This window comes from Antechinus flavipes, chromosome 3 (assembly GCF_016432865.1).
Source record: "Antechinus flavipes isolate AdamAnt ecotype Samford, QLD, Australia chromosome 3, AdamAnt_v2, whole genome shotgun sequence".
In the NCBI taxonomy this organism is placed as follows: domain Eukaryota; kingdom Metazoa; phylum Chordata; class Mammalia; order Dasyuromorphia; family Dasyuridae; genus Antechinus; species Antechinus flavipes.
The window spans coordinates 230,882,882-231,027,060 of record NC_067400.1 but is presented as its reverse complement, the minus strand read 5'-3'; the positions used below and the strand labels follow the sequence as shown (position 1 = coordinate 231,027,060).

General features: G+C 33.9%; 1 pseudogene; it reads left to right on the top strand.

The window, feature by feature from the left end:
- Positions 1 to 33,889: 33,889 nt before the first annotated feature.
- Positions 33,890 to 126,440, top strand: LOC127557127 (NADH dehydrogenase [ubiquinone] 1 beta subcomplex subunit 9-like; annotated as a pseudogene).
- The last annotated feature ends 17,739 nt before the right edge of the window (positions 126,441 to 144,179 follow it).

The following is a 144,179-nucleotide window of genomic DNA, read 5'->3' as shown; positions in this document are numbered from 1 at the left end:
CATCAGGTCTATGAAATTTCTTTATTTAAAGGTCCACAAAACAAAGTTTTTGTTTTTACTATAGTCCGGCCCTCCAACATTCTGAGGGATAGTGAACTGACCCTCTATTTAAAAAATTTGAGGACCCCTGTAACCTACTCTGAGTGACAGCAAATACATGAAGGTAGGGGGATAGAGAATAATAGGGTTGTTGAATAGTCAATAATTCAGTTTGACTGAAATGTAGAATCCACAAAGGAAATAGTATAGAATAAAATGTATACTAACAGCAAGTCAGATGGTGGATGGTCACAAAATCAAGAAATTTATATTTTTCCTATAAGCATTAAAAATTTAATACTTGAGGAACGTTAGAAAATTTTGAGCATAGATAGAACATAGTTAGACTGATGCCTTAGGAAGATTATCTTGGCAGCTGTGTGAAGAAAGAATTGGAGCAGATGGTAATTATTGTACTCCAGATAACAGGTAATGAAGGTGTAAACTAAAGCAGTGTTTGTGTTAGCAAAGGGGACACATGTGTGAGAAATATTGTGACAATAGAATCAATATTATTTTGAAACTAATTAAGAATCAGGAAAAAAGGGATAAAGATGACTCTGGTTAAGAAACTGATAAAAGATATAAGAAAATTTGAAAAAGGAACAGATTTAAGAGGAAAAAAGAAACAAGATTTATTTTAGACATAACCATGGATAACCAGAAAGTGATATCCACCATACAGTTGGTAACACAGTAATGAAGCTTAAGAGAAATATGGAATAGGGGAGAGGAAAAAAGAAGCCTACTCTGAGCAGTGCACTGTGCTCATTGGTTTGATATTTGTTTGATTCTCACAACAAATAACTATGTGAAACAGGTGCCATTATTATTCCTATTATACAGTTGAGGAAACTGAGACAAAGAAGCAAAGTAACTCGTTCAATTCCACACAGATCATAAGTGCATGAGGGAGGAGGGAGACCAGGAAGACTAAGATTTGAAGCCAAGTTTTCCTGATTCCCGGTCCAGTGCCCTAGCTATTACATCACTTAGTTGCCTTATGCTTGATTTGATTTGGATATATAGATTTAGAAGTCATTTCTTAGAGGTGATACTTGAGACAAGAGACACACACAAAGAGAGAGTCAAAGACAGACACACAGAGAGACAGAGAGATAGAGAGAGACAGAGAGACACACACAGAGATACAGAAAGACTGAGAGATAGAGACAGAGACACAGAGAGACCAAAAGATAAAGACAATGAGACAGAGACAGAGATACAGAGAGACAGAGAGAAGAAACAGAGACAAGAGACACACACAGAGGGAGACAGAAATAGAGACACACAGAGAGAGGCAGAGACAGAAACAGAGAAAGAAAGACAAAAAAGAGATAGAGACACAGAGAGACAGAGAGATACACAGAGAGAGACAGAGACACACACTGAAAGAGATAAAAAAAGAGACAGAAAGACAGGGACACAGAGAGAAACACGCACACACACACAGAGAAACACAGAGAGAGATATAGAGACAGAGACAAAGAGAGAAACAGAGATAGACACTGAAAAAGAAAAACAGAGACAGAACAAAAGAGAGAGACCGGGACAGAAGCAAAGAACAAGACCGAGAGAGAGAGACAGAGAGAGAGAGAGAGAGAGAGACAGAGAGACAGAGAGACAGAGAGACAGAGAGAGAGATCAAGCAGTAAAAGAAGGAGAGAATATTCAGGTAGAAGGGATATTGAACAAAATGAAAAGTTGCAGTCATGTCAAGGAAGCTGAAGACTGAAAAATGACCTTCATATTAATCATTTGAGAGATCACCAGTAGTACTGGGGAAAACAATTTCAATTGCATGATCAGGTTAAGAGTCAGATAATAAGGAGTAGAGAAATGAGGGGGAAGAAAATGGAAGCACTACAGTCTCTCTTTCTATATATATACATATATGCATATATATATATATATATATATACACATATACATATATATGCATACATAATTATATTACTAGTTTGACAATGGGAAGAGGAGCTCTAGACAGAGCTTGAGATAACAACAGCATTAAGGATATGTTTTTATAAAGATAGCAAAGTAGAAACTGGAAAATGAATGGATGCCCATCAATTGGAGAATGGCTGGGTAAATTGTGGTATATGAATGTTATGGAACATTATTGCTCTGTAAGGAATGACCAGCAGGATGAATACAGAGAGGCTTGGAGAGACCTACATGAACTGATGTTAAGTGAGATGAGCAGAACTAGGAGATCATTATACACCTCGACAACGATATTGTATGAGGATGTATTCTGATGGAAGTGGATTTCTATGACAAAGAGACCTGAGTTTCAATGGATAAATGATGGACAGAAACAGCTACACCCAAAGAAGGAACACTGGGAAACGAATGTGAACTATTTGCATTTTTGATTTTCTTCCCGAATTATTTTTACCTTCTGAATCCAATTCTCCCTGTGCAAAAGGAGAACTGTTCGGTTCTGCAAATATGTATTGTATCTAGGATATATTGCAACATATTTAACATATATAGGACTGCTTGCCATCTTGGGGGGGGGTGGAGGGAGGGAGGGGAAAAAACGAAACATAAGCGAGTGCAAGGGATAATGTAAAACATTACCCTGGCATGGATTCTGTCAATACAAAGTTATTATTAAATAAAATAAAATTAAAATTAAAAAAAATAAAGATAGCAAAGAACTGAGCATGTTTCTAGGCAGCAAGGAAAAAGCCAGTACTTTGGGGAAGAGTGAAGACAAAAGAGTAGAAATGATTTATAGGTTAAGCTCCTAGAAGAAATGGGAGGAAATGGAGTTAAGGACTTACAATGATTGGCTTTAGCAAATCTCTTCCTCAGATAAGAGTAAAGGGAAATAGGATGAAATAAGATAAAGAATGATCTTGATGTGTGGAGCAGAGGATAAAAGAAAACTCATAAAGGATAGTCTCATTTTTTTTTCAGGAATATCTAATGCCAGGACATCTAATGTCAAAATAAAATCTTTTGAGAAAGAAGAGTTTGGAGAAAGTTCTGAAGGCTTGAGGGGGAAAATTTGGCATAATCATTGAAGAGAGTGAAAGAGAAAGTTATTCAAAGAAGAATGAACTTTTCAATTTATTAATGCTGGCCCAAGGTAAAACTTATACCAGGGATTAAACACTCTATAGATAGAGATCAATAAAAAATATGCCAAAGAGAAAATAGGAGAAAAGAGGAAAAAATACATACATACATATATATATATATATATATATATATATATATATATATATGTATGTGTGTATATATATATATATATATGATATATATATACACACATACATATATATATATATACACACATACATATATATATATATATATATATATATATATATATATATATATAAATATATATAATCTTTCCAAGCAGGAAAAGCTCTTAAAGCTTGGTTCAATTGTCTTGGTAGTTGGAAACTACATGAAAAAATAGCCAACTGTGTAGCCACAGAATTCTGCTAAACTGGGAACAGTAGGTAACTTAAGAGAACACAATACCATGAAACCATAAATATAAAACAGATAACAAAACTCATAAAAAGGCTTATTTCAGATTGCACATTATTGCATATATATTGGGCAGATAATAGAAAATTAAAAGGTACAAAATTCAATAGCACTTGCTATAGTTTAGTCATTAACTTTAACTTTAATGACACAATCATTAATGGTATCTTTTGGAATTTCCTTGGCAAAAACATAATAATTGCTTGCCATTTCCTTCTCCAGCTTATTTTTAATCGATGAGGAAGCTAAGTCAAAAAAAAAATTGAAGGATATCCCCAGGATCACACAGCTAGAAAGGATAAGAGGTTTTGCTTATTAAAGGGCCGGGACTCTATACTCTATGCCACCTAGCTGCTCTCAATAGGAATAGAGTGCCAAAATGAGTAGTTTGTTATGTAGTACTTTCATAGTTTTTTGAATGAGAAGGAACTTTCAACATTTCCAAGTTCAAACACCTCATAAAGAAAATGAAGTCCTGTTAAAAGCCTATCTTTATCATTGATAATAAAACCCATATTTTCAGGAACTGTATACTGATTTCTCTTGCTTTTGATGATACAATATTTCAGAGTATTTTTTTATTTATTATAAATTAAAAATTCTATTTGGTCATTCAAATTTACTTTTTTTTTTGCTTTTATCTTTGCTATTTACATTATTTATTGTTTGGCACTGAGTTCCTCCTTATTAAGTTCTAATGATTCAGTTCACCAAGACTTTTTTGTATCAGTTCATATATGTCTTACTATATTTTGTTTTGTTTTGTTTTTTTGAAGCCTCATCATTTCTTATAGCATAATAATATTCTACCATAATCATATATTACTCTTGGAATTGTGCTATTTCCTCAAGGAGTTATAATCTAATATGACACGATAGCACAGGAATCTAAAATTTGTCTTTCTTTAGCATTCATCAGCAATCCCAGTTCTTCCCTCTTGATACATTTGAAATAAATCTAATATCAATTTTTAAAATTGAAGATCCCACTTGTTTTCTTTTTTTTAATGAAATATCATAATTTACTCAAATTATAATTAAATGAAATAATTTTAAATCTCTAACCACTACCATCTCCCTCCTCTAAACAGACTTCATGTTGGAATTTTAAAAAATAATTCCCTAGATATTAGTAAAATGTGAAATCTAAGCTGAAAATTAGGCTAAAGATGACATGCCCCTGAGGTGCCAGGGTCACCATTAATATAGCTAGACTAGGGTAGGTAGCTAGTTGTTTTAGGGCTAATTAATTTGAGGCTAATGGCTACTGATGAGGTTTAGATTTGGGGTACCCAAATGAAATTAGGGTTTCTGCTGATCAGGGAGTTAAATAAGATCTAGTGGCAGGTTCGAGGTATAGGGTAAGTTTGGCTCCCCTGCAACCTCTGAGGATTTGGTGCAAGGATAGGGAGTTTGGGGGAACTCCCTTCTGGTGGTGAATGATCTTCTGTAAAGGAATTTACAGGCCCAAAAACCTAGATTGATAAAAGAGGTTTAATATGAGGATTGGAAGTAAGGTAAAAGTCTGGTTAAGGAAATAGGTGAGGGTAAAGAGAAGAGGGCACTGAAAAAGAGTATTCCAGTGAGCAGAAGCTTCTTGGGATGCCAAACATGGTGCTGGCATGTTTGGAACCTCTGCAAAGAGAGGATTTTTAGTTTGGCTCTTTTTATAATGAGAGATTTAGTGAAAGGGGGCTTATGGATAGAGTCCCAAGTTGGCTCAATCTGATGGGGGCTGGGACAAGCCAGGATCTCCTATTGGAATTCAAAGGAGTATTTTTGACCAGGATTTGTGAATCAACGATCCTACCTTCCTACATGGATAATGCATCAGCCAGGACGGGCTGGGAATAATCTGAATCACAAATCAATCTGAAAGGATCACAAATCAGTTTCTTAAAGGGACCACAATCCACTTCATATGAGGTACACCTTCTTGAAGGTTTTCTTTACTCTCTGCCCCATCTTGGGGCAGTGAGTAGCAATCCCCTTGGAACATAATTTTTCCATAACCCAAGAGGGTAGGAAATTCAGGAATTAGGGCTGGGAACATCTGTTGTCAGGCACCCACTCAGTATCATACAGTCAAACTGTCCCTCCTTAACCTTCCTCAATTTTCACAGTTGTTGAATATTTAGTAAATATGTGTGCTAACAGAAGTGCTTATAAATACATATCATCAATTCAGATCAGTTCATTTCCCTGAGCTCCATATGAAAAAACATTGCCTTCCTCTGCAAAGCTGCTAATACAATGCTTCCAAATGTTTAAGTCATAGGAAAGAGAGGATCAAATGTTCACAGAACAAAGCACTGTTAAAAACTTCAACCAATCTGACCAGAAAGAATGATATATATTCCGTTGGAGCAGGCAAGCAATTGCTTTTCCCCTCACCTTAAATTAGCCACTGCCACAAGCAAAAAAGTAAACAAACAAAGGATTCATTTTTCTTCTTCTTCACCATTATTATTCTTAGTCCTGCACTTTAACAGCAAGCCCATTCATTTCAGGAAATGTATGAGACAACTGATTCTGCAGTATTACTCAGTTTTCATCTGATTTAAATAGGTTTTAGTTCCCTCAGAAAGCTCTTCAAATACAAACTTCTATTCAAAGAAGTTAGATACCTTTAAGGGCATTCAGCTTTGGAATTACAAGTAGGGAGCAACATGCAAAGGTCACTTTCCTAATAAGACATAGTTATAGGGTTTCCAGGGTGATAAACTCTGATGAGCACTATTTCAAGATATGCTTTTTATGGAGGGAGAGATACTATCTTTTCAAGTAGGGGTAATAAAAAACAATTATTTATTAGAAAAAGAAAATGTAAAAGTGTCAACAGTTATTTTTTAAGCTTATTACTAGCAATTTTTTTTCAATGATAGGTTTTAAATGAGTAGAAAGTTAAGGCACACTGTACATGCCAATATCAGGTCATCTTAGAAAATCATTATGAATCTCTTTTGTTTTGAGCAAGTTACTTTTGTGTTAGGTCATTACTTTAATATTCTGATTGTATCAAATTGTTGCAATGTACATTTCTCATAAGAATGTGTGCTCCTAGTGTACAGAGACCACATTGACTGACAATCATTTATAAGTACTTACAATGTGCCAGGAATTGCGCTAGATCTGAGGTGATGCAAAGACAGAAGTAAAAAAAAAATGCACCTGACTGGAAGGAAATTACAATCTACTTGAAGAAAGTGGAAAATTTTATATTTTGGTTAAAGAGCAAAATGAACAATGCAACCAACACTTTTTAAATGTTTTCTTCATGAACACAGACTTTTTCTGAAATATAGTAATTGCTTAATAAATATTTTTTTACTATACTGCCTTGTTTACTGTCCTGTGAGGTAGTCATAAAATTTCACTAATGTTTAATTACCTTCTTACAAAAAAAGAATGGAATAGAATGGAGGAAAATTTAATAAGCCCTTGTTATATGCCAAGAATATGAGAATATTCTTGAATATGAGAAATATGAGAAAGACTAGAATATGAGAAATATGAATATGAATAGAATATGAGAATAAAATATGAGAAAGCACAGTCTCAAAGAGTTCACATTGTAATTGGGAGAAAAACACACACACATACAGCACACACATACTCACACACTTATACACATATACGTATATACATAGAAGAGTTCTATTTCAGGGTAGATGGAAATGTCCAGTTGTCCTTAGGGTACAATAGACGTGTCAATGGAAAGACCTAAAAGTCTTAGGATTGCAATTGTTGGGAAGGGTCTTGGACCACATGGGCAATGTTATTGGGAAAGAATTTCAGTGGAGCTAGGATCACTTGTCTCTAGGCAGGTGAAGCTCAGTCTGAGACACTTGGGAAAAGAAGACATGACTTGAAGATATTGCTATTTTCTACAAACTGTATTTTGATTCAGCAATAAAATTGTTATTCTTGTCAATGTGGTATTTCGTTAAATTCTGATAGAATTATAAATGAAAGTAGTTTTTAAAGTGCATATAAAGACTTAAGCAGAAGGTCATTACCAACACATCAGGACTGGCTTCTTGGTGGAACTAGAAAATTAGTTGGGCTTTTTTTAAGAATGGGAAGATGAGTAGGAATTCAACAGACAAAGCAAAAAAAAAAAAAATGGGGCATTTCAAAAGAAGCAAACAGTGTACATAAAGGCATGAAAGCAGAAGAACATGTATTCAGGAGAATATAAAGGGAATTGCTTTAAATAAGGCTAAATAGGTAGGGTTCTTCCAGATTTTGGAAGAGCTTAAATTATCTGTTCAATTTTTATTCGGTAAGCTACAGGAGACTAACAATTTTGAGAAAAAGATCAGTATGTTCAGATCTGTTGCAACATACATCAATGTGATTGAATTGAGGAGGGGAAAAAGAACTATAAATATGATATTGAAGTGATGCTTTTGAATGGCAATGTTACCTGAACTAGAGTTTCAATAAGAGGAATAAGCATAATGAAAGGAGAGATAGCAACATTACAATTTGGTATTTAATGGTCATAAGGAAAAGGAAAGAGTAAAAGATAATACACAGTTGGGTAATTTCAGTTGATAGCAGAGTCTGGAATGAGAAAGATTTAAGTTTAAATCCAGCTTCAGAATTTTGGTAGTTATCTAATCCTGAGCATATCATAAACTTCTGTGTACCTCAGTTATCTCTACGGAAAAATAAAAGCATTTACCTATTGGGGTTATTTTTGGAATCAAAGGAGATAATATTTGTAAAGTTCCTGGAAACATGGTAAACATTATAGGAATACTATTAACATTACTATAATTATAACTCAAAGATTGCAAACATGAATAATGAATATTCATGTCAATGAAAGAAATAGTGAAATCAGAATAAAAAACAAATGTAAAGAAGCTAAATTTAGTCCAGTTTTGGAAATAGCGAGTAACCAGAGAATCACCAGAATAGAAACATCTTTTAGACAGTTGAAGAGGGCTAGAAAGAGCTCAAAAAAAGCTCAAGAGAAAGATTGGAACAAATATTTTAGTTGTGAGAAAGATGTAAATAAAGGTTTAAAAAAATTGGAATGAATGAGATTATGCAAGGAAAGAATGTTGAAGGAAAAGAAAGATAAATAAGCATCATAATGTGGAAAGAGCACTGTTTTGTAGGTTAATATCTTGGTTCCAATTCTTTCTTAGCTGCTACTTTAAGTGACTTTGCTTATGTCACTTAAACTCCATGACACTCTATTTTCTCCTGTGTAAAATGAAAAAGATGTCTTTGATTATGTTAGTATCTCCTCCCAGCTCCAGATCTATGATCCAGTGAATTCTGATAAATGCCCAATTAATTAAGGACCATGGAATAACACAATAAATCAATGATATAGAAAATAAAAGCCTGCCAGTGAAAAATGCTTCCTGAACAGAGGCAGTCTAGCATCCTTTTTGTTGCTATATTTGAGTTATTTTGACATGTTCAACTCTTTGTGCCCCTTCATTCTGTTTTCTCACTAGCATGATTTGCCATTTTCTCCCTGTAGCACACTTCCACATGTAACTAAAAAGAACCAAATGGCATAATTAAGAAATCTAATAAGAAGCCATAGAAAGTGATTTCTTCAACACAAAACATTATTCAGAAACCCATAATCCTACAATTCGAGAGGACGCATGATGAAGCATACTAATCTCTTCTTTTTTTTTATTTTGTAATAACTTTTTATTGACAGAACCCATGCCAGGATAATTTTTAACAACATTATCCCTTGTACTCACTTCTATTCCAATTTTAACCTTCCCTCCCACCACACACCCCACCCCAGATGACAAGCAATCTTACGCATGTTAAATATGTTATAGTATATCCTAGATACAATATATGTGTGCAGAACTGAACAGTTCTCTTATTGCACAGGGAGAATTGGATTCAGAAGATAAAAATAACCCAGGAAGAAAAACAAAAATGCAAATAGTTTACATTCATTTCCCAGTGTTCTTTCTTTGGATGTAGCTGCTTCTGTCCATCATTGATCAATTGAAACTGAATTAGGTGTCTGTCAAAGAAATTCACTTCCATCAGAATACATCTTCATACAGTATTGTTGTCGAAGTATATAATGATCTCCTGGTTCTGCTCATTTCACTTAGCATCAGTTCATGTAAGTCTCTCCAAGCCTCGCTGTATTCATCCTGCTGGTCATTCCTTACAGAACAATAATATTCCATAACATTCATATATCACAATTTACCCAACCATTCTCCAATTGATGGGCATCCATTCAATTTCCAGTTTCTAGCCACTACAAACATGGCTGCCACAAATATTTTGGCACATACAGGTCCCTTTCCCTTCTTTAGTATTTCTTTAGGATATAAGCCCATATACCCCAAAGAGATACTAAAAAAGGGAAAGGAACCTGTATGTGCCAAAATGTTTATGGCAGCCCTGTTTGTAGTGGCTAGAAACTGGAAATTGAATGGATGCCCATCAATTGGAGAATGGCTGGGTAAATTGTGGTATATGAATGTTATGGAATATTATTGCTCTGTAAGGAATGACCAGCAGGATGTATACAGAGAGGCTTGGAGAGACCTACATGGACTGATGCTAAGTGAGATGAGCAGAACCAGGAGATCATTATACACTTCGACAATGATATTGTATGAGGATGTATTCTGATGGAAGTGGATTTCTATGACAAAGAGACCTAACTGAGTTTCAATGGATAAATGATGGACAGAAACAGTTACACCCAAAGAAGGAACATTGGGAAATGAATGTGAACTATTTGCATTTTTGATTTTCTTCCCGAGTTATTTTTACCTTCTGAATCCAATTCTCCTTTTGCAACAGGAGAAGTGTTCGGTTCTGCAAATATGTATTGTATCTAGGATATACTGCAACATATTTAACATATATAAGACTGCTTGCCATCTTGGGGGGGGGTGGAGGGAGGGAGGGGAAAAAATGAAACATAAGTGAGTGCAAGGGATAATGTTGTAAAAAAATTATCCTGGCATGGATTCTGTCAATACAAAGTTATTATTAAATAAAATAAAATTTAAATTAAAAAAAGGATATAAGCCGAGAAGTAACACTGCTGGATGAAAGGGTATGCACAGTTTGATAACTTTTGGGGCATAATTCCAGATTGCTCTCCAGAATGGTTGGATTCATTCACAACTCCACCAACAATGCATCAATGTCCCAGTTTTCCTGCATCCCCTCCAATATTCATCATTAATTTTTCCTGTCATTTTAGCCAATATGACATATGTGTAGTGTTATCTCGAAGAGATTTGGAACACTCTCATATGAGTGGTAATAGTTTCAATTTCATCATCTGAAAATTGTCTGTTCATATCCTTCGACCATTTATTAATTGGATAATGGCTTGATTTCTTATAAATTAGAGTCAATTCTCTATATATTTTGGAAATGAGGCCTTTATCAGAACCTTTGACTGTGGAGATGTTTTCCCAGTTTGTTGCTTCCCTTCTAAACTTGTTTGCATTAGTTTTGTTTGTACAAAGGCTTTTTAATTTGATATTATCAAAATTTTCTATTTTGTGATCAGTAATGGTCTCTAGTTCATCTTGGGTCACAAATTTCTTTCTCCTCCACATGTCTGAGAGATAAACTATCCTATGTTCCTCTAATTTATTTATAATGTTCTTTATGCTTAAATCATGGACCCATTTTGGTCTTATCTTGGTATATGGTGTTAAGTGTAGGTCCATGCCTAATTTCTGCCAGACTAATTTCCAGTTATCCCAGCAGTTTTTATCAAATAATGAATTCTTATGCCAAAAGTTAGGATCTTTGGCTTTGTCAAACACTAGATTGCTATAGTTGACTATTCTGTCTTGTGAACCTAACCTATTCCATTGATCAACTAATCTATTTCTTAGCCAATACCAAGTGGTTTTGGTGACTGCTGCTTGATAATATAATTTTAGATCAGGTACAGCTAGGGCACCTTCATTTGATTTTTTTTTTCATTAATTCTCTTGAGAATTTTATTGTTCCATATGAATTTTGTTGTTATTTTTCCTAGATCATTAAAATATTTTCTTGGAAGTCTGATTGGTATAGCACTAAATAAATAGATTAGTTTAGGGAGTATTATCGTCTTTATTATATTTGCTCGGCCTATCCAAGAGCACTTAATATTTTTCCAATTATTTAAGTCTGACTTTATTTGTGGGGAAAGATTTTTGTAATTTTGCTCATATAATTCCTGACTTTCCTTTGGTAGATAGATTCCCAAATATTTTATGCTGTCCACAGTTATTTTGAATGGAATTTCTCTTTGTATCTCTTGCTGTCGGATTTTGTTAGTGATGTATAAAAATGCTGAGGATTTATGGGGATTTATTTTGTATCCAGCTACTTTGCTAAAGTTATGAATTATTTCTAATAAATTTTTAGTAGAATCTCTGGGGTTCTCTAGGTATACCATCATATCATCTGCAAAAAGTGATAGTTTGGTTTCCTCATTGCCTACTTTAATTCCTTTAATCTCTTTCTCGACTCATTGCCGAGGGTAGTGTTTCTAATACAATATTGAACAATAATGGTGATAGTGGGCAACCTTGCTTCACTCTAGATCTACTGGGTTCCAGTTTTTCCCCATTGCATATGATGCTTACTGATGGTTTTAAATATATGCTCCTGACTATTTTAAGGAAAAGTCCATTTATTCCTATGCTCTCAAGTGTTTTTATTAGGAATGGATGTTGAATTTTATCAAATGCTTTTTCTGCATCTATTGAGATGATCATATGTTTTTTTTGGGGGGGTTGGTTATTGATATAGTCAATTATGCTAATAGTTTTCCTAATATTGAACCAGCCCTGCATTCCTGGTATAAATCCTACTTGGTCATAGTGTATTATCCTGGGGATAATTTTCTGTAATCTTTTTGCTAATATTTTATTTAAGATTTTAGCATCAATATTCATTAGGGAGATTGATCTATAATTTTCTTTCTCTGTTTTCAATCTACCTGGTTTAGGTATCAGTACCATGTCTGTGTCATAAAAGGAGTTTAGTAGGACTCCTTCAATCCCTATTTTTTCAAATAGTTTATTTAGCATTGGAGTTAATTGTTCTTTAAATGTTTGGTAGAATTCACATGTAAATCCATCTGGTCCTGGGGATTTTTTCTTAGGGAGTTGGTTAATAGCTTGTTCTATTTCTTTTTCTGAGATGGGACTGTTTAGGATATTTACTTCTTCCTCTGTTAGGCTGGGCAAGCTATATTTTTGAAGGTATTCGTCCATTTCATTTAAGTTGTTGAATTTATTGGCATAAAGTTGGGCAAAGTAACTCCTAATTATTGTTCTAATTTCCTCTTCGTTAGTGGCGAGTTCTCCCTTTTCATTTTTAAGACTAACAATTTGATTTTTCTCTTTCCTTTTTTTAATCAGATTTACTAAGGGTTTGTCTATTTTGTTGGTTTTTTCATAGAACCAACTCTTGGTTTTCTTAATTCAGTAGTTGTTTTTACTTTCAATTTTATTGATCTCTCTTTTTATTTTTAGAATTTCAAATTTAGTGTTTGACTGGGGGTTTTTAATTTGTTCCTTTTCTAGCATTTAGTTACAAGCCCAATTCATTGACCTTCTCTTTCTCTATTTTATGCAAGTAGGCCTCTAGAGATATGCAATTTCCCCTTATTACCACTTTGGCTGCATCCCATACATTTTGGTATGATTTCTCATTATTGTTGTTTTCTTGGGTGTAGTTATTAATTATGTCTATGATTTGCTGTTTCACCCAATCATTCTTTAGTATGAAATTATTTGGTTTCCAATTTTTTTTTGGTCTACTTTCCCCTGGCTTTTTGTTGAATGTAATTTTCATTGCATCATGGTCTGAAAAGGATGCATTTACTATTTGTGCCTTACTGCATTTGAGTTTGAGGTTTTTATGTCCTAAAATATGGTCAATTTTTGTATAGGTTCCATGAATTGCAGAAAAGAAATCGTACTCCTTTCTGTCTACATTTTGTTTTCTCCAGAGATCTATCATATCTAACTTTTCTAGTATTCTATTTACCTCTTTGACTTCTTTCTTATTTATTTTGTGGTTTGATTTATCTAATTCTGAGAGTGCAAGGTTGAGATCTCCCACTGTTGTAGTTTTGCTGTCTATTTCTTCTTGCAGTTCTTTTAATTTCTCTTTTAAGAATTTAAATACCATACCACTTGGTGCATATATGTTTAATATTAATATTGCTTCATTATCTATGCTACCCTTTAGCAAGATATAGTGCCCTTCCTTATCTCTTTTAATTAGATCAATTTTTGCTTTTGTTTGATCTGAGATCAGGATGGCTACCCCTGCTTTTTTGACTTCACCTGAAGCATAGTAGATTTTGCTCCAACCTTTTACCTTTACTCTGCATGTATCTCCCTGCTTCAGGTGCGTTTCCTGTAAACAACATATTGTAGGATTCTGGCTTTTAATCCATCCTGCTAACTGCTTCCTCTTTATGGGGGAGTTTACCTCATTCACATTTATGGTTAAAATGACCAATTCTGTATTACTTGCCATCTTGTTAACACCGGTTTATGCTTTTCTCCCTTCTTTCCCCCTTACCTCCTTTCCGAGTATTAAGCTTGTGAGCACCACTTGCTTCTCACAGCCCTCCCTTTTTAGCATCCCTCCCCCTGCCTTAAAATTCCTCCCCCATCTTACTCCTTTCCCTCACAGTTTCCGTATACCCTTCTGCTTAGCTTATTACTTCCTTTTTTACTTTTCCCTTCTCACTTTTCAATGAGGTGGGAGACGTTTCTTTTTTCTTTTTTATTATTATTTTTTATTTCTTTTTTATTTTTAAATAACTTTTTATTGACAGAACCCATACCAGGGTAATTTTTTTTACAAACATTATCCCTTGCACTCACTTCTGTTCTGATTTTTCCCCTCCCTCCCTCCACCTCCTCCCCCAGATGGCAAGCAGTCCTTTACATGTTAAATAGGTTACAGTATATCCTAGATACAATATATGTGTGCAGAACTGAACAGTTCTCTTGTTGCACAGGGATGATATATATAATCTGGGAAGAAAAACAAAAATGCAAGCAGTTTATATTCATTTCCCAGTATTCTTTCTTTGAGTGTAGCTGCTTTCTGTCCATCTTTGATCAATTGAAACTGATTTAGCTCTCTTTATCGAAGAGATCCACTTCTATCAGAATACATCCTCAAACAGTATCGTTGTTGAGGTATATAATGATCTCCTGGTTCTGCTTATTTCACTTAGCATCAGTTCATGTAAGTCTCACCAGTCCTCTCTGTATTCATCCTGTTGGTCATTTCTTACAGAACAATAATATTCCATAACATTCATATACCACAATTTACTCAACCATTCTCCAATTAATGGTCATCCATTCATTTTCCAGCTTGTAGCCACTACAAACAGGGCTGCCACAAACATTTTGGCACATACAGGTCAGGTGGGAGAAGTTTCACTGTAAATTGAATATGTCTAAAATTTTTCTCTTAAAGCCAGTTCTGATGGCAGTAAGATACCCACTATATTCATTCCCCTCCATTCTTTCTCTCAGTGCCTCTTCAGGAGATGTAGAAACCCCACTTTACCCTTATTCTGGTACAATGTCCTTTCCACCTCTAGTTTCTAAGACAAGGTATACATGTATTCTTTATACATCTTTATAGCCAAAATATATTTCCCAAGATTTCTTTTTACCTTTTTAAATTTCTCTTGAGTTCTATATTTGTAGATCAAACTTTTTATTAAGTTCTGTTTTTTTTTTATCAAAAATAGGTAAAATTCGCTTATTTCGTTGAACGACCATCTTCTTCCCTGGAAAAAGATGCTCATTCTGGCTGGGTAAGTTATTTTTGGTTGCATACCAAGTTTCTTAGCCTTTCACAATAACATATTCCAGGCCCTTTGATCTTTTAATGTGGATGCTGCTAGATCCCGGGTAATCTTTATTGTGGCTCCTCTATATTTGAATTGGGTTTTTCTAGCCACTTGCAATATTTTTTCCTTCATCTGAGGGTTCTGGCATTTGGCCACTGTATTTCTTGGTGTTTTGATTTTAGGATCCCTTTCAGTAGGTGATTGATAAATTGTTTCAATGTCTATTTTACCCTCTGTTTCTATGACTTCTGGGCAGTTCTCTTTGATAATTTCCTGGAAAATAGTGTCCAGACTCTTCTTTTCATCATATTTTTCTGGGAGTCTAATAATTCTCAGATTGTCTCTCCTGGATCTATTTACCCGGTCTGTTGTTTTCCCAAGAAGGTATTTCACATTTTTTCCATTGTTTGATTTTTTTTTTTTTTTTGGTTTTGCTTGACTGATTCTTGGTGTCTCCTTGAGTCATTCAATTCCATTTGTTCGATTCTGATTTTCAATGAAGTATTTTCTTCACTCACTTTTTTATATCTTTTTCTAATTGTCCAATTGAGTTGTTTTGTTCTATGGAATTTTTTTTTTCCATTTCACCAATTTTATTTTTTAGAGAGCTATTTTCTGTTTCCAGTTCACTAATCCTATTTTTCAAGAATTTGATTTCTTTATCCACTCTGTCTTTAAATGAGTGGGATTTCTCCAGACTCTCTTGCCAAGCCTCCCTCTCCTTTTCCCATTTTTCTTCCAGCTCTCTTGTGAGAGCCTTTTTAATTTCTTCTATGAGATTCCTCTATGCTGAGGAACAGATGATCTCCTCCTTTGGGGATTCCCCTGGAGACAGTCTCTTTTTAATCTCCTCAGGGTTTAGAGTCTTCTCTCCATCCATATAGAAGCTGTCAATTGTTAAGATCCTTTTCAATTTTTTGTTCATTTTTGTCAGAGAAGAATCAAAGACAAACTAGCAAAGAAAAAAAGAAAAAAAAAAAACTCAAATGGAATCTTCTTTTTTGAGGGGAGAGACTGGATGGTGTTACCGAGCTTCCTCTACAGACTGTGTGGAGCAGCAGCCAGGCCCTAACAGGACAGCGATGGCTGTGCTGTACCTGTTCTCTGAGACTCTGAGAGCGTGCTGAGACACTGTTGGGGAGGGATGGCCAGGTCCTGAGAGACTCCAGCTGTTCCGGGTTCTATTCTTCACCCCCAGTGTTTTTAGCTTCTCTGCTTATCTGCTGGCTTGCTGCCAGGGCAAAGTATCCAATCCTATAGCAAAGCTCTCCCCGCCGAGATGGCTGAGATCACACCCCACCCAGCTCCAGTCTGCTCTGCTGCGAGCTGCCTGCTGGGCTCTCACTGCAACTGCCTGCCTTCAGCCTTTACCCGATCTAAAACCATCCCTGCTCACAAGCAAAGACCTTTCCTGGTGAATTTCAAGGATGTGTTCTCTTGGTAATTATTTGTGGGGTTTTTTCAGTCAAGCATTAATTCAGAGGCTTGTAATGAGATGGATTCTGAAAGAAAACACAGAGCTTACACAGCTGTATGCCTCTTCTCCACCATCTTGGCCGGAAGTCCCCCACTAATCTCTTCTTGAGAGAAAGATGATGAACCTATACTATATATTGAATCATATTTAGATATAGTCAATGCAAAAATTTGTTTTGATTTACTATTTGTTATAATATAGATGTTTTCTTTTCTTTATTAATTGGGGAAGAGATAGAATTGCTTTTGCAAAGTAAAAGCAATTAATTTAAAACAAAAAATGAAGGCTCCCCCCAAAAAAGCTCCAAGATTATCAGAATCTCATTGTAAGCTATCTTTTCCTTCTGTCTTTAACCCAACCTGTATCAATGGTATGTCCTACAATATGTCCAGAATATCCAATTAGAGGTAACAGATAACAACAATTGGGATCCTCCTTGAATTTCCATTTTCCCAGATTCTTTGATTATTCACATGACTTGAATGAGTATTCATATGTATGTATGCATGTATGCATGTATGTGTTTACATAAAGACACACATGTATATATTATGCTACACAATACATATATACATACATACTCTGGTATAATAATGCAATGAAATACTTTTGTACCACGAAGAATGACAAAAGAGATGACTTCAAGAATACTGAAAAGCATTTACTGTTTCAAAACAAATTGAACAGAATGAACAGAATCAAATTTATATAAGAACAATAATATTATAAAGAAAATATAAGTGTATAAATGTATAAACATATTATAAATGTATCTAAGCTTGTATTATATATATATATATATATATATATATATATATATATATATGTGTGTGTGTGTGTATGTATGAAAAATTAGTAAATATGATTGGGTTTGGTGATTAGATCATTGGCAAACAGTAATAGTTTCAATAGAGTGGTGGGGTCAAAAGTCTAATATGAACAATGAAAATTTGGAGGAAAGCCTTTTCTTTTATTTAAAATTTATTTATTTTTAATACACATTGCTTTAGGAATCATGTTGGGGCAAAAAAAAATAGGAACAAAAGGGAAAAATCACGGAAGAGATTAAAAAAAAACAGAAAAAATGAACTTATTGTGGTTCCCCGATAATAAGACCTATCCCGAAAATGAGCCCTCCCCTTACTGTGTAGGATTCCTCTGAAATAAGCCCTCCCCCGAAAATAAGCCTATTGAGATTGCTACTGTAGTGAAGGTGATCCCCTGCTCTACACGCTACATTATGGTACCCTCTGTATGCACCGTCCCCCTCCCTTCCCCCCAGTGAAACGCACGCCCCAAGCTGCATCCAATCAGAGCTGCAGCAGTGAGCACGTCATCCTGTTCTTCCCCAGTGATTTGCTTGTTGGTGCCATTGAGAGCATTGCCACAGAGGAAACCTGAGGCAGGACAACATAAAAACCCAGTATGTAAGTGAGAGTGAGGGGGCATGATGGAGGATAAAATAAGAACTCAGGGGCATGATGGAGGATAAAAGAAGAACTCAGCCAGCACTCACCGCGCTAAAGAAATGAAGAACTTCCTTGCAGAGACAAGAATAGATCAAGTAATGATTCCTGCAGGAATGACTGCCTATCTCCAGACCCTTGATATTGCAATAAACAAGCCATTCAAGGACCATTTACACATGGAAGTCAATGACTACATTGAAAATAGAATGGAAAGAAATCAGTGTGGAAACTTTGTGAAGCCTTGTCTGCAAGAAGTCGTGACTTGGGTAAAGAAGTCATGGGATAAAATTACTGACAGCTGTGTCTCCAAGGCACTACGAGCAGGTTACCTGGACAAGACATGTTCATTTAAAGAGAGTTATATTGTTGGACATGACAGATTGGGTCCACTTCTTCTGAAGGAAATAGAGGTGCAGAATTCAGGGTATGGACACTTATGACGATGTTGTTGAAGAAGATGACATGATCATTATTGAATAAAGGTACTTTTTTGTTCACATTTACCTGTTTATTAAAATTGCTGTCAATGTTCATTAAAATAAGCCCTCCCCTGAAAATAAGCCCTCTGGTGGTTTTTCTGTCCAAAAAAAAATTAATAAGACAGTGTCTTATTATCGGGGAAACACGGTAGCATATGTTGATTTACATATTCAGTCTCCACAGGATTGTTTTTTTTTTTTTTTCTGGATACAGATGGCATTTTCTGTTCAAAGTCTATTGGAATTGCTTTGGATCACTGAGAAGAACCAAATCTTTCATAGTTGATCATCATAAATTCTTACTGTTATTGTGTATAATGTATTCCTGGTTCTGTTTGTTTCCTTCAGTATCAGTTCATGTGAATCTTTCCAGGCCTTTCTAAAATCAGCTTGTTCATAATTTTTTAATAGAATAATGATACTCCATTACCTTAATATGCCACAACTTATTCAGGCATGCCCCAATTGATGGGCATCTATTCATTTTCCAATTCTTTATTACCACAAAAAGAGCTGCTATTTTTTTTGCACTTGTGATTCTTTTTCTCTCCTTTATGATTTCCTTGGGATAGAGACACAAAAAGGGCAGTGCTGGGTCAAAAGATATGCACAGTTTGATACCCCTTTGAACATAATTCCAGAATAGTTTGATCATTCCACAACTATACTAACAATGCATTAGTGTTGCAGTTTTCCCACACCTCCTTCAATATTTATCATTATCTTTTCCTGTCATTTTAGCCAATCTGAAATGTGTGAGGTGGTGACTCAGAGTTGTTTTAATTAGCATTTTTCTAATCAATGCTGACTTAGAGCATTTTTTCATATAATAATAGACGGCTTTAAGTTCATCAGAAAACTTCTGTTCATATCCTTGGACCATTTATTATTTGGGGAATGAATATATTCTTATAAATTTGACACAGTTCTTCATATACTTTAGAAATGAGATGTTTATCAGAAACACTGGAGGTAAAGATTTTTTTCTCACTATTGTATTCCCTTTTAATCATGTTTCTGTTGATTTTGTTTCTGCAAAAACTTTTTTTAATTTAATGCAATCAGAGTTGTCCATTCTGACTTTCTCTAGTTCTTCTTTGGTTATAAATTCCTCCCTTCTCCAAAGATGCAAAAATTGATATGGTTGGTTATGTTATTAGTTTCCCTAATACTGCACCACCGTGGTATTAACCTACCCAGTATTCCTGGTATAAATCCCATTTGGTCATAGTGTATTATTCTACTGATAAATTGCTATAATCTCTTTGCAAGTATTATACTTAAAATTTTTGCATCGATATTCATTATGCAGATGTGTCTGTAATTTTGGCTCTTCCTAGTTTAGGCATCAGTGTCATATTTATATCACAGAAGGAATTTGGCAGTACTTGTAAGCAACACATTGTAGTTTTATTTTTTTAATCCACTCTGCTATTCACTTTCATTTTGTGGGACATTTCATATATATATATATATATATATACATATATAGATAGATAGATAGATAGATAGATAGATAGATAGATTATATAGATATATAGATATATAGATATATATAGAGATATAGATATAGATATAGATATGTATAGATATATATAGATATACATATATATTCCTCTGATTATCTTTCTATGCTTCTCTTGAGTCCTTTGCAGATTAAATTTTCTATTTAGTTCTGGTTTTTTTCAACAGATTAAATTTTGTGTAGTTCTGCTTTTTTTTAATAGAAAGGTGATGCTGAGTCTCACTGGGTAGTTAATTCTTGGTTGTAATTTTGTATCCTTTGCCTTCTAGAATATGGTATTCCAGGTTCTCCAGTTTTTTATCATAGAAGCTGTCAGATCCTTTATAATCATGAAGATTGCTTCTTGATATTTGATTTCTTTTTGTCTGGCAGCTTGCAGGATTTTTTTTTCCCTTGAAATTGTAGTTCTGGCGTTTTGCAACAATGTTCCTTAAGGTTTTCCTTGTGGGATCTCTTTCTGAAGCAGATCGACAGATTCTTTCAATGACTATTTCTCCCTCTGTTTTTAGAATATTGGGACAGTTTTTGTTAATGATCTCTTTTAGAATGTGATCCACTCTCTCTATTTCTCTCTCTGTCTCTGTCTCTCTTTCTCTCTCTGTCTCTGTCTCTCTCTCTCTCTCTCTCTCTCTCTCTCTCTCTCTGGTCATGGCCTTCAGATAAACCAATAATTTTTAAAATTGTCTATTCTGGATCCATTTTCGAGATCAGCTGTTTTTTCAATGAGGTATTTCACATTTTTTTTCATTGTTTCATTCTTTTTGTTTGACTGAAAATTGCTGTCTCTCAAATTTATTAACTCCCATTTGACCTGTCTAGTTTTTAATGTGTGATTTTCATAAGTTAGCTTTTGTATCACTTTTTCTATTTAATAAAGTCTACTGTTTAAGGAGTTGTTTTCTTCAGATAAATTTTTCCTTTCTTTTCCAAGCTGTTAATTCCCTCAGGGATACCTCTAATTTCCTTTCTCATTTTTTTCTTCTACCTCTCTTATTTGCTTTTTAAAGTCTTTTATGAGCATTTCCACAAAACTTCTTTGGGCTTGAGACCAATTCATATCACTCTCTGAGATTTCTTCTGTCCTTGTCTGAGCTAGTGTTTTTGTCTGCCTTGTCACCTAGTAGTTTTCTATGGTCAATGTTCTTTTCTGCTTTTTTTTTCCTTTACTTTTGGTATTTCCTCTTTTTTTTTTTTAACTTTTATTGTAGAGATCTGCTCCTGAATTAAAGGAATGCTGACCCAAGCTTCCTGTGCAACTCTAAGCCTTGACTTTGAGTACAGGGGCCCCTTATGTTGTAAGGTAAGCTTTCCAAGTAAAGATACCTGATTACATGTAATTGTTGCTTTAAGTGATTTAACTTTATTTTACCTGAATTGATTGTATTTCAAAAAGTCTGTCTATCATAAGAAGATTATTGAGAAATAAAATGTGAAGAAATAAAACTATTATTTTTTTCTGATTATCTATAAAAATTCTTAACTTTTTAATGATATTCCTTCTTTTTTATAATATATTTTTATTTTTTTAAATACATGCAATGAAATTTTCAACATCCACCCTTGCAAAACCTTGCATTCCAAATTTTTCTCCCTCCCTTCCCCTTTTCACTCTCCTCTAGACAGCAAGTGATCCAATATAGGTTAAACATTTGCAGTTTTTCTAAACATATGTCCACATTCATCAGGCTGCACAAGGAAAATCACATCAAGAGGAAAAAATCAGAAAGAAAAAGACAAGCAAGTAAACAACAACAAAACAAAATGGTGAAAATATTATGTTGTGATCCACATTCAGTCCCCATAGCCCTCTCTCTGGATGCAGTTGGCTCTCTTTAATCCAAGACTATTGTAATTGCCCTGAATCACCTCTTGAAAAGACCCAAGTCCATCACAGTTGATCATCACATAATCTTGTTAGTGCTGTATAACAGTCCTTCTTTTTAAAATTATTATTAAAGCTTTTTTTTCAAAACATGTGCATCAATAATTATCAACATTCATCCTTGCAAAACCTTGTGTTCCAAAAATTTCCCTCTCTTCCTCCAACCCCTTCCCTATATGGCAAGTAATCCAATAAATGTTAAACATGTGCAATTCTTCTATACATATTTCCACTATTATCTTGCTACAAACACACACACACAAAAAAAAAAACATATCAAAAAAGAAAAAAATGAGAAAGAAAATATTTTCAAAGAAATCAAAATTTTGGTTCATCAAAAAGGCAATGAAGAAATCCAAATAAAGCACAAACAAGTTGCACCATAGAATAAGCAATGAATTGCATTCACAGCAACTTTAAAGGCAGCAGCATAGAAATATGTAACCAGAAAAGTATGGGTCAGTCATCCACAGATGCAAGGAACTAGTTATAAAGGCATGACAGATTCCATGTACTTCACTTGTATTCACATGACATCAAGATGATATAGAGGAATATTTCCAGTATCATGAATTGACACCTTATAGAAGATTTATGGAAAGACAAGAGTTGCATGGAATTTAAAAGGCACAGAACAATTTTGATATGTACAATTAGAGAATACCCATATTAATAAGATCAGAGATGAATTGAAGTACTTCAATACCATTAAAGGAGGATAATTAGATATTATAAGCAGTATTGTTTCAGAAAACAGCAAAAAAGAAAAAGAAGAAGAAAAGAAAGGAAATGAATCAATATGAAACTTGCAGTTGGACCTAAATCCTATCACCCCAAAGTATTTATAGATGAACCTGCTGAAAACAAAAGAAAAACACATGTGAAATAGAATATAATTTCTCATATTTTTGTAGGGACTTATTCTTGCCTAGATGACAGTAAAACTATATTATTTGTATTCTATCATTTCCCTGTCTACTATTATACATATTTCAAAAGATAAAATTGTGAAGATTATCCAGATGACCAAATCAATATATAAAAATTCATTTTCTTTTTCATTCTCTTCTTAGTTGGAGGTAATAAGAAGAAAAGAATAGAAGTATTTGTTAATACAAAAAAAAAATTGGACTTTTTTAAATTTTTATTTATTTATTATAGCTTTTTAGTTACAAAACATGCACATGGGTAATTATTCAACATTGATCCTTGCAAAACCTTTTGTTGCAGCTTTTCCCCTTCTTCCCCCCACCCACTCCCCTAGATGGCAGGTAGTTCAATACATGTCAAATATGACAAAGTATATGTTAAATACAATATATGTATACATATTTATACAGTTATCTTGCTGCACACACACACAAAAAAAAAAAAAAAACAGATCTAGAAAGAAAGTTTAAAAAATTGAGAAGGAAAACAAAAATGCAAGCAAACAATAACAGAAAGACCGGAAAGGCTATATTGTGGTCCATACTCATTTCCCATAGTACTCTCTCTGGGTGTAGCTGATTCTCTTCATTATTGAACAATTTGAACTGGTTTAAATCATCTCATTGTTGAAGAGAATCAACCATCAGAATTGATCATCATATAATGCTGTTGTTGAAATGTATGATCATCTCCTGGTTCAGCTCATTTCACTTAGGATCAGTTCATGTAAGTCTCTGCAAGGATCTCTGAAATCATCCTGATGGTCATTTCTTAAAGAAAAATAATATCCCATAACATTCATTTTTATTTTCAGTTTATTCAGCATTTCTCCAATTGATGGACATCCATTCAATTTACAATTTCCAGACACTAGAAAAAGGGTTGCCACAAACATTTTTGTACATGTGAATCCCTTTCCTTTCTTTAAGATCTCTTTGGGATATAAGCCCAGTAGTAACACTGATGAATCAAAGGGTATGCACAGTTTGATAACTTTTTAAGCATAGTTCCAAATTACTCTACAGAATGGTTGGATTCATTCACAACTCCACCAACAATGTATCAGTGTCCCAGTTTTCACATATCCCCTCCAACACTCATCATTATCTTTTCCTGTCATCTTAGCCAATCTGAGAGGTGTGTAATGGTATGTCAGAGTTGTTGTAATATGCATTTCAATGATCAATAATGATTTCAAGCACATTTTCATATGACTAGCAATAGTTTCAATTTCTTCATCTGAAAATTGTCTGTCCATATCCTTTGAGCATTTATTAATTGGAGAATGGTTTTATTTCTTATAAATTTGAGATAATTCTCTATATATTTTAGAAATGAGACCTTTATCAGAACCTTTGAATGTAAAAATGTTTTCCCAGTTTATTGCTTCCTTTCTAATCTTGTCTGCATTAGTTTTGTTTGTACAAAAACTTTTTAATTTAATATAATCAAAATTTTCTATTTTGTGATCAATAATGATCTCTAGTTTTTCTTTGTTCATTTGATTTTTTTCCCTTATTTCCCTTGAAATTCTTGACCTTTTATTCTTCCAGATGAATTGTGTTGTCATTTTTTCTAGGTCAGTAAAATTGGTTCTTGGGACTCTGATTGGTATAGCATTAAATAAATAGATTAGTTTAGGTAATATTGTCATCTTTATTATATTCACTATACCTATCCAAGAGCACTCAATATTTTTCCAGTTGTTTAGATCTGATTTCATTTGTGTGGAAAGTGTTTTGTAGTTTTACTCATATAGCTCCTGACTTTCCCTTGGCAGTTAGATTCCCAAATATTTTATACTATTGAGTGTTATTTTCAATGGAATTTCTCTTTGTATATCTTGCTGTTGGATTTTGTGAGTGATATATAAAAATGCTGATGATTTATGTGGATTTATTTTGTATCCTGCAACCTTGCTAAACTTGTGGATTTTTTTTAATAGCTTTTTAGGAGAATTTCTGGAGTTCTCTAAGTGTACCATCATATCATCTGCAAAGAGTGATAATTTAGTTTCCTCATTACCTATTCTAATTACTTTAATCTCTTTCTCAACTTTTATTACCAAAGCTAGCATTTCTAATACAATATTGAATAGTAATGGTGATAGTGGTCAACTTTGTTTCACTCCTGATCTTATTGGGAATGGTTCCAGTTTATCCCCATTATATATGATGCTTACTGATGGTTTTAGATAAATGCTACTGACTATTTTAAGGAAAAGTCCATTTATTCCTTTATTCATCTATTGAGATGATCATATGATTTTTGTTAATTTGGTTATTGATATAGTCAATTATGCTAATAGTTTTCCTAATATATTGAACCAGCCTTGCATTCCTGGTATAAATTCCACTTAATCATGTAATTGTTTTGCTAATATTTTATTTAAGATTTTTGCATCAATATGCATTAGGGAGATAATTTTCTTTCTCTTTTTTTTGTCCTACCTGGTTCATACGTCAATATCATTCTGTGTCACAGAAGGAATTTGGTAGGACTCCTTCATTCCCTATTTTTTCAAATAGTTTATATAGCATTAGGGTTAATTGATCTTTAAATATTTGGTAGAATTCACATCTAACTCCATCTGGTCCTGGGGATTTTTTCTTAAGGAGTTGATCAATAGTTCAATTTCTTTTTCTAAAATGGGACTATTTAAGCAATTTACTTCCTCCTCTGTTGATCTGGGCAACTTATAGTTTTGAAAGTATTCATCCATTCACTTAGGTTATCAAATTTATTGGCAAACTAAACTCCTAATTGGGCAAAGTAATTTCTAATGATTGTTCTAATTTCCTCCTCATTAGTGGAAAGTTCTCCCTTTTCATTTTTAAGACTCACAATTTGATTTTCCTCTATAATTTTTCTAATAAAATTTACCAAAGGTTTCTCTATTTTAATGTTTTTTTTTCATAAAACCAATTCTTAGTTTTATTTATTAATTCAATAGATTTTTTTTACTTTCAATTTTATTAATCTTTCCTTTTATTTTTAGAATTTTAGGTTTAGTGTTTGACTGGGGGGGGGTCAATTTGCTCTTTTTCTAGCTTTTTTAATTGCAAGTCTAATTCATTAATCTTCTCTTTCTCTATTTTATGCAAGTAAGCCTTTAGAGATATAAAATTTCCCCTTATTACCCTTTTGGCTGCATCCCACAAATTTCCATATGTAGTCTTATTATTGTCATTTCCTTGGGTGAAATTATTAATTGTGTCTATGATTTGTTGTTTTACTCACTCATTCTTTAGGATGAGATTATTTAGTTTCCAATTATTTTTGGTCTATTTTTCCTTGGCTTTTTACTGAATGTAGTTTTTATTTTATCATGATCTGAAAAGGATACATTTTCCATTTCTGCCTTTCTGCATTTGATTTTGAGATCTTTGTGTCCTAATATATGGTCAGTTTTTGTAATAGATTCCCTGAACTTCCAAGAGGAAAGTGTACTGCTTTCGGTCTCCATTCAGTTTTCTCCAAAGAGCTATCATATCTAACTTTTCTAGTATTCTATTTACCTCCGTAGCTTCTTTATTTATTTTGTGCTTTGATTTATCTAGTATTGAGAGTGCAAGGTTGAAATCTCCCAGTATTATAGTTTTTCTGTCTATTTCTTCCTGCAGCTCTCTTAACTTCTGCTTTGGAAATTTAGATGCTATACCACTTGGTGCATATATGTTTAATATTGATATTGCTTCATTATCTATGGTACCCTTTATTTTAATTAGATCATTTTTTTTCCTTTTGCTTGATCTGAGATCAAGATGGCTGCCCCTCCTTTTTTGACTTTACCTGAAGTATAATAGATTCTGCTTCAGCTTTTTACCTTTAATCTGTATGTATCACCCTGCTTTAAATGCATTTCCTGTAAACAACATATTGTAGGATTCTGGCTTTTAATCCAGTCTGTTTTCTGCCTCTGCTTGATGAGAGAGTTAACCCCATTCACATTTATTGTTAAATCTAATAATTCTGTATTTCCTACCATCTTAGTATCTCCAAATTATGCTTTTCTCTTTTCTTTCTCCTTTTTTCCCCTCCCCAGTATTAAATTTATGGGCACCATTTGCCTCATGCAGTCCTTCCTCTTTAGATTCTCTCCTTCCCCCTTAGAGTCCCTCCCCCTTTCTTGAACCTTTTCCCTACTATTTCTGTATTCCCTTCTATTTAGCCTACTCCTTCCCCTTACACTTTTCCCCTCCGACTTATCAATGAGGTGCAAGAAGTTTCTCTGTAATCCAAATATGTCTAATATTTTCTCTTTGAGCCAGATCTCATGAGAGTAAGACTCACACAATGTTCATCTCCCCCTCCCTTTATCCCTCAAATATAATAAGTTTCCTTTGCCTCTTCATGAGAGGTAGTTTCCCTCTTTTTACCACTACTTTTCACTTTTTCTGGTAGAATCTTCATTGCACCTCTAGTTCCTTTTTTATGTTATAACAGTAAAATCAAATTATACATGTACTCTCTATGTATACACATAACAGAAATACAATTCTCTAAGAGTTATTTTTACTTTTTTTATGCTTCTAGAGTCCTATATTTGAAGGTTAAATTTTTTGTTTAGCTCTGTTTTTTTCCATCAGAAATAAATGGAATTCACCTGTTTCCTTGAATGTCCATCTTATTCCCTGGAAGAAACTGCTCAGTTTAGCTGAGTAATTTATTCTTGGTTGTATTCCAAGTTCCTTTGCCTTTCTGAATATCAGATTCTAGGTCCTTTGATTCTTTAATGTAGATGCTGCTAGATCTTGAGTAATCCTTATTGTAGCTCCTCAGTATTTGCATTTTGTTTTGTTTTGTTTTGTTTTTTTCTGGCTGCTTGTAATATTTTTATCTTGGTTCGAAAGTTCTGAAATTAAGCCACAATATTCCTTGGAGTTTTACTTTTGGGGACTCTTTCAGGAGGTGTTCAATGAATTCTTTCAATGGCTATTTTACCTTCTGATTCTACGTCATTGGGACAGTTCTCCTTAGATTATCTCTCCTAGTTCTATTTTCCAGGTCTGTTATTTTCCCAAGTAGGCATTTAACATTATTTTCTATTTTTTCATTTTTTTTACTAATTTTTGATGTCTTCTCAAGTCATTCATTTCCATTTGTTCATTTCTGATCTTTAATGAATTATTTTCTTCATTTATTTTTTTTTATTTCTTTTGTATTTGTCTAAATGAGTTTTTTAATGAGTTGTTTTGTTCTATAGAATTTTTTTTCCCATTTCACCAATTTTTTTTAAGGAATTATTTTCTTTTTCCAATTCACAAATTCTGTTTTCCTGGAAGATCTTTACCTTTTCCACTTCACAAATTCTGTTTTCCTGAGAGTTCTGTATCTTTTTAATTTCACATTTCAGAGACTTGTCTTCTTTTCCCACTTTAACAAACCTTTGTTTTAATGTGTTATATTTTTTCCAACACCTCTTGCAGAGTTTTCCTTTCTTTTTCCCATTCTTCTTCTAACTCTCTTTTAATATCATTTTTAAATTTCATCTAGGAGAGCTTTGCATGGTGGGGATTAGGTTAGATTCCCCTTTGGGGTTTCATCTGGAGACAATCTGCTTTTACTCTAGTCAGGGTGTGAAATCTGCTCTCTTTCATTATAGAAGCTATCTATAGTTAGACCTCATTTTTTACTCATTTTAAAAAAAAAAGTTTGAGGTCTGGTTTGAGGACAATGAGGGCTCTCCAAGCGTCCTCAACAGGCAGTGGAAAGTGGCAGTGAAGTAGCAGTGGAATTGCAGTGGCTGTGTGCTGGGATTGGCTGTGCTGGGATCATGCTGCATTATTCCTGGTGCTGAGTGGATGTGGCCAGATCCCATGAGACTCTGATATTTTGGGCTACCCTCTACCCTTTGTGTGTTGGAAGTTTTATAACTTCTCTGCTGATCTACTTGCTTGCAACCACAGCAGAGTAGCAGATGCTGCAGTAGAGTCCTCCCTGCAGATTCTCTATCCCATTGACAACTCACCATGCCCCCAGTATGCTCAAAGTGTGCTGACTTCCATGTTCTGCCTGCCTACCTATCTGTGCCTGAGCCTGGCCTCCTCCCATGCCAATGCACGAGCAAAACAGACCTTTTTTGGCAATCTTTGAGATTACCTTCTCTTGTAATGTGTTGCACTCCCAATATTCACGGGTTCTGACAGTCCAGAACTAATTCAGAATCTTAATTTTGTAAATAGTGTGATGGAAGCAGGAAGGCTCAGAAAGAAGTGTGTATATGTTCCGCCATCTTGGCTCTGCCCCCAGACTTTTTTTTTTTTAAATATGCACTCTGCTATATTAAATACCCAAGAAAACATTTTATTTCTTCCTTTTTCAGATTGTCATCAAGGATGCCCTTGATGTCCCCATAAAAAAGGATACATATGCACCATTAGTTGCCTAATTCTTCTTGATTCCTGTTTCCTTTCAAATCAATTCTACTAAGAAAGGCTAGAAAAATTCAAGGTCATTTCCATGCCAAGATAAGAACATTTCAGTAGGGCTTTAGTGGGAGTCATATAAAATGCCTAGGCTAGCTCCCTGGAGAGCCTCAGGATCAGTCAGAGTCAGGATCAATCAAAGTTCTTGGTGTTTAAGGGGGAAAGTAAAGGAGGCAGACAAGCTGCCAAGCAGCTTGCCAAAGATGTTTCCTAGATTCTGGAGTACAGATTCTCCAGCCTCTCTCCTCCCCATCCTTTAGGCTAGTGATTCTGACCTTTCTCCTTCAGCCCTCCAATCCTTGCCTATGATTACCTCACCACCAAAAATTCAGCAAGCACCAATCATGAGGAGAGCCATCATATGACCATATTATCTAAATTTATATATATAGAGCCATTATCTCACACTGAATAGGTAGCCTTAAATACTCTGCTCGTCTGATTCAAGCATATCTTTTCAGAGTTCCAGCTCTCTACAGTCATATAACTGTTGGAACTCTTGTTACGGACTCACTGTCCAAGGCCACTGAATTGGCATACTCCTATTGAAATTCAAGCATAATGAGGTTTTACAAATAAGAATAAAATAGACATGTTAGAATTATATAGCAGGATGTGCTGGCAGTTTTAACCAAAGAAATGGAATTGGTTTCTTCATGTTACCAAAGACAAAGAGAGAGGAAGAGATGTTTTTCTATCAGGTATATGATACCTGTATATATAACAGCATATGGTATATAAACAGAACATGGTAGACACAATAGCAGCTTAAAAAAATACTTATATTTAAAAAAAAGATGGGGAAACACTGAATTTAAGAATAGAATGAGATCCTCAAAATTAAATCACTTAACAACCCTTCAATGAAGTGAATCTATTTATCATGCCCCCTTTGAGTAATGTTATCTCCATGATAAACAATGTTATTAAGTTCAAACAATCTTTGCTTAACATGGATTCAAGACCTTCCACCAACTTCTAGATGCTTTCCAGATTATCAGTGCCTTTCTTAAAATGAAGTATACAGATCTTAATGCTATAGTCCTTATGTGATCTGATCAGAGCAAGTGTATATACAAAGAATGAAAACTTTATATTCTCAAAAATTGCCTCTTAAAGAAGCCCAGTATCTTTTTTGTCTACCAAATTGTACTGCTAAATAATTTTGACTTTCTATCCATTAAAACTGTCCAGTCTTTTCCAGGAAATTTGCTAATTGTACTTCCTCTATGCTTCTGGATTTAATTTGTTAAATTTAAGTATAAAACAATAGATTTCCTTCTTGGATTTGATGTTCTTAGACTCAGCCCAGTTTCCTAGACTAGGAAGATCTTTTGGGGTCTTCTTCTGTTATCTTAGACAAGCCTAGTCAAGGTGTTAAACAACGACAATAAAAATCCTCCCCTCCAAAAAATGTTTTCTTTAAGATAAGAGAAAGAAGGTGCTGGAGATAGTAAGCATTCAATGACATTTTTAAAAATCATTTAACAGACATAGAAAAAAGTAGTCAATTCTGATTTAACTCTTCTTTTCTTTAAAATCATTGATTGGTTAGAGTAAATTTCAAAGTAAATATAAATGAGCAAACAAACAAGATAAAAGTAAAAAAGCATTAAAGGGAATTAGAGGTTTAAATAATCATTAAATCCTGAAAATTTGGAAAATGATAAAAGTAACAATATTGAATGTATTAATCTTTACTAGAACAATTTAATGAATAAATGCAAAATAATAATTACAACGACATGGAAAGAATCTAGAAATTGCCTCATCCAGGAAAAAATATATAAACAGAGAAATGAGCAGCCAAAATCAGGTGTAGAATACAAATTAATGTGCTAAACACTATGCAAGAAATGTCTATAAAATACTAAAAGATCTTCACAGTTGCAATGGAATAGAATAACAGCTTTACAGAATTTGAATTGCATCTTTGGTCTTTTGCCAATTTGAAAAGTGATGGAAAATTAATAGAGAAGAAGGATATATTTTCATTCCCATTTTATCTCCCTGTATGATGCTCTTCAGTAATGATCCCCAGATTACATAGCATTGAGTGAGATGACCTAAACAGAGGTTTGCTCAAACAAAGGCATCTCTCTGAGGAACAATATTTGTTCTTCATTGGCCTTTATTCTTTTCTCCCACTGAAAAAAGGGAAGGGAGAAAAACCATTCTTCTATCTCTCTGTCCTCTCCCACTTTGACATTTACAGCAAAAGGGTAACTTCTCATGAGATTAATAATTTCTTTTTTGTTTTAGAATCATACTTTATTTTTATTATTTTCAGTTTGATTTGAGAAAAAATACACACACTTTCAAATGAATATGTAGGCTGAATTCAGTGTTTTAATGAGAACATGCTGTTTCTAACCGTTCATGGCAACTGGCATAGCTCTCTCAAAGACCAAATAAGAAGTCCTTGAGGCAGTTCAAACTAAGAAATGTATACTACTGGAAACTAAAAGACATACTGCCCTTTAAAGAGTTATGAGAAGCTTTGCTAAAGTATATAATTGTAAAAGCAAAACTCAGATATTCACCAATACTTTCTATTAAACCAGCACACAGCCTTGAGTGCCCACTCTGAAGCTACAATAGCAAACTGATCATATGAGCTACATTTTTTATTACCTGAAAAATCTATTTTATTCAAGCACAAAGATTTTCTTTTTATGTAAGTAGCTATCATTGGCTTCCATAAGTTACAGGCCATGGACTCTTGTCTGTAAATAAGACAGATGACAAACCCATTCAGGATGATAAAATAATGCACATTTTTATCTTTTAATACATAACTGTATTATTCTTTCTCAGAGGAAAAAAATAAGCTTATGCTCAGTTTTTGTTTTTGTGAGTGAAGGCCAAGATGAAAATAAACTTCAAACTAAAACAGCAGATATGGCAATTTATATATAAAGATAAAAAGTAGAGGAAAACAAAAAGAATTTTGGAATATTTCTTTTTTCCCTTCATCTAATCTTCTGTTATGTTCTGAAAGACTGAGTTAATGGAATATTCATATACTCTGAGCACTCATTTCAATTCTTTTTGTGGCATGCATTTATACATCCTTCAGCAGATGCTGAACTAGGCAGGACTTTGGAGTACTTGATTAAGTGTCCTTCCACTTCTTTCTGCAAAATTCCTCTTTCTTGGCATGTGTTATTTTCCTTTCTATTGTACTCCTTACTCTAAAAATATCTCCTGGGTCCTTCATTTCAGGATCTCAAAGTATTTCTTAAGAACTTTAGAATCAATTTCTGACATGGGTGACACTGACACAGGACTGCCCAGCATAGTGTGCCCTCATCAGAAAAGGTGCTCTGCTCTATAAGCAAAGAAAATTTGAATTAGTTTGGAAAAAACATGAAATGTGCAAAGTTAGAGCATCCATGCCAAATGTTTTTATGGACTATTTGTGTCCAACCTGTATCAGAGCATTCCAATTTCATATTGGTCTGATCAACTACAGTCGGACAAACCTGACACCAGTGACAATAACTTCAACAATTTTAAAGTCAGGAAAAGTTTGAAAGATCTTTGTAGCTAAATGAGTCTCTCAATTTCATTTTTCTCTTCTATAAAATGGGATTAATAATAGCAACTATTGTCAGAGTTGCTGTGAGAATCAGAAGAGTTATTACATGTAAAGAAAGTCTTCATCAACCTCAAAATTCTGAATAAATGTTATTTATTATTTTGTTAGTATATAGATGTGTAAAATAATTTCTAATAATTTCCTTTAAAGTGAATTTTCCTTTTTCCTTTTGATGCTAAGAACTGAGTTTTTCTTTCTTTTTTAAAAAGTAAAATGAGCTAATTGTCTGTTTTTTAATCTGCTCCTAATTAAAAATTAGATTATTAATCAAGTGGGGTTTTTGTTTTTATCAATTGTTTTATTTTTTTTTCAAAATTCCTACTTAGTGTTTAATTAGAATTTTTTGATCCTTGCTACTCATCTCCTAACAGAGAGGGAATAGACTCAAGATGTGAAATAAGAAATAGACTTTCCTTTTAGTATATATTTGGTGTAAAGGTTTTATTTTTCTTTCTTCCTTTTTCATTGGCAGGGAGGTGGGGAGAGAAGAGAGAAAATAAAATCCTGATACAATTTTTAAAAATTCTTTGTATAAACCCATAGAAGCGAAAGGCAATAGTAATTACAAGTAGGGCATAAGAAAAGAGAATGGATTGGTGCTGTGGACTCTTAGGAATGAATGAAATGTCATTTCCCAAAAACTCCCGCAGCCAGCTACTGGGCTGAAGCTGGGTGAGATGGCATCATCTGCCCTGGGTGCCTTTATGGCCCATTTGCAGAAATTGTTGTGGCCGTTCAAGCAGGCACTTTACCATCTTGAGTCCTATATAATGCACAGGGATGAATAATGATTCAAAGCTTGTTTTCTGGGAGTTAGATTCGAAGAATTTAAGAATGAAAAAGATATAAGGTTCACCAAGCTGTTTATGCAGGGTGAGGAAGAATTTTGGCCTTATCATCATCCTCAATTAACTTTTTTCCTGATTCTCCTCCAGGAAAGATTTAATGTTACAAGGTTCCAGAGTGATGCTTAGACTATTGCTACCTCTCTGAGAAGGATATGTACCCAGATTACTTTGCCAAGGGGGAGAAACAGAAGAAACTGCACTTGGAATATTGGGATCTTGAGGTTCAGCACCTGGATGAAGAAACTCCCTCTGATGGTCCTAAGACTTCTGAAGTTCTGCCCCTTACCCAAAAGGAAGGTAATCTACCATAATTATGATGGCATATTGTCACTAGGTCCCGAAAGAGAGCCCCTCAGAATAACATAAGCACACAAGTTAAACTTGCAAGTATGTATTTTAAATATGTAGATATACATGTTTGATATAATAAAGTTATTAAACTGAAAAAAGGCAATGAAAGAAATATTAAAGGAAAAAATACAGGAAAAAAATTACAACTCATGAAGAAACCTATAAAGAAAAATATTAGAACAGCAGCTGAATAATCTCATCAAAGTAGTAGTAAACAATCTGAAAAATAAAATGAAAGAAATAGAACTCAGAATTTGAATGACTAAATATAAGATTCTATAACAATGTCAAGAGGCAAGAAAAATTATAATACTTCACAAAATAGTTATTATTTGGGGGGAAATGATCTGAAAAGCAGAAGGGGTAATAACTTAAAAGTTTATCAGGCTCTCTGAAAATATTACAAAACAAAATGACTAACACAATATTATAAGAAATTATAGGAGAAAACTGACAGGAATGATTATTATGATAGACCAAATTGAAAATAGAAAAAAATCTACATCATATGTTTATAATAACTAAGACTATCCCAGAAAATAATTGAGAAAATGAACTTCCTTCTTTTCTTTGCAGAGGTAGGGGCATATAGATAGGCAATATCTATGTATTGTCAGATTTCCTCAATGTTTTGGTAGCTTTTTTTGAACATTTTTCTTTTTGCTTCAAACTAATTTAAAAGAGAAAAAAAGAACATATTTAGAAACAAAGCTTATATTAGATGCATAGATGTATGTGTACATACGTGCACATACATCTATATATATACATTTTATAAATAGATGTATAATATATAATCCATATTTATGATTTTATGTAAAAATAAACATAATTCACTATCCAAAAAAAGATCAAATTGAAAGCATAAAGAAATTTAATTGTCCCTCAGAAAAACATAATATCCTAAGGAACCACAGATGGAATCACATAGGATTTTGTAGCAAATGTTTCAAAAAGAAAAAGAAGAGTGACTACAATTGACCAAAAGGACAAATGAAAGGGAAGGACAACTATGCCTAAGAATGATTATGCAAATCTCAATTTAATTCTACAGAGGGGGAAATGAACACTTTTCCATTTAATTAATTGAATTAATGATTTTCAAGCATTCTTGTTGAGAGAACCAGCTTTATTAGAATCTTTAAAATAGCACTTATAAAAATGCTAAGATGGGGAAACATGAAACATGTTAAAGAAACTGTGACTTTCCCCAATTGGTAAATGGTCAAAGAATATGAACAATTTTCAGATGATGAAATTAAAGTTCTCTATATTTATAAGAAAAAATTCACTAAATCACTATTGATTAGAAAAATGCAAATAAAACAATTCTGAAGTACCACCTGACAACCTCTCAGATTGGCTAAAATTTCAAGAAAAGATAATGATAAGTGCTGGAGGGGAGATGGTAAAACTGGGACACTAATTCACTATTGGTGGAGTTTTGAAATGATCCAACCTTTGTGGAGAGCAATCTGGAACTATACCCAAAGGGATATAAACTGTGTATGCCCTTTGACCTTGCAGTGCCATTATTGGGTCTATATCCCAAGGAAATCATAAAGGAGGGAAAATGACACACACATGCAAAAAAAATTGTATCAGCTCTTTTTGTGGTAGCAAAGAATTGGAAAACGAATAGATGCCCATCAATTGAGGAATGACAATAAGCTGTGGTATATGGAAGTAATGGGATATTAGTGTTCTATAAAAATGATGAACAAGCTTATTTTAGAAAGGCCTGGGAAGATTAACATGAATTGATGCTGAGTGAAACAAGTAGAACCAGGAATACATTATACACAACAACAGCAAGAATGTGTGATGATCAATTATGAAAATCTTAGTTCTTCTCAGTGGTTTAGTGATCCAAAACAATCCCAATAGAATTTGGATGGAAAATGTCCTCTGCATCCAGAAAAAGAATCATGGAGATTGAACATAAATCAATGTATGTTATGTTCACTTCTTTTTTTCTATCTTTTCTTTTCTCTTTCATGTTTTTTCCCTTTTGTTCTGACATTTCTCTCCCAACATGATTCATAAAGCAATATGTATTAAAATTTTAAAAAATTACAAATAAAAAATAAAACAGTGACTAACTTTATTTGATTTCTGTATATAGAATGTATATGAGAATAATTGGAGATAAACTGGACAGGAAGAACAATAGAACTCCAGAACAGGAAGGGATCTAAATGACCAAAAATTCAACTTGTACATGAATTATTATTCCCTTGCAAGTTTCTCAGACATCTGGTCCTCCAAGTTTTTATATTTTTAATTTTAAAACCCCTTCTTATGTGAAGCTCAGTGTCTTCCGAATTAGTCTATTTTATTATTAGATAGTTCTAACATGTCACATCAGTCTTAGGACTCATTTCGCTAGTGTGTTTTTGAGATTCAATTCTTAATATTTCAGGCCAATTTTTCCTTCATAATTTCTATTTGACAGAAGTCTTCATATTTTTCTCTTTATTAACTTTTAAGTTTTTCCTCTCTTTTTAGTGTAAAGAGTATATTTATTTTTAATACCAAGTGCTTTGTGAATTATGTTGGGAGAGAAAAATCAGAGCAAAAGGGGGAAAAAAAAAACCATTGTAGAGATAATTAAAAAAAAAAAACAAGAAAAAGAAGTGAACATAGCAGGTTTTGATTTAGATTCAATCTCCTTAGATTTTTTTTTCTGGATTCAGATGGCATTTTCTGTAATATCCTATTGAAATTGCTTTGGTTCACTGAGCCACTGAGAAGAACCAAAATTTCTAGCTATACATCTCCAAAAATATATTCTTGGTTCTGCTTGTTTCACTCAGCATCAGATCATGTACGTCATTCCAGGTCTTTCTATAATCAGCTTGTTCAATTTTTTTTTTAAGTATTGTATTTGATACCAGATTTGAACTCAGGTCCTGCTGACTTCAGGGCTGGTACTCTATCTACTACGCCACCTAGCTGCCCCTTGTTAATTATTTTTTATAGAAAAATAATATTCGATTATCTTTATACACCACAACTTGTTCAGCCATTCTGCAGTTGATGTGGATCCACTCTTTTTCCAATTCTTTGCTATCACAAAAAGAGCTGCTACAAACATTTTTTGCATATGTGAGTCATTTTCCTTCCTTTATAATCTCCTTAGGAAATAGAAAAAGTAGTGGCACTGCTGGGTCAAAGGGCAGGCATAGTTTAATAGCCTTTTGGGCATAGTTCCAGATTGCTCTACAGAATGGGTAGATCATTTCACAATTCCACCAACAATACCTTAGTGTATCAGTTTTCCCACATCCCCTCCAACATTTATCATTATCTTTTCCTGTCATCTTAGGCAATATGAGAGGTGTGAGGTGGTACCTCAGAGTTGTTTTAATTTGCATTTCTCTAATTCATAGTGATTTAGAGCATTTTTTTCATATATAAATATAAATGGCTTTAATTTGGCATCAGATAATTGTTCATATCTTTTGACAATTTATCAATTGGGGAATGACCTGTATTCTTATAAATTTGACACCATTCATTATATATTTTAGAAATTATTCCTTTATCATTATTACTGGCTATAAAGATTTTTCCCAGTTTTGTACTTCCCCTTTAATCTTGTTTCTGTTGGTTTTGTTTGTGCAAAACCTTTTTAACTTAATGTAATCAAAGACGTCCATTTTACCTTTCATAATGTTCTCTAGTTCTTTGGTTATAAATTCCTCTCTTCTCCAAAGATCTGATAGATTAATAATCCCTTGATTTCCAAATTTGTTTGTGATATCATCCTTTATGCCCAAATTGTGTATCCATTTTAACCTTTTTTTGGTATGGAGTGTGAGATGTAGGTCTATGACTACTTTCTGACATGTTATTTTCCAATTTCCCCAGTGAGTTCTTATTCCACAAGCTGGAGTTTAGAGATTTATCAAATATAATTATCTATAGGCCTTCATTATTGTGTATGTATATCTAATGTATTCCACTGATTCAACACTATTTCTCAGCCAGTACCAAATGGTTTTGATGACTGCTCATTTATAATATAGTTTTAGGTTTGGTACTGCTGAGTCACCATCCTTTGTATTTTTTTTTTTCATTGATTCCCTTGATATTCTTGACATTTTGTTAATATTTTTTTCTAGTTCTTAAAATAATGATTTGGTGATTTGATTGGGATGGCACTGAACAAGCGGACCAATTTAGACAGAATTCCCATTATTAGTATATTAGCTTAGCCTATTCATGATCATTTGATATTTTTTCCAATTATTTAGATATTATTTTATTTGTGTGAGAAGTGTTTTGTAATTGTGTTCATATAACTCTTGGGCTTGTCTTGGCAGGTAGACCCCCGGGTATTTTATGTTGTCTACAGTAATTTTAAATGAAATTTCACTTTCCACTTCTTGCTGATGAGTTTTGTCTGTAATAATTAGAAATGTGGATGATTTGTGTGGGTTTATTTTATATTCTGCAACTTTGCTAAATCTGTGAATTGTTTCCGATAGGTTTCTAGATGATTTTCTGGGCTTCTCTATGTCATTTTGCCATCCTCAAAGAGTGATAGTTTGATTTCCTCATCACATATTCTAATTCTTTTCATTTATTTTTCTTTTCTTATTGCTAAAGCCAACATTTCTGGTACAATGTTGAATAATAGTGGTGATAATGAGCATCTTTGTTTCAACCCTGTGTTCAGATTCTGTGCATTACAAATAATGCTTGCTATAGGTTTTAGAGAGATACTGCTTATTATTTTAAGGAAAACTGTCTTTATCCCTATGGTCTCTAGTGTTTTTAATAGGAATGGGTACTCTATTTTGTCACAACTTTTTCTGCATCTATTCAGATTATCATATGATTTTTGTTGATTTTGTTTTTGATACAGTCAATTACAATAATAGTACTCCTGATATTGAACAATCCCTGCATGCCTGGTATAAATCCCACTTGGTCAGAGTGTATTATACTGCTAATAATTTTCTGTATTCTCTTTACTAATATGTTATTTAAATTTTTTGCATCAATATTCATTAGGCAGATTGGTCTATAATTTTCTTTCTCTATTTGGCCCTTCCTGGCTTGGGTATCAGTGCCACATTTGTGTCACAGAAAGAATTTGGCAACACTCCTTATTTACCTGTTTTCCCAAATAGTTTACATAGTATTAGAATTAATTCTTCTTTAAGTGTTTGGTAGAATTCACTTGTGAATCCATCTAGCCCTGAAGATTTTTTTCTTATAGTTCATTAATGACTTGTTCAATTACTTTTTCTAAAATGGGACTGATTAGGTATTTGATTTCTTCATCTGTTAACCTGGGCAATTTATATTTTTGTAAATATTCATCCATTTCAATTAGATTGTCAGACTTGCTACTATACCATTGGGATGAATAGTTCCTAATTGTTGCACAGACATGGTACTGATTTACATTATTTATATTATTATATATGTTATACATATAACACACACACACAAATATATATATACACACACACACATACATATATATATTATAACACACACACACACACACACACACACACACAAATAATATACCAATCTCCCTAATGAACATTGATGCAAAAATCTTAAAATATTAGCAAAAAGATTACAGAAAATCATTCCCAGGATAATACAACATGACCAAGTAGGATTTATACCAGGAATGCAGGGCTGATTCAATATTAGGAAAACTATTAACATAATTGACTATATCAAAAACCAAATTATGAAAAAACATATGACCATTGCAATAGATGCAGAAAAAGCATTTGATAAAATCCAATACCCATTCCTATTAAAAACACTAGAAAAAAAAACACTAGAGAGTATAGGAATAAATGGACTTTTCCATAAAATCGTCATCAGCATCTATTTAAAACAATCAGTAAGCATCATATGTAGCAGTGATAAACTGGAACCATTCCCAATAAAATCAGGAGTGAAACAATGTTGCCCACTATCACCTTTACTATTCAATATTGTGTTAGAAATGCTAGCTTCAGCAATAAGAGATGAAAAAGGATTTAGGGAATTAGAATAGGTAATGAGGAAACCAAATTATCACACTTTGCAGATGATATGATAGTATAATTAGAGAACCCCAGAAATTCTCGTAAAAAGCTATTAGAAAACATCTATAAATTTAATAAGGTTGCAGGTTGCAAAATAAATCCACATAAATCATCAGCATTTGTATACATCACTCACTAAATCCAACATTAAGAGATACAAAGAGAAATTCCATTTAAAATAACACTCAATAGTATAAAATATTTGGGAATCTATCTGCCAAGAGAAATTCAGGAACTATATGAGCAAAACTACAAAACACTTTCCACAAAAATAAAGTCAGATCTAAACAATCTTGGATAGGCCGAGCGAATATAATAAAGATGACAATACTGCCTAAACTAATCTATTTATTTAGTGCTATACTAATCAGACTCCCAAGAAACTATTTTAATGATCTAAAAAAAATACACAAATGCCCTGATACATAGTCAATTTTTATATAGATGCCATAGAAAAAAAGGTATTTCTTTCTGTCCGTCAATTTTCTCTCTTGCATACCTCTAATTTTCTGTCTCATTTTTGCTTCTACCTCTTTTATTTGTTTTTTAAATCTTTTATGAGCACTTCCAAGAAGCCTCTTTGGGTTTGAGATCAATTCACACCACTCATTGAAATTTCTTCTGTGGACATTTTGTTCTATCTGATTTGGTATTTTTATCTGACATGCCACCATAGTAGCTTCCTGTGGTCAAGGTTCTTTTTTGTTTTTTTCTTTCCTTTTAGTGTATCTTCTTTTTTTTTTTTTTTTTTTTTTACTTTTTCATAGAGATCTGCTCCTGAAGTAAAGGAACATTGTCCCAAGCTTCTTTGCAGTTCTGAACCCTGACTTTGAGCACAGGGACCCCTTATGTTTGTAGGGGGAAGCTTTGCTTGGTCTGTTCAGGAAATAACCTGGTTTCACAAAGTTTGCCTTCTGAGATCTGACTGGAAGCTGCTCCCCTGATTTGTTCCTCTACTGAGCCAGGATTGAGAGCTTAGTTGCTGATTTGCTGTAATTAAGACCCTTTCACAGGCTTGCTCAGAATTTATTTGAACTGGGATAAATACACTTTTCACCCCAGGGAAATTGACCTTTCTTAAAATTTTTTCAGTTTATCTTGAGGTGGAGAGTGGTTTCATTCTATTGGACTCTCTTCAGAGGCTTGGTTTCATGTGGATTTTGAGGGAAACTGGGAGAGCCCAAGCAGCTTCCTGACTTTATTCTGCCTTCTTGGCTCCATCCCTAGAACCCTCCTTTACAAACTTTTTAGAAAGAAATCTCCTAAAAGTCTCTGTTGTTAATTTGTCCTTGGTTGTTGGGTTTGTTTACTTTTATCCTTAGTCACTGAATGGGTGTAACCTTAGTCAGACTGAGACCTTTTGAAGACCTTAACTTAAAAAGACCAAGGTCTCCCATTTCAATCAGGGCCATCTCCAGTCATCTTAATCTATATCTTGTTACTAGACTCAGATGGTTCTAGCGAGGAAAGTGAGACAGGTGACCTTGCACAGCCCTCCCTCCAAATTCACTTGCATGTCATGTCATCATCCCCCTGATGTCATGGTCCTCTTCAAGAATGAAGGACAAACAATAAGAATAACAATGTATGTCTTTAATATGAAATGTTTGGAAAGCAAATAATTTTAGGTCTGATTTTCTTTCTAGTAATGCTTTGAAAGTTCCTTTATTCATTAGTGGCTAGTGTCAGGTTTGCAAATTGTCACTTTGGTTTGTGTTTTGAACTCCTTTAGTATTTGAACCACATTATTCCATCCCTTTCTATGGCTGAAGTGTGATGAATAGTTTTGCTTTATTTGAATTTCCTTTCCTTTATGTCTGAAGGTCTTTCTGGTGTCTCCTTGCAAAATTCATCACTGGAATTGTTCATTTTAGCCATTATGTATCAGAGCTTGCAGCATCTGTGAATTCTTTCAATAATCATTTTTTCCTGTGTTTGAAAGTTTTAGGCAGTTTTCCTATATTCTATCTTGCATTATGATGAATTTTTTTTTACTTGCCATGCTCTTTTAGGAGCCTCATAATTTGTCTCTAACATCATCTCTTTAAGATTGATTTTTTTATGTAGATGTCATATGTTCTTACAAAATCATTGCTTTTTCTCTTGTCCAGATTATCCTTCACTTCAATTTATTTGCATTTACAATCATTTATTCTCCCTTTCATTTTTTCTTGGTAAGAGTTTTTCTATTCTTCCTATTATTTCTGCTCTGCAAGCCATAAATTTTATCTTCACAATTATAATTTCTTTTTTAAACATTCAAGAACATCCTGCTATAGTTTTCATGCTCCCTTGGGAATATACAGGGTCTTATTAGATGTTGATTATATTTATTTGTCTTAGATTCTTTACTGCATAAATTGTTGCTTATTTATTACACATCATATACATCTGGATTCCTTTAGCTAATTTGGAACTACATTATTCATATAATTTTCATATAATACTAAAGATATTATTCATATCTTCATAGTTGGTTCATCTTCTTAGGCTCAAGGTTTTTAATTAAACTTTCTTTCTCCTAAAACCTTTGGTAATTTCAGTCATCTTCCCTTAGATTGCTGATTTTCTGACTTTTTTCCCTTTCAGTTGTGGTTTCTCTGGGTACTAAAAATACAAAACATCTCTACAACCTCCCACCTTTTACAATTAACATTTCTTCAGCTTCAGTGTCTGCCCTAAGTGACTTTTAGATGGAATAGAATTTGGTCCAATAAGATGCTGGGTTCTTTTCTTCAGGCTTAATGTAATGTCACACTACTACATACATATGTCCCTTCAAGAATTTCTTCAAGAACTGAGAGTTGTGAGGTATATTTTCTTATCTACATTCCCAGGTTTCCAAAAACTTTAATGAATAATGCTTTAACCAATACATGTTAGAAACATGTTAGCAAAAGTAGAAAAGCTATTAATTAGCACTCAAGCTATTAATTAGAACGAAAGTTTTGAATCCAATTTTCACTTCATCTATCAGAGGAAATAAAAGAAATGAGACCTCTCTTCAATTAGCAAGGTACAACTCTGATTACAGTTCTGGAAGAAAAAGTACCAGCACCTTGTCTGTAAAGGCTGGGAAATATACACTGATACTGTAAAAAATAGAACAGAAAAAAAAGATGCCAGGTTCAATGAAAATTATGGCATGTTTTATATTTTGAAGTCTTTGTGGCAGGTCAATTCATATATTATATCACTGAAAATTCACAACAAAGTTCCCTCTCATCAATGTGAGCATAGTATATATAGATCTGACATGTAAATAGTCAACTTACTTCCTCTGCTACATTCACTTTCATTGTATTTATGCATATGTATGTGTATATTAAGTGAATTCTTCACGGGAAATGCACATATTCCCTTCAACAGCATTTACATTTTCAAAAAAGTTTTCCTCATTAAAATTATAGTATATGTCACACAGACAATTCTCATTATTTCCAATCTAACTTTTTATTTTTGGTTTGAAACGAGAATATCAATATGAGGGACTTCCGGCCAAGATGGTGGAGAGGAGGCACAAAGCTGTGTAGCTCCGTGTTTTCTCTCACTATCCATTTCATTACAAGCCTCTGAATTAATGCTTGACTGGAAAAAAAAAACCCACAAATAGTTACCAAGAGAAGCCATCCTTGAGATTTGCCAAGAAAGGTCTGTTTTTACTGGAGGGCTGGGAAGGTTTTAGATCGGGCGCCGGCAGCGGGCAACGGCAGGGAGAGCACGGGAGCAGAGCGGAGAGGGGGTGGGGAGTGATCACAGCCGTCTCTGCGGGGAGAGCTTCGCTCCAGAATTGGATACTTTGCCCTGGCAGCAAGTCAGCAGCCCAGCAGAGAAGCTAAAAACACCGGGGGTGAAGAATACAACCCCAAACAGCTGGAGTCTCTCAGGACCTGGCCACCACCACCACCACCCCCCCCACAGTGACTCAACACGCTCTGGGATCTCAGAGCACAGGCCCAGCACAGTAGGGCTAGTGCCTCACTGCTCCCCCCCCACCCCCCCTGCAGTCTGTAGAGGAAGTTCGGTAACACCACCCAGACCATCCCCCAAATAAAGACTCCAGTTTTTTCTGTTTTTCTTTGCTAGTTTGTCTTTGATTATTAGACATAATGAGCAAGAAACTGAAGAGGACTTTAACCCTTGACAGCTTCTATACAGATAGAGAGCAGAATCTAAATCCTGAGGAGACTAAAAACAGACAGTCTCCAGGTGAATCCTCAAAGGAGGAGATCATCTGTTCCTCAGCACAGATGAATCTCATGGAGGAAATTAAAAAGGCTCTCACAAGAGAGCTAGAAGAAAAATGGGAAAAGGAGAGGGAGGCTTGGCAAAAGGAGAGGGAGGCTTGGCAAAAGAGCCTGGAGAAGTCATCCCACTCAGTTAAAGAGAGACTAGATAAAGAAATAAAATCCTTGAAAAATAGGATTGGTGAACTGGAAACAGAAAATAGCTCTCTCAAAAACAAAGTTGGCAAAATGGAAAAAAATTCCACAGAAAAAAAGAACTCAATGGGACAATTAGAAAAAGATTTTTAAAAAGTGAGTGAAGAAAATACTTCACTGAAAATCCGAATTGAACAATTGGAATTGAATGACTCGAGGAGACAAGAAGAATCAGTCAAGCAAATCCAAAAAAATCAAACAATTGAGAAAAATGTGAAATATCTTCTGGGGAAGACAACAGACCTGGAAAACAGATCCAGGAGAGACAATCTGAGAATCATTGGACTCCCAGAAAAACATGATGAAAAAAAGAGCCTGGACACTATTTTCCAGGAAATTATCAAAGAGAACTGCCCAGAAGTCATAGTAACAGAGGATAAAATAGACATTGAAAGAATTCATCGATCACCCACTGAAAGGGATCCTAAAATCAAAACACCAAGGAATATAGTGGCCAAATGCCAGAACCCTCAGATGAAGGAAAAAAATATTGTAAGCAGCTAGAAAAACCCAATTCAAGTATCAAGGAGCCACAATAAGGATCGCCCAGGATCTGGCAGCATCCACATTAAAAGATCGAAGGGTCTGGAATATGATATTCCGAAAGGCTAGGGAACTTGGTGTGCCACCAAAAATAACTTACCCAGCTAGAATGAACATCTTTTTCCAGGGAAGAAGATGGACATTCAACAAAGTAAGCGAATTTCACCTATTTTTGATGAAAAAGCCAGAACTTAACAAAAAGCTTGATCTACAAATACAGAACTCAAAAGAAATCTAAAAAGGTAAAGATTAATCTTGGGAACTATATTTTGACTATATAGATGTATAAAGAATACATGTATACCTTGTTCTAGAAACTGATGTGGAAAGGACATTGTACCAGAAAAAGGGTAAAGTGGGGGTAGTACATCTCATGAAGAGGCATAGGAAACCTATTATATCTGAGAGAAAGAATGGAGGGGGATGAATATAGTGGATATCTTACTGCCTTCAGAATTGGCTTTAAGTGAAAAATCTTAGACATATTCAATCTATGGTGAAACTTCTCCCACTTCATTGAAAAGTGAGAAGGGAAAAGTGAAAAGGGAAGGAATAAGCTAAGCGGAAGGGAATACAGAAACTGGGAGGGAAAGGGGTAAGATAGGGGGAGGAACTCTAAGGCGGGGGGGAGGGATACTAAAAAGCGAGGGCTGTGAGAAGCAAGTGCTGCTCACAAGCTTAATACTGGGAAGGGGGGTAAAGGGAAAAGAAGGGAGAAAAGCATAAACCGGGGTTAACAAGATGGCAAGTAATACAGAATTGGTCATTCTAACCATAAATGTGAACGGGGTAAACTCCCCCATAAAGAGGAAGCAGTTAGCAGAATGGATTAAAAGCCAGAATCCTACAATATGTTGTTTACAGGAAACACACCTGAAGCGGGGAGATACATGCAGGTCAAAGGTAAAAGGTTGGAGCAAAATCTACTATGCTTCAGGTGAAGTCAAAAAAGCAAGGATAGCCATCCTGATCTCAGATCAAGCTAAAGCAAAAATTGATCTAATTAAAAGAGATGAGGAAGGGCACTATATCTTGCTAAAGGGTAGCATGGATAATGAAGCACTATCTATATTAAACATATATGCACCAAGTGGTGTAGCATCTAAATTCTTAAAAGAGAAATTAAGAGAGCTGCAAGAAGAAATAGACAGTAAAACTATAATAGTGGGGAGATCTTAACCTTGCACTCTCAGAATTAGATAAATCAAACCACAAAATAAATAAGAAAGTCAAAGAGGTAAATAGAATACTAGAAAAGTTAGATATGATAGATCTCTAGAGAAAATGTAATGGAGACAGAAAGGAATACACTTTCTTTTCAGCAGTTCATAGAACCTATACAAAAATTGACCATATATTAGGACATAAAAACCTCAAATTCAAATGCAGTAAGGCAGAAATAGTAAATGCATCCTTTTCAGACCACGATGCAATGAAAATTACATTCAACAAAAAGCCAGGGGGAAGTAGACCAAAAAATAATTGGAAACTAAATAATCTCATACTAAAGAATGATTGGGTGAAACAGCAAATCATAGACATAATTAATAACTTCACCCAAGAAAACGATAATAATGAGACATCATACCAAAATGTATGGGATGCAGCCAAAGCGGTAATAAGGGGAAATTTCATATCTCTAAAGGCCTATTTGTATAAAATAGAGAAAGAGAAGGTCAATGAATTGGGCTTGCAACTAAAAATGCTAGAAAAGGAACAAATTAAAAACCCCCAGTCAAACACTAAACTTGAAATTCTAAAAATAAAAGGAGAGATCAATAAAATTGAAAGTAAAAAAAAAAAAAAACTATTGAATTAATTAATAAAACTAAGAGTTGGTTCTATGAAAAAACCAACAAAATAGACAAACCCTTAGTAAATCTGATTAAAAAAAGGAAAGAGGAAAATCAAATTGTTAGTCTTAAAAATGAAAAGGGAGAACTTGCCACTAACAAAGAGGAAATTAGAGCAATAATTAGGAGCTACTTTGCCCAACTTTATGCCAATAAATTTGACAACTTAAATGAAATAGAAAAATACCTCCAAAAATATAGCTTGCCCAAACTAACAGAGGAAGAAGAAAATATCCTAAACACTCCCATCTCAGAAAAAGAAATAGAACAAACTATCAATTAACTCCCTAAGAAAAAATCCCCAGGACCAGAAGGATTTACATTTGAATTCTACCAAACATTTAAAGAACAATTAAGTCCAATGCTAAATAAACTATTTGAAAAAATAGGGATTGAAGGAGTCCTACCAAACTCCTTTTATGACACAGACATGGTACTGATACCTAAACCAGGTAGGCTGAAAACAGAGAAAGAAAATTATAGATCAATCTCCCTAATGAATATTGATGCTAAAATCTTAAATAAAATATTAGCAAAAAGATTACAGAAAATCATCCCCAGGATAATACACTATGACCAAGTAGGATTTATACCAGGAATGCAGGGCTGGTTCAATATTAGGAAAACTATTAGCATAATTGACTATGTCAATAATCAAACAAAAAAAAAAAACCATATGATCATCTCAATAGATGCAGAAAAAGCATTTGATAAAATCCAACATCCATTCCTAATAAAAACACTTGAGAACATAGGAATAAATGGACTTTTCCTTAAAATAGTCAGGAGCATATATTTAAAACCATCAGTAAGCATCATATGCAATGGGGAAAAACTGGAACCTTTCCCAGTAAGATCTGGAGTGAAGCAAGGTTGCCCACTATCACCATTATTATTTAATATCATATTAGAAACACTAGCCTCGGCAATAAGAGTCGAGAAAGATATTAAAGGAATTAGAGTAGGCAATGAGGAAACCAAACTATCACTCTTTGCAGATGATATGATGGTATACCTAGAGAACCCCAGAGATTCTACTAAAAAGCTATTAGAAATAATTCATAATTTTAGCAATGTAGCTGGCTACAAAATAAATCCCCATAAAACCTCAGCATTTTTATACATCACCAACAAAACCGAACAGCAAGAGATACAAAGAGAAATTCCATTCAGAATAACTGTTGATACCATAAAATATTTGGGAATCTATCTACTAAGGGAAAGTCAGGAATTATATGAGCAAAATTATAAAAAAGTCTCCACACAAATAAAGTCAGACTTAAATAATTGGAAAAATATTAAGTGCTCTTGGATCGGCCAAGCAAACATAATAAAGATGACAATACTCCCTAAACTAATCTATTTATTTAGTGGTATATATTTTAATGATCTAGAAAAAATAACAACAAAATTTATATGGAACAATAAAAAGTCGAGAATCTCAAGGGAATTAATGAAAAAGAAAAAATCAAATGAAGGTGGCCTAGCTGTACCTGATCTAAAATTATATTATAAAGCAGCAGTCACCAAAACCATTTGGTATTGGCTAAGAAATAGATTAGTGGATCAGTGGAAAAGGTTAGGCTCACAAGACAGAATAGTCAACTATAGCAATCTAGTGTTTGACAAACCCAAAGACCCTAACTTCTGGGATAAGAATTCATTATTTGATAAAAACTGCTGGGATAATTGGAAATTAGTATGGCAGAAATTAGGCATGGACCCACACTTAACACCATATACCTAGATAAGATCAAAATGAGTCTATGACCTGGGCATAAAGAACAAGATTATAAATAAATTAGAGGAACATAGGATAGTTTATCTCTCAGACTTGTGGAAGAGAAAGAAATTTGTGACCAAAGATGAACTAGAGACCATTACTGATCACAAAATAGAAAATTTTGATTACATCAAATTAAAAACCTTTATACAAATAAAACTAATGCAAACAAGATTAGAAGGGAAGCAACAAACTGGGAAAACATCTTCACAGTTAAAGGTTCTGATAAAAGCCTCATTTCCAAAATATATAGAGAACTGACTCAAATTTATAAGAAATCAAGCCATTCTCCAATTGATAAATGGTCAAAGGATATGAACAGACAATTTTCAGAGGATGAAATTCAAACTATTACCACTCATATGAAAGAGTGTTCCAAATCATTATTGATCAGAGAAATGCAAATTAAGACAACTCTGAGATACCACTATACACCTGTCAGATTGGCTAAGATGACAGGAAAAAATAATGATGAATGTTGGAGGGGATGCGGGAAAACTGGGACACTGATGCATTGTTGGTGGAGTTGTGAACGAATCCAACCATTCTGGAGAGCAATCTGGAATTATGCCCCAAAAATTATCAAATTGTGCATACCCTTTGATCCAGCAGTGTTTCTATTGGGCTTATATCCCAAAGAAATACTAAAGAAGGGAAAGGGACCTGTATGTGCCAAAATGTTTGTAGCAGCCCTGTTTGTAGTGGCTAGAAACTGGAAAATGAATGGATGCCCATCAATTGGAGAATGGCTGGGTAAATTGTGGTATATGAATGTTATGGAATATTATTGTTCTGTAAGAAATGACCAGCAGGATGAATACAGAGAGGACTGGCGAGACTTACATGAACTGATGCTGAGTGAAATGAGCAGAACCAGGAGATCATTATACACTTCGACAACCATATTGTATGAGGACATATTTTGATGGAAGTGGATTTCTTTGACAAAGAGACCTGAGTTTCAATTGATAAATGACGGACAAAAGCAGCTACACCCAAAGAAAGAACACTGGGAAACGAATGTGAACTATCTGCATTTTTGTTTTTCTTCCCGGGTTATTTATACCTTCTGAATCCAATTCTCCCTATGCAACAAGAGAACTGTTTAGTTCTGCAAACATATATTGTATCTAGGATATACTGCAACATATCCAACATATAAAGGACTGCTTGCCATCTAGGGGAGAGGGTGGAGGGAGGGAGGGAAAAAAAATTGGAACAGAAACGAGTGTCAATATAAAGTAATTATTAAATAAAAATTTAAAAATAAATTAAAAAAAATAAAAAAAAATAAAGCAGGCCCGCAGCCTGCTTCCGATCTAATAACCGTCCCCGCCCTCGCACAAAAACAGACCTTTCTTGATGAGTCTCAAGGATGGTTTCTCTTGGTAACTAATTGTATGTTTTTTTTTTTTTTCAGTCGAGCATTTATTCAGAGGCATGAAATGAACTGGATAGTGAGAGAAAGATGCGGAGGTTACACAGTTTTGTGCCTCCTCTCCTCCATCTTGCCCGGAAGTCCCCGGTGCGTATATATTTAATACTGATATTGCTTCATTGTCTATAGTACCCTTAAGGAAGATATAGTTTCCTTTCTTATCTCTTTTAATTAGATAAATCTTCGCTTTTGCTTGATCTGAGATAAGGATGGCTACCCCTGCTTTTTTGACTTCACCTGAAGCATAATAGATTCTGCTCCAGCCTTTTACCTTTAGTCTGTATGTATCTCCCTGTTTTAAATGTGTTTCCTGTAAACAACAGATTGTAGGGTTCTGACTTTTGATCCAGTCTGCTGTCCATCTCCTCTTTATGGGAGAGTTCATCCCATTCACATTCGTGGTTAAAATAATCAATTCTGCATTTCCTGCCATCCTAATATCCCCTGGTTATACTTTTCTTTTTCTTGCCCTCCTTCTCTTCTTCCCTATTGGTCCCACTAATGTCACGCAGCTCTCCCTCTTTAGTATCCCTTCCTCCTCCCTTTGAATCCCTTCCCCTTTCTTGTACCCTTCCCTTATTACTCTTTTTCCTTCTCCCTTTTCCTCTCCCACTTTTTAATGAAGTGAGAGAAGAATCTCTGTAAAATAAATATGTCAATTGTTTCCTCTTTGAGCCAACTCTGATGAGAGTAGGATTCACACAATGTTCCTCCCCCTCTCTAAGTTCCCTCATATATGATAGGTTTCCTTTGCCTCATTGTCGCATGTAGTTTTCCTCTTTTTATCTCCCTTCTTCCCTTTTTCTGACACTATCCCCTTTCCATTTCTACTTAAAATTATACATATGGTTTTTATGTATATTCACAACAAAAATACAGTTCTCAAGAGTTTCTTTTACCTTTTTCTACTTCTCTTGATTCCTGTTGTTGAAGATCAAATTTTTTGTTTAAGTCTGGTTTTTTCCTTAGAAACAGATGGAATTCCTCTATTTCATTAAATGTCTATCTTTTTCCATGGAAAAAAATACTCAGCTTAGCTGGATAGTTTATTTTTGGCCGCATCCCAAGTTCTTTTGCCTTTCGGAATATCTGATTCCAGGCCCTTCAATCCTTTAATGTGCAGGCAGCCAGATCTTGTGTGACCCTTATTGTGGCATCTCGGTATTTGAACTGTTTTTTCCTGGCTGCTTGTAAAAAAATTTTTTTTTAGTGTGGAAACTCTGAAGTTTGGCCACAATATTCCTTGGAGTCTTTATTTTAGGGTCTTTTTCAGAAGGTGTTCGATGAATTCTTTCAATGCCTATTTTCCCTTCCTGTTCTATTACTTCTGGGCAGTTCTCTTTGATGATTTCCTGTAAAAATAGTACTTAGGCTCTTTTTTTCATCATAATTTTCTGGTAGTCCGATGATCCTCAGGTTATCTCTCCTAGATCTATTTTCCAGGTCTGTTGTTTTTCCAAGTAAATATTTGACATTTTTTTCCAATCTTTCATTTTTTTTTTTTTTTTGGTTTTGCTTAACTGATTCTTGATGTCTCAATGAATCAGTCATCTCTATTTGTTCAGTTCTGATTTTTAGTGAGTTATTTTCTTCATTAGCTTTTTTTTTACTTCTTTTTGTATATGTCCAATTGAGTTGTTTTGCTCTATGGAATTTTTTTCCATTTCACTATTTTTTTTTTTTGTGAGTCATTTTCTTTTTCCAATTCGCAAACTCTGTTTCCCTGCACTTCTTGGGAGTTTTTTACCTTTTCCAATTCACATTTCAGGAAGTTGTTTTCTTTTTCCACTTTATCAAATTTTTCTTTTAGTGAGTTGTGTGTCTTTCCCCATTTCTCTTCTAGCTCTCTTTTAAGGTTTTTAATAGTCTCTTCTAGGAGAGCCTTTTTTATTGGAGACCAACAATCGTCTGGAGACTGTCTGCTATTAGTCTCTTCAGGGTTGAAAAGCTGTTCTCTTTCTGTGTAGAAACTTTCAATCGTTCTTTTGATTTTTTTACTCATTTTGTTAAAGCCTGTAAGTTCTGCCTTCAGAGCCAGGAAGTTAATAGCTTCCTCTGCAGAGCAGTGAAAGGTATATGGACAGGGTAGCTGTCCTGCCGACCAGCTACAAAAAGCAGCAAGATACTGGAGAGCTCTGGGAAAGAGTTCCCCACTGGAAAGTAACTCAGGCCTGCAGGGCCGGGCTGGGAAAGTGCCTTTCAAAGAACCTCAGCTGTGTGAGATAACGACTGCCCTGGGGCTAGACACTTAGCAGTGAGAGTTTCACTGCCCCAAGTCAAACCCTGCCCTGGGGCTATGGGTATTAGCAGCTGAGCAGTGAATGGATTTGCAGGGACTGGAAGTGTCTGCCCGGAAGCGCAGTCAGCTGGGGAGGTTCTATTGCCCCAGGCCAAGCCCCCCACACTGCGGATTAGAGGCTGCCCAGGCTGTGCCCCGCTGCCGTGCAGATTAGTAACTGCCCCCGCAAAAGTCCCAAACTGCCTGATGTGGCCACAGGGCTGCAGTAAAGTCTGCCTGAGTCACTTCCAGGTTTGAGGGGTTACAGCCAGATCTCATTAGGTTCTTTTGTTTTTTTAGAGGACCCTCTGTTTTAGGCTTTAACTTCTCTGCCAGTTTACTGCTTTGTAATCAAGGCAGAGCAGTTAGCCTATAGCAGAGTGGTCCCTATAACTTCTCTAGCCACAGAGATCACTCCCGCCCCTGGTTTGCTCAGGATGCTAGTCTCTCACTGCCTGTGTTAGTCTGTTCCTGGCCCCTCAGGACAAACCTTTCCTGGAGAGCTTCCGGATCGGCTGGTAAGTTGTAGTGCTTCTTATCTTCATGAATTTAAGCAGTGAAGAGTTATTTTTGAGGCTGGAATAAATAGTTGGTTATGAGGGTAATGAGAGGAGCTTAGAGAGTCGTGTGTGCCTGCTCCGCCATCTTGGCTCCACCCCCTGATTATTACTTTCAACTGATACTAAGGCTGCCTCCAGAAAGCCTCCCTGAGAAACCTGCTCTCAACCAGAGAGAACTATTATATTTTAAAAGAAGAAAATCACCACATCCCACAATCCCTCTCTCAGAGAAGGAGCATAAATAGAGCTTCAGTGAGCCAGTCAAAGGAGTTCAGCTGAAAAGACTTGAGAGGGGAGTGTCAAGTCAGTTCTCTCAGAGGCAACTAGATTCACTTCATCTCACACAACTGTGGTGGCTGCACTTCCCCCACTGAGACCAAGCTGGTCTGAAAGGCTCTCCAGAAAGCTGCCCAGCCCAGGCAAGAAGGTGCTGGCTGAAGGCTGAAGAAAGCAGAGGTTAAGCAAGGGACAATCTGCAAGAGCTCTTAGGACCAAGGAGAGAGAGAGGCCTCTAAGAAAAGTAACCAGGCTATTTTGGAAGGAGAAAATAAACATTTGCATTTTATCACCTGGCTGCGTTTTGAGGTGATTATTACTTTCAATTGAAACTAAGGCTGTCTCCAGAAAGTCTCCCCAAGAAATTTGCTTTCTCTCAGAGAGAACCATTATATTATTTTAAAGAAATAGAACACCACACTCCAGCTCATTTTACAGATGAGAAAACTGAAGCAAATGGGGTTAAGTGACTTGCTCAGGGTCATACAATTAGTAAGTGTTTGTGATCATATATTAACTTAGATCTTCCTGATTCTAGGAGAAGCATCTGTGTCACCTTACTGCCTTTTCCCCTCTGAAATTACTTCCCATCTAATCATTTTATACCTTGACTATATGGAGATATTTATTGCTCACCTTTAGTGATTTTTTTTAACCTTGCTTTATATTCCTGAGCATTTAACACATTTAGCACAGAATAATCATTTAGTAAATATCTTCTGATTGACTGATTAATAGCCCTCTCCTCTTAGGTAGTAGTTACAGGAAGAGGAATCTTTGGAAGTAGCATATAACATTCATTTGATGTTGTCTATTTGTCCGTTGGATTTTACATAATTTTCATTTATGTTATTTCTGAAGTAAAAAAATAAGACAATAGTTATTAATTGGGAGAAAACAAAAATATTAAAATTTAAGAAAATGAAGGAATACAGGTTGAAATCATCAGAATAAATTTACAGCTATTGTCTACCAATTTGGAGAAATAATGGTTAAATTCTTTAAATTGTACTTTATGACTACTAAATCAACAATTAAGGTTTCTTTTTATCCATAAAATAATATTTATCTTATTTTTAATTCCATAAACAATTACTAAGTTCCTACAATGTTTATTATACCTGTCTGTAGTATAAAATTTATGGTACTTGACAACACTGTTTGAATGGTAACCAATATTCTTACAAAATTACAAAGTTTGGGGGAGTTTTCATTGTTTATTATACACTGCCTATTTCAATGAAAAGAAATGTTAAAAACACAAAACTGGACACACACACATGCACACACACACACCCCAAATTCTAAATTTTAGGAATAGAAAACACTGTGAGACAGTCTTCTATTTCTTAAAACATTTGTTAGTAGTTTTACCTTCTTAAGAGTCTAAATAAAATGTAGAGATTGGAATTCAATTCAATTTGACAAGTTTCTATCAAATTTCTTTCCAAATATATCAGACATTATTCTAGGATCAGATAGAGATACAAAATGAAATAGTCCTGCTCTTAGTTTACATTCTATTGAGGAAGCAACAACATATACTCATACAAGAGAAATAGAGTTTTCTTAGTTGGGTATGAGGGATCTGTATATAACTGTTAATTAAGAGAACTTTATACAACTCAAAATCACGGAATAGTAATGGAAGTCACAGAATAGCAAAATGTTCACAGTGGTAAAGGTACTGATAATTTAATTATCAGTCCCTGAGTAAGAGTGGGAAATTGGAGATGGAGTAGGGAGAGAAGACAGGAAAGAATAGGTGATGTTATATATTCAGGTCTAATGGTCCATACAGGGTTTCAGGAAATAGTGGGGTCAGGCTGATTATGCACAATTGAAACATTTTGACGAACCTCAGCTCATCATTTCTGAACCACAACTTAATCCAATACTGAGGATATTGAAGAGCAGCAGACAGAGGTCAAAGAACAGCAACTGCCTTTCAGTCTCCTTGTAGCATCATCATCCTTTCACATGAAGAGATCCATTCTACAGGTCTGAGTTAGACTTCCAGCAGCCACTGGCAGGTGGCTCCCGTATCACAACATATGACGCCCAACGTGGGGTACTAAACATGGGGCCCTAGCCATGAGACTCTGGACGTGAGGCCCTACACTAAGTGACACAATCATAAGACATGAGCCTGGAGAGATGGGCTGAACACTTCTACTGTTTTCTCAATAGAATATTATCAATCATTACTGAAGCTACTGACTATTTAACTCAGATTGAACTCAACCCCTCTCTAGCCAAATTTCCAAACGAAGACAAGATTTTGAATGCCATTAGATTTCTCTCCTGTGGGAAATCACCCAGTGCTGATTCTATTACAGATGAGATTCACAAGGTATGTTGGGAATGTCCATTGCGCATACAAAAATTGACTGGAATTTGCTGGATAATATGGCAAAAGGAAGTTATCCTTCAGGAGTGGCAAAGACGTCTCCATTGTCCATCTCTATAAAGTCTATTAATGCATTAGTCATTCAACATAGATAGTGCCCATCCCTTTTATGTGAGCAACTTATTTGAAAACCATTTAAGATGTAGAGATGGAAAGGAGATCTTAAAAAAAAAAAAAAAAAACCTGTCACCTAGGGCTTTAGAAGATACAAATTCTACTAGTCCTTTTTATCTCTCGTATTCCCCTTGAGGGCAAGGTGCTGCATAAGGAACCTACATCCATCTACAAATGTGTTCCAATATATAGTCTACTCATTGCAATATGAATTTCCCTAATACATTTCATAATTAGAAATGTTTCCTAGCTACAAAACAAAATAATCCAGTCAATTAAGATGAGAAAGCCTATGTATTAATACTGCCCAAGACATTAGAATTAGAGGTCATTGAGCTCCAAGATCACAAATAACAGAATACTTTTGAATGTATCAGAGTGATCTCCTATCTACTTAAATCCTCTCCTAATTCTGTCAAGTGCTGGGATTACCTGAAAACCACAATTTTTCATTCAATAGAGCAGAGGATTGATTGATGCCAAATTCCACTGCTCTCAGGCTTCCAGCAGATGTGGCTGGCTACTCCATATGGGTATCTATCTTTTTTCCCTTCTGTTAATTTCCCAAAGCATTTAGAGTTTTTAAATATTTTCAGACTGCTAAGTTGCACCTCTTTTCTTCGAAAATACTCCCAGTAGTTCTAGGAAGAAAAGTAATTATAAGATAAAACTTTAAAACAAGCCCTTGTTCATTTTGTTTTATTTTTTCCCTGAGTATTTAATTTTTCTTTGTTTCAATCTGCTCTTTTACAAGAGGCACTTGTGATCTATTTTGGGATTTTTCCAAATTGTGGAAATAAACTCAAATCAGAGGTGTCTGCACAGCTCATAGACTATACAGAAGACAGAGCTGCTTGAGTGAAATCCCTGTCCTATCCCCCCACCCCCAGCCCCCCCAGTGCCAGATGGCAGCTGCTTTCACTGGGAGAATGGATCAAAACCACCAAGCACATATTTAAGTATCCAAAATACCCCCTTTACTATACATTCTAGAGGGGAGCTGACAGCTCTACTGCAAAATTCTTGGCATTTCTACAACATGCTCAATGATGCATTCTGAGCCCTGGCCTTGGGCAAATGACTGTAGGCTCATAGCTAAAGTTTAAAGGCAAATATTCAAAATTCAATCCCTGAACACAAAAGAGGGAAGGAGATAAAACCCAATCTGTGCTGTTAGTTCAGTGAACAACTTGAAGTGTTACTAAAATCTTCCAAATTTGTTGTTATTGTTGTTTTTTCCTTTTTCCAGAACAATAGAATTCTTTCCAAGTTATGGAATGCCTAGTGAACTTCCAGTCATTAACAATAAGTTATGCTATACAATAAGTGTATTTGTCATTCACACAGATAGAGATATGTAGATATAATATATGTATATATAAAAAGATTAATGATAGTTATAAGATACATATGTATATACAAGATATATATATATGTATGTATGTATATATATATATATATATATATATATATATATCCTAAGTATACATAATTATTTCCATGTTGTATGCATCATTGTTTAAAAATATATACTGTGCATATATTTATTATACATATATATGTATATCTTATGTGTACATAGTTACTTGCATGTTTATTTATATATGGGTGTATCCTTTGTTGTTTGAGTGTGCATGTATAAGTGTGTATATATGTGTGTATATATATTTATATGTATATGTTATACTATGTCCATAGTTGTTTGCATGCTGTCTACTCCATTAGCAAATGAATTCTTTGAATCCAAGGATTGTGTTTTTGGCTTTCTTTGAATCCCCAGTATGTAGAATACAGTCTGGGAAGTAATAGGTATTGATTAAGTTCTTGTTGACTGATGATATAATTATAATAATAATAATAATAATAATAATAATGTGGTTAAATTTGTAGCGCACTAGAATGTCTTTAGAATTAAAACTATGGATGACACAAAGAAAAATGGAGAGATTAAACTGAAGAGTATCACCAGTGATTTGTGTACAGATGGTTTAATAAAAACATCATGAAAGAAATTATAAAGTTTGTGTATATGTGTATGTATATATATACATATATACACACACACACACACATATGCATGCATATATATACTTGCACATGCATATGTATAGTGCATATATGTTTATATGTCTGTGTGTATGTATATGGTATAAATGGGAATTAACTATGAGTGAGTGTAGAGAGAATCAGGAAAAATGTCTTGTAGGATTAGAGCTGTGTTTTGAAGGATGAGAAGAGATAGAGGTGAAGAGGAAAAGCATACCTGGAATGAAGAGCAGCCAGTAAAAAGACACAGAGTGAGGAGATATGGGATCATGTCTAAGAAACAGCAAGTTACAATTTTAAAGATTTTTTTTTAAAGAAGCAACTTAACATCACTGAAATCAACATTTAAGTGGAATGATCAACTATGAAAGACTTGGTTCTTCTCAGGGATTCAGTGATCCAAAGCAATCCTAATAGACTTTGGACAGAAAATGCCATCTGCATCCAGAAAAAAAGAGCTATGGAGATTGTATGTAAATCAACATATGCTATGTTCACTTTTTTCTGTTTTATTTTTTCTTCTCCCATGATTTTTCCCTTTTGCTCTGATTTTTCTCTTCTAATATGATTCACAAAGAATTGTGTATTAAAAATAAATAAACTTTTTTTAAATGAAATTGACATTTAATTTCTCAAATATAATTTGGCCCACTCTTTTCCTCATTCAACTCTGGGCCTACCTCATGTTCATCTACAATGCCTGTCCAAGATATCCAAAATACTGCACTGCCTATCCAATTGAACAAGAGATATGAGCAGGGATATGCATGTAAATGTTTAACAACCAGTTCAACCAGTTCTTTGGGAAAGAAAATAGACATATAACAATCTATTTCATTGAATATTTTTTTCTTCTGAAAAATTATGCTCAACTTTGCTAGATAGTTGATTCTTGGTTGTAGTCCAAACTCTATTTGTATTATTTTCTCATTCATCTGATAATTCTGTTCATTTTGGGATCTCTTTCAGAAGGTGATCCATTGATTCTTTAATGACTATTTTTTCCCTCTAGTTCTAGGGTATTAGAGCAGTTTTTCTTGACAGTTTCTTAAAAGATATTGTCCAGGCTCTTCTTTTGATCTGGTAATCCAATAATTCTTAAATTCTCTCTCCTGGATTTGTAATGTTCTGTTTCGGTTTTCTGGTGGTCTCTGGGAGTCTTGGGAGCAGCCTTTGTTTCAGTTCAGTAATCACCACATGAGCAATCAGGGGTTAATGTCCAAATCCTTTATTTCTCCTTGCCTGGAGCTTGGGCCAGGTTTCTTGAAGTCCTTCTGAATATGTATTGATTTCTGTGGGAGAGGCTGGAGGACCACCACCACAGTCTCTGTCTTCCCTGGTTATGATTCTGGCTGAGTTTGTTCCAGCTTATATGCTCTCTTATCATAGGTGTGAATCTTGTAGAATTATATTAAGTACTAAGTACATATACTGAACTACCATTGTCTTTATCAATTCCACTTAGTACCTTGTTTCAAGTTCTAGCCCATAACATGGATCTATTTTCCAAGTTATTTGTTTTTCCAGTGAGATATTTTATGCCTAGCTGTACCAGATCTAAAATTATATTATAAAGCAGCAGTTACTAAAACCATCTGGTATTGGCTAAGAAATAGACTAGTTGATCAATGGAATAGGTTAGATTCAAAGGACAAAACAACCAATAACTTTAAAAATATAGTGTTTGACAAACCCAAAGACCCCAGTTTCTGGGATAAGAATGCACTATTTGACAAAAATTGCTGGGAAAATTGGAAATTAGTATGGCAGAAACTAGGCATTGACCCACACTTAACACCATACACCAAGATAAGGTCAAAATGGGTTCATGACCTAGGCATAAAGAATGAGATTATAAATAAATTGGAAGAGCATAGGATAGTTTACCTCTCAGACCTGTGGAAGAGGAAGGAATTTATGACCAAAGAAGAACTAGAGATCATGATTGATCACAAAATAGAAAAATTTGATTATATCAAATTGAAACATTTTTGTACAAACAAAACTAATGCAGGCAAGATTAGAAGGGAAACAATAAACTGGGAAAACATTTTTACAGTTAAAGGTTCTGATAAAGGCCTCATTTCCAAAATATATAGAGAATTGACTCTACTTTATAAGAAATCCAACCATTCTCCAATTGATAAATGGTCAAAGGATATGAACAGACAATTCTCAGATGAAGAAATTGAAACTATTTATAAACATATGAAAATATGCTCCAAATCATTATTAATCAAGAAATGCAAATTAAGACAACTCTGAGATAGCATTACACACCTGTCAGATTGGCTAGAGTGACAGGGAAAGATAATGTGGAATGTTGGAGGGGATGTGGGAAAACAGGGACATTGATACATTGTTGGTGGAATTGTGAACACATCCAGCCATTCTGGAGAGCAATTTGGAACTATGCTCAAAAAGTTATCAAACTGTGCATACCCTTTGATCCACCAGTGTTTCTACTGGGCTTATATCCCAAAGAGATACTAAAGAAGGGAAAGGGACCTGTATGTGCCAAAATGTTTGTGGCAGCCCTGTTTGTAGTGGCTAGAAGCTGGAAAATGAATGGATGCCCATCAATTGGAGAATGGTTGAGTAAATTGTGGTATATGAACGTTATGGAATATTATTGTTCTGTAAGGAATGACTAGCAGGATGAATACAGAGAGGACTGGCAAGACTTACATGCACTGATGCTAAGTGAAATGAGCAGAACCAGGAGATCATTATATACCTCAACAATGATACTGTTTGAGGATGTATTCTGATGGAAGTGGATCTCTTTGATAAAGAGAGCTAATTCCGTTTCAATAGATCAAAGATGGACAGAAGAGCTACACCCAAAGAAAAAACACTGGGAAATGAATATAAACTGCTTGCATTTTTGTTTTTCTTCCTGGGTTATTTATACCTTCTGAATTCAATTCTCCTTGTGCAACAAGAAAACTGTTCGGTTCTGCTCGGTTCTGCACACATATATTGTATCTAGGATATACTGTAACCTATTCAACATGTAAAGGACTGCTTGCCATCTGGGGGAGGGGATGGAGGGAGGGAGGGGAAAAATCGGAACAGAAGTGAATGCAAGGGATAATGCTGTAAAAAATTACCCTGGTATGGGTTTTATCAATAAAAAATTATTAAAAAAAAAAAAAAAGAATTGGGACTGTTCAACTGATGTGGACACTAAATATAGCTGCAGGGCTGGAGAGACTTACTGGCAGGCAACTAGAGCCAGAGAAGGAATATAGTATTAAATCTAGAAATGCCCAATGATAGTGCTACCTGCTCCTTTGTATCTAAAGAGATCAGGATTTGATATCATAAAAGAGCTTGATCAAAATGAAAGCCAAAATAGCCAATCAGATATCAATGTGAAGGGAGCCAAGTTCTAGTTCAGAACAAAAACTAAGTCAGGAAATTGTTGAACATGCCCTATATTCTTCATGTTTTTCCTGCTTTTCAAAGGTTGTAATTCCAGGAGAGAGTGTCCAGAAATGCATTCCTTTTTAAATTCCAAGGTCTAGAACTGGTGGCCCAGACATAAACCTTGTTCAATGTTGATTTCTTTCTTGACTAGCTATTTGAGAAAATTTGGCAGAGAGAGAGGCTTTTCTATTCATGTAAAGAAAAGAATCCTGTTAGGTTTCTTAATTCTTGAAATCACAGCCTGCTTTTTTCTTGGTTTGTTCTCAAAGAGTGGTGCAAGTATAACTAGAATTCCTAGAGCATTGATAAGATTATAATAGTCCCTGAGGCAAGCAGAGAAGGGCACTGAAGGGGATCAGCTCAACTTTACAGTCCCACTCTTGTGGAGACCTTGGATAATCCCACCCTACTGTATCTAATCAAAAAGCTAAATTATGATGTCAATCCCCTGAAATTAGATTTTCCCTCTAAATCTGCCCCTGGTTTACACCATATTGGCTGAACAGATTAGCCTGCCTTGTGATATCTTACCTCTCAACCCCTCCTCCATGCCTCATTGTGTCTTTCTCCTCATAGCTAGCTAATTCTTTTAGGGTGTTAAATTCCTCTATGAATTTAGCCTGCCAGTTAATGACATACTCCCACTTCATGGTGATGAGGCTAGTGAATCAAATGATGTGATTAGTGGCAGTGCAGTGAGTTGTGGGACCCCCTCTTTGGTTGGCTTGGGTCCAACATGAAAGATTTCACGAACCTGAAATATTAGAGTGGCAAAAAGGAAGCTTATTGGCACTTTTGCTAGAAGACTGACTTCTTCAGTGGCAAGGTCCTGACAGAGAGATAAAGATCCTAGCAGAAAAATCCTGGCAGAGAGATAAAGAGGGGTTAACAAAGAGAAAAGAATGTCTTCACAGTGGGCAGGGGTCCTGGCAGGCAGTTATGCCAAAGAGAGGTCCTTTGGCATGGCATGATTCCTGCTTTTAGGCCTCTGCAAAGAAATGAGCCCCCAAATTGCCCTTTAGATAAGAAATCTGAAACAGAAGTTTCAATTGAATGAAATTGCTTCAATGTTGTCACTGCCTCCAGGCCTTGGTTTCCAATTGAATAAGACCACTTAAGTTTGCCCTAAGCAGGAGTGGTCCTGGACTAATTTTCAGCTCAATTAAGGATGTAGCTACTAAATAGAAATATCAGGTCCAGCTCTCCAGCTTAATGAGACCACTTAAATTCAAACTAAGTAAGGAGTGGTCCTGGACCAGTCTTAATGAAACTCCTTAACTGCCCAAAGGGTGTGTGCCTGTCAGGAGAGTATCAGGGCTCACCCCAAAAATCAAGGAGTTTCAGGGTTCTCCCATCAATGGCATATTCCTCTTCTCCTCGTTAATTAGAATTACAGTAGGAAACTTAACTTTTCCTTTTTTAATTATTAAAACCTCTTTCCTTGCTAATTATATGATTTTCCAACTCTATTTCATATTTTTCACTCCTGGTATCTAGTTTACCTTTTCATTTTATCTGTAACTTCTTCTCATAAATAAATGTACATTTTGTCAAGGAGAAAGCCATTTTGAATTTGTCACATGCCTGAACTCCATCATTTGGGGCCAAACTTCATCATTTAGGGCCAGATCCCAGCCTTATCATTTGATTCCAAACCTCAATCTCATCACAGGGATGCCTAGGGCTCCCCAAGACCTCAAAAAGTCTGTGAAGTTAAAACTATTTTCATATTACTAGAAAGTTTTCATTTCTAATAAAGTAGCTGTTGATAGATATAATTCAAATAAAAGTTTTTTTTGTGAGGAGTCCTGGACAATTTTTAAAATTCAATTGAATTTAGAGACCAAAAAACTTGAGAATCACATTTTACAGTACATAATAAAAAATAATAATAGTAATTCCCCATAGTCAGGAAGATGGGGGATTAGAAACATACCACCTAAATCTAAAAAGAATCATATGTTTTAAGAAGGATTGGAGGCAGCTTGTAGAATTCCTCAAGTTTCTGAGACAGAGATAATATCATTACATCTTCAGAAAAATAAGTGTGATAAGCTAATGACAATGATCCTCTTTACCTATGAAAAAATACCCCTGAAGGGAAGAAGGGTTTCCTAGGGACATTGTATTACTGCCCTTAACCTTTATTAGCTGCCAGAAGGGAAATAGTGCCCCACAAAAGGTATAGTTAATTTCTGTGAATCATTCTTCCTTTGGAATATTTATTTAGAGCCCAGGCATTCTCATTTGTATTTCAAAGCCACTTAAGAATAGATTTCATTCCCACTTAAGTAAAGCATACTAGCATTTGGCCCAGGATATTTCCCCTACACAGAGTCAACAACCATGAAATCTATAATTTTTCTTTATTGTCTATATCTAAAACAATTTTGTTGATTTTGTTGGGACAAATGGGATGATTAGAGAATAATCAGACAGGAATTCTAACTAATTGCCATTTTTTGGATTTGGTGGGGGAAAAGCAATCAATATAAAGTGAAATCTTAGTTGTGAGATTCAGAGGATATAAAATGTCAGGCTTTCTCCAAATCAGCAAATGTCCTAAATTAACAGAACACTTTAATGCTGCAGGTTTATCACAGAATTCTGATTAAGTTTTCTTTTATTGATCTTCAGTAAGTATTGGGCTAATTAGCTACCAAATATTAGGAAGGTAAAATATTAGCAGAGAACAGATACAGTAATCTCCAAGGGTTCTTTATGCACATTTCATCCTTTAAGGCCTATATGAAGAATTAGCAGGAAGCAGAGAAAGACCCAGTTTCAGTTAAGAACACATGGATTCAAGCGTGATCTCTGACACATACTGGTTGCATGATGACTAGGAAAGATATTTTTCCTCTGAGTGATCCTGGCAACTTTATATGTCTATAATTTGCAGAGTTAATGGGCATCTGTACTAGTGGAGGAAATTTCTACATTGAAGGATTCTTTTATCAATGACATCATAAGAGTGAAAACAAAAACAAAACTAAGAATTGCAACAAAATTCCTCTTCTCTATGACTCTGAAGGGCATTATAAACGAGCATTTAGCTGCCATTTTGCCTCTACTAAATTGCCATCCTCTTATAGATCAAGAGATTACAAACTATGTCCATTTTTATCTTTCCAAATTCATCTCATCAATTTAATCAATAGCACTTGTTTCTGTTTTGGCCAGAGACCTTGAGGGTCTTTCTCAGAATGATTTTTTTTAAATAAGTAAAAGAGGCCATTCTTTGATTCTTTTTTTAACCTAGCCTTAATTATTGATAGGACTGAATTTATTATATTTCAACTGAAGTAAAAAAAAAAAAGAAAGAAAGAAAAAGAAAACAGGGGTATCAATTCTGATCTCAGATAAAGCAAAAGTAAAAATAGATCTTAATAAAAGAGATAAGGAAGGAGCATGCATCTTAATAAAGGGTACCATAAATAATAAAGTAGTAATGATACTAAATGTGTACGTACCAAGTTATAAAGCAGGCAAATTCCTAGAGATTTTAAGCCGGTTACAGGAAGAAATAGACAGCAAAATTATTCTAGTGGGGAACCTCAACCTTATCTTCTCAGAATCAGACAAATCGAGTCACAAAATAAACCAGAAAGAAACTAAAGATCCTAGAAAACCTAGATATGATAGACCTCTGGAGAAAACTGGATAGGAACAGAAAGGAATGTACCTTTTTCTCAGTAGTACATGTCACCTACGCAAAAATTTAACATGTATTAGCACATAAAAACCTCTCAATCAAATGCAGAAAGTCAAAAATAATAAATGTTTCCTTTTCAGATCACAATGCAATAAAAATTACATTCAATAAAGAGCCAGGGAAAGAGGCTAAAAACCAATTGGAAATTAAATAATCTAATTTTAAGGAATGAATGGGTCAAACAACAAATCATAACAACAAACATAATTTCATCCAAGAGAATAACAATTTGAGATAACATACCCAAACTTGTCTATGCAGCTAAAGCAATTCTTAAGGGAAATTTTATATGTCTAAATAGCTACATAAATAAAACAGAGAAAGAGGAGATCAATGAATGCAACTAAAAAAGCTAAAATAAATAAATAAATAAAAACATCCTATTAAATACCAAATTGGAGATAATGAAATTCGAAGGAGAGATTAATAAATTGGAAATTAAGAAAACTATTGAAATAATGAACAAAACTAAAAGTTGGTTTTATGAAAAAAACCCAACAAAATAGTTAAATCATTGGTTGATTTGATGAGAAAAAGGAAAGAAACCAAATCACCAGTATCAAAAAAATGAAAAGGGTATACTTACCATGAATAAAAAAGAAATTAAAGCAATAATTAGGAATTATTTTGCCTAACTATATGACAGCAAGTCTAACAATATAACTGAAATAGATGAATATTTACAACAATATAAATTGCCCAGGTTAACACAAGAGGAAATAAATTGTTTAAAAAGTCCCATTATAGAAAAAAAAATTGAACAAGCCATTAATGAACTCCCTAAAAATAAATCTCCATTTATTTAAAAATAAATCACCAGATGGATTCACAGTGAATTCTACCAAACATTCAAAGAATAATTAATTTCAATACTATGTAAAATATTTGAAAAAAATAGGTAAAAAAGGAATACTGCCAAATTCCTTCTATGACACAAATAGGACACTGATACCTAAACCAGGAAGAGTCAAAACAGAGAAAGAAAATTACAGATCGATCTTCCTAATGAATATTGATGGAAAAATTTTAAAATTGTACCAAAGATATCACAGCAACTTTTCAACAGGATAATACACTATGACCAAGTGGGATTTATACCAAGCATGCAGGGATGAATTTAAAAATGTAAAAAAATAAATAAATAAATATTTTCTAAAAAGATTGATAGGGATTTATCTCACTCAAACTGAGATTTGCTAAAGACCTTAGTTTAAAAAGCCAAGCTCTCCAAATACATTAAAAGTCATTTCTAGTTGTCCCCTGACCTATATATCTTGCCACTGGAACCAGATAGCGCTGGAGGAGGGAATGAGGTTAGTGACTTTGCATAGACCCACCTCACTTCAATCCAGTTTACTGGATTGTCATGGCAACACCTCCTTGAAATACAAACAAGAAGCAAAATTTTTTATTGAGGCATGGCTTACTCACATTTTACCTAACTATCCACCCCCCCCCCCCAGAGAAAAGTGCCTGAACTTGATTCCCACTGAGAAAACAAGTCTGGAAAACCATATATTCATTTTAATTGGAGGAGAGAAGATTGCAAGAATGAATAGCTAAATCCTTAGGAGGATGGCATCCTACAATAAACTCATGCAAGAACTTAAAGCCATAGCTTTTGAATAAAGTAGTTATTGGTTTAATGAGTTGGGAATTATGGATAAATCCAGGGAAAAGAAAAGAGGGAAACAAAAAGGCTTTCTGCTGGAACTCTTTATTTTATTTATTTATTTGTTTTGTTTGTTGTTTTTGCCCAAGTGATTTGCACAAGGTCACAGAGCTAGGAAGTATTAAGTGTCTAAGATCAGATTTGAACCCTGATACTCCTGACTTCAGAGCTAGTGCTTTATCTACTTCATCACCTAGCTGCCCGTGTGCTGTAACTCTTTAAGCAGGAACAATAGAATTACAAAGCTTCTATCAAAGAGGAACAATATAGGATGTCCCAGAAGCCTTAGGACAGTTTTAAGCTTTAAGAAGCTTGATGCTGCTGAGATTTTTGTGTCACCTTGTAAATAGGCAAAAAAACAGTTGAATCAGTTGAGTAGCTAAACCATTGAATTTAACCTCCAAAAAAATACCTTTTCTGGGAATTAAAAAAAAGGCAAATCTGGATTCGATGAAGTCCTTTTCTAATTATAATTCTATGAACTGATGCCCCTTAGTCTGTAATTTTTAATGGGAAGAAGTGGATTAATTGGAACCATACTTGTCTTATCATAATTTATTAGATAACACCCCACTTTAGGGGTTCTTTTAAATAAAAAAATTAAATAGAAATAGAAACATTGGAGTTTAGACATCCTGTTAGAATTATGTGAAAAAAGAGACACCTAGAATTTGTTTTGTTTTAAATATTTTGATAACTGTATTTTAACATAATTGGTTTCCTTTTTAATTCTATGTGTTTTATGTGTTTGAAATCTTTAACTGTGGATTTCATCTTCTACATTTAAAAGCAATCTGAGATAGAGTTAACTAGACTGCTAAACTCAACTGCAAAATTAGACTGTTAAAGAAATGCATCACATATTTTAAAAACTATATAATAACTCCTATTTTAGAGCATTGTGGGATGCTATAAATTCTTCAAAATTATAAAATATATAAGGTCCTTCTGCAGGCTTTCAATCCTTTCCTTTTGTTACTAAGTCCTCTGATTCATTCCTCAGATTAGAAATATACTTATAACATTCTCCCAAACTATTTCCTCCCTGATTTCACATTATTGGTCTGTTTTTTGGCTAAGGGACTTAATGTCTCGTCTTTAGTACCAGAATCCAAAACTCTCCTTAAAAAATACTTTTTCTATGGTCAAAGGGCTACAAAATGATGCATATCCTTTGACCTAACCATAACATTACCAGGCATAAATCTCAAAAGAGTTTTTTTTTAAAGGAAAGAAGAAGAATCTATATGTACAAATATATTTAAAACAGCTTTTTTTTCTTAGGGCACAAAATTGGAATCAAGATGATACTATCAAGTGGGGAATGGCTGAATAACTTGTGGTATGGGATTATGATAGAATACTAGTATTCTTTAAGAAATAATGAGCTGGTTGCTCTCAAAAAAAAAAAAAAAAAAAACCTGAAACATTTTCCATGAGCTCATGAAAAATGAAATGTACTATGTACAAAGTAATAGCAATGCTGTGGGATGATGACCTGTGAATGACTTTACTATTCATGATGATCCAAGACTTTTCTAAAGGATTTATGATGAAAACTCCCAGAGAAAGAACTGATTGTGCCTGAATACAGATTGAAGCATAGATTTTTTTTTTTTACTTTATTTTTCTTAGGGATTTTTTTCCCTTTGAGGGAAGGGAATAGAGATTTATGTTTTCTTTTGCAACATGACTTTTATGCAAATATTTAGCATAACTTCACATGTGCCAGCTCAATTGGGGAAAGATAGGAAGGGAAGAAAGGAAAGAATCTGGAACTCAAAATTTTAAAAACAAATGTAAAAAATTGTTTTACATATAACTGGGGAAATGATAGATAGAAATAGATAAAATTTTATTAATATCTTCTATTTCTTACATTGTCATAGTTATCACAAGTATTTTTCCCCTTACATTGCTAGAAAGCCATCCCATTTAACAAATGGTATTTTTAAAAAGAAAAAAAGGCAGCACAAAGGATCAAAGCATTGAAAAAAATCTGAAAAGAAGCAATGTGTCTCATCACCTTTCATTCTACCCTTACTTTGATATTTACAATTTTACAATAGTGAGTTTTTATTGGTTTGAGGTATTGTTCTTTCGATTTGCACTGTTGTACTTATGTGAATATTATTTCCTTTACTGCTTACTTTATTCTATATCAGTTCAAATAGACTTCACCATGCTTCTCTTTATTCATTACATACATCATTTTGTACAGCATATTACACATATTCATGTACCACAATTTGGATAGCCATTGTCCAATTTGTTTCCACTTTTACTGACTTTATTAACAAAGCATGGGATATCCCAATAAGTCAGACTTTATGAGGCTGGGACATGGACACATGTATAAAGTATAAAATGAAAAAGCAATAAGGATTATTTTTAAAGACAATTTCAAAATTACACAACCTAAGGTTGAAAAAAGGGATTAAGAGTTGTGACAAGTAAGCTTTATCACTTTGGAAAACAAAAGCAAAAGACAAATTAGCTTTACATTGACTGTGGCCTTAAGTTTAATCATCATGAGTTATAGACAAGATTGGGGAATAAGCCAAGTGCTTAAGATAAAGAAAAGGCATTTGTTATTAATCAATAAAGTATAATATCAATGCAATACATTATAACTTCACTGATCAGAAAGAAAGCAAGGCCATTTTTCACTCTTAGAATGTTTGACTAAATCAGCAACACAGCAAAGAGTCTCCAGGGTTTGTTGTTAAACTGATATTTGAAAATGTCAGGTGCTGGGATCTCACACTGACCACTAGAATGCTATGGCCAGCCAGTGGAGAAGTAAATAGAGAAGAAATAAGAAAGAGAAAAATTCCCCAAGTCCATACCACATATTTGAACTCACATAATTTAAATGGAATCCCTATACCTTTTTAATTAGTAAATGCTTTATAAAAATAATCATTCACATCCATTTTTTTTACTTTAATGTAGTTGTTGCTCAGTCATTTCATTTGTATCTGACTTTTCATGACCCCTTTTCTTGACAAAAATAATGGAGTGGCTTGCCATTTCCTTCTCCAGGGGTGGGGAGTAAGATGGCAGGAGAAGAGTTTGGAGGAAGTGGAGGGGAAGGTTAAGTGACTTGTAAAACATCACACAATTAAGTTTCTGAGATTGGATTTCAACTGAGCTCTTCCTGATTTCACATACTCTATCCCCTGCACCACCTAATTGTTTTTGTTTGTCACTTTAAGGTATTCCAAGACTTAGGGTTTCTACTAGACATAATGTATTATGTTCATTCTCTTCTTTCTACTATTTGTATGACCATTGGTACTACTCAATTATTTATCCATCCCAACTTGTACTATTACAATTGTCTTCTAATTCATTTCCCTTCTTCCATTTTCTTCCCTCTGTAATATGTATCCCACATATATATCTGATGTTATGTCTAAAACACTTGTGTGACCATGTCACCTTCCTAATCAATGCCTGCTTGACATTAAAAATCTGATACAAACTACATCCAACATAGTTTTCAAAAATTGTTATGATACAGACAAACTGACCTTTATACTATTATTTTTAAATCCATCACAATATCTCTCTTCCATATGTCTTTCTACAGGCTATTCCCTCTACTTGTAATGTCCTGCCTCCTTATTTCAGCTTCTTAGAATCTCTAATTTTCTTCAAAACTTAGCTCCATTAGGGCCTTCAACATGAAGTCTGTGTGGGATTTAGAAGACCCTTACCCAAAATGACTACTCAGAGATCACTCAAAAGTAGAAAACAGAAAGATTGTTTATTAAACTTCTGGAGGATGAGCCATCCCATCAGGAGATAAGGGAGAGAGAAAGCTCGTGGTAGGAGGGCTAAAGAATTAGTAAAGATACACAGGTTTTATGGGTTCTGTTACAAAGGATTACATCATAAGTTGGTGAGCATTGAGAAATAGGTGCCCTCTCCCCTAATTGAATGTTAAACATTGGTGCCAAAGGCAGATTGAAATGGAATGCTTTCAGTTTCCCTGGTTCCGAGAGGAATCATTCATCAGACCTTCAAACTTCAGATTATTGAGCTGACATAATTTAAACTAACAGTCTAAATATTAATAATATTGAACAAGGATAAATGTCAAAATCTCTGGTTAAGTAAATATAGTTTAAGTAAATATTGGCTAGCACACATTATACTTATGTAGGTCACAGAGACATAAAAATAATAATAAAAAAATACAGAAAAAGAATTTAAACATTTCTGTAAGTTTTTCACCTTATCTTTCTATTCCACACAAGTCTTTTCTCATTCCTTCTTGCAATTAGTCCTCGCTTCTCAAAATTATCCTTTGTTTATTTATTTAATCATTTGTTCATTTATTATTTATTTGTTCATTTATCCATTCATTCATTTATAGATATATCAAAAATATTTAACATTCAAATGTGTATATATTGTTGTTCCTAATAGGATATAAACCTCTTAGGGACAGGGATCATTTTATTTTTGTCTTTACTTCGCCATGGGCCTATGAGAGTATGTGGCACATCTTCAGTGTTTAAGAAACATGTTACTTAATTGATTGCACAGTGTTTTATATGTATGATCTCATTCATCTCACAGTAAAATATTGAGATAGATGTTATATTATATCAAATTACACAGATGGAGAAAATAAAGCTAAGAAAGGTCAGATGACTTATGCAATATTATACAACTTGGGATATCTAAAGTAAAATTTAAACCAAGGACTTTTTGTTTCCTAATCTAGAACTTTACCTATTATAAAAGGGCAGACTTCTATAGGAATGACTTTGGGCTTAATCCAATTTTTTTATGGATAACAGTACCTTGAAATCTGCTTTTAAATCAACTTTGCTTTATGTTGCCTTCATTATAATGTAAGAAAGACAACTGTCCACAAGATGCTACATAGCTTGAATATATATGATGATTCTAGGCAGCCAGTAGGTATAGATGCCCCCAAATCTGTGCTATCATTAGAAATATGAATAAAAATTAAGATAATAATTTATTGAATAATTTTATTAAACATTGGCATTAGAAGGAACATCAGGATCAAAAATTCCTTCCCCAGGGCAGAGCCAAGATGGCAGAAAGCAGACATATCTTTATCTGAGCACTTCCTGGCATCCCTCAGATCAAAACCAGATCAAGCCTCTGAACTGGTTTTGGAGTGATACAACCCACAAACATTAGGAGTGTAATACATTTACAGCAGAAGATATTTTGAAAGAAAAGTTGTGTTTTAATTAGTGGAGGGGAGGGAGGCTACTGATTGCATGCATAGTGCAGGGACTCAGGGCAGTGTAGTGTCTGTGCCCCAGGAATTTAGTGAGAGAGTCTTAACCAAAAAACATTAGTATTGGCTACTCTGTTCAGTGGATCAGCAAATTACCTGTGATACACATTAGACACAAATACAAAAGGCAAATTGTGAGCTCTGAACTCTAGAATAATGGGGGATTTGGCTATGCTCACCAGCACCAGAAGGAAATCAGCAGCTTGGCCTAAGGCAGTGGGAAGCCACTGTCACTTGTACAGGAAGGTTGGGGCAATCTCCTCTTTGCCTGGAGAGAAGATATCAGTCTTTAAGAATGAATAAAAAAGCAAAAAGAACTCTGACCATAGATAGCTTTTATGAAGACAAAGACTTCAAATGCTGATAGCACTAAAGGCAAATTGTCTCCAGATGAAGCCCCTAAAGTTGATACCAAGTTGATCCCCATCTCAAAGGCTCTCTTTGGAAGAATTCAAAAAAGATATTAAAAGAGTTAGAAGAAAAATAGGGAAAGGAAATGAGAACATTACAAGAGAATGTAGAAAAGGAAACACAGAACAGATTTAATGAAATAGAAAAATCAAATAACTCCTTATAAAATAGATTTGATGAAATGGGAAAAACATATAACTCCCTACAAAATAGATATGAAAAAGACACCAACTTGTTGAAAAACAGAATTTGTGAAGTGGAAAAAAAATCCAATGGAAAAAATACCTCTTTTAAAAGTTCAATTGGCCAAATGCAAAAGGAGATAAAAAAAAAAAAAAAGCTAACTGAAGAATAGTGATTGTCTTTCCTGTATCTATTTCACAGGTCAGCTGTGTTTCCAATGATATATTTTACAATTTTTTTCTATTTTGGGGGTGGGAGGGTTGTTTGACTGATTCTTGAAGTTTATTTGAGTCATTCCCTTCTATTTGATCAATTCCAATTTTTAGTGAATTATTTTCTTCAGTTAGCTGAAATCTTCCTGGAATCAGGAAGAAAAGGGGAGGAGCTGTAAAACGAGAGGTATGTTTGAAGGAGGTGGTGGCCAGAAGTAAAATACTGGGGAGGATAGAAAGGGAGAAAGAGAAAAGTATAACTTAGAGAAAACAAAATGCTGGGAAATAACAGAATTAGTAATTTTAACCGTAAATGTGAATGGGATGAACTTTCCCACAAAATGTAAGTGAATAGCAGACTGATTAAAAGCCAGAATCCCATAATATGTTGTTTACAAGAAACATTTGAAGCAGAGTGATACATACAGAATAAAGGTAAAAGATTGGAGCAACATCTATTATGCTTGAGGTGAAGTAAAAGCAAAAAAAAAAAAAAAAAAAACAGAGATAGCAATCTGATCTCAGATCAAGCTAAAGCAAAAATAGATCAAATTAAAAAACATAAAGAAGGAAACTACATCTTGCTAAAGATGTAGATAATGAAGTAATATGAATGCTAAACATATATGCATGAAGTGGTATAGCATTCAAATTTCTAGAGGAGAAGTTAAGAGAACTGCAAGAAGTATTAGACAACAAAACTATCCGGGGGGAAGGGGAGGTCTCAAAGTAGCTCTCTCAGAACTAGATAAATTGAATCACAAAATAAATAAGAAAGAAGGTAAGAAGTTAAAAAGAATTTTAGAAATGTTAGATATAATAGACTTTTAGAAAATATTGAATGGAGACAAAAAGAAATACACTTTTTTTTCTCAGCAGTTCATAGAATCTACTCAAAAACTGAACATGTATTAAGGCATAAAAATCTCAAAATCAAATATGGAAAGACAGAAACAGTAAATGCATCTTTTTCAGATCATGATGCAATAAAAATTACATGTAATAAAAGGCCAAATGAAAATAGACCAAAACTTTATTGGAAACTAAATAATCTAGTCCTAAAGAATGAATGGGTAAAACAACAAATCATAGGCAAAATCATTTCATCCAAAAGAATAACAATAATGAGACAACATATCAAAATTTGAGGAATACAGCCAAAGCAGGTCTTAGGGGAAGTAACTAGATAATTACTTGCATATAAGAGAGAAAGTGAAGATGAATGAATTGGGTATGCAACTAAAAAAGCTAGTAATAGAACGAATTAAAAACCCCCAATTAAGTACCAAATTTGAAATTCTGAAAATAAAAGGGATATTAAGAAACTTGAAAATAAGAAAACTATTGAATTAAAAAAACAAAAGTAAGAGTTGATTTTATGAAAATAAATAGATGATTGATATAGCACTAAATAAATAGATTAGTTTAGGGAGTATTGTCATCTTTATTATGTTCACTCGGCCTATCCAAGAGCACTTAATATTTTTCCAATTATTTAAGTCTGACTTTATTTGTGTGGAAACTTTTTTGTAATTTTGTTCATATAATTCCTGACTTTCCTTTGGTAGATAGATTCCCAAATATTTTATGCTATCAACAGTTATTCTGAATGGAATTTCTCTTTGTATCTCTTGCTGTTGGATTTTGTTGGTGATGTATAAAAATGCTGAGGATTTATGGGGATTTATTTTGTATCCAGCTACTTTGCTAAAATTGTGAATTATTTTTAATAGCTTTTTAGCAGAATCTCTGGGGTTCTCTAGATATACCATCATATCATCTGCAAAGAGTGATAGTTTGGTTTCCTCATTGCCTACTCTAATTCCTTTAATATCTTTCTTGACTCTTATTGCCGAGGCTAGTGTTTCTAATATGATATTAAATAATTATGGTGATAGTGGGCAACCTTGCTTCATTCCAGATCTTACTGGGAAGGATTCCAGTTTTTCCCCATTGCATATGATGCTTACTGCTGGTTTTAAATATATGCTCCTGACTATTTTAAGGAAAAGTCCATTTATTCCAATGCTCTCAAGTGTTTTTATTAGGAATGGATGTTGGATTTTATCAAATGCTTTTTCTGCATCTATTGAGATCATCATATGGTTTTTTTTTGTTTGGTCATTGATATAGTCAATTATGCTAATAGTTTTCCTAATATTGAACCAGCCCTGCATTCCTGGTATAAATCCTACTTGGTCATAGTGTATTATCCTGGGGATGATTTTCTGTAATCTTTTTGCTAATATTTTATTTAAGATTTTAGCATCAATATTCATTAGGGAGATTAGTCTATAATTTTCTTTCTCTATTTTCAACCTACCTAGTTTAGGTATCAGTACCATGTCTGTGTCATAAAAGGAGTTTGGTAGGACTCCTTCAATCCCTATTTTTTTTCAAATAGTTTATTTAGCATTGGAGTTAATTGTTCTTTAAATGTTTGATAGAATTCACATGTAAATCCATCTGGTCCTGGGGAATTTTTCTTAGGGCATTGGTTGATAGTTTGTTCTATTTCTTTTTTTTTTTTTTTAATAATTTTTATTGATAGAACGCATGCCAGGGTAATTTTTTACAGCATTATCCCTTGCATTCATTTCTGTTCCGATTTTCCCCCTCCCTCCCTCCACCCTTTCCCCCAGATGGCAAGAGTCCTTTACATGTTGAATGGGTTGCAGTATATCCTAGATACAATATATGTGTGCAGAACCAAACAGTTTTCTTGTTGCACAGGGAGAATTGAATTCAGAAGGTATAAATAAGCCGGGAGGAAAAACATAAATGCAAGCAGTTTATATTCATTTCCAGTGTTCTTTCTCTGGGTGTAGCTGCTTCTGTCCATCTTTGATCAATTACGGCTTTCTTTATCAAAGAGGTCCACTTCCATCAGAATACATCCTCAAACAGTATCATTGTTGAGGTATATAATGATCTCCTGGTTCTGCTCATTTCACTCAGCATCAGTGCATGTAAGTCTCACCAGTCCTCCCTGTATTCATCCTGCTGGTCGTTCCTTACAGAACAATAATATTCCATAACGTTCATATACCACAATTTACTCAACCATTCTCCAATTGATGGACATCCTTTCATTTTCCAGCTCCTAGCCACTACAAATAGGGCTGCCACAAACATTTTGGCACATACAGGTCCCTTTCCTTTCTTTAGTATCTCTTTGGGGTATAAGCCCAGTAGAAACACTGCTGGATCAAAGGGTATGCATAGCTTGATAACTTTTTGAGCATAGTTCCAAATTGCTCTCCAGAATGGCTGGATGTGTTCACAGTTCCACCAACAATGTATCAGTGTCCCTGTTTTCCCACATCCCCTCCAACATTCCCCATTATCTTTCCCTGTCATCCTAGCCAATCTGACAGGTGTGTAGTGGTATCTCAGAGTTGTCTTAATTTGCATTTCTCTGATTAATAATGATTTGGAGCATATTTTCATATGTCTATAAATAGTTTCAATTTCTTCATCTGAGAATTGTCTGTTCATATCCTTTGACCATTTATCAATTGGAGAATGGTTTGATTTCTTATAGATTAGGGTCAGTTCTCTATATATTTTGGAAATGAGACCTTTATCAGAACCTTTGATTATAAAAATGTTTTCCCAGTTTATTGTTTCCCTTCTAATCTTGTTTGCATTTGTTTTGTTTGTACAAAAACTTTTCAGTTTGATATAATCAAAATTTTCTATGTTGTGGTCAATAGTGATCTCTAGTTCTTCTTTGGTCATAAATTCCTCCCTCTTCCACAGGTCTGACAGGTAAACTATCCTATGCTCTGTCTCGACCGGCGAGACCTCGTTACTCGTGTGGACTTCGAGGGGGGATCCAGCCTGAGGAGAAATGGGCGAGAAAGAGGAGGGAGACGAGGCTGATTGTTGCCAAGGTCTCAGTTTATTGCTCTCAGGATACAACTTATATAGGAAAAAGCATGGGAAAGAGAAGTAGGGTGGTCTGGGAAAGGAACATGGGCTATAGCTGGTCCAGTGAGTAGGAACATAGTGTGGTGACAACTCAAGATTGATTCTCAAGACCGTTTTGCCCGGTTGCAGTTCTCAGGATTGTTTGACCACCTGCTCGATTCTGTTGCAGCAAGGGGTGGGGAAAAGGCACCTGGGCTAGGGCCATGAGAAAGGCACCTGGGCGGGGGCCTTCGGCTTCCAACAATGCTCTTCCAATTTATTTATAATCTCATTCTTTATGCCTAGGTCATGAACCCATTTTGACCTTATCTTGGTGTACGGTGTTAAGTGTGGGTCAATGCCTAGTTTCTGCCATACTAATTTCCAATTTTCCCAGCAATTTTTGTCAAATAATGCATTCTTATCCCAGAAACTGGTGTCTTTGGGTTTGTCAAACACTATATTATTAAAGTTATTGGCTGTTTTGTCCTTTGAACCTAACTTATTCTATTGATCAACTAGTCTATTTCTTAGCCAATACCAGATGGTTTTAGTAACTGCTGCTTTATAATATAATTTTAGATCTGGTACAGCTAGGCCACCTTCATTTGATTTTTTTTTCATTAATTCCCTTGAAATTCTTGACCTTTTGTTTTTCCATATGAACTTTGTTGTTATTTTTTCTAATTCATCAAAGTAGTTTTTTGGGAGTCTGATTGGTATAGTGCTAAATAAGTAGATTGATTTAGGTAGTATTGTCATCTTTATTATATTTGCTCGCCCAATCCAAGAGCATTTAATATTTTTCCAGTTGGTTAGATCAGACTTAATTTGTGTGGAAAGTGTTTTGTAGTTTTGCTCATAAAGTTTCTGATTTTCCCTTGGCAGATAGATTCCTAAATATTTTATACAATCAGTAGTTACTTTAAATGGAATTTCTTTTTGTATCTCTAACTGTTGGGTTTTGTTAGCGATATATAAGAATGTTGATGACTTATGTGGGTTTATTTTATATCCTGCAACTTTGCTGAAGGTGTAGATTGTTTCTAATAACTTTTTGGTAGAATCTCTGGGGTTTTCTAAGTATACCATCATATCATCAGCAAAGAGTGATAATTTGGTTTCCTCATTGCCTATTCTTATTCCTTTAATCTCTTTCTCAACTCTTATTGCCAAAGCTAGCATTTCTAATACAATATTAAATAGTAACGGTGATAGTGGGCAACCTTGTTTTACTCCTGATTTTATTGGGAATGGTTGCAATTTGTCCCCATTACATATAATGCTTACTGCTGGTTTTAAATAGATGCTACTGATTATTTTAAGGAAAAGTCCAAAATGTTGGACTTTTATCAAATGTTGGGTTTTATCAAATGCTTTTTCTGCATCTATTGAGATGATCATATGGTTTTTGTTAATTTGATTATTAATATGACCAATTATATTGATAGTTTTCCTAATATTGAACCAACCCTGCCTTCCTGGTATAAATCCTACTTGATCATGATGTATTATCCTGGGGATGATTTTCTGTAGTCTTTTTGCTAATATCTTATTTAAGATTTTAGCATCAATATTCATTAGGGAGATTGGTCTATAATTTTCTTTCTCTGTTTTCAACCTACCTGGTTTAGGTATCAGTACCATGTCTGTGTCATAAAAGGAGTTTGGTAGGACTCCTTTATTCCCTATTTTTTCAAATAGTTTATAAAGCATTGGGGCTAATTGTTCTTTGAATGTTTGGTAGAATTCACATGTAAATCCATCTGGTCCTGGAGATTTTTTTTTTAGGGAGTTGATTAATAGCTTGTTCTATTTCTTTTTCTGAGATGGGACTGTTTAGGATATTTACTTCTTCCTATGTTAGTTTGGGCAAGCTATATTTTTGGAGGTATTCTTCTATTTCATTTAAGTTGTCAAATTTATTGGCATAAAGTTGGGCAAAGTAACTCCTAATTATTGCTCTAATTTCCTCTTCATTAGTGGTGAGTTCTCCCTTTTCATTTTTAAGACTAACAATTTGATTTTCCTCTTTCCTTTTTTAAATCAGATTTACTAAGGGTTTGTCTATTTTATTGGTTTTTTCATAGAACCAACTCTTAGTTTTATTAATTAATTCAATAGTTTTTTTTACTTTCAATTTTATTGATCTCTCCTTTTATTTTTAGAACTTCAAGTTTAGTATTTGACGGGGGGGTTTTAATTTGTTCCTTTTCTAGCATTTTTAGTTGCAAGCCCAATTCATTGAGCTTCTCTTTCTCTATTTTATGCAAATAGGCCTCTAGAGATATGAAATTTCCCCTTATTACCACTTTGGCTGTATCCCATACATTTTGGTATGATGTCTCATTATTATCGTTTTCTTGGGTGAAGTTATTAATTATGTCTATGATTTGCTGTTTCACCCAATCATTCTTTAGTATAAGATTATTTAGTTTCCAATTATTTTTTGGTCTACTTTCCCCTGGCTTTTTGTTGAATGTAATTTTCATTGCATCATGGTCTGAAAAGGATGCATTTACTATTTCTGCCTTACTGCATTTGAATTTGAGGTTTTTATGTCCTAATATATGGTCAATTTTTGTATAGGTTCCATGAACTGCTGAAAAGAAAGTGTACTCCTTTCTGTCTCCATTTTGTTTTCTCCAGAGATCTATCATATCTAACTTTTCTAGTATTCTATTTACCTCTTTGACCTTCTTTCTTATTTATTTTGTGGTTTGATTTATCTAATTCTGAGAGTGCAAGGTTGAGATCTCCCACTATTATAGTTTTGCTGTCTACTTCTTTTTGCAGCTCTCTTAATTTTTCTTTTAAGAAATTAGATGCTACACCACTTGGTGCATATATGTTTAATAGTGATATTGCTTCATTGTCCATGCTACCCTTTAGCAAGATATAGTGCCCTTCCTTATCTCTTTTAATTAGATCAATTTTTGCTTTAGCTTGATCTGTGTCTCTCTGTCTTTCTATGTGTGTCTCTGTCTCTCTCTTTCTTCCCTCATTCCTCAATGACTTTATGGAAGATAATCATTAACTCATCATCTCTTCTCTTCTGCTTATTTTAAATTTCATTTTACAATGTTGATAAATTCATCTTCTATAATTTTTACTCTTGCTTCATGTTACTTGGAAACATCTTAGTTCTCAGATAGTGCTTTTTGACTTCCTCTCTATTGCCCCAGAATCACTTCAGATGGAAATATTTGTTTTCAAAGCATTGTTTGCATTTCTTTCATACCTGCTGCCCTGTCATTTCATTTCCTTTGAAAAAAAAAGCGATATCCTTTAGCAAACTTTCACGATTTTTATAATGATCCTATTTATTTTGATATCAAATAGATACTAAACAATGAAACATAATATATAAGAAAATTTGAGAAGGAAAAGTAATTGGTTGTTGGAATCCTTACAAGCTGTTAAGTCATTAGAATTGATAGAGACAATAATTATCTAATTTAGCATGGTTCAGTATGATTGATCTGATCGTATAAGGAGATGTTAGGGGCAAGAACTTGAAACAAGGTACTAAGTGGAATTGAGGAGACAGTGTTTAAATCTAGTTTAGAATTGATTTAATCCTACAACAAATAATGGTTTCCCAGTGATATAATGATTGGTGTATACTCACTGTACAGCATATAAGCAAGAAGCAATCAGGGCCAGACACAGAAGCACAAAAGCCCACTCTCGAAGGACGAGACAGATTCATTCCATATTCCACTTTTGTGCTGGCTGGAGACATTCGGAGAGAGCTAGGGGCTGAAGCTCAAGACTTTGAAGGACACAATAAAAGACTGGATTTTAACTCCTCGCTGTATGTGAAGTGATTATTACTTTGAACTGAAACTAAGCTTGCCTCCAAAAATCTCCCCAAGAAACCTGCTCCCAGAGAATCATTATATTTTAAAGAAGAGAACACCACAATTAGTAAACAATGTCTTTAGTTCCATACTTTTAAAATATATTGATATCTTTATTTTTACATCACTTTCATTTATGTAATTATTCATCCCCCCTCATTATTCAACACGACATCCCTCACAACAAAGATTTTACAAGGCAGAAGGGGGAGTGAGTAGTTTTGCAAAACTGATCAACATGTGACTAAAATTTGATGGTATCCACCAAACAAGATAAGACAGAAGAAAGGGAGGAAGGAAAGAAGGAAGGGAGGAAGAGAGGGAGGAAGGAAGGAAGGAAGGAAAGAAGGAAGGAAGGAAGGAAGGAAGGAAGGAAGGAAGGAAGGAAGCAAGGAAGCAAGGAAGGAAGGAAGGAAAGAAGGAAGGAAGGAAGGAAAGAAGGAAAGAAGGAAGGAAGGAAGGAAGGAAGGAAGGAAAGAAGGAAAGAAGGAAGGAAGGAAGGGGGAGGGAGGGAGGGAGGGAAGGAAGAATGAAGAAGTTATTAAATGTTTACTGTATGTCAGACATTTACTAAGTTCTGGGAATAAACAAAATGAAAGATAGTCCCTTTCCTCAAGGAGCTTACATTTTAATAGCAAGAGGCAACATACAAAAGGGAAAATTAGGGGGAAAGGAAGGATTCTGTTTCTGTTTACTCTGCATCAATTCATTTGTCCGATGTTTTTCTGAATCTTTCATATCCATATTTCTTTATAGGATAGTAATCTATGATATTCATGTACTATAATTATAAAGCCAATTTCAATCTGATTTGTTTCCTGTTCCTTGATAACAAGAAAAACACTGTTTCCAATATTTTTGTGCATGTAAGACTGGTTTCTGTTCTTTTGGGGAATCTCCTTTGAGACTCCTTGAAAGTCTCAAAGAGTCAGGCTATTTTGGTCACTTTTTTTAGATTTTTAAAATTGCTTTCCAAAATATCTCTAATAATTATTAGAATTACAAAGCCATGACATTCATGTGGTAAATATCCCATTACTTGAAGTATTCACCTGTTATTCACAGACGTATCACATTTGATTTACAGGCTGAAGGAGCCTACAAAACTCAAGAGTGAAAGTGGAATGAAAATGAAATTAAAATGTAAATAAATGTTTCACAATATTGACAAAAATATATTATGTCAGAGATAATACTAATTTGTAGTTTTCTAATTCAGTATGCTATCTGCAAGGATACATTTGTATTTTAATTTGACAGTACCGGTATATGTAGAATCATGTTCAAGATTGGGTTGGACCCAGATCTCCTTTTATATCACTTCTAATTCTGTGATTTTCCATTCTAGTGATTTGAAGTTCTTTATAATTTCCTCTCCTTGACCAAGAAGTTTTAGGAGCCTTCCAGGGGATACCCCAGATGGGCTGAGGTATTCTTATCACCATATGAAACTAGGAAGTTTAGGTTTCCATGGTCTGAAATGAGACTTGGACCCCACCTCTTCTAAATGAAACCTTTCCCAAGAATTCCAAAGTTCAGTAGTGGTTTTTTTTCTTTTCTCAAATCCTACAGCAGCATTTATAAGTTGTAACATTTGGATTCACTTCAATGCTGTATAAATGTGAGGGAGGAGTGACTGATTTACTTAATCCCACATAACTGAGAGCAAATTATAAAATGGCCAATCAATCTCTTCATCCTAGTCTTAGACTAAGTTCAAAAAGACCCTTCAACTAGAATGACTTGGCATGAGACTCATTTATATAAGCCAAAAAAACTTGGCCATTCCTCCAGGTTGATCAATAAATTATCAAGTGAATAAAGAAAGAATTTGATATTCCAAAAATTAGAGCAAAGGAAGTATTCTAGCTAAAGTCCCCGAGACGAGCCACTTAGGTCAGACAGAGAAAATACCTTGGGGATTAACTAGTCTCAATTCTTACCCCTATATTTGATCAGATAAGGAACTTTTTTAGTTTTAAAGGACTAGATGATTTCGAACATCCTTTTCCCCCACTAGTTTCCTAACCAAATCCCCAGATTCAGGGCTATAGAAATGTTTAGTAAGTTCCTATTATGTGCAAGTACTACACTGCACCATTTGACAATTAATTACATGAAGTCTTTGGTTCCAGGATGAATATTCTTTGTGCTTTTATTTTGTTTTTACAATTAGATTATAAATTCTCTGAATATAGGGACCATTTCTGCTTCAAACTTTTCTTTATCTGTGATAAAGCTCTAATAGCAAAAGGATTGATTATATAATAGATGCCTAATGAATACTTGACCATGAGCAAGTTACTCACCTGTTTGCCTTGGTTTCCCTATCTGTAAAAATGAATTAGAGAAGAAAATGGTAAACTAATCCAATATCTTTGTCAAGAAATCTCCAAATGGGATCATGAAGAATCAGACACAAATGACAACAGTCTTAAAGTACTGTCTTCTATTTGATGAAGTTTCAGCTTCTTACCAAAATTTCTGCCATATACTGAGTTCCTTAAGTCAGGTGGTCAATTTCCTATCAGGAATAGACAAAGACTTGGAGCATATCAGTATTCCTATCACTCAACAAGTCCTGCTAGATTTATCTGCTTTACAGTAAAGCACTTAGTCTCCTGAATAATGGTGCAAAAATAAGGCTTGTTAAAATTCTTAGCACCAAACATAAGTTTTTTGTCTTTTTTTTATTTTGTAGAATCAATATGAGTTTAAGCATTTGGGAGGGAAATTAATACATGGTCCAGTCATGTAGATGCTAATATTTATGAACTGAGGTTTTTCTTAGCAGTTTGATGAATGGTTATTATCTAAATATGCTCTCTTTCACTGTTAAGATGTGTAGTATGTAATATAATTCTTGTGGAAAGTCATGAATTTTAAAGTGCTAATGATTCAGAAGAAAACTAAAAAAGACAATCTGAATTAATGAAATCCCACACATCGCCCCCTACTTCTTTCATAGTTTAGTATTCATATGTGTAACATGGGGGGAAAGCCTTTTTCCTCACTATTCAGTGAGCTATAATGATATTAGTATCCCTGGTTTACGTCTTTTTTTTTTTTTTTGCTTTGGAGTGTGCTCTAAGTATTCTTTCTTTTTTCTGGTTTACTTCTGGGGAAAAATAAAAATTAAAAATACAAAGAGGTTTGCTAACTTAGGCAGAGTTATGTAAGCTTTAGTGATAGTGCAATCAATCAATCAATATTTCTTAACACCTTCTATATCCCAGACACTACACTGAGTGCTGGAGATACAAAAAGAAGCAAAATATAGTCCCTATCCTTAAACAGCTTACAATAAAAAAGTTCCATGGTTATGTCTAGTATTGGGATCAAATACTATGATTTTCCTACCTCAGAGAACTGGTAGTGATTGATGTGTGAAAAGGAAAAAGGGTAAGAAAGCTAGAGATAGGTTATAAAAGGCTTTAAAAACCAAATAGAAACATTTTTATTTGATCCTGGAGATTATAGAAAGTTACTACGGTTTATTAAAGAGTCAAGATGAAATGTTAAATCTGTACCTAAAGACTACTTTCACACCTAAGTTGAAGATGAACTGCACTGGAGAGAGATCTGGGGCAAAGGAATCAGCCTGAAGGTCATTGAAATAATCCAGGCATGAGATAATGAGAGCCAGAACCACTTTGCTAGCAGCATCAGAGGAAAGAAGAGAGAATATGTAGGAGCTGATATGAAGGTAAAATCGACAGGCTTTGACTCAAGATTGAATATGGGACAGGAAGAATGCAAAAGAGTGAAGAGTCAAGGGTGACACCTAAGTTAGGAATCTGAGTGACTGGAAGGATGGTGGTGCCATCAATAGTAATAAGAGAGTAGAGAAGAATTTTGGAGGGAAAAATGAGTTCAGTTTTGACACATTGAATTTAATCTGTCTGTATCACTAATTGTTGTTTGCTATTTTAAGACATTTTAGTAGTGTTTGACATTCCATGACCCCATTTGGGGTTTTCTTGGCAAAGACCTTAGAGTATTTTGCCATTTCCTTCTCCAGATTATTTTACAGATGAGGAAACTGAGACAAACATAGTTAAGTGCTTGTGCAGGATCCCATAGCCTTGTGGCCAAACAGAAATTCAGATGAATTTCAGATGAATCTTCCTGACTCCAGGAGTGAAACTGTGCCACCTAGCAACTCTGAAGGAAAAACATACACCAATGCATGGCTATTTCTTTGTTCTAGCCCATAATTGAACACATGCAGATAAATCATTTTCTATAAGTAACTACATATTTTCAATTATGTAAGGAAACAAAGCTAGAAACACCTCAGCAAATACTAGGTGCCAAATTTGAGATAAGGCAAGAGAATTTGATAATTTTCCAATATGCAAAATAGTCATCATTTGATATTGTTTCAGAAGTCAGCACACAATCATTTTAATCTTTACATTCTTGTTAAAAATGAAATTAGAAGATAAAACTCCGTTACAGAAAAATGAGGTGATGGTATAGAAGGTCTTCCTAGTGAGAAGGCACTGGCAGAGTTGAGTTTAACTATTCATCCAAAGAAAACAGGAAACATCATTCCCTGAGATACTTTGTTATTTCATATTACAGTGCTCACAATGAATTTCAAAAAAAAATCCATCAGAAAGATGTAACATGTTTTACTTTTTCCCACCATTCTTTGAAAATCTGAATTGTCATTTTCCAGTACCATGAAAGGGATTGGATATTTCATCTTTCCTACTATTGCTTTGAATTTCCACTAATTGCATATTTTTCATTTTTAGTTACAAGCACCCCATTTCCATTTACCCACTTAACATAAGTGATTAAAAGGCAACACAATGGCATATTTACAGCAAAGATACAGCAAGAATAACTATACATATATTTCTCCCAATACCTCAGAGGAATGATAATCTTTCTGTGTGTGCATGTGTGTGTATGTTACATATTTTTGTGTGTGTGTGTATATATATACATATATATACACACACATACATATATAGATATACATATTCATACATACACATATAGATACACACACACACACACACACACACACATATATATATATAATATACACAACTATCCTGATCTCTGGGGAAGGATAATTAGACTTACAGCTTCTCATTTCCAAGATAGCATTAGTCTATCAAGATCAAGTCCAAAATGCTAATTATATCTTTCCAGTGACTGTTGTTCCCCAAGGTTTTGCTGTTGAGCTGATTAAAATACATGGTCTGAATTTCTAGAGTACTAAATCTATATGCCTTCAGCTTCCAGGTTGGAGACTCCACTCCTTGCACCTAGAACACAAAAGAACCAAGGAAAAAGCCAAAACTGCAGACCCATTTCTTGGGGTCATATGATCTAATGAGGGAAAGAGAAGGCCTTTAGGACCTCTCCCTTTATAAGATGGTATAAGTGAAAGGTCCTTCACCCTTAGGCAAGAATCCAGGAAAAAATGACATACTATACTGAGTCAGACAGTTTTCAGGATCTTAACAGTTCTAAATGACAATCAAAACAGACTTGTCTTAACTGTAGATCTTCCCTATGTACTCTGCAATTTAGCGGCACTACTATGATCTATTAGCTGAAGGAAGCATCACAACTTGATAAAATCACCGATGTACTGAAGAATTGAATGAAAGAAGAAAATTATTTATTTTAAATATCATTGTTTTTAAAAATTAAAAATGTTTTATATTGTATCTAGGATATACAGCAACATATCCAACATATAAAGGACTGCTTGCCATCTAGGGGAGCGGGCGGAGGGAGGGAGGGAGGGGAAAAAAAATCAGAACAGAAACGAGTGTCAATATAAAGTAATTATTAAATAAAAATTAAATTAAAAAAAATTTAAAATGTTTATTGCTACTTATAGAAATTAGCATTTGACTTTCTCTTCCATTATGTTTCCATAATTGTCAAACAAAATGAATAACTAGATAAATTTAAAGATATTTCTTGAAAAAAATATTTCTCCAATTCTAAGGATGCTGATAAAACTAAACGTGATAAATAATTCCATAATAAAATAACAATTAAATTACTTTATACTTGTATACTTAGGATATGAATTGCATTTCCAGCACCATCATCAAAATAAAAGGCAAAAAAATAAATAATTCCATAATAAAATAACAATTAAATTACTTTATACTTGTATACTTAGGATATGAATTGCATTTCCAGCACCATCATCAAAATAAAAGGCAAAAAAATAAACAGCACTATCTTGATTCTATCTGACTCTATTAGTCTTTTAATTAGTAGCATAATAGAAGATACAGTCTGTATAGAGAATAACACTAAAATCTCCAGATTTCCTTTTCATATATTTTTCATATAAAAGGAGCAAAAGCTTCCTTCAAGGTAACTAAATTCACTTTAGCTATTGTGTTCTGCCAGCTTCTCTCCCTTGTATCAGCTCATATTTTCTCTCTCCAGACATTTTTTAAAGGCAAAAGACCCAAGGCACTATCTTTAAATTGATTATGAAACATCAGTCACCATTAGTGTGGAATTAATAAAGCAACAAAAGTTTAAAATAAGCAAAAGAGCTTGCCTATTTGCAGCAATGGCTTTTCTGGTTAATGGATTACAAGAATAAAGGGAAATTGTGGTTTTATACTTTATATAGAATCCAATGACTACATAAAAACTCTGTAAATATAAGGCTTTAGGCACATTGGGAAGGTGGGTCAATACCCATTTAAACCCAAAGTTCTTGGGTTTACCTGATATCTTGTTTTCTCTATAAACTGACTAGAAAGGAAGCAAAAGACATGTAATTAAAAATGTGTGTCAAGAAAGATTTCCCCAAGTACATGTGAAGTAAACTCTCCATTATTAACAAACCACTATTTAGTAGGGTATATATAACCAGGGAACATGAAAAACATTTATGACCAGGGAATATGCAAGGAGGGTACATGTTTACTAAGGTATATATGTACCCAGAGAACATGCCTAGGAAGGGCAACTACTATGCCCACACTCTTCCTAAAAAAAAAAAAGAATAATATACCTCTCTCTCTCTCTCTCTCTCTCTCTCTCTCTCTCTCTTCTCTCTCTCTCTCTCTCTCTCTGTGTGTGTGTATGTGTGTGTGTGTGTGTGTGTATGTAATTGAATAGCTAAACCACTATACCCAAGCAAGCCATCAATAATACTTGGAAAAAGGCTTTAGTCTATATCTCTATGGTTTGGGTGTTTTGTTTTGTTTTGTTTTGTTTTGGTGCTAACTTACGATTCCTTGATCACCTCTCTTACTTGTGGTTAGAAAATTCCTCTTAAATTCCTTCTTTTTAGATTGTATGCCCAAAAATAATTTTTAGAATTTTACCTGTAACAAATCTTAGCATAGAATGGCAAGGGAAGGCTCTCTCGATTTTCCTAAGTCATTTGAAAATGAATTTGAGCACTGAGGCTTCATTTGTCTCCCTCTTGACTTTATTATGCATGTCTGCCAGCAAAATAAAACTATTTTTGTTATAATCTACACAAATTTTGAAGATCTCAAGGCCTGTTAAACAGATAAAAACAAAGGCAGTGAAAAAGGAGTCAGATCAATGCCTAAGCATACCCATTACAATTAAATTATCTTTTATAAAAGGTGTTGATTCTGGAAAATTAATAACTTGTAAGAATCCCTATACTGCTTCTGACCCCTGGTTCACTCAAATCAGTATGTCTTTATGAAAATCCATGATAGCATTATTCGTAGGATTTAATCCTTTCAGAAGCCTTCAAGGTCATCTAATTCAAAATTTTCATCTTACAAATAAGGAAACTGAGGCCCAGTAAAAGTTATATGAATTGTTCAAAGTTACTCATAAAGGGAAAAGGGGGAAGGGAATAAGCATTTTAAAGCACCTATTATGTGCCACTATGTAAGCACTGTATAAATATCATCTTGTTTACTCTTCACAACAATCCTGTGAAGTAGGAATTACTATTATTCCCATTTTACAGAGAAGAAACTGAAGCAAATAGAGTAAATGATTTGACAAAAGTCACACAACTCCTAAGTGTCTGGGCCTGGATTTAAATCCAGGTCTTCCTGATCCCGTGTCCAGTACTCTATTCACAATATACTTAAGTTGCCTTCAGAACATAAATGGAAAAACTGAAATTTGAACTTAGGTCTTCTATTTGAAGTAAAACAGAGTGGAGCATAGTACAATTAAAAGAATGCTAGCCGGAAAATCAAGAAATATGTCCCATTCCTGGGTTTGTTAATTTATTATCCAGGCAACCTTAGGTAACTCACTTCAATTGTAAAATAGAGTTGATTTACAGTTCCAATGGAGCAGTAATGAAATGAACTAGCTATACTCGATGAAAGAACTCTGGGAGATGACTAAGAACCATTACATAGAATTCCCCATCTCTATATTTTTGCTCACCTACATTTTTGATTTCCTTCACAGGCTAATTGTACAATATTTCAGAGTCCGATTCTTTTTGTACAGCAAAATAACAGTTTGGACATGTATACTTATTTTGTATTTAATTTATATTTTAACATATTTAACATGTATTGGTCATCCTGCCATCTAGGGGAGAGGATAGGGGGAAGGAGGGGAAAAATTGGAACAAAAGGTTTGGCAAATGTCAATGCTGTAAAATTACCCATGCATATAACTTGTAAATAAAAAGCTATTAAAAACTTAAAAAAAAATAGGGTTGATTTAGTTCATCCCCAAGGTCTCTTCTAGCTCTAATAGTCTATATAATCTTAATGTTAAAGGTCATTGACATGCGCCCAAAAGAATGGATCTGTCATCCACAAATTTGTCTAAATTCATGTTTAACTAACTATTTTTGCACAGTACCATATTGCATAGACATACATTTAGTAAAGTACTAGGTGCATAATGGAACTTCATTAATTTTTTTATGGATTAATTAAATGATTCAAATAATTTTTATCACATGGAGTTTAAACTAATTATGAAAATTTTTTTGCAGTAATAGATAGCTTGGGATTTGGGACTTTAAAACAGGTAAATCCTTGCTCCACAAATTCAGAAACATATACAAGGTAGTTATGAGTGCCCTCTATTTGCAATACATGGGGCAACCTATTCTTTGAGACTGATGCTACTTTCAGGGCTTTAGGTTTTCTGCCAACATAGAAACTATATCAGAAAACACCTATTACAGGATTTTTATACTCCCCCCCAATAGAAGCCAATATTTTATTTTTCAAGGGACAAGAAGCAATGAGCTAAAGGTTTAGTTATATTGACCCCTTTGAAGTAGTTTTACAAGTTGAAATAAATAAATGTGTCCTTCCTTTACCTGCTACCAGAAAGTCTCCAACAAATCCCTATCCTTCTGTCCTCTGGGAAAACAAAGGTGTTAGATATGTAATCTATTTGGATTCATTCTGACGTCCAGTGAGTTTTCCTCTACTCTTTTCTTCAAGAAAATAAAAAAATATGTTCTATAAAAGAATAAGGAAGAGATAATTACAAAAATATTTTCTAGTTACAACATCTTATTATTGTATTAATTTGACATCCATAGAATAGGTACCAATACCTTTAGGCATGAAGAGGTACCATAGCTACAATTCTCATTTTTGAGCTCTTTGTTTAACTCAAGGTTATAGTCTCATAAATATTGCTTTCACATTAATAACTATCATTAAGTCAGTCCAAATTCAATGATCATAATCCTATTTCTGGCAATCCTACCAGAAACCTTTGCAACCCACCAGAATCAAAGTTTTAACACAGAAGAATCCAGAAAAAAATTATATGATGGTCACAACATAAATAAAGGAAAATAATTTTGAAGAACTTCAGAACTTTGATCAATACAGTGATCAATTGGAATTTCAGAAGAATAATGAGGAATCACATTTACATTTTGGAAGAAAGAAGAAACTGAGTTGCAGAATAAAATCTACATTTTCAGATATGGTACAAGGTTAATTTGTTCAACTAATTTGTCAATTAATTAACTTAATGAGTTAACTTATTAACTTATAAGTCTTTTATTTTAGAGGAGGGAAGAGTTATTGTGTAGGGTTAGAGATTTTTTTTTTTAAAAGAGAAACTCAATAAAACATAAAAAAGAAAAAGATGAAACCAAATTCAAATGAAACAGACAGCAAGGAGATAGGTGTAAGAAAACTGGAAGTCGGAGTGGGGATTAGGTTATTAGGGGGATTGGATACCAAACAGAGGGTTTTATGTTTGATCCTAGAGTTCATGGGGAGTCATTGGAATTTATTGAGTAGGAGTTTGGGAATGATTAACATCTCTTTAGGAAAATAACAGCTGAGTGAAGGATTAATTGGGATGGGAAGTGTGATATACGGTAAGAAAAGCAGTTGTGATTATCCAGCCTTAAAGTGATAGAGGCCTTCAGCAGAGTGGTGGCTATATCAGAGGAAAGAAGGGACTGTATGGGAAAGATATTAAGAAAGTATAGATCTTGACAACAAATTAGATATGGAGTAATTGAGGAGGAGGGTGAAACTTAAGCTACAAGTTTAAACTCTACAATCTGAAAGCTATTTTTCAACTTACTTTCACTCTCAATTATTTAATGTTCCCAACAACTTCCCTAAATCCTTAACAGGAAATTACTGTTGACAACCTTACCTTTACTAAGCAAAATAATAACCATTATATTCAGTCATTTGAAGTCCACTGAACTTTCTCAGGAAACAAAGCCAGCATCCTTTCTCTGCTTCAGAGAAGAAGTGAACTATATACTTTCCTTCTGTCTGAGTAACTAAAATTTCTATCAATTCAAAAGCTAAATATAATCCTGTACATTTCCTGGGGACTGAATTTAGAAAGTTTTGAGAGAAAACCCCTTGGTTTTTGAGCAGTGGAAGGTAGCAAGGTCTTGCAAGATCATATCTTGAAAAGTAAGTCTGTTCCTCGTCTAAAAAGTAAAGAAATAAAAGGAATCATTAATGGCTGACAAAGAAAAAAAAAAAAAAAAAAAACAGCAAGGTCCATAGCAGACTGAATCAAAAGAGGCTCCTAAGAGACTTGAGAATTTGCGTAAGCCCTCCTGAGGAGACATGTGATGGCAGACAGCTAATGAAACAAGCAGCTTCGAAGAAACACTAAGATCTGGGCTTTGTGAATCTTTGGTTAACAGCAGCCTAATGCCAACTGCTGATTTGCCTTTCTTTCTCCTTCAATAAATTTTTTTAAAGTAAGTGCAAGGTCAGGTGGTAGAATTATGTAAGTTGGCTAAACTAGAAATGTTCTAAACTGTCCAAAAATAATATAATACTGTTGATCTGACTGTTTAAATATCTGCTCTATCAGAAGAGACTGGATGGACTTATAGGAAAGGAAAAAGGAATCTTTTCCTGACTACAGAAACTTTCTTCAACTCTAATAGCTTTTTAAAAATAATTCTGTTTTCATTCTAAAGTTAACTCAAGCTGAATATTCATGTGAATATTCAAATGATGCCTCATGGAAGACAGTCCATTAAAAAAAATGCACAAAATGCAGACTCTGACCTTGAGTTCTCTACTTTCTTTTCCCAAAAAATAATCATAATATTCTTTAATCCAACAACATGAACCAGCAGGGTTTTTCAGAGCTCTTGAGAATGAACCTTAGTTCAGATTTCTAGAAGCTTTTGGGCACTCCTCCTTCAGCCTCTAGCTCTCTCTATTTTTAGCTCTTCTTTTCTACCTACACAGAAACACACACACACACACACACACACACACACACACACATGCATACATCACACACATGCACACCACCTCTTCAATAGAATTTTAAATTTTTTCTTTTTTCTTCTGAATTTAAAAAACATTTTTAAAAATCTCAATATATCCAGAAGGAAAAAAAAAAACTACATGAAACTGTGAAGTTCAGTAATATATTTTGAAAATAGAAGGATTTCTTTTATAAGAAAAAATAAATAGGAAAACTATATTTTATATAGAAGAATATAGTATTTTAAAATATAGTCATGCTGTTATAATAGATATGTGTATAGAAGAGGGTGGTGGTGGAGAGAAAGCACCAATGGGTTTCAAAGTCCTCAGTGACTTTTTATTGTCACCGAGATAAAATAAAAGCCTAGTGTTTAAAGCTTTCCATGATCCAGACCTATATTTGTAGCTTTTTTTCCCACATTATTTTTTCATTTTTTTTATAATTCACCCTATGTACCAACAAAAATGACCTTTAATCAGACTAGTTGTTCCTAGAACTTGTTGCTGCATTTCCACACCTCCTGGCATTCATACAAGTAACAGTCTAGAATGTACAGTCATTCTTTTCCTTTTCCCATCTCTGAGAGTCCTTATCTATCTTCAAGATTCAATTCAGTTACCTCTATTTCTAATTAAGCCTTCCCTTAGTTGTTAATGGTCTCTGACTCCTCATATTATGCACTTGTTATCCATTCCCCACTGAGTAGAATGTAAACTCTTCACAGGTAGATAATGATTTCATTTTTGTCCTTATATCTCCAGCATAGTACCTGGCATAGAGCACATGCTTACTAAATGGCTATTAAATTGAATTGAAATAAATCTTCAAGGTACTTTATTTCATAAACATGAACAAAATGTTGATCACTTCATACCATAGAATGCTTACATAAATGTCTGTATATAGGTATGTAATTATAGGTATTTGTATGTATTTGTGTGTATATGTATATGTATACCCATGTTTCTCCAATAATAAGACCTACCCTGAAAATAAGCCCTCCCGTTACTGTGTAAGATTCCTCTAAAATAAGCCCTCCCACGAAAATAAGCCCTATTGAGATTGCTACTGTAGTGAAGGTGATCCCCTGTGCTACACACTACATTACGGTACCATCTGTATGCACCGACACCCCCCCACACCCCACCCATCCCCACCTCCCCACTCCCCCCCCCCCGTGAAACGCACACCGCACTCCGAGCTGCATCCAATCAGAGCTGCAGCAGTGAGCGTGTCATCCTGTTCTGCCTTTTTTTTTAAAATAACTTTTTATTGATAGAACCCATACCAGGGTAATTTTTTTATAGCATTATCCCTTGCACTCACTTCTGTTCCTATTTTTCCCCTCCCTCCCTCTACCCCCTCCCCCAGATGGCAAGCAGTCCTTTACATGTTGAATAGGTTACAGTATATCCTAGATATAATATATGTGTGCAGAACCGAACAGTTTTCTTGTTGCACAGGGAGAATTGAATTCATAAGATATAAATAACCCGGGAAGAAAAGCAAAATGCAAGCAGTTTATATTCATTTCCCAGTGTTCTTTCTTTGGGTGTAACTGCTTCTGTCCATCTTTGATCTATTGAAACTGAATTTGCTCTCTTTATCGAAGAGATCCACTTCCATCAGAATACATCCTCAAACAGTATTATTGTTGAGGTATATAATGATCTCCTCTGCTCATTTCACTTAGCATCAGTTCATGTAAGTCTCGCCAGTCCTCTCTGTATTCATCCCGCTGGTCATTCCTTAAAGAACAATAATATTCCATAACGTTCATATACCACAATTTACTCAACCATTCTCCAATTGATGGGCATCCATTCATTTTCCAGCTTCTAGCCACTACAAACAGGGCTGCCACAAACATTTTGGCACATACAGGTCCCTTTCCCTTCTTTAGTATCTCTTTGGGGTATAAGCCCAGTAGAAATACTGCTGGATCAAAGCATCTTGTTCTTCCCCAGTGATTTGCTTGCTGGCACCATTGAGAGCAGTGCCGCGGAAGAGAGCTGATGCAGGACAACATAAAAACCTGGAATGTAAGCGGGAGTGAGGGGGCATGATGGAGGATAAAAGGGGCATGATGGAGGATAAAATAAGAACTCAGGGGTCATGATGGAGGATAAAAGAAGAACTCAGCCAGCACTCACCATGCTAAAGAAATGAAGAACTTCCTTGCAGAGACAAGAATAGATAAGTAATGATTCCTGCAGGAATGACTGCCTATCTCCAGACCCTTGATATTGCAATAAACAAGCCATTCAAGGACCATTTTCGCATGGAAGTCAATGACTACATTGAAAATAGAATGGAAAGAAATCAGTGTGGAAACTTTGTGAAGCCTTGTCTGCAAGAAGTCGTGACTTGGGTGAAGAAGTTGTGACTTGGGTGAAGAAGTCATGGGATAAAATTACTGACAGCTGTGTCACCAAGGCACTATGAGAAGGTTACCTGGACAAGACATGTTCATTTAAATAGAGCTATATTGCTGGACATGACAGATTGGGTCCACTTCTTCTGAAGGAAATAGAGATACAAGACATCCAGGATGGAATTCAGGGTATGGACATTTATGACGATGTTGTTGAAGAAGATGATGTGATCATTATTGAATAAAGGTACTTTTTTTTGTTCACATTTACCTGTTTATTAAAATTGCTATCAATGTTCATTAAAATAAGCCCTCCCCTGAAAATAAGCCCGCTGAGGTTTTTCTGTCCAAAAAAATTAATAAGACAGTCTTATTATCGGGGCAACATGGTATCTATATGTATGTGCACATGTGTATATTATGCACTTTCTTAAAAGAGAAATTTATTGCCACAAATTTTTAATTTTCTTTTATGTTCTGCTATGTAAACTCTATAAAGGCAGATTCTCTGATATATCTAAATGTTTTACCACCATCCTCCATCCCTACCCATGCCAAAAACATATTTTAGTAGAATACTCTGAATGCAGTGGGCACTGTTTATTGTGGGAAAATAGATACATATTGCCAAAGTTATGACAAAGATTTTACTGTAGAATCAATTCTCCATTAACTTCTCATTTAAATTGTTTGTATTTATGCCTGAAAAATATTTTTATCATGTCCTAAAAGGAGAGTTAGGGCAATAAGTTATCTAAAGATTAAAAGTTGAGTTTGCTAGTGCTTAGGAATAAATGAAAACAATAATATCCTGTCAGATGCAAAGAGGAATACAGGCTAAAGATATTGATGTTTGCCAAGACAACTGAAAGAAGAACACTGACATTCACAAAAATGGAATTAAAATGTTTGAATAGATTTGATGCAAATCTTACATATTTCATGGGCCACTGTTATTGTTTGTTTACAACAAGATTCAGGGGAATAAATTATATGAGAAGTTTTCTTAGCAAGAGTAGAAGCCAGTCTAATCCTTAACAATACTTTGGGATAATCTCCTACCAGGGGAAATTTTTTTTTCAGAAGAAAGAGTAAATAAAAAGTTAAGTTTAAGTGGGTATTTTTTCCTAAGCCAGAAACTGAAGGCAACCCCCCCCCCACCCAAAATTTAAAAAAAACAAGTTAAAGAAATCTGATTCACTCAGTGGGAGGTTTTTTTTTAAGTAGTCTTTTATTTTCAAAATATATGCAGATACTTTTCAACATGCACCCTTGCAAAACCTTATTCCAAATTTTCTCCTTCCTTTACCCCCTCCCTTTCCCTAGACAGCAAGCCATCCAATATATGTTAAATATGTACAATCTTGTGTACATATTTCAATATTTATCATTCTGCATGAGAAAAATCATATCAAAAAGGAAAAAATGAGAATGAAAGAAAAAAACCCAAGTAAACAAAAACAAAAAATGTGTAAATACTATGTTGTGATTCACAATCAGTCCCCACAGTCCTCTCTCTGGATGCATATGGATCTCTCCATCACAAGCCCATTTGAATTGGCCTGAGTCACCTCATTTTTGAAAAGAGTCAAATCCACTACAGTTACATAATTTTGTTGCCACTGTGAAATTGTTCTTTTGGTTCTACTCATTTCATGTGAGTCTGTCAAGTCCTTTCTGAAATCATCTCGCTGATCATTTCTTATAGAAGAATATTTTTCCATTACATACGTATACTATAACTTATTCAGTTATTCCCCAATAGATGGGCATCCACTCAGTTTCCAGTTCCTTTCCGCTGAAAAAAGGGTTTCTACCAACATTTTTGTACATGTAGGTTCTTTCCCTTTTTTAATGATTTCTTTGGGATACAGGCGCAGTAGAGACACTGCTGTATCAAAGAGTATGAACACTTTGATAGCCCTTTGAGCATAGTTCCAAATTGCTCTCCAAAATGGTTGGAAAAGTTCACAACTTCAATGGCAGTTTAAAAAAAAATTATTGTAATAAGTTTATTTATTTTAATACACATTGCTTTATGAATTTTATTGGGAGAGTAAAATCAGAGCAAAAGGGAAAAATCATGGGAGATATTAAAAAAACAGAAAAATGAAGTAAACATAGCATGTGTTTATTTATATTCGTCTCCTTTGCTCTTTTTCTGGATGTAGATGTCATTTTTTGTCCCAACTCTATCGGGATGCTTTGAATCATTAAACCACTAGAAAGAACTAAATCTTTCATAGTGATCAGCACACATTCTTGCTGATATTGGGTACAATGTATTCCCAGCTCTGCTTATTTTGTTTAGCATCAGTTCATGTAGAACTTTTCAGGCCTTTCTATAATTAGTTTGTTCATTATTTTTATAGAATGATAACATGCCATCACCTTCATGTACTACAACTTGTTGAGTCATTCTCCAATTAATGAGCATCTACTCATTTTCTAATTTTTTTTTTACCACAAAAAGAGCTGCCACAAACATTTTTGCCTTTCCCCTCCTTTATGGTTTCCTTGGGATATAGACCCAATAATAGCAATGCTGGAGCAAAAGGTATGAAGTTTTATAGCTCTTTGGGCATAGTTCCAGATTGCTCTCCCGAATGTTTGGATTATTTCACAACTCTACCAACAATGCATTGGTGTCCCAGTTTTCCTACATCCCCTCCAACATTTATTATTATCCTTTCCTATCATTTTAGCCACTTTAAAAGGTATGAGATGATACCTCAGAGTTGTTTTAATTTTAATTTCTCTAATCAGTAGTGATTTAGAGTATTTTTTCATATAACTATAAATGGCTTTGATTTTATCATCCGAAAATTGTTCATATTCGTAGGCAATTTACCAATTGGGGAACAATGGGCATTTTTTAAAGGAAGACCTTATCTAAGGGAGGGCAATATAACTTTTTGAGCCTGAAAATTTATTTCAATCTGAAATTACTTGACTATCAATTTTTTGAGATCTCACTTCTACAAAATGACCTTCTAGAACTTTGTGAGAATTCATTATTAGTGACTTTTTTTTCAGCAAAATAAACATGAGATTGTGTTTGTTTGTTTGTTTACAAGCTGCTCCATTGAAGGAGAAGTTTGATAATTCAATGGACACTACAATATTCATACCAGCTCTCTTCATGATGGTAAAGAATTGGAAATTGTAGGAATTCCTGTAATTGGGAAATGGCTAAACAAGTTATAGTATACAATTATGGTAAAATGCTACTATGTATATGAAATGATGAGGTCAATGATCTTATAAAAACACAAGCAGAAACAAGAGAATATTGAATACAGTAACAAAATTGTTTTAAAAACAACTTTGAGTGACTAAGTAATTTTGGTTTTTATACATCCTCAAGTTAAATATAAAGAATATATGAAGGAAGAACAATATCTGCATCTAGAAAAAGGAATGATAAATAGAATGATATTACATATGTGGTTTTATATATAGACACATACATACATATTTATATCTAATGTTAGTTCTCTTGGAGGCAGAGGGAAGCAAAAAAGAAAAGGAATTACAAATTATACCTAACAGATTAGCCATTTTCTTCTCTAGCTCATTTTACCAATTAGGAAACTGAGGCAAAGAGTTAAGTGACTTGCCCAATGTCACACAACTACTAAGTGTTTGTAGTCAGATTTGAACTGAGGAAAATGAATCTTCCTGATTGCAAGACCAGCACCCTATCCACTGAGCAATGACACTCAAAGATGAATAGAAAATTTGCTTTATAGAATGTGGGTAGGTGCATTTTCTGAGCAATACAAAGAAATGAAGACTTTGTAAAAGCCTGCCTATTGTGAAAAGTCTGTCTAGTTTTCTGGCATCATGGGGACTTTCCCTGCTGGTTTTGTGGGATCAATGTACATTCTTCAGAAGAGAAGGGGAGAGGAGATATAGGAATATAGTTTATCTGCAACTCAGTCTAAGTTGTCTAGACCATTGAAAGGCTAAGTGATTTGTTCAGGGTGACTCAGTGAGTATATTTCAGACAAGAATTTAATCCAGTTTTTTTCTTAACTCTAAGATCAACTTGCTGTTTATTCTTCCATAATGCACATCAAGAAACGATAGAACTGAACATGGAACTGATTAGTCTAATGTTAAGAAAAAAGTAGTAAGACAAGGCTGTATATTGTCACTTTATTTTTAAATAGAATACAACATGTGAAATGCCAGTCTAGATTAAATAAAAGTCAAAATTAAGGTTTCTGAAAGAAATATCAACAATCTCAGGTACATAGACAATAGCCCTCTACTGGCAGAAGAAAAATTAAGAAGACTTGGTGAGAGTGAAAGAGAAGAGTTTAAAAGCTGGCTTGAAGCTTAATATTAAAACAACAACAACAACAATAAAAAACTATGATCATTACAATTCGTCTTTTCACTTCCTGGAAAACAGAGGGAGAAGAATGGAAACAGTGTTAGATTTTATATTCTTGGGCACAACTATCATTGTAAAAGGTGATTATAGCTATGAGATTAAAAGATACTTGCTTCTTCAAGGAAACTATGTCAAATCTTCATAATTGTCCTAGTTTATGCATATATATGCATATATATAGATGTGTATATATATATATATATATATATATATATGCACCTCTGCAAAGAAGCAAAAAACCATACCTACTCATTATAATTGTAAAGTACTCAGTTTTGAGTATTTTGTCATTCTTTCTGCATATTGTAATTTTGTAATTTTAAAGTATCACATCAAGGATAATCTTACAGATTATATTAAAGTTGGTACTCTCTCCGACTAGAGTAGAAAGAATTCCTTTAAAGATGAGTAAGCAGTTTTGTGTGTATATGGCCAAAATTATTGAGCAGCAGAATACCTGACAACTAGTCTCTTTCCATCCAGTTAGACACTCGCCCATATGTGAAATCTGGTAAGACCTTCTGAGCTTGTGATCTAGTGGCATACTCTTGTCTATGTTAAACACAATATATACATAAATATATGTATAATTATTTTGCTGCACAAGAAAAATTAAATCAAAAAGGAAAAAAGTGAGAAAGAACATAAAATGCAAGCAAACAACAAGAAAAAAATGAAAATGCTATATTGTGATCCAATTTAGTTCCCATAGTCCTCTGTCTGGATATACTTGTCTCTCTTCAATCAATAGAAATGGCCTCAATCATCTCATTGTTGGAAAGAGTCACATACATCAGAATTGATCATCATATAATTTTGTTGTTGCCATGTACAATGATCCACAGGTTCTGCTCATTTCACCTAGCATCAGTTCATGTTAAGTCTCTCCAGGATTTTCTGAAATCATCTTGCATATAGTTTCTTTTATTTATTTTTTTTAATTATACCTTTTTATTTACAAGATATATGCATGTGTAATTTTTCAGTATTGACTCTTAAAAAAACTTCTGTTCCAACTTTTCCCCTCCTTCCCCTCCCCCTCTCCCCTAGATGACAGGTAGATCAATACATGTTAAATATGTTAAGTACAATATATGTAGACATAACCATTCAGTTATTTTGCTGAACAAGAAAAATTGGATTTAGAAATAAGGTAAAAATAACCTGAGAAGGAATTCAAAAATGCAAGCAGACAAAAACAGAGGAGGTGGAAATGCTGTGTAATGGTTCATACTCGTTTCCAATAGTTCTTTCCCTGGGTGTAGCTTTCCCTGGGTTCTATTCATTACTGCACAATTGGAACTGATTTAGTTCATCTCATTGTTGAAGAGGGCCACGTCCATCAGAATTGATCATCATTTAGTATTTTTGTTGAAGTATATAATGATCTCCTGGTCCTGCTCATTTCACTCAGCATCAGTTCATGTAAGTTTCACCAGGCCTTTCTGAAATCATGCTGCTGATCATTTCTTACAGAACAATAATATTCCATAAAATCCATATACCACAATTTATTCAGCCATTCTCTGATTGATGGGCATCCACTCAGTTTCTAGTTTCTTGTAGTGGCATACTCTTGAAGCAATCAGGGTCACCTCCAAAACACAATGAATAAAGTCCAATCAGTAAGTATTATTAAGTACTTACTATGCCTATGCTAAAAGAAAGGCAAAAAAAAAATTCTCTGCTCTCAAGAAGGTAATATTCTAATAAAGGGAATAAAAGAAAAAATAACAGTCAGTTTGGAGGTAATTTCAGAGGGAAGGCTGGAAAAGTTAATTTCAATACTATAGCGGGGGAAAGTATTTAGAGAAGACTTCTGAAAAGGATAGGATAAGAAATATTTCTATTTTATCTCATAATTGATGTTCTTATCTTGCTTGATTTTCAATAATCACAAGTTTGTAAGAATTGAGGTATTTTGAACCATTTGTTTGCTTTTAATGAGAAGGATTGTGATGTTATTCACATGTATTATTTAATGCATTTCTCTGAGGAATACTTATAGCACTGATTCCAATTTTGTATTAGAGTCATGATATATTCACTCAGCATGTATAATGAAATGACAACATGCATTGTACTATGCTTGATCTAAGGGTATGTGAAAAAATACATAGTAAGGCACAGCCACTTTTCTGAACCTTTCTTGGGGCCACTTTTTATTCATTATTACACAAAAAAAGTATTAAACTTGTTTTATAAGACCATAGAGAGTTGAACTGAGAACAATGGGTAGAAGTTATAGTGGGAGATTTAGACTTGCTGAAAAAAAGGAATGTTCTTAACAAGTAGCAATATCCAGCCCACTATCACCGTTACTATTTAATATTGTATTAGAAATGCTAGCTTTGGCAATAAGAGTTGAGAAAGAGATTAAAGGAATAAGAATAGGCAATGAGGAAACCAAATTATCACTCTTTGCTGATGATATGATGGTATACTTAGAAAACCCCAGAGATTCTACCAAAAAAGTTATTAGAAACAATCTACACCTTCAGCAAAGTTGCAGGATATAAAATAAACCCACATAAGTCATCAGCATTCTTATATATCACTAACAAAACCCAACAGTTAGAGATACAAAAAGAAATTCCATTTAAAGTAACTACTGATTGTATAAAATATTTAGGAATCTATCTGCCAAGGGAAAATCAGAAACTTTATGAGCAAAACTACAAAACACTTTCCACACAAATTAAGTCTGATCTAACCAACTGGAAAAATATTAAATGCTCTTGGATTGGGTGAGCAAATATAATAAAGATGACAATACTACCTAAATTAATCTATTTATTTAGCGCTATACCAATCAGACTCCCAAAAAACTACTTTGATGAATTAGAAAAAATAACAACAAAGTTCATATGGAAAAACAAAAGGTCAAGAATTTCAAGGGAATTAATGAAAAAAAATCAAATGAAGGTGGCCTAGCTGTACCAGATCTAAAATTATATTATAAAGCAGCAGTTACTAAAACCATCTGGTATTGGCTAAGAAATAGACTAGTTGATCAATGGAATAAGTTAGGTTCAAAGGACAAAACAGCCAATAACTTTAATAATATAGTGTTTGACAAACCCAAAGACACCAGTTTCTGGGATAAGAATGCATTATTTGACAAAAATTGCTGGGAAAATTGGAAATTAGTATGGCAGAAACTAGGCATTGACCCACACTTAACACCGTACACCAAGATAAGGTCAAAATGGGTTCATGACCTAGGCATAAAGAATGAGATTATAAATAAATTGGAAGAGCATAGGATAGTTTACCTGTCAGACCTGTGGAAGAGGGAGGAATTTATGACCAAAGAAGAACTAGAGATCACTATTGACCACAACATAGAAAATTTTGATTATATCAAACTGAAAAGTTTTTGTACAAACAAAACAAATGCAAACAAAATTAGAAGGGAAACAATAAACTGGGAAAACATTTTTACAATCAAAGGTTCTGATAAAGGCCTCATTTCCAAAATATATAGAGAACTGACCCTAATCTATAAGAAATCAAACCATTCTCCAATTGATAAATGGTCAAAGGATATGAACAGACAATTCTCAGATGAAGAAATTGAAACTATTTATAGACATATGAAAATATGCTCCAAATCATTATTAATCAGAGAAATGCAAATTAAGACAACTCTGAGATACCACTACACACCTGTCAGATTGGCTAGAATGACAGGGAAAGATAATGGGGAATGTTAGAGGGGATGTGGGAAAACAGGGACACTGATACATTGTTGGTGGAATTGTGAACACATCCAGCCATTCTGGAGAGCAATTTGGAACTATGCTCAAAAAGTTATCAAGCTGTGCATACCCTTTGATCCAGCAGTGTTTCTACTGGGCTTATACCCCAAAGAGATACTAAAGAAAGGAAAGGGACCTGTATGTGCCAAAATGTTTGTGGCAGCCCTGTTTGTAGTGGCTAGAAGCTGGAAAATGAAAGGATGTCCATCAATTGGAGAATGGTTGAGTAAATTGTGGTATATGAATGTTATGGAATATTATTGTTCTGTAAGGAACGACCAACAGGATGAATACAGAGAGGACTGGCGAGACTTACATGAACTGATGCTGAGTGAAATGAGCAGAACCAGGAGATCATTATATACCTCAACAATGATACTGTTTGAGGATGTATTTTGATGGAAGTGGACCTCTTTGATAAAGAGAGCCTTAATTGATCAAAGATGGACAGAAGCAGCTACACCCAGAGAAAGAACACTGGAAATGAATATAAACTGCTTGCATTTATGTTTTTCCTCCCGGATTATTTATACCTTCTGAATTCAATTCTCCCTGTACAACAAGAAAACTGTTTGGTTCTGCACACATATATTGTATCTAGGATATACTGCAACCCATTCAACACGTAAAGGACTCTTGCCATCTGGGGGAAGGGGTGGAGGGAGGGAGGGGAAAAATCGGAACAGAAATGAATGAAAGGGATAATGCTGTAAAAAATTACCCTGGCATGCGTTCTATCAATAAAAAATTATTTAAAAAAAAAAAAAGACCATCTTAAAAAAAAAAAAAACAAGTAGCAATATCCAAACCTGAAAAAGGCTATGCGAGGAAAAAGCAGATGCTTCTTCTTGGAAGTCTTTAAATAAATGATTGGTCAACCACTTTTTGAAGGTATAATTAGAGGGGATTCTCATGTAGATACCAGTTGTACTCTTCTGATACCGAGGCAGCCCTCCTCTTGATACCCACTGGAGCCCCAGGTGTTGTTATAATCATATGCTTATCATAATGTGCCTTCATCATTGCCTTCCATTCATATTAATATCTTGGCTATAATTTGTTACTTATTTCCTTCCTGTCTTTGTCCCCATAAGCAGAAGAACCTAGCGTAAGCTTCCTATCTCCAAGTAAACTTTATCTTTAAAAGGAGCATCTGTTCTGTGACACTAGATCTTATAATGTCTTTAGTTCAACATTTGCAAGTGATGAGAAAATGATTTGACTTTCTGAAACAAGACCAGTCAACCAGAAAAATATTGCTATCCTTTAAAATAGGATTGAGCATCCAAGTATGTAAGGAAACATGTCACCAAGCCCAAAGTATGTGTGTCAAATGATGAGTAAGGGCAATGCTAAACACCAGAAATAACTGAATATTGAAAAACAAGCCATCATTTTTGAAAATAGGAAAGTGGTATTTCCATTTACCTATTTTAACCATAAAAATTATCCTCAATGTCAATTCTTTTTTTAAAAAATATTAACTACATGGATCTATCATTTTTATTTTTACATAAAAACATTACTGGAAATCTTCAAACAGAGGCTAGATGATTCTGTCAGGTGCACTGTGTTAAGGATTATTTTCAAGTGTGAATTGGATTAGAAGAGCACTGAGAATCCTTTCAATAAGATTCTGTTATCTCTGGCTGAATATTAATACTGGAGAATTAAGAAAGAAGAAGAAGATGGAGAAATAAAGGTCAGAGAAACTCTGGTCCTCATTTAGGACTTTTCTATGCTAATAAAATCATAGGTCTATTCTTACCTTGAATACATTAAAAACCCTGTTCAATCATACATCTACTCCATCTTTTTTGTCCAAGTCTAACTATTGGTATTCTACCTAGAGAAGGGGGTGGGGGAAGGAGTGGAAAAATTGGAACAAAAGATTTGGCAATTGTCAATGCTCTGTAAAATTACCAATGCATATAACTTGTAAATAAAAAGCTATTTAAAAAAATGAAATAGACATGATCTCTGAGATCATCCAGTTAATGACTTTGTAGATAAAGAGGGAGAGAGATACATAAATAGACACAAATATCTCTATCTGTATTTCACATATGTCTTGTATAATAAATATAATAGGTTAAAATATATTTGCAAAATGTTTGGGGCATTCCTTTTTGTAGTGGCTAGAAACTGGAAACAGTGGATGCCCATCAGTTGAAGAATGGCTGAATAAGTTATGGTATATGAATGTTATAGAATATTATTGTTCTATAAGAAAAAATTAGCAGAATGACTTTAGAGAGGCCTGGAAATACTTATATGAGTTGATGCTAAGTGAAATGAGAAGAACAAGATCATTGTATACAACAACAGCAAAATTATATGATGATCAATTATGATGGACATGGTTCTTTTCAACAATGAGATGATTCAGGCCATTTCCAATGGTCTTGTGATAAAGAGAGTGACCACCCAGAGAAAAGACTGTGAAAACTGAGTGTGGATCACAACTTAGTATTTTTACTTTTTTTCTTCTTGTTTGCATTTTGTTTTCTTTTTCATTTTTCCCTTTTTGATCTGATTTTTCTTGTGCAGCATGGTATTTGGGGAAATATGTATAGAAGAAGTACACATATTTAACATATATTGGATTACTTGCTGTTTAGGGGAAGGGGTGGAGGGAAGGGAGGGAAAAAATTAGAACATAAGAATATTGAAAATTACCCATGTATATATTTTGAAAATAAAAAGCTTTAATAAAAAAGAAAAATATATTTTCATAGAATAATAATGATGAAGATAGCTAACATTCATATAGTACTTATTATTAGGCAGATAGTATGTTAAGCCTTTTATAATTATTATCTCATTTGATCTTCATAATAACCCTGAGAAAAAGGTGTTATTATTTTTATTTTACAATTGAGGAAACAAAGGCAAATAGAGATAAAATAATTTGCTTATAGAAATAAGTAAGTATCTGAGGCTGGATTTGAACTCAGAACTTCCTGATGTATGTAGTATTCTATCCATTGCACCACTTAGCTGCCTGTATATGTATATGCAAATATTAAATTCAGATATTACATATGTGTGTATACATATCATACATGTTATATGTATCTATTGTTAGGGGAGAAATATCTCTTTTTTCTAGTTTATGTGGATAAGTAACTGTTGCCAAATCACAATACAGAAATAATGGGGATAAAAACCTAGAGTACATTTCTCTTAGGTCATTAAAAGTTAAAGAAAAAACAAATTCATAATCCAATACTTTCTTTAAATAGATCCATTAAAATAGTTAGCTAGCTTCTAATTAGGTCACAGATTAAACATTAAGTTAGTAAATAAAGTCCTATACTTAAATCTACAAGACTATATTTTTAAAAAGTCACAATGGATTAATTGAGAAAAAAGGAATTATGTGTCAAGTCAGGGAAATTGTTCCACAAATAAAATATTTTGGAAAGGTTGTTTTTTTTTTTTCATTAGGAATAGTTTTTATTAATAATAACAAGAACAACAAATACCATTCAAGACAGTAAATATGTGGCAAACATGTACAAATAATGAAATCATATAAGATTTAGAGTAATGAAATTATTTATATCTGGGGATTAGTGAAGATTTCATTCAGGAGGCAAGATTTTAGCTAAACCTTGAATGGTAGATTTGATTTAGATAGGGTAAGGAAAGAGTTAGATGAAGATCACACATTCTTGGGTTTAGAAGCAACTTTAATTTTATTTTTTTTATTTTATTTAATAATTACTTTATATTGACAGAATCCATGCCAGGGTAAATTTTTTACAACATTATCCCTTGCACTCGTTTCTGTTCCGATTTTTCCCCTCCTTCCCTCCACCCCCTCCCCTAGATGGCAAGCAGTTTTATATATGTTAGATATGTTGCAGTATATCCTAGATACAATATATGTTTGCAAAACTGAACAGTTCTCTTGTTGCACAGGGAGAATTGGATTCAGAAGGTAAAAATAACCCGGGAAGAAAAACAAAAATGCAGATAGTTCACATTCGTTTCCCAGTGTTCTTTCTTTGGGTGTAGCTGCTTCTGTCCATCATTTATCAATTGAAACTCAGTTAAGTCTCTTTGTCAAAGAAATCCACTTCCATCAAAATATGTCCTCATACAATATCGTTGTCAAAGTGTATAATGATCTTCTGGTTCTGCTCATTTCACTCAGCATCAGTTCATGTAAGTCTCTCCAAGCCTCTCTGTATTTATCCTGCTGGTCATTTCTTACAGAACAATAATATTCCATAACGTTCATATACCACAATTTATCCAGCCATTCTCCAATTGATGGGCATCCATTCATTTTCCAGTTTCTAGCCACTACAAACAGGGCTGCCACAAACATTTTGGCAAATACAGGTCCATTTCCCTTCTTTAGTATTTCTTTGGGATATAAGCCCAATAGAAACACTGCTGGATCAAAGGGTATGCACAATTTGATAACTTTTTGGGCATAATTCCAGATTGCTCTCCAGAATGGTTGGATTCGTTCACAACTCCACCAACAATGCATCAGTGTCCCAGTTTTCCCTCATCCCCTCCAACATTCATCATTATTTTTTCCTGTCATCTTAGCCAATCTGACAGGTGTGTAGTGGTATCTCGGAGTTGTCTTAATTTGCATTTCTCTGATAATAATGATTTGGAACACTCTTTCATATGAGTGGTAATAGTTTCAATTTCATCCTCTGAAAATTGTCTGTTCATATCCTTTGACCATTTATCAATTGGAGAATGGCTTGATTTCTTATAAATTTGAGTCAGTTCTCTATATATTTTGGAAATGAGGCCTTTATCAGAACTTTTAACTGTGAAGATGTTTTCCCAGTTTGTTGCTTCCCTTCTAATCTTGTTTGCATTAGTTTTATTTGTACAAAGGCTTTTTAATTTGATGTAATCAAAATTTTCTATTTTGTGATCAGTAATGGTCTCTAGTTCATCTTTGGTCACAAATTTCTTTCTCCTCCACAAGTCTGAGAGATAAACTTTCCTATGTTCCTCTAATTTATTTATAATCTCGTTCTGTATGCCTAAGTCATGGATCCATTTTGATCTTATCTTGGTATGTGGTGTTAAGTGTGGGTCCATGCCTAATTTCTGCCATACTAATTTCCAATTATCCCAGCAGTTTTTATCAAATAATGAATTCTTATCCCAGAAGTTAGGGTCTTTGGGTTTGTCAAACACTAGATTGCTATAGTTGACTATTCTGTCTTGTGAACCTAACCATTTCCAATGATCCACTAATTTATTTCTTAGCCAATACCAAATGGTTTTGGTGACTGCTGCTTTATAATATAATTTTAGATCAGGTACAGCTAGGCCACGTTCATTTGATTTTTTTTTCATTAATTCCCTTGAGATTCTCAACTTTTTATTGTTCCATATGAATTTTGTTGTTATTTTTTCTAGATCATTAAAATATTTTCTTGGAAGTCTGATTGGTATAGCACTAAATAAATAGATTAGTTTAGGAGTATTGTCATCTTTATTATGTTCGCTCGGCCGATCCAAGAGCACTTAATATTTTTCCAATTATTTAAGTCTGACTTTATTTGTGTGGAGACTTTTTTATAATTTTGCTCATATAATTCCTGACTTTCCTTTGGTAGATAGATTCCCAAATATTTTATGGTATCAACAGTTATTCTGAATGGAATTTCTCTTTGTATCTCTTGCTGTTGGTTTTTGTTGGTGATGTATACAAATGCTAAGGATTTATGGGGATTTATTTTGTAGCCAGCTACTTTGCTAAAATTATGAATTATTTCTAATAGCTTTTTAGTAGAATCTCTGGGGTTCTCTAGGTATACCATCATATCATCTGCAAAGAGTGATAGTTTGGTTTCCTCATTGCCTACTCTAATTCCTTTAATATCTTTCTCAACTCTTACTGCAGAGGCTAGTGTTTCTAATATGATATTAAATAATAATGGTGATAGTGGGCAACCTTGCTTCACTCCAGATCTTACTGGGAAAGGTTCCAGTTTTTTCCCATTGCATATGATGCTTACTGATGGTTTTAAATATATGCTCCTGACTATTTTAAGGAAAAGTCCATTTATTCCTATGCTCTCAAGTGTTTTTATTAGGAATGGATGTTGGATTTTATCAAATGCTTTTTCTGCATCTATTGAGATGATCATATGGTTTTTGTTTGGTTATTGATGTAGTCAATTATGCTAATAGTTTTCCTAATATTGAACCAGCCCTGCATTCCTGGTATAAATCCTACTTGGTCATAGTGTATTATCCTGGGGATGATTTTCTGTAATCTTTTTGCTAATATTTTATTTAAGATTTTAGCATCAATATTCATTAGGGAGATTGGTCTATAATTTTCTTTCTCTGTTTTCAGCCTACCTGGTTTAGGTATCAGTACCATGTCTGTGTCATAAAAGGAGTTTGGTAGGACTCCTTCCATCCCTATTTTTTCAAATAGTTTATATAACATTGGAGTTAATTGTTCTTTAAATGTTTGATAGAATTCACATGTAAATCCATCTGGTACTGGGGATTTTTTCTTAGGGAGTTCATTGATAGTTTGTTCTATTTCTTTTTCTGAGATGGGACTGTTTAGGATATTTACTTCTTCCTCTGTTAGTTTGGGCAAGTTATATTTTTGGAGGTATTCTTCTATTTCATTTAAGTTGTTGAATTTATTGGCATAAAGTTGGGCAAAGTAACTCCTAATTATTGCTCTAATTTCCTCTTCGTTAGTGGCTAGTTCTCCCTTTTCATTTTTAAGACTAACAATTTGATTTTCCTCTTTCCTTTTTAAAATCAGATTTACTAAGGGTTTGTCTGTTTTGAGGTTTTGTTTTTTTTTCATAGAACCAACTCTTAGTTTTATTAATTAATTCAATAGTTTTTTTTTTTATTTTCAATTTTATTGATCTCTCCTTTTATTTTTAGAATTTCAAGTTTAGTGTTTGACTGGGGGTTTTTAATTTGTTCCTTTTCTAGCATTTTTAGTTGCAAGCCCAATTCATTGACCTTCTCTTTCTCTATTTTATACAAATAGGCCTTTAGAGATATGAAATTTCCCCTTATTACCGCTTTGGCTGTATCCCATACATTTTGGTATTATGTCTCATTATTATCGTTTTCTTGGGTGAAGTTATTAATTATGTCTATGATTTGCTGTTTCACCTAATCATTATTTAGTATGAGATTATTTAGTTTACAATTATTTTTTGGTCTACTTCCCCCTGGCTTTTTGTTGAATGTAATTTTCATTGCATCGTGGTCTGAAAAGGATGCATTTACTATTTCTGCCTTACTGCATTTGAGTTTGAGGTTTTTATGTCTTAATATATGGTCAATTTTTGTATAGGTTCCCTTCCTTATCTCTTTTAATTAGATCAATTTTTGCTTTAGCTTGATCTGAGATCAGGATGGCTACCCCTGCTTTTTTTACTTCACCTGAAGCATAGCAGATTTTGCTCCAACCTTTTACCTTTAACCTGCATGTATCTCCCTACTTCAGGTGTGTTTCCTGTAAACAACATAATGTAGGATTCTGGCTTTTAATCCATTCTGCTAACCACTTCCTCTTTATGGGGAAGTTTACCCCATTCACATTTATGGTTAGAATGACCAATTCTGTATTACTTGCCATCTTGTTAACCCCGGTTGATGCTTTTCTCCCTTCTTTCCCCCTTACCCCCCTTCCCAGTATTAAGCTTGTGAATGCCACTTGCTTCTCACAGCCCTCCCTTTTTAGTACCCCTCCCCCCTGCTTTAGAGTTCCTCCCTCTATCTTACCCCTTTCCCTCCCAGTTTCCGTTTTCCCTTCCGCTTAGCTTATTCCTTCCCTTTTCACTTTTCCCTTCTCACTTTTCAATGAGGTGGGAGAAGTTTCACCATAGATTGAATATGTCTAAATTTTTTCTCTTAAAGCCAATTCTGAAGGCAGTAAGATACCCACTCTATTCATCCTCCTCCATTCTTTCTCTCAGATATAATAGGTTTCCTATGCCTCTTCATGAGATGTACTACCCCCACTTTACCCTTTTTTTGGTACAATGTCCTTTCCACATCAGTTTCTAGAACAAGGTATACATGTATTCTTTTTACATCTTTATAGCCGAAATATAGTTCCCAAGATTAATCTTTACCTTTTTAGATTTCTCTTGAGTTCTATATTTGTAGATCAAACTTTTTGTTAAGTTCTGCCTTTTTCATCAAAAATAGGTGAAATTCGCTTACTTTGTTGAATGTTCATCTTCTTCCCTTGAAAAAGATGCTCATTCTAGCTGGGTAAATTATTTTTGGTTGCATACCAAGTTCTTTAGCCTTTTGGAATATCATATTCCAGGCCCTTCGATCCTTTAATGTGGATGGTGCCAGATCCTGGGTGATCATTATTGTGGCTCCTTGATACTTGAATTGGGTTTTTCTAGCCGCTTGCAATATTTTTTCCTTCGTCTGAGGGTTCTGGCATTTGGCCACTATATTCCTTGGTGTTTTGATTTTAGGATCCCTTTCAGTGGGTGATCGATGAATTCTTTCAATGTCGATTTTATCCTCTGTTACTATGACTTCTGGGCAGTTCTCTTTGATAATTTCCTGGAAAATAGTGTCCAGGCTCTTTTTTTCATCATGTTTTTCTGGGAGTCCAATGATTCTCAGATTGTCTCTCCTGGATCTGTTTTCCAGGTCTTGCTCTCCACCCCCCAATCTTCCCTTCCCTAGCTTTTCCATGCCTCTTTTATATGGATTCAATCTCCACCCCCAGCCTTCTTCTCCCTGTCTAATATTCTTTATCACCTCTTTATTTTATTTTTTGGAGTATGATCCCATCAAAGTTATCTTATATCCTCAACTTCTGTGTACATTTTAAAATTGCTCTTGCCATATAGAATTATAAATAGTTTAACCTTATTGACTTTCTCTTTCTTGTTTATTTTTTACCTTTTTGTGGTTCATTTTTGTCTTGTATTTGAGATCAAATTTTTATACAGCTCTGATCTTTTAGTTAGAAATACTGAGGTTCTCTATTTTAACAAAAGGTGAAGAATATCTAGGGAATGAATGAAAAAAAAATACAATGGATGATGGCCTAGTAGTACCAGACTTAAAACTATATCATGAAGTAGCAGTAATCAAAACCATTTGGAACTGGCTAAGAAATAGAGTGATGGATCAATGGAATAGATTAGATGCACATGAAACAATAATCAATGATTATAATAATCTAGTATTTTAAACTTCAGCTTCTGGGATAAAAACTCACTATTTCAGAAAAATTGCTAGTAAAACTGAAAAATAGTATGTCAGAAAGTCAGCATAATTTATCTGATTTTCCTCTCCTAACATGATTCATAAAGCAATATGTATTAAAAATAAATACTTTTTTAAAAAAAGAAAGTATTGCAAGCAGCCAAAAAAAAAAATCTCAAATACCATGAGATAGGATTTGGAAGCTTCCACATTAAAAAAATTACCAAAGTAAAATCAAAATGGAATACATGATTTGGGCATAATGGGTGATACCATCAGCAAATTAGGAGAGCAAGGAATAGCTTACCTACCAGATCTTTGGAGAAGGGAGAAAGTTATAATCAAAGAAGAACTAGAGAACATTATGAAATGCAAAATGAATAATTTAATCATACTAAATTAGGCAATTTTTTTTCACAAACAAAACAAATGCAAACAAGATTAAAAGGGAAGTACAATGCTGGGGGGAAATGTATAACCATTGTTTCTGATGGGCTCATTTCCAAAATATATAAAGAACTGGATCATATTTATAACACTATAAGTCCATTCCCTAATTAATAAATGGGCAAAGTATATCAACAGGCAATGAAATTAAAACCATCTCCAGTTATATGAAAAAAATGCTACAAATCATTATTTATTAGGGAAATAAAAATTAAAACAGCTCTGAGGTACAATCTCACACCTTTCAGATTGGCTAAAATGACAGGAAAAGATAATGAATATTGAAGAGGTTGTGAGAAAACTGGGACACTAATGCATTGTTGATTGAGTTGTGAAATGAACCATAAGAGCAATTTGGATTTATGTCCATGGGCATAAAAACAGTGCCACTACTGCATCTATATCCAGGGAAATCATAAAGGAGGGAAAGGATCCACATGTACAAAAATATTTGTAACAGTCCTTTTTGTTGTGACAAAGAATTGGAAAATGAGTAGGTGCTCATCAATTTGGGAATGGCTGAAATAGTCAATAAGTTATATGAAAGTTATGAAATAGTATTATACTATAAAAATTTATTAAATAGCTGATTTTAGAAAGGCCTGGAATGATTTACATGAATGATGCTGAGCAAAACAAACAGAACCAGGAATTCATTTTATACAGTACAGCAAAATTTTGCCATACTCAATTATGAAGGACTCGATTCTTCTCAGTGGTTCAGTGATCTAAGGCAGGCCCAATAAACTTTCCATAGAAAATGCCATCTGCAGCCAGAAAGAGAACTATAGAGATTGAATGTAAATCAACACATGTTATATTCATTTCTTTTTTCAGTTTCTTTCCTCTCTTGTGATTTTTCCTTTTTGTTCTGATTTTTTCTCCTCACATGATTCATAAAGAAATGTGTATTAAAAAGTTAATATACATTGAAAACATATATATATATATGTGAGGGGGAAGAACTCCTCTATTTTATTGAACATCCATTTTTCCCTGAAAGGTAACATTAAATTTTTCTGGGTTGGAAATTCTTGGTTGCAATACTAATTTATTTGACTTCCAAAATATCATAATCCAAACGCTTCAGGTTTTTTTTTTTTTTTTTAATGTGGGAAGCTGCCAGATTCTGCCTAATCCTGATTAGCTCCATGGTATTTGAATTGCTTCTTTTTGGCTTTTTAAAAAATTTATTTACTTTTAATACACATTGCTTTATGAATCCTGTTGGTAGAGAAAATCTGAGCAAAAAGAAAAAAACGAGGGGAGAAGGGGGAAAAAAGGATAAAAATATGTGAACATAGTATATGTTGATTTGCATTCAATATCCATGCTTGCAATATTTTCTCCTTTGAAATTTGGCTATGATATTCCTGAGAGTTTTTATTTGGGGTTCTGTTTCAGATGATAATCAGTGGATTCTTTCAATATTTATTTTGTCTTCTTGTTCTAAGATATTAGGGCAGTTTTCTTTGATAATTTCTTGAAAGCTGTTCAGACTATTTTTTAAATCATGGCTTGTAGTAGTCTAACAATTCTTATACTATCTCTCCTGGATTTATTTTAGGTCAATTGTTTTTCCAATGAGAAATTTCATATTTTGGTCAAAGCAAACAAAAAGACAATTTTCAAAAGCCATTTATAGTGAAAAGAAAAAAATGCTCTGAATCACTATTGATTAAAGAAATGCAAAATAAGACAACTCTGAGGCTGTCATCACATCTCTTCATATCTCTCAGATTGGCTAACAAAACAGAAAAAGATAACAACAAATGTTGAAAGGGATGTGGGAAAACTAAGACATTGATGCATTGTTGGTGGAGTTATGAACTGATCCAACCATTCTGGAGAGGAATTTATAACTATGGGCTATAAATGGGCTATAAAACTTGGCATATTCTTTGATCCAGCAGTGTCACTAATAGGTCTATATCCCAAAAGGATCATAAAAGAGGGAAAAGGATCGATATGTGCAAGAATGTTTACAGCAGCTTTTTTTGATAGTGGCAAGGAATAAGAAATTGAGTGACTACATATCAGTTGGGGAATGGCTGAATAAGTTATGGTATATGAATATAATGTAATATTGTTGTTTTATAAGTAATGAGGAGCAGGCTAGTTTCAGAAAAGTGTGGAATGACTTACATGAACTGATGCTGAGTAAAGTGAGCAAAACCAGGAGAACAGTGTACACAATAGCAGCTAGATTATGTGATGATCAACTATGATAAACTTAGCTCTTTTCAATAATATGGTGATCCAAGATAATTCCAATAGATTTGGGATGGAAAATTGTAATGTTCTTCTCTAAAATATAATGTTCTCTGGGAGCAGTTTTCTGGGGGGCTTCTGGAGGCAGCCCTCCTTTCAGTTCAGTATAATCACCCCAAATGTCTCTTTTGTCTCTTTTTCTGGAGCCCAGTTAGCTTTAATAGAGGCTTATCTCTCTCTGTGGTTCCAAGAGTTTAAGCTGCCTTCTCTGGCTTGTGAATCTCCTTGACTGAATCCTGGCTGAGGCTCAGAGCTTCTAGTGGGCTTCTGTGTTTTCTAGTGGGCATCTGTGTTTTCTAGTGGGCTTGTTCTTTAGTGGGGTTGTCCTTCCTGGCCCTGAGACCTCCTCCTTATATATCCCACACTGAGTATACACCAATTATTATATCACTAGGAAACCATTATTTGTTGTAGGATTAAATCAATGTTAAGACTAGATTTAATCACTGTCCCCTCAATTCCACTTACTTAGCACCTTGTAAGAACCCTAACAGAAAATGCCATCCATATCCAGAGAGATACTATGGAGACTATATGTAAATCTAAGTGTAGAATTTTCAACTTTTGTTTTTGTTGTTTTTCCTTCCTTGTTTTTTCTTTCAAATAGTTTTTTTCCTCTTCTAGTTTGATTTTTCTTGCACAACATGATAAATATGTTTTAAAGTACTGTACTTGTATAACCTACATCAGATTTTTTGTTGTGTTAGGGAGGAGGTTAAAGAGTGGGAGGGGGAATGGATATTAAAACTATCTTTACATGTATTTGGAAAAATAAAATACTATTGAGAAAAACTGTTTTCAATGAAATTTTACATTTTCTTCTATTTTTTAAACTCTTTTTGTTCTATTCTTCAACCTTCATGACATTTATAAGCACAGATTCATCCCATAAAAGAATGACTCCATGCATTCTATAGACAATTCTCATTGTCAGGATGGACTTCAGATAACTCTTATAAAATCCTCATTTTACAAATGAGGAAACTGAGACCCAAACAGATTATGACTGAAGAGGACATAAAGCAAGTTAGTGGCAAAATTGGTACTAGAATCCCATTCTCTTCTCATCATATCACATTGCTCAACTTCTAAAAGTATTTTTAAGACTAAATTTTTAGATTTTCAGTGTACATCTCTCTAAATGACACAGAAAAAAACTTCTATTTAACCATTTGACATTTAGCACAGTATGTAAGTGGTATTAATGATATATTTAGCTTCTAAAATAATTTTACCAGTGATGTGTCTTATAGTCATATGAGAGATAAAAATACCTAAAGAGTCTTTAATTTGGTCTAGATTTTGATATCACTTTCACACCTAGACTTTGGACACCTAGTTTGCCGTACTAGTATAGTTTTGCAGTCTATTTCTTCTTGCAGCTCTCTTAACTTCTCTGGGCATTTAGATGCTATACCTCTTGGTGCATATATATTTAGTATTTATATTAGTTCTTTGTCTATGATGCCCTTTACAAAGATAGAGTTTCTTTTCTTATCTCTTTTAATTAGATCTATTTTTGCTTTTTCTTGAACTCAGATAAGGATTGCTACTTCTGCTTTTCCTACTTCACTTGAAGCATAAAGGATTCTGTCCCAGCCTTTTACCTTTATTCTGTATGTATCACTCTCCTTTAAATGTGTTTCTTGTAAACAACATTTTGTAGTATTCTGGCTTTTAATCCAGTCTGCTATTCACTTCCATTTTATGGGAGAGTTCATCCATTCACATTCACAGCTAAAATGACAAATTCTATATTGTCCATCATCTTATTTACCCCAAGTTATGCTTCTCATTCCTTTCCTCCTTTCTCTCCTCCCCAGAATTTTGCTTCAGAGCACAACTCTTTCAAACAGTTCTTCCCTTTTACAACCCTACCCCCTTTTCTTTTACCTTTGTCCTACTACTTCTGTTTTCCCTTCTATTATCCCCCCTTTTCTTTTCTCCTTTTTTCCTATGAGACACATTTCTCTGTGAAACCAAGTATGTCTGATATTCTCTCTTTCAGCCAAATCTGATGAGAGTAAGATTCACACAATGTTCATCCTTCCCTTCTTTCCCTCAATTATAAGTCTACTTTGCCTCTTCATGGGATGTAATTTCCCTCATTTTATCTTCATTTTCCTCTTTTTACAGTACAATTCCCTTTCTACCTCTAGGGTTTTTTTTGTTATTTTTTTTTTACATATCATCACAATAAGATCAAATTATATCAGCACTCTCTAAATAGACCCAAAACAGAAATATAGTTCTCAAGAATTCTTTCCTTTTTTTATTTTTTTGTGCTTCTCTTGAGTTTCAAGTATTTGGATCTCTAATTTAAGGAGATAAATAGAAATTTAGAAAAGTTAGGTATAATAGATTTTTGGAGAAAATTGAATGGACATAGAAAGGAGTATACTTTTTCTCTCAGCAGTTCATAGAATCTATACAAAAAAAAATTGACCATATATTAGCACATAAAATCCTCAAAATCAAATGCAGAATGGCAGAAATAGTAAATGCATTTTTTCATATCATAATGCAACAAAAATTATATGCAATAAAAGACAAGGAGGAAATAGACCAAAAATTAATTGGAAACTAAATAATCTAATCCTAACGAATGAAGGACTGAAACAGCAAATCATAGACATAATAATGTCATTCAATAGGATGACAATTATGATGAGCAAAATTTGTGAGATGCAGCCATAGCAGTTATTAGGGGAAATTTTATATCTCTAAATGCTTACTTGAATAAAATAGAGAAAAAGAAGCTTAATGAATTGGGCTTTGTTGATGTAATGGGCTAGAGCTCTGAAACAAGGATTTTTACAAGGTGTTAAGTCAGTGGAATTGATAAGACAATGGTTATCTAGTTTAGCATGGTGATTAATAGTTCTTTAGTTCTGTATGATTGAATTAACATTACAACAAATAATGGTTCCCTGGTGATATGATGATTGGCTTACACTCAATATTATAAATGCATTCAATTGTAATAGAGTATTTAAGAAGGTCAGAGTCAGACCTAGAAAGGGGATCAAATAAGGCTTGGAGACAAAGCCAGAGAAGACAGAGGACTGGAGACTGGAGCACAAGATCTCAGACAGAGACAGATTTCAAGACAGAGACTATTGTTGCTCTCTTCTTTCACATTTCCACAGATACCAGGACACACTCCAGAGGACCTCCAGAAAGCTAGCCTAGGCCCCAAGCAAGGAGAAAAGACTGTGAAGGAGACAATAAAGATTTTTGGACTTTATCTCTGGCTAGTCTCATGATGATTACTGAAATGAAGGCTGGTCCAAAGACTTCCAGAAAACCAACCAGAACATTACAGGGCTTACCTCTAAAAAAGATAGAAAAAAATTTTAAAACCCCCAATTAAATATGAAATTCGAAATTCTGAAAATAAAAGGGGAGAGTAATAAAATTGAAAGTAAGAAAACTATTGAATTAACAAATAAAACTAAGAATTGGTTTTATGAAAAAAACCAACAAAATAGATAAACCTTTAGTTAATTTGATTAGAAAAAGGAAAGAAGAAAATCAAAATATTAGTCTCAAAAATAAAAAGGTAGAATTTTCCACCAATGAAGAGGAAATTAGAGCAATAATTATAATTATTTTGTCCAACTTTGTGAAAATGTATTTAATAATCTAAGTGAAATGTAGGAATACCTATCATTAAGAGATAGAAAAATAAATTCCATTTAAAATTATTATAGAAAACAAACTCAAGAGTTATATGAACACAATTATAAAACACTTCTTACACAAATAAAATCACATCTAAACAATTGGAAAAATGTCAATTGATCCTGACTAATCCAAGCTAATATAAATGACATATGTAATATACTATAAATAATAAATCTGCCTAAATCAGTCTACTTGTTCAGTGCCATATCAATCAAATTGCCAAAACATTATTTTATAGAATTCAAAAAAATTACAAAATTCATTTGGAAGAATAAAATGTCAAGAATATCAAGGAAATTAATGAAAAAAATATACAAAGGATGGTGGTTTAGCAATGATAGATCTAAAACTATATTATAAAGCAGCAGTCATAAAAACCATTTGGAACTGACTAAGAAATAGATTAGTGGTATAGCTTAGATACACATGACACAATAATCTTTAGTAATCTAATATTTGATAAACCCCCTCAAACTCCATCTTCTGAAATAAAAACTCACTACTTGACAAAAATAGCAGGGAAAACTAGAAAATAATGTCAGAAACTCAGCATAGACCTACTTCATATTCAAATAAGATCAAAATGGATACATGCTTTGGATATAAAGGATGATATCATAAACTAATTAGGAGAACAAGGGATAATTTACTTATGATATCTTTTGAGAAGGGAAAATTTATGACCAAAGAAGAACTAGAAAATATTATGAAAGGCAAAATGGAAAACTTTGACTATATTAAATTAAAAACTGTTTTGCACAAACTAAACCAAGAGAAACAAGATTTAAAAGGAAATACAAATTTTGAGGAAAATATTTACAGCCAATATTTCTGACAAAGGTCTCATTTCTAAAATATGTAAAGAATTGTGTCAAATTTATAAGAATACATGTCATTCCCCAATTGATGTGGTCAAACCATTTGAACAGAAAATGTTCAGATGATTAAATTAAAGCCATTTATAGCTATATGAAAAATATTCCAAATCACTATTGATTAGAGAAATGCAAATTAAAACAATTCTGAGGAATCATCTCACACCTCTCAGATTGGCTAAAATGACAGGAAAAGATAATAATAAATTTGAAGAGGATGTGTGAAAACTTGGAAATTTAATGCATTATTGGTGGAGTTGTGAAATGATCCAACCATTCTGGAGCAATCTGGAACTATACCCAAAAAGCTATCAAACTGTGCATACCCTTTGATCCAGCAGTGCCATTACTAGATCTGTATCCCAAGAAAATCAAAAAAGAGGGAAAACAACCCACATGTGCAAAACTGTTTGTAACATCTTTTTTGTGATCCAAACAAAGTATTGGAAAAGAAGAGAAGTGGAACCCATCAGTTGGGGAATGGCTGAACAATCTGTGGTACGTGAAGTTAATGGAACATTATTGTTCTATAAGAAAATGATTAATCAGCTGATTATAGAAAGTCCTAGAAAATTTACATGAGCTGATGCTGAGAAAAACAAGCAGAACCAGCAATATAAAAACAACAAGAATATGTGATGATCAACTATGAAATTCTTCATTCTTCTCAGTGGTTCAGTGATCCAAAGCAGTCCCAAAAGACTTTGAACCGAAAATGCCATCTGCATCCAGGAAAAAAAATCTAAGGAGAATGCATGTAAATCAACACCTGCTATGTTCACTTCTTTTTTCTGTTTTTTTATTTCTCTCATGGTTTTTCCCTTTTGCTTTTATTTTTCTCTCACAAGATGATTCATTAAGCAATGTATATTAAAAAAACAAATAAACACTACAATAAAAAAAAAACTGGGGAAAATGAATAAATTTCCTTTAAATGTGGAAATGTATATGGAAGAATTGTACATATTTAACATGTATTGGATTGAATACTCTCTGGGACAGATTGTAGGGAGAAGGAAAGGAGAAAATTTTGGAAAACAAGATTTTGCAAGAGTGAATGTTGAAAACTATCTTTGCATCTATTTTGAAAATACAAAGCTATTATTAAAAAGAATAAATTTGCTTGTAAAACAATTAAAAGGGCATGTCAGTAAAAAATATTCCTCTTCACAACCTCTGTGTTCTCTAGGATAACAAACCTGATAAATCTTAGAAATACCAACTCCCTTTGGCTGGGTTCTTTATCCCTTAAATGACAAGGAAGCTGAATCAATGCTTAAAAACACATCAATTCAACCCTTTGACCTAGACCACTCAAATTCCAAGGAAAATTCTTCAACTCTTTTAAAAAAAGTCAACATCACCTATGTAATCCACATTCAGTTCCTAACACCCAGGTATATGGACTTTGGGCCATTCTTGGAAATATTACTTATGCCGATTCAAGCTCACCACATAGGAAGCCTTTGATTGGATTTGATAGAATTTTCTGTTTGTTGTTGTCAAGGTGATGTCTTTCTTTATGTAATAAAGGGTCTGCCAGTCCAAGCTACCACGGACATAGCCAACAGCTTGCATTTCCACAAGGCCAGAGCAGCTGGGCCATTTGCAGGAGGAGAGCAGGAAGTTATTCCTGGCAAATGCCATCTGAAAAGAAATCTGCAGAGCTGAATTTCTTTTATTCCTTTGCTTCACTAGCATTAGCAGCATTAGTAATATTTTCTTATGGTTCCTAAAAGATTTGGACTCTGCAGGCACATAAGTGTTAGAGCTCAGCTGAATATTATCATGGCTGCTGAAGGGGCAATGGACTTCTGATCCTAGCACTTAGTTTCCCATGTAGAACATTTATATTTTAAAGGCCAGAATTTCACTATACTTGTTACATTCCAAAATGCCAGCACACATAGGATTTGTCTGCATACAAATGTGTCTGAAATTACTATGTGGAAGGAAAACCCCATCCACGTTGATTAAATTATGTTTCTCAATAAAGCTTTAAAAAAAAATTAGTAAACTCTAAGATAAAATAGGTGGGCAGTCATGAATAATAAAAATGTAACCTGAGTTCCAAAAACCACTGGAAGAGGGTCCAAACCCCTTATTTTACAGATGAGGAAACTGAGTTTTCGAGAGAATAAATGACTTGCTATGGTTAAATAGCTAGTAGTCATACCTGTAACAGTCAGAAATAGAATTCAAATACATTTTTTCCTGATATCTAGTCAATTTGTAATTTTCACAATTTTTTGCTGTTATTGTTTGCTTGGTGTTTTTTTTTTTCTCCTATGTTCTTTTTTTTTTCTCCTATGTTCTTTTTTTTTTCCTTTTTGATCTGATTTTTCCTGTACAGCATAAAAAAATGTTGAGAAGAATTACACATGTTTAACCCACATATCAGATTGCTTGCTATCTTAGAGAGAGGAGGGGAGGAGAGGGAGAAAAATTTGGAATACTAGGTTTTGCAAATGTGAATGTTGAAAACTGTCTTTGCATGTATTTGGGAAAATAAAAAGGTATTATTATAAGAAAACAACTTTTTGAAAAGCAACTTGGAATTATGCAAATTAAGTCACTAAAATGCCCCCCCAAAAAAGATTGTCAAGTTAAAAAGTCCTTTTTAAGACATTGTGTAAATGAGAGCACTGTGTTCTGGTCATGAAGTGTCCACTTCTTTTTCTTCCTCCTATATATTCCCAATATTACAAGCAAGGTAGTAGGGGGAGGAGAGGAAGAAATTGGAGTCAGGAAAAAGTGATGTGGGTAGAAAGGGAAAATATTTTTATACTCTTTCCTATCCCTGGAGATGGTCACAATGATTTAGCCACTTTTTTGGAGGCAGTTAAGTTAGTTATTTCATGTAATACAAGTCAACAATTTGATTTAGAATCAGCAAACCTAGATTTAAATTCTTTCTGAGGCCTTGAGCAAATCTTTTAAATCACTCCTCCCCTCTAATCCTCAGTTTAAAAATCTATTAAGTAGGATGAGTCAAACAGATGACCTATATTTGCCTTCTGACTTTAAATTTCATACTATGAAATATTTATTGAATACCTAATATGTATCTTGTTCTGTGCTAGGTAAAACTTGCATACAGATAATACAATGTGTAGGAGAGAGAACACATATATTAATTAAAAATACATTTGGAAAAGTTTCTTGTAGCCTGGACTGGGAATCAGGAAAACCTGAGTTCAAATCCAATTTGAGATCACATGATCACAGGTAAGTCAATACACTTTTCTGAACTTCATTTTCCTCTTCTTTTTTTTTTTAAATTTTCCTCAATCATACATAAAAGCAACATGTGGGAAAGGGGATATTATACATGTAAACGCTTTTTAAAAACATATTTCCTTATGAATCATGTTGGGAAAGAAAAATCAGAACAAAATTGGAAAATAAGAGGGAAAATAAGAAGAATAAGAAAAAAAGTAAACATAACATGTATTGATTTACATTCAGTTTCTATCTCTCTCTGGATATGGATATTGTTTTCCATCCAAAGTTTATTAGGAATGCCTTAGATCACTGAACCAAATTTGTCATTGTTGGTCATCACCCATTTTTGTTGTTGCTGTGTACAATGTATTCCTGGTTCTGCTTTTTTAGCTTAGCATCGATTTGTATACATCTTTTGAGGGCTTTCTAAAATCAGCTTGTTCACCATTTTTATAGAACAATAATATTCCGTTACTTTCAAATACCACAACTTATTCAACCATTCCCCAACTGATGGGCATCTACTCATTTTCCAATTCTTTGCCACTACAAAAAGACTACTACAAATATCTTTGCATATCAGTTCTTTCTTCTCCTTTATCATTTTCTTGGGATATAGATCTTGGGATGCTGGACTAAAGGGTATGCACAGTTTTAAAGCCCTTTGGGTATAGTGTAAGAGAGCCTGCCAAAATCCCCGGATTAACACAGGGCACAGCTCAGGTAATCTGAGGGTAGCCTTGTAAGAATGAACAAGATGGCACAGGTAGGAAGGGGGTCTCACCCAAAGGAGCAACGTAGCAGTTCCCAGGAGAGGCATACTGGACCTTAAAGGCGAGGACCTTGAATATCTTTATTGGGAAAGGAATGCATACTACATATCTACGTATAGCTTCCTATAGTGAATCATGTATCTACCAATAGGCTAGAATGTGATTACATATGAAGTAGTAACTAGAAACAAGCACCAAGATGATAAAAGGACTTGCAATCTTTGTAATAAACAGTCTCACACCACCCTAGCTCTCGCCCCTCATTATTCACAGTCTTCACCATTTCAGATGGACAGGCAGTGCTGGCCACATAAGGCCTGTTCCACTCAGAAGTTGGAGCTGTGACCCCCTAACAGTATAGTTCCAAATTGCTCTCCAGAATGGTTGGATCATTTCATGATTCCACCAACAATGTGTCTGTCACAGTTTTCCTAAGTCCCCTCTAACATTCATCATAATGGTATGGGATAGATTGGGGGAACCCAACAATTTTTTAATTTGAAGACATTGCTCTTCATTCTCCCAAAATTCTGGAACTAAAAAGTGTAGGAAAGGTGAAAACATTTAAATCTGTTTTGTCTAGTGTCATCTATAAATCATGGGAAACGATTTGTGGCTGAATGAAGCTAAATATGTCTTAGTAGCCATGGAGATAAAGGCTTGCTTACCTTTTAGTAAAAAGCAGAATTGGGAAGTCACTGAAGCTGCAATCTTACATTAGATCACAATAGACTTTTAAAATTAATGATTAATCAATGTGATGATTGGTGCCCCTTCATCTAGGCTAGCAGATTGTAGGACTATCTACCTCTTCTCTCTTATAGGGAAAGCATCTGCAAAAGAGCATGGCAGCTTTAGCACCTAACTCATTTCATGTTCAACTCTTTTTTTGAATTATTTTACTTTTTTCTATTTGAGTTAAGCCATCTTCATTATACAAATGTAATCATAAGGATCATAAAATTTAGAAATGGATAAAACTGTAGTCTAATGTTTTAATTGAAAAAGAAACTGAGGTCCATTGAGGTAATGTTTATTACTCAAGATCTCATAACTAATAACTAGAAGTCTGAATCTATTCTTTGTATTCTTCCAACTGTATATGTATGGAGTCATCTCCATAAAGAGACCTCATTGAATGATAATCATTGATTCTTACCAGTGATATTTTTATAATTAGGATTGTTTATCATGGTCATATACAAGCTTACCAAGAATAATAACACTAGTTCTTCTGTTCTGCTTAATAGGAATTAACATCTATTTCATAAGGGCATTTCTGAATCTGGAAGGTGAGTTGTAGCTTATTTTCTTCAGATCTTATGTCTTCCTTACCTACTTCAGTATTAGGATCCCTAGCTAATCCATCCCTGCCCAGAGATAGAAACCTTTTATACTTACTAACAAAAAAGATTGTTTGGGGCCTTATAATAACTGGAAAAAGGAGAAGAAACTAAATGAAAGAAAATATTAGCAAAAAGGGAACCCAGAGAGATCTACCTTTCCTGTTATTGGCTTTGATTATATTGGTTATAAAATTGACTTGCTTCCATAGTAACCAGGCTTTTGATAAACCCTCTGTAGCTCTCTTCCCTTCTTTGTTAAACATTTGGAAGTCTTCCAGCTAACATTACTAGTTTTATATGAATTGATGTCCTGTAATTTTAACATGTTGTCTTTGCAGACAAGGTAAGTCCCACAACCTAAATTCATCTCAGTAGCCATCTAATCTAACTTAAATTTGAATAATAATCTCTTGTATAACATTTTTGCAACAAATAACTTCTTGGTTTTAAAAGAGGTTTTCTTTTCACAAGGCAGCCCATTACAATTTTGGTCAGATGTTTTTGTAAGAAAGTTTTGTTTGTTTGTTTTTTCCCAAAAATTGAATGGAAATGAGATCTCTGCAATTTATAATCACTATTCCTAGTTAGATAAATTATATCAAGTTTAATTACCCTTTTCATAGTTTCAGTTTCCCTGAATTATTCAATCATATTTGAATTTTGTATTTACATTAAAATATAGTTTGTATATACATATGTTTATATAAATTATATATATGTATATATATATATATATATAGTTAAGTACATGAATTAATGAAGGTTCAATGTTTGTCTCAAAATAGAAATGTGTAAAAATGTTTCTTAACTAACTCTTCAGATTATTAGGGAAGCAAATTTGAAAAAAAAAGTTGCACAAAATATCTCTTTTCTGACTTAAATAGGATATGAAGACTAAAAGTTTTTCATTACTCCTAAATTTAGAAACCATGAATTCTTATTAAGTTCTAAAATTGGCAGAGATCCTCCCATCCTTAATTATACTCAACCAGATTAGGATCACATACAGCACAACTTTGTTGTTTCTTTTCCATATTTAACATTTTCTTTTGTATAACATTAAACATTTGAAAGTCCAGCCAAAAATCCCATCTGTGTAATATTTCACTCATTTATCTTTTTTGTCTCATCATATTTTCTCTCCCCAGTCAATCCCATAAAATTTAACCATCTTGCTGTTTGGCAGCTGTCTATCTACAAAGGCAAAAAATGAATCTGACAGTATCTGGTATGTTTCCTCATTGTAGATTACCAATATGGGGGTTTAGCCCTTAATTATCCAGGAATCTGCCTCCATTTCTTATTTGTTTTGTCTCTGCCACAACAGCTCCTCTAATTGGTTTAAAAGGGATGAGAAAGTTTAGTTCTGGGTTTGTTTTTGTTTTTGTTTTTAGACTTCTTTTCATGTCAAATATAGTATTGAATATGGGAAATTTGGTGATGGAGCATAATGGTATACTTCAAAATAATGGGGAAGTGTGGAAGAGAGACGATAATCAGTTCTGTTTTAGACACATCAAATTTAAGATGTGGTAAAGATAATGCCAAATTCCCAAAAGGCAGTTGTTGACATCCCATTAGACTATAAACTTTTTGAGAGCAGGGATATACTCTGGTCTTTTTCATATCCCCCAGTGCTTAGCACAATGTCTGGTATATAGAAGCCATTTGATAAATGCTAGGCTGATTGACTGATTAATATGGAACTTGAGAGACCAAGCATCTACACCTTCAGCACTTACATTATTCATTTAGTAGAAATCTAATACAATTTTGTTTTAAAAAGCTTCCTTTCATAAATGTAATCTTTGTCAGTATCTTAGGTTTGGAAAAACACAAGATGCTATCTAGTTAAATATCTTTCAAATGTTAATTAAGTCTTTGCCTTAAAAAGCACCATCAAGATATCAAGAAGAGCTTTCTAGTATGGCCCATTCTCCCTTTACCTTATTCTTTTTTATAAGAAAGATTTTTTTAACAGAATAATAAATCTGCTTTTCTGTATCTTGCACCAAGTCCCCCTTATTCAATGTTTGGGGCAAAGAAAAACAAGTATAATCTCTCTTTCATATGACAATCCCAAACTGCCATTTTTATTTATCCTGGATTCCTATTGCTGAATTCCTTTCATCTGCGCTATAAAAACATCAGTCTACAGAGATGTATTCCACATTCTAAAAATTTTAGCCTATACTAAAAATGTAGGTTTATACTTTAAAATAAATGTTTGCATAAAATGGAAAATATTCTGTGACTAGATAAGACATTGCAAACATTCATCTGAATGATTAAAACAATACAAATGTTTGATGAAGCCTTTTAAGGAAAATAGTGCTTAGTACATTTATTTTCTTTCTTCATACCAAAATATATGATGAGTTGTAAAGAGTCAAAATTGTTGATCCATGTGGCATTTACTTTAAAAGCATCCAAGTGACACAATGGGAAGAGTTCTGGACCTGGAGTCTGGAATATCAGTGATCAAATCTAGTCGTATACATTTACTAGCTATGGGACTCTAGGCAAGTAACTTCACCCTATTTATCTCAATTTCCTCATCTGTAAAATGATCTGGAGAAGGAAATAGCAAACCACTGCCAAGAAAAAACTTCAAAAAGATAATGAAGAATTAGTTGCAACAGAAAATGCAGCATCATTTATCTCAACCTATAGTGCTAGTTAAGATTAGCTAAGGTCTCCACGTTCATGGAAGAGAAAGGAACTGTTACCAAGTTTCAAAGGCTGTAGGTAGTCAAAGGTAAGATGGAAAAGAGATCTCCAATGTGGGCTGAGAATGTGAAGGCTTTTGGTCTCTAATTTCATCACCTGTTGAAGAAAGAGTGCTTTCTGATAATGGTAAACCAGGCTGATTTTGGTCGTAAATTCAAATAAAAATAACTCACTAAATTCTTTCTACTCAAAAGTCCCTAGCAACAATAGCTTTAGCAATTTTCTCTGAAAAACAAGAGCAAAGTGAAATAGAGAGTCAATCTAAGCCTCGGCCTGACTCCAGGAATTACAAGTAGAAACCCCTGGAGTAAGGTCCAAGACTTGTCTTAAGATAATGGATCCAGAGTAACTGCTTGGAACTGATCCAGCTTATATCCTTTATACAGGGAAAGTCACCTTTTCTTACTTTCTAACCCACACAAATCATTGAACCCCCATTTAAAGTATCCAGTTTCTTGACATTCTTTGTCCCTGAACTAATTTGGATTCCTGGACTTATAGATCTGTTCTACTTGATTTCTAGTTATCTTTACAATTTCTTCCTAACATAGTACTGCTGTTATACCTAAACTCAATTGTAGCTTCTGACACATGGGCAGAAGAATTTGAACAATGTAGAGTGTTTATGGACTAAAATATGTCAGAATCTAATGCCCATTATTCTTTGGCACTTGGATAAGTTGTCTGTGGGAAAAAAAAAATGAAAGCTTTTGCTCTTGACAATGAAACCAGATGCTGTACTGGGCATCCCTATTATGGAACTGCACAAAGAATTGTATTTCTATTTTTAAGTATTAAATCCTCATAGTAAATGTCACCATATGGATGAAAAAAAGAAACAAGACAATCAATCAACTTTACAAATTAACAGCAATGACATAAGGAAAAAATACACAGCAAAAAAGTGAGAAGGAAAAGAATAAAACAAAAAAATTTCACTATTTTCATTTTTTTATTTATATATTTTGTTTTTGTTCATTTTCATAAGCTCATAGGTTTAAAACTAGAAGGAAATCAGAGAAACTGAGGCCTGCAGTAGATTAAAATACTTGCCTGGCAATTTCAATAGACTTGTGAAGGAAAGAACCATTTGTATTCAGAGAAAAGTATGGAGATTGAATATGGATGAAAGAATAGTATTTCCATCTTTTGTTATTATGATTATTGGTGGTAGTGTGGTGGTTTGCTGGTTTATTTGTATTTTTTTTCTTTCTTGGTTTTTTCTCTTTTGATCTGATTTTTCTTGTGCAGAAAGATGAATATGGAAATATATCTAGAAAAATTTCATTTTTAATGTATATCAGAATACGGGAGGGGGAGCATGGGAGAGGGAGAAAATTTTGGAACACAAGGCTTTGCAAAGGTAAATGCTAAAAACGATCTTTGTATGTATTTGGAAAAATAAAATACTATTAATAAATAAATAAATGATACTTGTCTGAGTTCACTAAGGTAGTTAAAGAATACAAGTCCTCTGATCTGAAATTCACCATATTTTCCATGCCAAGCTTCTTTCTCTTATTTCTCCCATCTTTAGCTTATGTTTATTAGGACTTGAACAATATTAAATACACTGGGAGGAGAGAGAACCCTTGTATTTTGTACAGGGGAAAGGAATCCCTCAGAGTCTAATAAAACAATATATGTAGCCATGTTGAGAAATCAGAGCTGTTGAAATAAAGGAAAATAAAATGCTAGGGGGAAAATGTAGAAATTTGCTTTCTCTTGAAAATGTGCCAAGATTTTGAGTGAAAAGTAGTATAAACCAATGGATAGCAATAAGGCTTTGGGAGGATTCAGATTCAACTTTCTAATAGTGGAAACATGACTCTAAGTGACATTGACCTTTAAATATACCAGGAAATTCTCTAAAACTCTGAAGTTGATGAACAAGTGCTAATAGTAATTCATAAAATTTTCTTCTAGGAAATGGGAGAAAATTCACTAAGTATATTGCAATGTCCAATTTAAAAAATGTTAAGAATATATTCTGTCTTTATATATAAAACTTTTTTTTAACAAACCCTCTAGAAAATGTTTTTATTTTTTCTTCACATAATTGTGAACCCTCTGATGATCCCCTGAGAAAAATAGAGGAATACAGTCACATCCTTTTCACTTGTGAGATTCTTAACTTCACTTGCTGCTTCAAAGGAAACTTGTTTGGATTTATTGTACTGTGGAAGAGTCTCCTAGACATACACCTTCCTATTGTTTTTCTCTATCCCTTTATTCTCTAGTCAAACTCAGAAGCCCAATCACTACAATTTGCAAATTCACTTTTACATGCAAACATATGAAAAAATCTAGATAGAATGGTCTAAATGTGGTACTGTTAGAGGTCCTAGAATTATGGTTTTTTCGAAGTTTCTACATCCACTGTCTGAAACAACAACAATAACAAATTCAAAATTGTGCTAAGTCTACAACATTTTATATAAACAGCAAACTGGAGAAGATGGAAAATAATTTAAACAATTAACTTCAAAACAATAGAAGTACAATAACAAATAATGCAACCTTTTTCTTTAAAAGGTAGTTAATAATAATTACAAATGCTATTATAAGTGATCTTGTTAAGCTTAATTCTTTTATGAATTTAAAGTGATTTACTGAATTTTCTAATGTTTCATATATTGTAAAGAAACCAAAAGTATTAGCTTTGGCAAAAGATAAACTTTAAGTGTTACAAATAGAGAAGTTTAATATCTGTGCTCTGTAATATGCTGATAAATGTTTAACAAATTAATTTTCTGTGGGAAAAATGTGCCTCTGACTCACTTTTAAGTTTAATGTGTATTATTAACATTGTCACTTTCATTTTCTTAAATCCAAACAATCAACAAAACAACAAATCAATCCCTAATTGGTAGCATTTACTAATGTCAGCTATAAATGGTCATGATGAAAATTTAACAATCAGTTCTTCTGAGCCAGTTGAACTTACTGTATTTCTATAATCTTTATTAAATATTTTCCAATTCAATTTTAATTTGGTTGGTTGCATTTGGAATGTGCAACCCATGGGTTTGTTTGTTTGTTTGTTTGTTTGTTTTTGACATCTCTGATCTATGATAAGGAAAACCACAAAATGCTTTAGTAAGCAATTGATCCTAAAGTTAGATTAGAGAAAAAACAGACACCTTGCAATCGCCCCCCATTATTCACTTGCCTTCAGTCAGGACTATTTCCAGAAAGATAAGAAGCTAAAAGATAGTTCCAGCAGTCATGTTTTTATGCAACTTATTTTGAAAGGACCATACATGTTCTATGATTAAGTAGTACTAGATAAGAAAATCATCCCAGAATTAAGTTTTCCTCCCATCTCCCTCCTTATCTACATATTGAGACTTCCAGAGTTACAGGCTCTAAGTAATATGGCACATAATGCCATTAGGCATTTGATTCAAGAAGCAGTCATACAAAATGCTTTATAATTCAAATTTCTGTGCTGAAAGTTGGGGGAATCAATTATCTATAATGAATGCCAATGGTCATTAACTATATGTTATCCTGAATGTACATAATATGTACATATTATACATAAATATGTGTGTATGTGTATCCTTTACATATTCCTATGGGGAAAGTAAGCATATCTCAGAGAAACATTGTAGGAGCAAAGATTGGCTTTGCCCCCGACTGGACAAGCCTTCTTTTTGTTCTTAAGAGAGCTATTGCTTAAATAAAACAGGAGTATTATCATATACTATCAATCATGCCTCCCCCATTCTCCAAAAATAAATATATTCAGGAGCCTTAAATATGTTTGTGTGAAAAAGCTCTCAAGAAAAAGGGAATTTGAATTATAGTCCTCTCCAGCATTCAGTAGGACTAGGATTAAATCATGAATAGTTCTGTAAACAAAAAGATAAAATGGAACTACACAACATAACACAAATTATTGGTTATGTCTAATCACCCTTTCTGCTCAGTGGTAGCAATTATGAAGCATTAGCAGCATCTGCCAATGACAGATGTGTTCAGGTTTGGGGGTTGTTGCTTAACCTAAAGTCAATAGCAGTGTTTGTATAATTCTAGTGTTATCCTGAGGCGATTGGGAGACAAGACAAATCCAATTTCTCTACCAGTGAATGCACTTGAATTATATGCATTTGTTGGAGACCTGTGGTTCTACAGTGGCAATATTTCTTTGGCCTCTACTTTTCAGCATTCCCTCATGCCTTTCTTCAAAGGCAATGAAGCTATACATAATAATAATTAAAGCATATAGGTAATAAGAGTCCTTAAACTGGAGTCTGTGCATTTGTTGAGGACTTTATATTTCAACATAGACATATATATTTTTTTCCCTGAGAAGGGTTCTTTAGGTTTTACCAAGCTGCTTATGACACATCAAAAAAATTAATAATTCTTAGTCTGTAAGAAGGAAAGGTTATTTATCATATTTCTGCTCTCATTTTTAAAAATCATCTTTCAAGAGCTTTTTAGTAGCTTTGTCACATTCTTTGCAATTTTAGAGGTAAATGAATGGGCATCTATTAAATGCATACAATATGCTAAGTAAAAGAATATATAGAGAAAAGCAAGATAAATACTTATTCTCATGAAGCTCACTTTCTAATGGAAGGAGATAAAAATAAACTACACCAGTTTATTTTTTGGGACACTTCTATAGATAGGATTTACCTTCATTCATGTCTATTCCTTTGGCTCATAATACAGTCCTGTTATACCATGCTACTGCAGTTTTCTTCCTGAGACAATGGGTCTTCTCTGAACGATGCTCATGTTCATTTGACTTTCACATAAGTGGCTTAACTGGTAGGTGTCAACGTCTTTCAATGACCATATTTCAAGTCATCACTAGCCACAAATGCTGTTACAAAATCTGGAACATATGTAATGAGAAGTAAAAAGTACCCAAGGGCCAATTGAATGTAAACCATTATCATCCTTATAATAATCATATAATAATAAACATAATCTAATTATCTCAGCAATGTGTCTGTACTTGGGAAACTTTTGCATAAAATTATTTATATAATATCTATCCATGGGTTAAGAGAATCTATATAGTGACAGTAGTTAAAACTTCTGCACAGGCCTAGACAGGGTTTGAAATTTATATTTACCAAATGGCTATTGGCAACCACAAGTTTAATATAAAGCCTGGTCTTAAGCAATTATTATGGGGCTAGACTGAAAGAAGGCTAGGGACAGAATGATAGATATAGAAAGAATCTTAGTGGCCATTTAGTCCAAACCACAGGCCCCAAAGTATCTTATCTACAACTTACCCAACAGTTGATCATTCACAATTGATTACTCAGTCTTTGACTAAAGACCTCCTACTGAAGAATATACTACCTACCAATGAAACCCATTCCACTTTTAGACAAGTCTAATTTCCAGAAGTTTTTCTTACATTAAGTATAAATTATCTCTTTAGAACTTTCAGCCTTTGCTCTTAGTTTCTCCCTATGGAACTAACTATAATAGTCAAATTCTTTCTTTCACATATTAGTCTTTCACCAACTTCAAGAAAATTATCATGTAACCTTCTGTTTCTTCTTTTCCTCTGATCCTCCTTTGTTATCATCTTAAAGCTTGTCACCATTTTGGTTGCCCTTGCTGGATTACCCACTACTTAGCAATGCCATTTTTCAAATTTGGCAGCTAGGTTATATACTAGATGGAGTACTGAATCTGTAGTTAGGAAGACTTGAGTTCAAATGTGACCTCAGACACTTACTAATTCTATGTCCCTGGGTGAGTACCTAGGCCCTTTGTCTCCTTCAGTTTCTTCATCTATAAAATGGGATTAATATTAGTACCAACCTCTCAGGGTAGTTAATAAAATAACACCTGTAAAGATTTTGCAAACTTTTAAAAGCTATGTAATACTAGTTATTATTATCCTTATTATTATTATTATCATAACCTTAAAATTGATCACAATATTCAAGGTCTGATCAGAATACAATATAACATGGATTTTTTATGTTTAAGAGAGAAGAAAAAGTAAATATTAAGATAATATTTGAAAGCACTATCTCTTGCTCTAGGGAAGGGATTATGAGCTTCTTCGAGATCTACTCATATATTAAAGCTTTAGATTTCCATACCATTGAAACCAGAAATTTCAAAAAGAAAGCTAACATTAGAAGAGATTTTACTATTGGCTGTGCCATTGATATTGCCAATATTTCTATTGATCTTGGCACTTGCCAGAAATGACAAATAACTACTCCTTATACAAAGTCTAGCAGTTCTACTCTAAAGCTCTCAGATATAGGAACTATTCCCTCTTTTATCCTCTTTTCAAATTCTCTCTTGCTCTCCCATCAGCACATTTTGATCCATAGCCTGGGGTTCATTGCCACAGTAGCCCCTACACAGAACACAAATGTTTGAAACTTTCATTCATCCCAATTAGCTTCAAAATCTCTTAACAGAACATGCATGTAGAACCCCATTGAATATTCTCAGACAATATTTTGCATATCTCAATTTGATTCAATTCTGTGCAGGTAATCTAATCTCTCTGAACCATGATTTCTTCATAAGCTATCAAAATATAAACAAATATAATGTATTTTTAAAATTCAGCAACTAATTACAAGGCAACATGTTATAGTAGATCTAAAAGTAAAGAAGACCTGGGTTCAAGTTTCATCTTTGACATACAGGATTATGAATTTGGGCAAATTACTTAGCCTCTCAGTGTCCCAGGTAACTAAGAAAATTGAGTATATACAGAAGATATTGATTTGCACTAGTAGAAGTTCCAGCACAAGTGTGTCTACTCAAATAAAAAGAAAAGAAAAGAAATCAAATAATTATTGCATCTGCTAGATAAAAGTGTTTCCAAGGTAGGCAGAATTTTTTTTTAAATGACATAGTCTATTCCATAAAGAAATTTCTTGTCTCACAAGGGAAATGTTATTTCCTCCTCTCCCTCCCTTCTTCCCTCCCCTCTCTCCCCCACTCTCTTTCTCTTTCCCTCTCTCTCCCCCTTTCTCCTATGAAGACAAAGAAAAGTTTCAAGGAAAGTGTTTTAGAAAATGTGAGTAAGGAGATATAATTTTCAGCTGAGAGTTGAGGTCAGCATGGAAGTAGTTACAGTTGAATCTAGGAAAAAGGAATCATTATTATTATTATTTATTATGAATAGGTCCTCTATTATCTCTGGATAGTAGCTGGAATTACTTATCTCTTCTTTTTTACACTCAGAGATCTCTCACTCCTCAGAGGTGAAGACTAAGTCTTAGAGGTAAATTAATTTTGGGGCTAGATTATGTTGGTTTTTCTTTCATGCTACCATGTCTACTACATTCTTTAGCTCTCCAGGATTCTACTTTTGGTTTTTAAAACTAGTCCCTAGCTAACCCCTTTTAAAAGGCTACCTTTTTTTAGGGTTAGTGTGACAATTAATGGCATAATCCACCTTCATTTCCACCCCTTCACCCCTCCCCTGACTCCTAGACTCATGTCTGTAAGAATTTAGCCTGCCTTCTGGAATCATAGGTTCATTAAGAATAGTCCATCTTATGACAACTTTCTCCTTCTTATAACTAGTACATTAGGATTGAGCCTGCCTTATGTTATCTTTTCTCCTTGATATGGTATTTTTCCCCCTTATTGTCACTAAGCTCCCTTTTTTGGAAATTAGCCCATTGTCAGCAGTGTAATAAAATATTTGCTTCTTAAAAAAATGATTAGTTCATTTTATTTATATGTGCAGTGGGGTGGTGCATAAGATAGAACAGTTGGAGTTAGTAAGTTCTGAGTTCAGATCTGTTTCTGATACTAGTTGTGTGACTTTGAGCAAGTAATTTAACCGTTTGCCTAAATTCCCTCATCTGTAAAATGAAGAAGAAAATTACAAACTATTCCAGTATTTTTGCCAAGGAAATATGAAGAGTTGGATATGACTGAAAATGACTAAACAGCAAGCATGAACGTGGCACTGACCTCCACTTTTCCTCTTAATTTTAATTGGGATTCTTTGTTCTTTCATCAGAACAATCCTAAACCTACATACTGCTCAACTTTTCAAGGCTGTTGCCAAGGCGGTGTTCTGATGCAATGCTAATCTACTCCAATAAGAGAATTTCCTTAAACCTCTCTTTGTTCTCAAAGAGGACCATGACATTAGGGAGGTGATGCTGCAACATGCAAGTGGATTTAAGTGAGGGAGGGCTGTGCAAGGTCACTTGCCTCACTTTTCCCTCCAGAGCATAGATTAGGTCAGAAAGACTGGAGATGGCCCTGGATGAAATAGGAGACTTTGGTCTTTTGAAGCTAAGGTGTTTAATAGATCTCAGTTTGACTGAGGGTGACAATTATTCAATGATGAAGGACAAGTAGCAACTGAAGTCGTGTGACCTAGATGTAAGGAAACTTTGAAGAGATTAAAAGTTCCTCATAAGACTAACTTATTAAAAAAACAGGTATGAATGTGCATATGTGTAGGTTTGAATAGATGTGTGTGTGTGTGTGTGTGTGTGTGTGTGTGTGTGTGTGTGTACAAAATCAATTCATTGTTTAGGCTTTGAGAACTTTTCCCCTTTCACGAGAGTGATAGATGGCAGGAAAAGACTCTTTCCCCAGCTAGCTGTTCAAAAGACAGAAGACGGCTTTTTTTCCAATGACGGTTTTTTTTTTTTCAAAGAGCAGGACAGTTCTCCAATTACAGCAGCTCCATGTTAACAAATGCAAAGACGAATTTCTTCCAGATAGCTGGATTTGTCTGGTATTAGCTCAAGACAGCTGCTCTTCTATTCTTCCTTCTCTGCTCTTTTTTTAAGACAATCTGCTTTTACTTCTCCCCTGCACTTATGTGTTTTTGCTTCTATATTCAACTTCTGTCTCCAACTGTTAATTCCTCCTTAAAGTTATGGTTTTCTTTTTAAAAATGATACCGTCATTTAGTATAAAAATAAAATTTATTTGTGTCAGATCCATAAGCAATACACAATTGTTAACCAAAATGTTTTAATTTTCTAGCAATCACCTTCAAAATGTGTACAAAAATGATATTTAAATGTGGTGCTAGAAAACAAAATACTTCAGTTAGTGCTACTTTCAATGAGCTCATTTCATCTGACAGATATTTTTTCTTTGAGATCAACCCAGTATTCTCCTTTCAAATCTCCTTATTTTCTCTTTCTCTTTAAATAAACAAAAATGTCCAAAAACTAAATGAACCCCACTTTACACATTCAAACCTACTTTTTTAAATAACAGCTAGTTTTATGAGGTGATTTTAATCACTTCAAAATTTCCTTACTCCTAGGTCACATTGCATCAGGGTCACTCTCCAACCAACATGATTTCAAACAACAACCACTCCTTCATACACGTTTTAAGGTAAAACAAAAATTTCAAAAATTGATTGTGCTGCCCCATAAAAGATGGATAATTAGAAGAAATTTAGTGGAGATTGAATTATATTTATTAGTAATGTTTTATAGAGAAGCCATGCTTCAAATAGGAATATACTGCATGGCATCAAGAATATTCTCCTTGATTATAGCAGATGATACAGGTGTATTAGTTCCCAGGATAATATACCATGACCAACTCAGATTTATATCAGGAATGTCAGATCCATAGGTAATACACAATTGTAAATGTTAGAAAAAAATTATTAACATAATTAACTACATAAAATCAAACCAACAAAAATCATATGATTATCTAAATAGATTCATAAAAAGCATTTGACAAAATCCAGCATCCATTCTTATCAAAAAACACTAGAGAATATAGGAATATATGGAGTTTTCCTTAAAATAATCAATAGCAACTATTTAAAACCATCAGCAAGCATCATATATAATAGGGATAAACTAGAAACATTCCCAATAAGATCAGGGATGAAAAAAGGTTGCCCATTATCACCATTACTATTCAATATTGTATTAGAAATGCTAGTGTTGGAAATAAGAGAAGAAAAAGAGATTCACAGAATCAGAGTAAGTAATGAGAAACCGCATTATAATTATTTTCATATGATATGATGGTATTCTTAGAGAACCCTAGAGAATCAACTAAAAAACTACTAGAAACAATTCACAACTTTAGGAAAGTTGTAGGATACAAAATTAATCCATATAAATCATCAGCCTTTTTATACATTACCAACAAAGTCCAGCAGCAGGAGATACAAAGATTCCATTTAAATTAAATTAAAATTCCATTTAAAATAACTGCAGATAATATAAAATATCTAAGTGTCTGCTTGCCAAGGCAAAGACAGGAACAATTTGAACACAACTACAAAACACTTTCCACACAAATAAAGTCAAATCGAATCAATTGGGAAAATATCTAGTGCTCATGGGTTGGCCAAGAGAATATAATAAAAATGACAATACTACCTAAATTAATCTACTTATTTAGTGCCATATCAAACTCCCAAGAAATCATTTTATAGAGCTAGAAAAATAACAATGAAGTTCATCTGGAAGAACAAAAGGTCAAGAATTTCAGGGGAATTAATGAAAAAATGCTAATGAAGGGGCCTAGCTGTGCCAGATCTGAAACTATACAATAAAACAATGGTCATCAAAATCATTTCGTACTGGCTAAGGAATAGAATAATTGATCAGTGGAATAGATTATTTCACAAGATACAATAGTCCATGACTATAGTACTCTAGTGTTTGACAAACCCAATGACCCCAGCTTTTAGGATAAAAACTCACTATTTGACAAATGGGCTAGTGGTGGTTGAAAATAAGGAGACAGAGTTGCTGATAATTCAACAGAGCCATTTATTAAGAGAAATCATGCTGTTTATATATCTTAAAAGCATAAATTATGAAAAGCATTATCCTGTGAGCAGCCCTGGTTTTTATTTTCTATCATCTAATTCTCTGAAGCATGTTGTTATTTTCTGGAGACTCAATCTTGTATGAAGTTTACAATGTTCCAGTAAATGTGCCAGGACCTTATGATTTCTCATGATCTCAAGCTTAAATGCACCCTTGATTAATCTTAGAAGGAGGGGAACATTCTCTACAATAGTCTACCTCTCAGATTCATGGAAAAGGAAGGAATTTGTGGACAGAGAAGAACTGGAGTACCTTAAGGAATGCAAAATTGATAATTATGTTTATATTAAGTTAAAAGGTTTGTATAAAACAAAACCAATGAAGACAAGATTAGATGAGAAGCAATAAATTGGGAGTTTTTTTTTTTTTTACTTTCAAGGGTTCTGATAAAAGCTACATTTCCAAAATATATAGAAAATTGACTCAAATTTATAAGCATTCAAGACATAACTCAATTGTTGAATGGTCAAAGCATACAAACAAACAATTTCCAGATGAAGAAATTAAAACCATTTTAGGTATATGAAAAGGTGCTCTAAATCACTATTGATTAGAGAAATGCAAATTAAGACAACTGTAGGGTATCACTACACATCTCTCAGATTGGCTAAGATGACAGGAAAAGATAATGACAAATCTTGGAAGGAATGTGGGAAAACTGGGACACTACTACATTGTTGGTGGAGTTATTAACTGATTCAACTATTCTGGAGAGCAATTTGGGACTATACCCAAAGAGATATCAAACTGTGTATACCCTTTAATCCATCAGTGTCTACTGGGCTTATATCCCAAAGAGATTTTAAAGGAGGGAAAGGAACCCACATGTGCAAAAATGTCTGTGGCAGCCCTTTTTGTAGTGGCCAGAAATTAGAAACTAAGTAGATACTCATCATTTGGAGAATGGCTGAATAAACTGTGGTATATGAATGTTATGTAATAGTATTCTTCTATAAGAAACGTTCAGCAGGATGATTTCAGAGAGACCTGGAGAGACTTATATGAACTGATGCTAATTGAAATGAGGAGAACTAAGAGAACATTGTTCACACAAGATTGTGAGAATCAACTGTGATGGACTTGGCTCTTTTCAACAATGGGCCCATTCCAATAGACTTGTGATGGAGAGAATCATCTGCATCCAGAGAGAAGACTCTGGGGATTGAATGTGGATCACAACATAATATTTTCACTCTTTTTGTTGTTGTTTGTTTGCATTTTGTTTCCTTTCTTAATTTTTTCCTTTTTTGATCTGATTTTTCTTGTGCAGCATTTTAATTGAGGAAATATTTATTAAAGAATTGTACTTATTTAACATATATTAGATTATGTGCCATCTAAGAGAGAGAGTGGGAGTAATAGAGGGAAATATTTGGAATACAAGATTTTGCAATGATGACTATTAAAAATTATCCTTGCATATGTTTTGAAAATGAAAGGCTTTAATAATAATAATAATAAAGGATATCTCTTTTTTAAAAATATTTTTATTATAAACTTAATAGTCATTAATAAATAGAAATATATCAAGACACAAAGAATAACAGGAAAGAGAATTGTATCAGAAACAGTACTATTAATGCAGGTTTTTTTTAAATTTATATATATGTATATATATATATATATACATATATATATATATATGATATCAAGAAGTAAAAAAAAAAGCTTCAGTAATACATTATTCTATGTTTTTTTCTTCCTATATATTAAAGTAGAATTTTCATGAAAATCATTGCCCACTAACCCTGCCTCCAAGGGTATTTTTCAATTGATCATTTATCACTATAAAATTATAGTAAAAGTTTCCAAGGCAAAGCACTTAATCTATCCCTGCTCTAGACATATTTCTAAGACCATAAATTGCAGGTGAATGTCTGATTTTCATCTGTGAAAGGAATTTCCATACTAGAGACTAACTATACTGAAGAAATTATAGATCTGGCCAAGAACAAAATTTAAAGAAATTCACAAAAGATCAAAAATAGATCAATTGGAATTAGAATCTTATTTTAGTTTATATTTGTTATATAACAAATGAAAATATAGCATATGATAAATTTCCATTAACTAAACCTATAACTCTTCAATATTTTACTCTTTTACAAAGAAAGAACTTCCTAATCATTATTAGTATTATTATTATTATTACTCCTATTATTAGTCCAACCTAAGTATTATCAGTAAGTTCACTCATTTAGTCCTCTATCCAATTCTATTTAATTTCTTTTCTTCTACTTTGCAAAAGACAGGAAGAGAAGAAAAAAGAAGTTATAAGTCAAGGAGTTTATACATCAAACATATTTCTTCACATGCCTCAGGTACATGAGGACCAAAGAACTATTTGGTTGGCACATAGGCCTCATTTAAATGATAAAGCTCAGGAAATACCCTATAACATTGGCAAATTGTCATAAATTGCTAGAGAAGAGCATATGTGTGAGGTTTTGTAGTATTATTGTAGAAGAGTGACAAGGGAAAGAGAAAAATGAGATCCAGGTGGGGATTTCTGTACAGAGTTTATGAATTCACAAATTTGACTCTCAAGCCCCTTTTTGACGTTTACAAATTTCTTTTATATGTTAATGAAAATGAAAATCTTTGAATTTGTCTTTAAAAAGGCACTTTAGCCAATTTAAAATATGTGTGATGTGTTTGGGGGCGGGGAGGGAGGGCAATAACATAGCCAACTTGATATTCATTAACTTTTGCTGCACTTTCAGGGTAAATCCTCCCTGGCAATAAAGAAAAAACTGTTAAGCTAAACCAATTAGGGGAAAAATTACAACAGCTGATACATTATGAAGAATTCCAAATCAATAATTATAGGAATAATATCCAGATGAGTACCCAAAGGAAACAAACAAAAACTGAAGGTTTTCAAAAATAAAAGACAGAGATATTGAAAGGGAAAGGAGAGAAAAGGAAAGAAAGTTTTCACATGCAAAGCACATATTGGCAATCAAGAAGATACAGAAGACTTGAATACCATAATTGAATATGAAATAGTACCAAAAAGATAAATGTGATTCCAAAGTTTAAACAGCATTTTCTCTAGCCACTTATCTATATAATATCCTCTGTAGGAATATAAAAGAAAAAATACTGCTCACTCTAAGGGAATATGAATTTTTTGAGGGTAGGGGATTTTAAATAGAAAGAATTTTTAAATTAACAATTAATTAAAACAAACTTTACTTAAACTTGAAAATGTCCATTTTTAAGAGTTGGTTGGCTCAGAAAACTAAAGGACCAGGCTATTGACATAATTTCCTTTTTATTTTTCCTTTGTGCCTATTTAAAAAATAAAAATAAGTAATATTCTTTTTTCTATTATCTTTATAATTCCAAAGAACCTCCTAGAATAAAATTTTTCATTACCTGAGTGCAAAAGAACCACAAGGTGCCCTCTCTGATTCTTGGCAGACTATAACATCCAACTCACCAAAAGAAGCTTTACTCAGCTAAATCCTTTATGAATCATTTCTTTTGTTATAGCTAAATAAATCTTTTGTTAACTATTGAATGACTATAAGTATCTTATCTTGTGCCAATATTTAATCTAAATTAACTAGAGACTGGGACTCAATTCAATTTAAACAGGTCCAGTGAATTATAGGTGGGAAGTATGTTTCATTTTCTGACCTCTAGGATAACTAACAGTAGTTTTCTAATAGATATTTATAGGTTCCTAAGTTCTCCTTTTCAAATGTAAAATTCTAGGATTCTGTTGTGATTTTTTTATGGAAAATTGAGTGGTATTTAGATCTGATCAGTTTCAAGGGTTATAATAATTCAGAAATAAAAATCAATATTCTATCATATCAACTATATGGTGAAAATTAAGGTAATGTTTCTAGTGATAGATGGTTCACAAAGGGTGCTTATTGAATTTTAATCAGAAGACCTATAATCAGTTAAATCCTGGCTCTACTACTTAGGATATGTTTTAATGAGCTTTTTATTTGATCTTTCAAATATATCAATTAAGAGGCAGCTTCTTGATTTCTTACACTTTACTTCTCTCCACATACTCTACATCCAGTGATAATAGCCTATGTACCATTCCTTTCACACAACCCTCCATCTTCTAACTCCATGCTTTTTTGCTTGTTGTCCCTCATATCTGGAATTCTCTCCTTCTTTACCTCTTCCTTCTGGCTTCTGTCCAGATACAGCTCAAATACTTTTCTATTTGAAGCCTTTTACAATCCTCTCCTGCCCCTACTCTTAGCCCTGAGCCTCCATTCAACTTCTAATTCTAGGACCTTCCCACTGAGATTACTTTTCATTTACACTGCATATATCTTAGATGAATAATACTTTGAATATTGGCTATTACATCAGAACATGAGCTCATTGAAGGCAGGGAATGTCTTTTGCCTTTCTCTGTACTTCTCAAGCACTCAATAAATGTTTGTTGGTTAACTCACTGACTAAACATCCTCCTCAAAAAAAGTCTTTTAACAATGCCCTACAACTTAGTCTTCTGGATAAGATACAGAACCACACAGAACTATGGCCATATGATCCATCTAGGAAAACTAATACTTGAAGAATGTCTGTTGCCAAGATTATGACATTCAGTTGAATGGATAACCTATAGAGCTCATCTATCATTATGTCTATCTGGGACAGAGCAAAAATAGACAATTCAGGCCCAGAATTATACATGATAAGAAAAACAGGACAGAATGTCCTCAGGAAACTTTGAAACTCCTTTAATAACTTTAAGCTTCTCCTAGAAAGAAAAAAATTCATCTTTTTTTATACCAACATCTAATAGTATTTATATGAATGTTAACACAATGGCTTCTAAAATCATGAAAATAATCACCACAAAAAAGAAAGGAAGAGGTCAACAATCATATAAAATATCTCAAATTACTTATAATAAGAGAAAAGCAAATCAAGCAGTTCCAAAGTTACACTTTACATGTAAAAATAACAGAGATAAGGTGGGAAAAGAGAAATAATTTTTGGAGGAGCTATGGAAGGCTAAGTATATTAAGACTCTGTTGAGAGACATTATGCTATGGAAGGCTAAGTATATTAATACACTATTGAGAGACATTATGCTGCCTGATACTTTATGGTTTTTTTTATTATTTTTTAAAGCTTTTTATTTTCAAAACATGTTCTAAGATAATTTTTAACATTCACCCTTGCAAAACCTTGTGTTCCAATTTTTTCTTTCCTCCTTTCTCACACTCTACTCTAAACAGCAAGTGATCCAGTATATGTTAAGCATGTGCAATTCTTCTATACATATTTCCACAATTATCATGCTGCACAAGAAAAATCAGATCAGAAAGAAAACAAAATGTTGTGATCCACACTCAATTCTCATAGCCCTTACTTTAGGAGCAGATGGCTCTCTCCATCACAAGTGGGCTGAATCACCTCACTGTTGAATGTAGAAAGGTGAAAAATCAAGACTTGGGATAGAACAGAGAAGATCTGAAGAAAGACTCCAGGATGGGGATTGACTGTCTGAAGTACAAACCCCTCCGAGATAATGCCACAGAAACAATTGGGATCCCTTAGTGTGGCTGCTCAACAGGAGCCACAAAGACTTTCACCTCCTGGCTTGTTTGTTGAGATGGGATCTGCATCCTAAGGACTGAGTGAATCTCAGGTGATTAGGAACACAAG